General features: G+C 42.1%; 2 protein-coding genes across 8 annotated transcripts in view; one reads left to right on the plus strand and one right to left on the minus strand.

Annotated features, from left to right (window-relative positions):
- Window positions 1-1,144: 1,144 nt before the first annotated feature.
- LOC125741918 (speckle-type POZ protein) lies at window positions 1,145-78,711 on the plus strand. Of its 5 annotated transcripts, XR_007397937.1 has the most exons (11): window positions 1,234-1,600; window positions 42,696-42,898; window positions 43,439-43,560; window positions 44,739-44,890; window positions 51,407-51,534; window positions 67,912-68,089; window positions 69,332-69,387; window positions 73,141-73,263; window positions 73,468-73,610; window positions 77,252-78,181; window positions 78,293-78,711. XR_007397937.1 is itself a non-coding variant. In XM_049013439.1 (10 exons), exons 2-10 carry the CDS (start codon window positions 42,821-42,823, stop codon window positions 77,394-77,396), a joined length of 1,125 nt encoding a protein of 374 aa, XP_048869396.1. In that variant the 5' UTR covers window positions 1,145-1,227; window positions 42,696-42,820; the 3' UTR covers window positions 77,397-78,284. The 5 variants fall into 5 exon arrangements, 4 of the variants coding, with proteins under 4 accessions (XP_048869396.1, XP_048869398.1, XP_048869395.1 ...); XM_049013439.1 differs by lacking the exons at window positions 1,234-1,600; window positions 78,293-78,711 and adding an exon at window positions 1,145-1,227 and having other exon boundaries at window positions 77,252-78,284; XM_049013438.1 differs by lacking the exon at window positions 78,293-78,711 and having other exon boundaries at window positions 77,252-78,284.
- A 62,012-nt stretch (window positions 78,712-140,723) lies between these two features.
- LOC125741922 (neurexophilin-1-like) overlaps window positions 140,724-144,179 on the minus strand; it is a 16,616-nt gene continuing 13,160 nt past the window's right edge. For all 3 annotated transcript variants that reach the window (XM_049013452.1, XM_049013454.1, XM_049013453.1), the window contains exon 2: window positions 140,724-142,226. In XM_049013452.1, the coding sequence (XP_048869409.1) occupies window positions 141,477-142,226 (750 nt within the window). In that variant the 3' untranslated portion in view covers window positions 140,724-141,476. The remainder of the gene's footprint in view (window positions 142,227-144,179) is intronic.

Genomic DNA, 144,179 nt, shown 5'->3' on the forward strand with positions numbered 1-144,179 from the left:
TCTTCTTGGCACACTTTGGGCCTCTTAGTATCAATTGAGCATCATTTAAATGCCACAGTCTACCTGAGTATTGTTGCTGATCATATCCATCCTATTATGACCACAGTGTAACCAGCATTAAACGGCTACTTCCAGTAGGATAACGTGCAATGTCACAAAACTCATATAATCTCAGACTGGTTTATTGAAAAAGACAATGTGTTCACTATACTCAAATGGCCTCCACAGTCACCAGATTTCAATCCAATAGAGCGGCTATGGGATGCAGTGGAAAGGGAGATTCACATCATGAAGGTGCAGCTGACGAATCTACAGCCACTGCCTGATGCTGTCATGTCAGAATGACCCAGAGTCTCTGAGGAATGTTTCAAGCATCTTGTTGAATCTATGCCATGAAGAATTAAGGCAGTTCTGAAAGGGTTCTACCCAGGACTAGCAAGGTGTATGTAATAAAGTGGCTTGAAAGTGTGTGTGAATGTTTGTATTACATTGTGGTGACCAAATGTTCCCCACAATGTAATAAATACCTGTTATTTTTATGTTGCACGGACCATTTTTCAGGTCCCCACAACGATCTGTGAACACTATCAAAAAGCTAAAAATTCCAAAAGTCTTGTTTGGTTACTTATGGGTAAGGTGGGTAGGAGTTAAGGTCGTAATGTTGCAATTAGAGTTTTCCCCATAGAAATGAATGTGAAATCCCCACAAATAAAATATTACACACCCGTGTGTGTCTGTATATATACTTATCATTAAGATAACAGGCGTGGCTTCGGCCGTGCGCCGTGTAATTTAATGTGTCTAGTCTCGTATTAACGTTGTAAATGTAAAGTGTTGTGCCCGTGTAATGTCTCCTGTGGAGTGCGTGTGTTGTCGATACCGTAGTATGACTGAAGTGTAAATTGTGAACTTCTCTTGTCTGTACCGCTGCTGTTTATCTTTTGCTGTGCACTGCTATTAAACACGGAACTTTCCTTCCGTTTTTAAAATAGTTGTCTCCTCCTTATTATTATAAACACGACCCACCACACAAATCCCGTTACAATATGTCACAGTGTCGTACTTACAGTGGATTATATATTAATAGAACGTTATGTCATTCTAAAATGAATGGGCTACAATCAGGGAGTCGGGGGCGTGGCGATGGGAACGTCCTCGTCTGTAACCCGGATGTGAACCGAGCACCGTGAGAAAAGCCGATCCGGGAGAAGCGCTTAAACACAAACGGTGAGTTTAAATAACCCAAAACCAAAAAGCAGGAGGATACGCAGTGTTGCGCATTGAGAGGCTTTTTTAAGACATAGAGACTGAATTTGCAGAGAATCCTCTAAGTTTACACGGAACGTGTAAGATACTTTTTTTCGGTTTTGCGTGAGCTGAAATCCTCTGTTGTGATACAGTTTAGCATAGCTTGCTAGGTAACAGCAGACGGGCTCACAAACATCGCTGGGCTTGGACACTGTCTCCTTCTTTCGGGGGTTATTTCAGTATATGTATTTCTGGGGGTAGCCGGATAGGCACGCTTCGCAGAAAGGCCCTAACCACTTGACGGAGTTGTTCTTGTTGAGGTGCTGACTGACTAACGCCACCTTGTTCCCCTGTAAGTTGCCCAGGAGTTGCTCCAGTGATGAATCCGATACTGAGACCGCAGGCTTAGGCATGTCTATGACCGCCTGCGTCCAGCATTCCACTTTATTTTGTTGTTCCCATAATGCTGAAAAGTTGGGGGTATAACGCCGTTTTTTGTGGTGGGTGATGAAGTTGAATGACATTGATATGCTTTTCTTGGTTCATGGTGTGTGTGTGTGTGTGTGTGTGTGTGTGTGTGTGTGTGTGTGTGTGTGTGTGTGTGTGTGTGTGTGTGTGAGAGTGAGTGAGTGAAAGTCATGCAGATGCTGCCACTAAGTTCAAGAGTTCAGCTTCCATGGAGTCTACACTGACCGTCACTTGGAGATTCTTTGTGAAGGGATAAGTTGGACTTGCAGAAAGCAGTTTAAGATGCAGTGTGTTTTCAGTGTAGGGTGATCAGTCCTGTCCTGGAGAAAATATTAATTCTATATTCCTAGGAAACTTCTGCAATATTCTTATTATAATTGCAAGGGAAATGACATTTATCACTGTGTGCATCCTTGAGGAAAATATTCCACATGAAGTACTGAAGCAAATGCACAGATAAGTCAGTCAGTGTGTATGGAATGTGAGATTTATGGGAGGTTTGTCCTCTGAGCTTTTACCTTCAGTGTTGGCTTATCTCTGCACTTAAACAGGAGTAGTTATTATGAGTGGGTAGAATACTGATGTATGCTATAGTCTTGTTTCCAGGTAATTTGTAAGTGCAGAAATATCACATTATAAAATAGTCGTACTGGAAACAACTCCCCTTCCTCCCATGGAAATCTGTAAAAAATGCGACCTTGGGTTTCATGGCAGTGTGAAGCATCAGGAAAGATACACAAAGGGCTGCTGTCTTGCGGGCCTCCACCTGGTGTATTAGTGTGTCTTGAAGGCCGTATCCCCCTGCCGAGTGACGCACGGCCGGCTTGGTTACCTAATCATTACACCTCCTGTTTGACTTGGCTTGTGCTCATGTCGTCGCACAGAGAGAAAATCCCTTCCGCTGTAGCAGCCAGATGTTATGCGGCTCTAGTTTAGCTCCTCTTCAAAGCACACTGAGCTTTGCTGTATTTTGGATGTTGTGAAAAGCTTTGTTTTGTATTCTGTTAACCAAGTGCATGTATTCTGGGTCATAAATGGGGACATTTTAGGTTAATGAATAATCAGTAGTATTCAATGCAGGGCTTATTTTAGAATGATTTTCAAGCAAAAAATATATTTTTTTAAATACTCAGTCTTTATAGTAATTGGTTTCTTCTCTATCTGGATGTCAATCACTATGAGTAAGCTAGCTACCCAAATGCTAATTGTTTCACTTTTGTTTCAGCTAGCATGGAGGATTTCTCATATGGTGTTATGATAATACTAGCAAACTGGTTTTCTTCAGATCAGTTGTTGTTGAATGTGTAGCTCAACAAACCCATAGTGTTTTTTCAGCGCCTGATTTAAGAATTAAAGGAGGATGTGCTGCCTGTAACATTCATGTAGTATGTAGGGCTTGTTATTCAAAGTACCTCACTATGCAGAACAGATAATGGTTTGAAATGTAGCAGTAGCAGAATTGTTAACACTTAAATCAATTCTGAAATAATGTTACTATTAAACTTTTAAAAATGAGACACTACATGCTCACTGACATCACTTAAAGCATACAGAACTTTTCTGTCAAAACATTTAATACTGGTTTTTCCAACAGAGCACTGCCACATGAACTTGGCATTTGTTTCAACAAATGATGGAAGAAAACCTTAACTTCCATTTCACCTAAAGAAGTGGGTCAGTAGTCGGACTCTTCACTGTAAGAGTCACACACACTACAGTTCCAGTGTGTGTTGCAAGGCTGGATTCAAAGTATTAGCAAAGTATTGTTTGGTAAGAATTCAGCTAAACTGGCAGTTGTTCTCACATTTGTTTCATTATTTGTAAGTATTGCACATTTTTCCAGTTAAACTCTTCATAAAATCAGCAAGCCTTGTGCCAGTAAGGCTCTAATGTTAAATGTCTTTGCAAAATGTGCGTAACCAGTTTCCACTTGTCGGAAATGGAGTGCTTATGGTGACCCTGGGGAAGTAGTAAGTTGCACTTGCTTAGCTTAGGGACTAAACTATCTGCTGTTTAACCTTGTACAGATTTCGGATAATTGTATCTATGATGAAACTGTGGGTTAGGGAGGATAGACCAGGACTCCAAAGTGCTATAAGGTCGCATCTCATTGCAGGTAAAAGAGACCATCGCATTGGATATTTTATTTGTATGTTCGGACTTGGGGTTTAATCCACAAACTTTTTGCAGGTTAGTAGCCCTGGCAGAGATGGGTCAGTGTGTGTCAAGGCCTGTTTAAATTTCTCCGGATGATACCCGGACAGGCATTTGGGGAAGGTCATATGGCCAAAATGTCATATCACAATATTTTTGGTTAGAATCATTCTTTTGCTTACAAACCAACAAAATTTGAATTTATGTAGCAGGGCTACATGATTTAGCAAAATGTTCAGGCATTGCAATGTGATTTCTTTTTTGCAATAAATATCACAGTATTTATAAAGCAAAAAATGAGTTGAACATATACTTAAAATAAATTATAGCAAATTATCTAGTGAAAGATTCCATCAAATTAGTTGATGGCGTTGCAACAAATGTCTCCCAACAAGTCACTTGCTTTTGCTTGGTATAGTCTCTATGGAATCCAAAATATTTCCGTACAGCGAAAGGCTAATGTCTTTTAACGCCATTTCTTGCTCACTTTTCTTCACACATTTTTGTTAAATTTCACACTGTCTGTGAGTGAGTCCAACAGCAGGGATGAAAATGATTATGAATGGCTCAGTGTGTGCATGCTGGGCTCATGCATAAGGAATGGCGGCACATTTAACACTGATTTTAATTTCTTAAACGTATACTAGATAATACTGAAAAGTAATCATTTAAATCATCGTTTTTTTTTCCTTTCTCCCCCCTTCCTATGACTGAGTAAAAATGTTTTGGCGAATCTTACTGTGAGGACCCCAGTCCCCCACTCTATAAATTTTATCACCAAGATTTCAAACTACTGGAGCTCTATTGCAAAATAATGTTGCTTTTTGGACGGTTTTGAAAGTTAGATGCTTCTCAAGTGTAATCTCAACACAGCTGACCATAGCAATGTCCATACTAATATCATGCATCGCTTAGCCGAGTGTGTAATAATGTTAACTGACCATTTAGCCACTTAACCAGAAGTTCTGTTAGTTCCCAAAACACTGTTTGTAGCTTTACAATAAACTTAATTTCTAAAGTATGTGAAATATTGTACAAATAATTGAAACAGACTCATGGCTAAAGTGCTTTGAATTTTTATATTTTCTACTGAAGTTTCAGAAATTGAGTACAAATGAACATTTATCACCTTTGTCTCACTTTACAGCAAATGAAAACAATAATAGGTAAAATTGGTGATGCTGCCACATGTTTTACTGGTAAGTTCTCAAGTTACTGTAGATTGGTCCTTATTGGACTTTACAAACCCAAACAATTTCCACAAAATCGAAGTACTTTTTTTTTTTTTCCTCCCTGGAATCAGTTTTTCTTCATGAGCTATTCAGCGGCGTAGTTGACCACTCTACAGGCCATGTCTTCTTTACATCATGACACAAGTGCAGTACAAAAGATCAATTTATTTTTTAGTGCAAGTTGTTACTAATTTGAGATCCATAGAGAGAGAAAATTAAAAAAGAAGTGAGATACTGACAGCGCTGAAATGTTATGCAAGCTGAAATTGCTTTGTTTCACCTTGATCTGTTTTAGTTGTAGCCTCCGAACACGCATGCATGGTGTGATCGACGCTTGCGGGTTTCTTCTGTTTTACTAATAGTGTTAAGTAATGCACTTATAACAGGGTGTTCACTGGAAACTCAGCCTAGCCACACCAGTCAACCAGTCGACAGCACGCAATGTTGTAATGTGCTGTTTGCATAACGTGTGTGTTTTCTTTGGTTATAAGCGTCTGCTACATAAAAGTAAATGTAGTGCGATCCTGTATATTGATGTCAGTCACAATTTCCACGATTTATCCACTACTCTCTTTCCTGCACTTCTGCATATCTTTCCAGCTGGAATGTTGAAGTCGGTGCTTGGGGTCAACCAGTCAGCAAAGTTTATCGCTAAGCCGCTCCTAGTGGTTGCTGGTTTAATGAAAAAAACCTGACCCAGAACAGGGACTAAAAATATGTCTAGGATCTACAATCAGGCCTAGTTCATGCGGTGTGAATGTGAAAGAAGTTTGTGGTTCCTGAAAAATGTTTCTGTAGTTGGAGAGGGCCTATTCACCTATAAGACTGAAAATTGGCAAAACCCTTCATATAGCTTTGCTCCAGAAGTTTAGAATGGAGAACTTTCCAGATTGTGTCCATCCATGTTTATTTCATTGTTGCACTGATCCATTATTCTGAGGTTTGGATCAGTGACAATACCAATTAGCTGGATATGGTATCGGGCATATGTGACCGATCCACGTCCGATACCTACTTATTTAATTTTTGGCAGTCTGTAAAAAGTCACCTCCTATATCTTGTTAAAATGATTTTTGCAATCAATTGCATGACAGCGCTTTCCCATTTTAGATGTGTGTTCTTGTGACATTCAAGCTGAATGCTAATGCTGCCACTCCGTTTTTTGCCACTCAGTGGGTGTGAGCACAGTAGCTTTTACCTGCTGTGACGTCATGTGCATACCCTTTGCAGTACGAGGAGCTTAAGAACATCAGATAAAAGGGTGACGATTTGGAACAACTAGTAGCACAGCAATTTGCAGTCTTTGAAAGAAGAATGTTTTGAGAGGTGGAAGTAGCATTTAGTGGAAAATCACACTAAACAAACTGCATGCAATTGTGCAAGGCAATGTGAGTAATATGAGAAGCAGTGGATGATTTGAGAGTCGCTAGCTTGGGCAGCTTTGCGCACTCGCTACAGCTTACAATACATGAGGGGCTGCTATTGCAATGAAGTGTAAGTGATGCTGCTGCCAATGGGAGAAACATTGTGGGGCATTTTAAGCATCCGCCACTTGCATATCCTCTCTTGGAAGACATTCAAATTGAACTGCAAATGCCTCAAAAATGCTTAAAAACGATGTACAAACATGGAACAGTATGTTCCATGTATGATTCTAGTAGCCTAATATTTTTTTGCATACATTTATTTGTATTTACAAGTTTTAAAAATATTAACGTATAAATATTTAATACAGTCATGGCCAAAAATATTGGCATCCCTGCATTTATGTCAGAAAATGCACCACTTCTCCCAGAAAATTGTTGCAATTACAAATGCTTTGGTATTCATATGTTTATTTCTTTTGTTGGCACTGGAAGAACGTAAAAAACAGAGGGAAAAAAAATCAAATCTGAGACATTCCACACAAAACGTCAAGAATGGCCTGGACATTATTATTGGTGCCCTCAATGTAATACTTGGTAGCACAGTGATAACTAATTTTAATCCCTTTCTTTAACTATCAGTGAGTCTTTTACATCTTTCTTCTGGAATTTTGGACCACTATTCCTTTGCCAGCTGCTTCAGGTCTCCAATTTGAAGAGTTTCTTCTCCAAACTGCTGTTTTTACATCTCTCCACAAGTGCTCTATGGGATTTAGATTTGGACTCATTGCTGGCCACTTTAGAACTCTCCAGTGCTTTGACTTGTACAATTTCTGGGTGCTTTTTGACGTATGCTTTGGGTCATTGTCCTGCTGTAAGACCCATAACCTCCGGCTGAGATCCCGCTTTTTGACACTGGGCCCTACTTTGCGCCACAGAATTCTTCGCTAGTCTTCAGATTTCATAATACCATGCAAACAGTCCAGACTACCAGTGCCTGAAGCAGCAAAGCAACCCCAAAGCATCAGTAAACCTCCCCCATGTTTGACTGTAGGGGCCGTGTTCTTTTCTTTGAAGGATTCTTTTTGTTTTCGGTAAACAGTAGAATGATCTGCTTTACAAAAAAGCTCTATTTTTATCTCATATGTCCAGAGGACCCATTCTCCCAGAAGGATTGTGGCTTCCACAGGTAAGTTTTAGCAAACTCCAGTCTGGCTTTTTTTATATTTCTGTGTCAGCAGTGGGGGGGGGGGGGTTCCTGGTCTCCTGCCATAGCGTCCTTTTTCATTCAGATGGTGACGGACAGTGCGAGCTGACATTGTTGTACCCTGTGCCTGCAGGCCAGCTTGAATTTGTTTGGAAGGTGATCGAGTATCTTTATCCACCATTCTAACTTCTTCGCTGTAGCATTTCATTAATCTTTCTCTTTCATCCTCGTCCAGAGAGATTAACTACAGTGCCATGGGCTGTACACTTCTTTACAATGTTGCTCACAGTGGACACAGGAACGTTAAGGTCTCTGGAGATGGACTTGTAGCCTTGGAATTGTCCATGCTTTTTTATAATTTTGGTTCTCAAATCCTCAGACAATTCTTTGCTCTTCTTTCTTTTCTCCATGCTCAGTGTGGTGCACACAGACAGTCAAACAAGATTGAGTCAACATTTCTCCATTTTAGCTGGATGCAAATGGGAATTTCCATATTACCCTCACCTGTTAATTGCTACAGGTTAGTTAAATTACAAATTAAAGGAGCATCACACACTTGAAATACAATTATTTCTTGTGTGGAATGTCTCAGATTTGATTTTTCTTTTCCTGTACTTTTTGTGTTCTTCCAGTGCCAACAAAAGAAATAAACATGACAATACCAAAGCATTTGTAATTGCAACAATTTTCTTGGAGACGTGGTGTGTTTTCTGACAAATGCAGGGGTGTCAATTTTTTTGGGCATTTTTGGAATGCATTTTTGCATATTCATTCATTTTATTAATATATTAAAGTAAAAAGAGCTTGTGCATCGGTATTAGCCCTTGTATAACGGAATTGGATTGTAACTGGAAAAATGTGGATCGGTCCATCCCTAGCTGTTAATAGCAGTAGTTGGTACTATTTTTTTGATTTTCTGCATCAGCCCTGCTTTTTGGTTAGGGACTTTGACAGTGGAGGAAGCATACTAATGAAAGAGTAATTTGATTGTTCTTGCAGTAATCAAGTACCAAATGATGTGACCCACTTAAACAGCCACTCTAAAGGCTCTGAATTCCATAGCCTACCTTTCTACATGTGTTATTGAGGGGGGGGGTGAGGAGTTGTACTAATGGTGGTGTGCCCTGGATGAGTGAGCTTACTTCTTTATATCATATGGTATTGGGTTGAGAGTTTGTACTTAACCTGTTTTTGGTTCATAAAATGTAAAACATAAAAGACACTGTTTTGCATGATGTATGCATTTTTTTTTGGGGGGGTTGCTGTTTTTTAGTGATGCTTAACTTAACTAATATTGAGATATTTTGCTTCTTTTAACCCTTGATATCTTCTGCTATTTGAAGGTATCTCCTTAACCTTGTTTGCTACTGCTAATTGCTGGCCAGTGAAGTTGGTGATATGTTCCCAGCCCAGCAATACTTTTTTGTAAAGGCCCTTCTTTGTGTTTAAAGGGTTTTGCATATTAATGGGCCATTGTGGAAAATCATGAAGAGTTTAAGCCACTGATAATACGTCACAATACGTATTTCTACTGTTGATGCAGATGAATAGCAGAAAAGACATTTAAAAAAATGTATCACTTTAAAAATTGAACTGAATCATGTATTTTTCCAGTCATTTCTCTGGTAGTAACTCATAGCCGGTATAATTTTCCTGACAGTGCTGGTAGAGACCTCCCTCTGTGGCGGTTGGCGAAGTGCTTAGTAAAACGACTCGCTACTTATGGGTCGTTAAGACTGAGGAGCACGTGGGGCCCTAGTGTGCTTTCTCCGGTGCGTGCGTATCTTGGCTTTCGCAGAGCCTTGTGCATCATTAGCTTCGCTGGGATGCAGAAATGAAGAACCCATCCTCAGCTACTGACTACCTGCTGTGGACAAGCTGCAGGAGAGGGTTAAATCGGTCCTGGGATTGTCTGTCTGAGTCTGACCGCCAGTGCCCACCAACAGGTTTCCATTGCTGGATGGGCTGGAGGATGAGAGAGAGAGTGGTAGAGGCAAGAGGATAGTGGTGGCAAAATCAATAGTTCATACCTTTTCTAAAATTGAGTTTTTAGAAAAGGAGGAATTCTATAAGCAAGGCAGAATATGAAATTGCTCTGAGAGGTCTAATGCGAGCAGCAGTATCGATTTTAGCTGTTGTACCAATTATAGTTTTAAGTTTTGTCCCTGGCTTACCACAGTCCTTAAAGATCTATAACACATTGAGACAAAGGCTGGAAGACATTTGACGCTGTCCTCCAAGCCGCGTACCTGGCCACTACTGGCTTTCCCATTCCTCTCAGTAAGAAATTGCTAGGTGCAATGCCTGTACAGACTCTGCTGTAATTTGCTGCAGAAATGGATTTTGCAATGGGCCATTTCTGTAATCCCATCTCTGCAATTTTGCAACAATCTATGGCTCTTGGGAGTCCAGAAGAGTTTCAAAAGCCTCTGTGTGCTTCTTTGTGTGTGAGCGTGTGTGTGTGTGCATGCACGCGCGTTCTGGTTGTGTTCCTGGGATAACAATCTGATTAAAGATAAGTTGCAGTATTAACAAATACCTTTCAGTGAAAGGTAGTGTTACATTTGTATTAATGTGAGTTGTTGGCGTTCACGGTCGGTCTGGCTGAATTGAGGCAGGTTGAACTTGACGTGCATTTTGGCACTGCAGATCCTGCCATTTGCTTTGCTGCTGAGAAGATGGGCGGTCATTAGAGAAATTACAGCCCTCTGGAGCTGTTGTTCTGCGCTGTGTGTGAGGAAGTGCCCTTTCCTTATGAAGTACTCTGTTCCCCCTGGGTGTCAGCCGGGTCCACTTAACAAGCAGGCATCTCCCTATCTCACAAGTGCTCCCCGAATTCAGAGTCCCTGTGTCCCTGGCTTTGCTGTGTGCTTATTCTTTGAAACAAGACTCATAAAGATTCTGATGCATGTGTTTTAAACTGATTCCAACTTTCTGGAGAAAAGTTTTTACTGTTTTAGTAGGCTGTGTGGTTGTTGGTGGCCTGTGGTCAAGCACAGTTTTCTAGACTGGTGTTTCCCACTGTGCCCTAATCTCTTAATGTGTAATTGGAGGATGAAGTTTTTACCATTTTTGATTAAATGTCTTGTCTGTCTTGATGTGTTTTTTTACCCAGTTACTCTTTTGCTTCTTTGAACCTGTGATATGTTCTGCTGTTTGACAGTAGCTCCTTGACTTTAATTTTCTACTGTTAATTGTTGACCAGCTAAACTTGGTAACTTGACAGCTAAACCCAGTCTAACTACTCTTTTTATTTTTCCTTTCATTCCAGGGAGGGGGGACGCACAGTCTTTAGTTAACCTTCTATGTTTTACTTTATGGGTAACATTCAGAAAGTGAAGGCAGCAGAGCCAACATTACTCGTGCTCAGAGTGATTCTGGTCACGTACTGTAAAGCTAACATTTTTAATAATTTAATTTATCAATGTGTTTGGGCTATAGCTTCTATCTTTCTGCAAATATTTGTATTGGGGCTGAATAAGCTAGTGTCATTACCTGTAGCTATTATGAGCCAGCTGGCTGTTGCATCTGACAGATGTGTAATGTATAAACATGTTCATTTTGGAACTTAGTCATTGGCTACTTATCTTCCTTGGTGTTTGTGAATTATTGCAAACTTGCTATCCATAGCTGGCCATCATACAGTTAATGAAATAATATTTTTAAGTAAATGCTAATTATGGCAAGTTCCTATGTGATAGGAAACGAAAATGCATTTTGAGATTTTTTTTTTTTTAAGGATAACATAAGCTGCCTCACTAAGTGTTGATCATGACAGAACGGTCACTCGGTGGGAGGATTGCTTATATTGGTGCAGAATTTACTGGAAATTGTATGGAATGGCCATTGACTGTAAAGCATGTGCCAGTGTAAAAGAGTCTGCTTGATGTAGGTTCTTAGAACAATAAATGTGGTAGCATCACTTGAAGCTGCATCAAATCATCACACTTTCGGACCTCATCGCTACGGATTTTAACGAAACCTGGCATGCTAATTTGGTCACGTGAGTAACTGATGAAACTGAAATTGGGCGTGTCTGAGATCAATATTGAGGGAGATTTAAGCAAACCAAGTTTTAATTTTTTTTTTGGGGGGGGAGGGGGGCTTTGACTTTGGCTATATTTACCTTAATGTAAGCTACACTGACGTGGTCCTCATATTGTTTTTAAGTTATCAATGCATGGTACAGGGTTATTACTTTTCATGATGACTGCTATTGCCAGAACTAGCTGTGGAAATATATTAAATATAGCCAGTCAAAGTTATAGCCCCCCCCCCACCCCAAAAAGCAAAAAAGTTAAAACTTTGCTTGCTTAAATCTCCCTCTCTATTTATCCTAGACTCAGTTTCATGAGTTACTGATGTGACCAAATCAGCATGCGAAGTTTCGCTAAAATCCGTGACGATGAGGTCCGAAAGTGTGATGATCTGACATGGAATGATCCGGCAGTCAAATATTACAAGATTCTATTTGATGGGAGAAATAGCAGGAGGGTGTATTTTTAAAGTTATCTTGGAAGCTCTGACCCAGGTGTGCACTGAGCTCACCATCATTAAAGCCCCCCACAGCCTGATAAAGTGGGCCCTGGTGAGCACACCCTGCTGTTCTTCCTCTTCAACTTTCCTCATTTTTCTCAGCCTTAGTATGGGCGTCGCTCGTGGCTCAGAATGTCCTGCTACCCCCATACAGACTGACATCGAGGTCGGTGTCATACATCTTGAAATTTCCTTGTCCAGTTGCCGTTGTCATTCTTGCGCTTGTTTGTTCTGTCCTCCTAATGTCTATAGATTTGTTGGAAAAAGCATTACAAATGAGATACTGGTTTCTTATGGTTTGAAAGAGAGAACTTTTTCATAATTCTAGCTTTAATTATTACTTAGAAATATTAGAGCATAACTATATATATTTTTATAAACAGTTGATGGTTCTTTTAGGTTACACACCTTCCTATTTAATTCTGGTCAGAAGTTTTAATTGCAGTATAGTGCATAAAGAACAAGCTTCAGCGGAATTTTTAATGACCTTTAACCCTATAAGTCCTGGCAAATTGCCTTTGAAGCCTTAGTCAAAAGGGTAACAACATGTTCGTCGGACAACATGGGACAGTGAGCCTTTCTACATTTGTTTAAGAATAAAGCTGAAGCTTATCCTTCTGAGCCGATAAGGTGCTGAATTATTCACTGTGTATGAAGTGATATATGACAGAAAATGCTACCCAGTCCTCTACTGGAGAGCTTGGCTAAACTTGCGATATTCTTTTATATATTTACCCAGCAGGCTTGTGCTGAAATTCCAATGGGCATCGTACAAGACGTGATAACGACAAATGGTTGGAACGCTTCAGAATCTAGGGACTTGAACGCAGAGTCTCTATATTTAGCACTACAAGCTCTTCTACAGTTGTGCAATATTTTGAGCATGAGACCTTTTTAAAATGTGACATGTTCTTCTGTTTCCCCCCTGGCATATAACCTAAATGTTCCCTGGGGGCCCATGTTGCAGGGGTCAACAAAAATCGTAGCTGTGTGAGTGTTGCTCTTTAGTAAGCCTGTGGTGGGGGCTGTGAGTGTAGCAGTGATTCTTGTTTTAACTCTATCGTTACCTGTGATTTGGTGGTGTCGGTGCTCAGATGACCTGCACAACGTTGGCTCTAAGATGGCCGCTTTGCTTTCTCTGCAGCAGGACGAATTTTACCGCTTGCTGTTACCTCTACGCAACTAACTTTCTCACACACATTTATTATATAAAGACACAGATCTGCGAGCGTATACCCCTGGTTCCCTGTGTGGTAATGAGCCAGATGAATATTCATAAGGCAGGACACCAGGCCGACCTGTGTTGGACTAATATGAGTAATGTGAGTAATGGCCCCAATGCCAGGGTCATTCCGGGGAGGACATTGAAGCATATTATACTTTGGATGGAGTTGCATCCTTCCTTCCACCTTTTCATTAATCAAGAAAAACATATGGAGAAACGTATCAGGAACCGATTTCAAATAAAATATCAATTTAAATTCTTATCGTGTGGGATCAGGTTTGCTAGTCCTGGTAGGCCAGTTACCTGTTCCTCTTGAATATTGGCTATACCCCAATTTTCTTAGTTTAATATTTCTTGAGGTTTTATTAAAATATTCTTCACTTTGCCCCAAATTGCTGCCCACTCAGACTGAATAATGTTCTTATTAGTCATTCTCCCTCTCTAAGCTTTATTCTTGAAGCTTAGGCAGAGCCTTGGTGTCAGCGTAATTGGTTTTGTTCATCCTGCTGTTAAATGTGAGCTGCAGCCGTGAGCCACTGAGGGCAATGCGCTCGTCTACAGCCATATCATCGTAAAAGCAGGGAGCAGTGGACCTGCCTGAGCTCCTCGTCCCTCGTTTCTTTCTCAGCCGGGTCGTCTGGTGGAGGTGGGTGTTGATGTAGCTGCTGTGACCAGATCGTGACCTTTGCTGTCAGAGGAGTGATGCTTTTCGGCTGCTCGTTCTGTGCTGCTGTCCTGTCACCCCCTTCCAATAAGGGGGAGAGAGTGGGTGAAAACTCGCAGTTTAAAAAGATGTAGGTATGTGGGGAGTTAAGGCTGTGACGCACAACCCACACAAACCTCCACCCCTACCCCCAATGGATTGCAATACATTTTTCACTGATAAAACAATTTCTGAATCCTCTTGAGTGGAGTGCAGCCCAAACTCTTAAACCACTTTGGCACTTACACGCCCACAAAATAAAAGCACAGTGTTGCTTTGTGTCCCAGCTGCGGTGGGACTGTTTTGACTACTGCCATGCCTGACGTCTGCCCCGGGTGTGATTCACTCCCGTCAGACATTCCCACGCTCTGCACCAGCGAGTAGAGCATATACCGGCAATCTTCAAGCTGTGCGGGGTTGCCTGCAGTTGAGTTTGCTGTGTTAATATTTGAGGAGGAACACCACACCTCTGCATAAGGGGATTCAAAAGAGTGAAAGCAACTGGGAACTTTATCTGTATTGTGAGTGTGTGTGTGTCACCCCCCCCCCCCCCCCCCCCCCCCACACACACACACACACACGTGAGATTGGTTTAAGGTGATTGCCATCCATCTGTTTTTCATAACTGAGGGTGGAGTAAACCTGCCGCATTTCACAGGGAGCTCAGGGCAGGTGATGCCCTGGATGAGATGCCAGTCTGTCACAGAGCATGCATGCACACGCCACCGGTCCACCTAAGCTGAATGTTTTTCGATCATAGAAACACAGGGAGAACACTCACACAAAGCTGTGGGTGGGAGCCTACAGCTTACCCCTGCCAGTGTGAGGCCGCAGTGCCATCTTCTAAGCACACTGCCCAACCGCTAATTGAGAATTTGAGGAGTGCTGTTGCAGCTTATGGCTCCCACAGGAAGACGTTCGTGTCAAGTTCTGGCTCACCCGAGAAGCAAGCAGTAGTGTGTGGCTCAGTATGAGTTGATCAGTGTGAGAAGCTGGACTCGTGAGTCACTCGAGCAGTTCCCCAAAAATGTTCAGTTACTGTGATTTTAAAAGGTATTCCCATGTGTTTTTAAAATTTATTTTTTTAATTATCACAGTCGAGGGCATGCAGCGTGCTTGTAGCCTTTGAAGTGACACGTATGAATTCACATATAATACACTTAATGAAAATGCCTCCAGCACCTGCCTCTCTTCCTCTAGCTTTATTTGACTTCAAGGTCTTTTTGTCTTTAAAACTTTGAAACATTGTGCTTATGCTTTCTTTCATCCCTCCGCTTTTGCACTCCTCAGCTCCCAGTCTGCAGATGTCCGTTGTCATACCTCTGCCGCCCAGCGCGCCTGATAAATGGCCTCAAAAGCCTTTTATCTCTTGCAGTTGCCGCAATTTGTTTACAGCTGGCCCGCGGTGCACCTGGTGCTCTTGAGGGACGAGCCACCGTCAGGCTCTCCTGCGTGCGTGGGCTGCCTCGGGAACCTTTACTTTATCTGGCCATATCGGCAGCTCTGTGTTGGCATTCTGTTAGATTGCCCCTCTACACTTGGTCTGTCAGATGCTCTCGGGCTCATTTGTTAGGTTTACCGAGCCATCTTGCCCTCATATGTCTTTGTTCCCACATGCAGTGTCCCTCTGAAGAACCCCATCCACTCATCCTTGATCTGTCTTGCCCCCGGCCCAATCTGTTCCTAATAGAAGGTTTCATTTTGTCATTGGCTGCAGTTGTGCCCCTTTATTGGCGACACTGACCATATCGACCCTTCTGTGCACATGAGAACCTGGGTTTATATAATGAATCGCTACCTGGGGGGGAGACATCCCGTCGATCGCTGTCATTTTCTTTATATCCTAAGGTGCTATGGTCCTTTTCCAGTATTAACCTTTTGTTATTGTGCCTTTGCGACTTGAAATCGCACTTTTGTCATTGATTTAACTTGTTGTGACTGTTATACTTGACTCAGCCAGATCCTCTTAATTGGTTTTATGCTGTGTCCCCTCCACACCCCCCTCCTTAATGTTATCAATCCTGGGTTATTAGGTTAGCGTAAAAGGCCTGGAAGCTGCAGGCTGACCTTTTCTGCCGTGCAGAACCTGCTCTTTGAAGCCTCCGGCAGTCCTCTGTCAAGACGGCGGCTGACTTGTGAAAACGGCGTCCTGTACCTCACCACGAGATGCCTTTTGATCCCTTGTTGGTCTTCTCTTCATCTCTGTGTGAGTTGTGGGCTCCTGTTGGCCTCTTTGCACTACCACAGTTTTCCATTGAGGCTTTTGAGGCACCGGTGATGGCAAGCTGCTGCTATGTCCTATTGGACTGCTCAAGTGTTGTGGTCTGGGGATTTTCAGACAGATCATTCTCATCACTTCTATTTGGAGATGGATTGAGTTTCCCCTCCTGCAGGTCTACCATGGATGTCTCTCTCTCTCTATCCTACCTTTTTTTTCCCTGGCAGCCCGTGATCAATGTGGCTGAGGTGCCTCCATGGCGATGCTGACGTCTGCAGATCTGAATAATAGTACCGGCAGCATGGAGAGACAACACCCTTTATTAAAGCTGTGCTGTTCAACAAGGTCACTTGCAGCTCCTCTGTGTTTTTCCCAGGCAAATTGCTTTATTTCTCTCTGAACGATGCTTGTCTGAATAGGTACGAGTAAATGCCCCTTTCCTTGGGTGTGCTGTTTTTTTTTTTTTTTATAAATTTGTTTATGCCGTGTGTGTGGGGGGAGGGGGTTGGACTGTGCTCCGCTTGCACCGTGTGGCCTGTGGGTTTATGGAGGATTGGAATTAAGCTGTGGACAGCGATAATGTGGTGATGGAGGAAAGATGGGAAGGAGAGGAAAATTGAGGAGATGCACAGAGCAGGGACCCCGAAAGCTGCCTAGAAAACCCCAATGTGCTGCTTTCGTCGTAGCTGTCATTGGAAAGCATCCATCTCTTTATCTCCCCCTGCCCACTTCTCCTACTCATCATTGGTCCCCACACCGCAGCCCGCAATCCGTCCCCAGAAGAGTGATGATAATCAACCGTAGCCTTGGCATTTTCACTTTGGCAGAAGATGAGCAACGCTGCTCCCCCTGCGGATGATGCAGTGTTATCGCTTGGCAGATGGAGACTATAGCTGAAGGGGGGAGAGGAGATGTGGGGTTGCGATGGCGGCTGGGTTGGATTTTGGGTGGGGCGGGCTGTGTTGGGCGGGCTGTGTTGGGCGGGCTGTGTGGGGCGGGCTGTGTGGGGCTTTCAGAGAGCTTGGAGATGACTCTTCTTGGCAGCTTTTAGATGGATACTGTTGGGAAAGGCGGGTACGACGGCATGTTTGGCAGCATCAGTCAACGCACAAACTTTCATGCACACACACAGTTAAACACTTCCCAAGGATGGAAGAACTTGTGCATTATCCCAGCCACACTACTAGGCAGTTGCACCGTTTTGTTACGTGACCCAGTAGTTCTTGAGAATGGTCTCCTGACCACAGGCACTCCGGAGCTTCTTTAGGGATTGGGAATGGGATTTGACTAATTCATCCATGGTGGATACTGCAGGGTGCCAGCTGCACTGATTTTTGGGATTGGTTCCACCATCTGGAGCTAGCAAACAGCTCGAGATCTGTGCATGTGGTGAGAATGATGAGCCTGACATTTCAGGGAGCAGCTCCCTTTGGGCCACTGCAGAGCTGCCCATCCCTCCCGGCAGGGGTCCTCTGCAGCTAAGAAGGGTCCCCTACACTTAAGTAGGCCTTACGATTTGGCTCCTGAGAATGAATTAAGTTGTCAGCATTTCGGATTTAACGGACTCTGCGCAAAGTTTAACCTTCGAGTGCCAGAGTTCTCCCTCCCCATCTCGTTCACGTTGCTCTGTCTCACCCATCTTCCTCTTTACCCGCATCATCCCTTTGTCTCCCATAATAGAGACAGGCTGCGCTCATCACAGACTTAGTCGGGCGTTCAGAGGTTCGGGGTGGGTGGCTCAGGGTGCGCGCCTCGTACATGACAGCAACGCTCTAATTGTGACGGTTGTTCCGGCTTTGTGACTCTTTGTTAACTCCCTCAAGATTTAGTAGCTGACATGCTTCGGAGGAGATGCTGCGCTGTTAAGGTTCCTTTGACCATAGTTTCAGTGTTAGAATTTGTTGCCACACCTTCACTGCCGTCGGTTGGTGGTTTTTAATCTTTCAATCTTTTTTCCTGTCACCTTGCAGCTTTCATTGCATTCACCTCCACTTCTTTCCTGTGTCATTTGCTCTTTTTTTTCTTTCTTGTTTTCTGTTCCAGTTCCTGTTCTTTGTGTCTTAACCGAAGAACCTTATTCTTTGTCAGCCTCTGCTAATTGGTGGCTTAATGGTTAGGGAAGCGCACTTGTAATAGAAAGATTGCTGGTTTCAATCCCCGACCAGCAAGGTACCCGCCCCCAAGCACTGCTCCCCGGGTGCTGAATTAGCTGCCCCCTGCTATGTCACATTGTCACATGGGTTAAATGCAGAGGACACATTTCGTTGTTGTGCGCTGTGGTGTGTCAACAATGACAATCGATCTCTAAATTCTGCTTTGGCCTTGCTTTTGCCTGCTGCCTTTGCGGTTCCGTTTCCTCGTCACGCACCTCCATCCCATTCTGTAGCCGCCTGCCTTCCTTGCTGTGTGGGGATCCCTTGCCTCGGCTGCATTGCCTTCAGCAGCCGGGAGAGTTCCGGAAAGCGGGGAGCGATGGAGTGTCTGGCTGTCAGTAGGGAAGGGGGGGGTTAATGAGCTGCATGTGTAAGTGGGCACGAGGCCACAGGGTTTGACCCTGATTACCAGATGTCTCTGCGTTGGGCAGTGCTCATTTCCTGGCGTCAGACCCCATTACGACACGGCTGAGCCAGGCCTGTCCGCTGGTCCTGGTGTCAGGGCCGCGATAACGCCGGCTGTGTGTGGGCAGGCGTGGAGAGATGCACAGGGGGTCAGCCCTCAAGTGATAAAACATTATTTTTGTTATCAGCATCAGATTTACTCTCATTCCTCGTGGAGATCTGTTCTTTCAGCTCCCTAAGCTTGCTCAGCTGCCAGCATGGAGATCTCGCCGTGTGTCGATTTTTGATAAGCCGGGACCAGAGCGGAGACCAGTCGTAATCAGCACCGCAAAAGAGAACTTGGTGTAGAGCAAACTTTCGCCACCATTTCACTGTGTACTTGGGTTTCCATAACAGGAAGCTGTGTAAATAAGTACTGACCCTGGACTGGTTTGATCTCTGCTTCTTGCAGGCTTGAATTCATAAACAAATTGGTTTTGTGTCATCGAAGCCAGTTGTTGACCATTCAACTATCAAACAAGAGCTTCTTGTATGATAAATCTTTGCCTTAACCACAGTAGTGCAGTGCCTATTTTAATAATAATATGAATCTCTTTTCCAGCTCTTAGGCTTGAATGTAATCGTATCTTGTCTTGTTCTGTGTGCTTCGTGTGGCCTTTGGTTTGCAGCAGGTGTTAATATTGAATAATGTTTCTGTTTGCAGTAAGGGCGCTTAAAACCTTTAGTAAAATCTTTGGATGTAGCACATTTGCAAAGTTGGGTGGGTGGAATTTCAGCTTGTTATTCACTATGTGAAATACATGCATGCAAAGACCTGAGAATGAGTGTAATAAAAAAAGGCAAATCAGAGAAGTTAGGGCTATGCCAGTTTTTATTGGACTGTGTTTGTAACCCACAGATGACGATCCACAAATATGTACCATGATCCACAAATATGTATTTTATTTGTATTGTGTAAAATCTCATATCCCGATAGATGTATATCGCAGCTGCACCTTGTATTTATGGATTTTCTTTTTTTTGCAGATCATTTGCACTAGGTATTGGACAGAAATCTGCAAATAAAAAGGAGCAAAGTCATAAATGTAATGTGACCCACAGATATTCAAAACCCTTTTCATGTGTACAAATCACTCTGTATTTTTGTGGATATGATTTTACACAACACAAATAAAAATTTGTGGATAGTGATGTGATGTATTTATCAAGAGTAATGGGATTGCAAACCTATTGCAAGTGAACACAAAACACAAAAATTTTTCAAAAAATATTTTCCCACCCACACCTCATAGGGGCTCCACAGCAGCAGGAAATAGACAAAAATCCACAAAGCCACAGGAGGGGAGGTCCAGAAATCCACAAATAGGACATGATCCAAAATGGTGCATAAATGCTTTTCACGTGTACAAATCGCTCTTTTTGGGGATATGAGTTTAAACAACTCAAATAAAATGCATATTTGTGGATAGTTAAATATTTGTGGATCATGGTACATATTTGTGGATCGTAATCTGTGGGTTACAAACACAGTCCAATAAAAACGTCCATACAAGTGTCACATCCCATGTGGTGGCATGTAACCTTGCAAAACCGTCATCCAAATGATGAAAAAATGTTGCCATAAACAGTGTGTTTTGCGACACCACGAAATAAACAATAGAGAAACGATAGACATTTTTATTTCCTCATCTGATATATATCATCCTATCGCACAGCCCTAGCAGAAGTGATGCAGAGAAGTGGCGGGAGAGAATGACAAGGTGCAAGTGAATTTATAAAAAAGAAAGCGTGAGCTAGCGGTGCCCAAAATTCCACAAAATATTAGGGGAGGGCTGGATGTAAGGCTGGAAGGAAGGAGAGGAAGCCCTGTATCTACACAGCACCAGATTTAATTCCAGCTTTTTCGAGCAAGTGAATAAATAAGAAAAATGAATGGAAATGGCTTATTAATGGAGAATGGGTGGCAGGCAGTAGAAGTGAAATATTGGGAGATAATAGGCAGATTGAGGACTTTTTAATGAGCCTGTGTTTGTAAAGCAAAAACAGGAGAACATAAAGGCAGATGTAATCCTGCACTTCATTCTTTGTGTTTTTTCCCTCTGGCCAGTTGGCAAAAACCCCTTTTTTGTGCCACTGGTCTATGGAAATTTTCCCTTGGTGATAACACATGCTTTGTATACAAGGTAACAAGAGATTGCAAAAATAGCTAGAGTAGGAAAGTAAGCCAAAGAGAGGTGTGTGGTGAGAAAATGCAGAAGAGGATGATAGAGATGAGGTTGTGCAAATGACGGAAGCTGGAGTTAATACCACCATTTCTCTGGCGGCGATGCATCAGATGGCATTGTGGGTACATGCAGTACTATGAGTGGCACTGATTGGCTATTTCTGTATCTTAAGAGTCCTCTCTGCATAAGCTCAGTCGTGCGCTGTCATTGTTCTGCCTCAGCAGTTCACAGTGTTTTGGTAGTGCCAGGTATTTCATGTTGACTTTCATAAGCATGACTGCTCAGTGCTGCATATGCCCAGCTGGCCTTTAGCTGGCACTAGCAGCTAACTCGATGATTGAATGCTGGTAATGCTGTAACAAACTGACTACTGCAGCACAATATTTGAATGCCTTAATTTGTGCTGCGTTGTTTTAAAAAATGTGCTTCATGAAATGTTCTTTGATTCAGGTTAAATTCAAATCGTCAAATTTTCTTTTAATTTGTGATGTCATGCAACACATGCAACGCTGTATGTTGTCGGTAATTTGAGTAGGCCTAAATCTTACTCCACACATTTATGCATGCATGCGTGCATGATAAATTTGCCAGTATAAAAGACATTGTATAACTTGAAAGTAAACTTTCATTTTCTATTCAAAAGCATGTATATATGTGTATGTAATATATCAGTTGTTTCAAATATTGCTATATATATATATTACACACACACGCACACACAATGTGTGTGTGTATATATAAATAATCTTGTAAAGGAATAATCATTAATACTGCAAAACTTTGTGAAAAGAAAAAAAAAAGAGTAACAATATTTTAGTGAGACTTAAACTCCCTGCACTATAATATCTGTACCCAGTTGAAGGAAAGAAAAAGCCTGATTTTAATCTAGCTGACTAGTGATGTAAGAATTGAATGTGCATAACATGTGATGTTGGTATTAATATCACATGTCATCCAGTCCTATTACAGCAGTTTCTCGAATTCAGTACAAAATAACCCACCTCGCGTTGTCATTCGGTGCTGGTACCAGTTTTTTTGTCAGTGGGAAACCAACACCTTGAAGTACCGTACTTTTGTTACCTTCTTGAAGTACCAAAAATATGGTACATGGTGTGGTGGAAAAGGATCTTTTAGTTCAGCGGTGAATTGGACACCTTTACATCACTGTACATTTTGTGCATGCTGCATGTCCTCTGCTATGCTCCATGCTGCTTCTCTGTACTGGCTTCTCCTGTTAACTTCTGGGTAATACCCCGGGGGGAACTGTGGAACATGTGCCGAGCGCCTAGGCCAGTTTGAGTCCGATTGACTGTATACATGCAGGAGCAGATCGACTCCCGATCTCATTATCTGGGTGTGTTAGTCCGACTTCGAGAAATTTGATTTTGTACCATTTTAGTCGGACTGATATGTTTACATGTACTTTAAAAAGTCCGATTTAGTCGGATTAACACAGTAATTGGATTTTCTTAATATGCATGTAAACATATTGAGTAGGTAGGTGCCATTCCATGGGAAGCTCTGAAGCAACCATCAGGTGCAGCTATAGGGAGCTCACCCGTTGGCTTCCGTCAGCACTGAGCTGCAGGCTTCCAGTACTGCCATTCACATTCTCACAGGATCTCATTCTCTGATTTAATGTGCATTCCAGTGCATGGTGCTGGTCCAGATTCGGTAAGGGAGTTTGGAAGTATTTTAATAGTATCATCATCAGAATGTCTGAAAAGGGGGATGTTATTTTTTGGCCATGCTGTCGAGCCCCTTGAAGATTTGTTTGCCTGCTCTTTGTGAAGCACAGGAGCGGCAGTTTTCCAGCACTGAACCCCAGTGGAAAACAGGAGGCATCTATAAATTTGAAGTGGAAGCGCAGGATCCAATTTTTATTGCCCCATCCATTGCCATATCCATTCGCAGCTGACACTCTAGACATTTCTGATATTTCAGTTGAGTAATTTTAATGAACACTGAGATGGGCTGCTCCTCATGCGAGGGGGCAGGCCGTATAAATAAATGTTGTGTTTGGATGCAGTGCATCGAGTGTTCAGCTTTGAAACGCCTGGCATTCAATGGCTGTTAAAGCAAGCAGCGTTCTCATTGAAATCGGAGCCATTTGGCTTTCCTTTGGGAAGGACTGTGACTGGTGAGGGGCTGCACTGTCGAGTCTGTTTCTCCCCCCTGAGGCTCACTGAACAAGTCAAGTCTCTGCTATAGTTGTTTAGGTGTTGACCTTATATCCTCCGATGGCCGTTTATGCCGCTGCGACAGAGCTAGGGCTGTTGCGATCTCATCACGATGTAACCGTGATTATATAGCACATGCGCGATAATTATCAGGGTTTTAGATGACGGGTGAAACGTTTGTCTGGATGCTGGCTTTTTGGTATTATATAGATGTTTACTTATCCCGACAATTTGGTAAGCAGATCAGTAGTGTGTGTAAAACATTTATGAGACGCATGTTGTGATGCCCAAAAGTTAATGATCTGTATAAATTTGGCGTATACTTATGAAACGTTTCACTTTAAATTGGAAGTACCACCACACCACCACCATCTTTTTACTTCTTCACTATTACTTCAGTGCTTATTGTTTCCTTCATTTACCAAAACAGCATGTGGCATGCTTTGCTAACCGAATTTAATAAACAAAGATGCCGAATTTATACTGATCACATCTCATTAATATTTTAGACTAATCTGCTTACCAAATATTTGGCATCTGGACAAATGTTTCACCCGTCATTGAAAGCTGTGGCGATTATTGCGCATGCGCCTTGTAATTGCAATTATATCACGATGTGATCGCGACAGCCCTAGTCAGAGCCTGTGCCCCTCTGATGGTGGCGAGGGGTTTGAGTGAGCATCGCCCTTGTGCCAATGTTATTCAAAAAATGCAATCACAAGGAGCAGAAATCATCCAGATAGCTGAATTTATGGCCCCAGCTTTTGAATCAAATAGAATTTACAGATGAAGAAATACAGGCAAAATTTTTCTGGGCGTGGGTGTTTACGTGTGAGTGTGTGTGTGTGTGTGTGTGTGAGTGTGTGTGTGTTTGGGTGGAAGGATGAAGCCCTGGTTATCATTTAGCAGCTCCCCGCAGCTGAGAGAGGCTCATAAATTGGTGAAATTGTCCCTGACTGGTGTCGGCTACAGGGCCGTTTGTCTCTGTCTGGTTATGAAGACGCCGGCGAAGGCGACAGCCCCCCCCCCCGGTCGGTGCTGTCAGACGTTCTCCTTTGGTACTCCTTTACACGTCGTTATCCTGACACGCCCGTTGATCCTCCCGCAGTGATGCATCTTCCCTGTCCTCCCCCATCAGACAGGACAAAAAGACGGAAGACTAAAGACACTTGGACCTTCCCCCTTCCAGTCACAACTCAGCCGGTTTGCCCAGTTCAGATTTTGTGTCTGGTGTCACTGTCATCTTTGATAGCGGAGAAATTTCTTTGGAAGTTTTAGAGTTTTTTTTTTTTTTTTTTTTTTAAACCTCTACATCTTTATCAAGGTCGCTCAATGATGATTATGCGGCTTCATAAATCAGCTCAGCCAGCTATGTGTGATGTTTCTTATCTCTCATTCTAAGTTTTGAGCAGGGTCTCTCTCTGCTTGATACAGATCCCACATGCACCCCCAGCAGGGACATACCGGCCACCCCTGCGGAGTTAGATGTCACGTTGTTTTCTGTGATCCATGTGGCTTTTCTGGACTTTGCGTTGTGTGTCTCCAAGCCGCAGTCTGACTTGCAGGCTTGCGTTGAAGGAGTGTCCTCCCTGACCCTGAGCACTGCGAGTGTCTTTAAGAGGCTGCATAACAGGGCTGGGATGGACAGGTAGGGGCCGACTTACGACAGGTTGACGCTAATGCCCTCATGTCACCCGCTCTGCTCCAACTCCTTGCGCCAACTCGCCCCCCTCTGTGCTTCAGGGACTGTAACACACTGCAGTGCAGATTATTCGGCTGGCTTCCGTGCGCTTTGCTGGCCCCATCTGACGGATGCCTGCCCATGGGGCCTGGCTCCGGCAGCGAGTGCATTTCACTACTAATAGCCCCAGCCTGGTGAGCACCTAGGACCGCTTTTCCCATTAGGTTTGTTCATACTGAGATTCGGCACGAGTCTGTCGGCTTCGCGCCTGAAGCACAGAAGCTCGGCGTTGGCTAATGCCTGAGTGCGGGGGCCAAGTGCTGGCCTCTAGGAGCTGAAGCCACTCCATCGTGGCGTGTGCTAGTTTTGCTACCTCGCAGTTTCAGTGGTAAATGAATCCAGGCTGATGTGGTTAATGTCAGCATAGGTTTGTACGTCTTCTGCTAGCAAATCCCCAGACTTCTCCGTGCAGTATAAAGAGAATGAGGGACCCTTCGAGAAATACCAGAGTTGGCTGTCCTTCCTGGGAGGAACTTTGAATGCTGTCCCTTCTGAGGGGCCTCTGCTTGCCGGCTTTGTGAGATGACCTCCTCCGACCTGTAGCTCATCAGGGAGCCCCTTACTTGTGTGGGAACCCTTCCCCTGGAGCGGCTGCCTGCCTCCCTGGATCTGACACAGCCGCGCCGGTTGCATGGCGATCCCCAAGCAGCACTTAGGCAGTCACAATTCTGGGTCGCGGCCCCCGCAAGCTCATTAAAACCCCAAGGCGACACCCACGGATGCAGGTCTAAAGTTCACCGCGTTTTCTGGTAAGAGACGGCCGCTTTTCGTGAAGGGTCCGACCCTCTGGCAGCCCGCCCCCCTCCCCCTGCTCTGCCATTTGCACCTATTCCTAAAGCATTCACAGGCCTCCTGTTATCTTAGGGCCTAATTCCAGTTACCCAGGCAACCCTGTAAATCAGTCCCGGCATCTTGCGGCGCTGTGGCCAGCTACCCGCTGCTCGTTAACGTCGCTGTCGCTTAATGATTGTGTGTTCTTCCTATTTTTAATGTGGCTTACAGAGTGGCTGAGCCAGGAGCTGCTGCTTAGGTGTGTCTTTGCCCTTTTTCCTTTTCTCCTTTATCCAGCCTCAGTCCCTCAGAGTAATTTGGACATAATGAGCATCGCATGGGTGTTGTTCCATTGACAGCCCTGGTTTTGTCAGCACTGGGTGCTCATCCTCTAAACCAGGGGTTATGAGTTGGGGGCTCTGGGCATGTTCGGGGGTGGCATCACTTCTGGTCCTGTTTCCTCCATTTGCATTCTTCACGATGACCTGTGATAGTTTCTTATTTAATGGCAAATTATTCACTAGCACAGTGTCGCTTTCCCCCCGACTCTTCATATGGCTTTGTCATCTGCAGCAACTCCTGGAATAATGAAGCAAAGTAATCTTGGGTTTCCGCCATGCTGCTGCATTCTGTTCCTCGTTTTGAGCTATTTAATATCAAACGCTGGCTGTCTTATTTAAATACAACATTGTGAGCATTTCACCAAAATTACTCATTTAGGGCCTTTTAAAAAAACAAACATTCCTGAACTTAGTTGCCTGACCCGGGCGACAGATTCCTCCTTGGTGTCCATCTTGACCTGTATGTGGCTGCAGCACTCTGAAAGTCTGACTGTATTTTTCGATGCATGATCATTGATTCTCCACTAACGGGGGCTGTGTTATCATCCATGTAAGAAAACAATGTGCCCAGCTCATAAAGCCTTCCCAAACACCAGCCGTAGCTTATTCACTACACTAATATTAAAAGCTGAAACAGAACTACTTTCCCTTTGCTCTGTGTTTCTCACTTTGGGAAGCTGTGCTTGTGTGTGTCTGGGCACATGCACACATGATATGTTATATGAAGCAGAGAAAGAGAATTGTTCACTATAACAGCACTGTTCATTGAACAGAAACCTTCAGTCCTAAAAAATTATACCCTACTTGGGGCGACAGGCTGGGAAAACAGTATGGAAAATGATCCTAAAGCCAAAAGCCGCAATAGGAGCAAAACTGGAAATCGCTTTTACTAAAGTGTGACTCCTTTGCAAAAACACGCACATTGATGCATTGCTGTTGCAGCATGTAACAGCTCAAAGTTCAGTCCATAGTTTGTCCTGTTGGTGCAGCTCTGTGATTGCATGGCCCACACAGAAGTGGTAAGTGGTTTGTTCTTTGCTTAAGAGCCTTACCCCCAGGGGGGTGTTGATGATGGTCACTGTCTTGCCTGTGCTGTGCACTTCACTGCTGTTAACCTTTTGCACTAATCCACAAATCAGTTATCCTGTCTTTAATCTGCATTTGCACCTCCCTGCCGTGGGCTGAGCTGGGAACACAAGCAGCCGCTTCTCTCTGTGTGTGCAAATGGAATTATTCCCATCTGGCCCCCTCCTTAGTGCCACTTTTGCCCTGCCACCATTGGGGCCTCACTCTCAGAGTAAAGACAGCCTGCTGGAGCTGTGCTTTGGGGGCCATGGGGCCCCCAGGTACACAGACAGGAGAGGCTGCTTTGGGGGATAATCCTCCTCTTCAAACATTCGGCTGTGTGGTTAATAAAGGCCTCCGACAGGAGCATTTGTGTCTTTGTCCTCTCTAGAGAATGCCTTTCCCCTACCAGGTCCTCCCTCTTCTCTCTCCTCTTTCACCTATTGCTATTTTTCTTTAAATGAACATCCATGTCTGAAATTTTCAGTCTACAGGCCTGGCTGACCTACCTGTTTGTATTTTTATTCAAACTTGGCTACGTGTGCATCGCAATCAGATGTCAACTTTGTGTCAGGTATGTCGGCGATGATTTGACGTAAGTGGACAGCCCAGACTCTAGTGCCATTGAACACTTTTTGTTTTATCAGTGGAGATAACGTGCTTGGCTTTTGTAGCTTATAGAGCTGGAGCATGACTTATAGACCAACAAGTGACTGTTTACCCACTTTGGAGTGTTGCTTTAAAATGTCAGCGTACTATTGTGTGTGCCTGTTCTTATCTGTATGACATTTAAAATTCCATAGGCATTAAGAGCTCCATCCCGGGTTCAGCAGAGGTCCCTCCAGACAGACTGACAGGCGAGCCCCAAACGTAACCTCAGTGGGGTCGATTAACCTGCAGGAATCACCAAAAGGCTTGTGTGACTTTGGGCATCTAAAGTTGCAACTTTTCTGCACAAGGAGGGGAAAGGCGACGCCCTTGTACGGTCATGTGCCTGTAGCCAAACAGGTCACCCCCCCCCCCCCTCACTTGGGTGATCGCTGACTCGCCTCTATATTCGGTGTCCACACAGCCTTGCTGACTTCAGCCCTGGTCTCATGTCCTTGTGGTGAATTATGACTCTGCTGCACCACAACTCCACCGTCTGCCTCAGGAGGACAAAGAGTTTTACATCGTCCAACTTTTTTATTCTTGGCCTAAAAGAAAGGGACATGATGAACCAAACGGTTCTCTCTGTAAGAAAGCAAGCTTTCAGTTAAACGTAGTTTAACTACGTTTAAACAAGTTCAGTTGACTCATTCAGAATGTTTAGTATCTCACCATGATTCTGGCAAGTAGGACTAGCCCTGTAGATTACTAGGGATTAACTCAATCAGAATCGTATCGTAGTGTACGTATTTGTAGTGATGTAGCTCATATTTCTATACAAAGGTAAAATTTGGAAGCATGTATAGTGATAAAAAAAAATTTATAATTGAAGAGCAGCTTGAAATTCTTACTGACAACTGAGAGCACAGAGTAGGAAGCTCATTAAGGCACCTGTGCCGCGCTTTAGAAGAAGCGGAGTTCAGCACTGAAGTGGCGGCTCGCTGTGTCCCCAGCTCTCGGAGCAGGAAGTCGCATTAGCACCTGGTATGTGGTCACGAAGGCAGTGCCTTTTGATACAGCGGCCTGTTTGGAAACATTGGGCAGGATTAGAAGTCACACTGATGTAGGGCGATGTTGGCTGTCCATCCATCGTCCAACCTCTTATCCATTGCAGGGTTGCTGGGACCATGGAACCCCTGTTAGGCAGCATAGGACACAAGGTAGGCGTTCCTAGGATATGATGCCTCCATTTGGGAGGTGCACCTCTTTGGGCGTCTCAACACAGAGGAATCGTGGTTTTTAAAGCCACGGTCGACATAGTGTGAAGCTACTGCACCGCAATGTGAACTGGTTTCTGCTTCCTCAGTGTGAAGTTAGAATTTACAATCAGTTCAGTATGGAACAGCCCTCAAGTCACTTGATGTTTGGCCCAGGATATTCGGGAAAACGTCGTGTCTATAGTCCATAAAGAAAAAAAGATCTATTATTTTCAGAAACAATCAACAGTGTTACCATCACCTGAATTTTATGTTTTTCTGAGCCTTGTGGGAGCTTGTGGGTAGGAGGGCTTATGGTGCTCACCCTCAGTTTTCATTGTGCTTCTCAAATAGGTTGTTTTCTTTGCCTTGTATTTTGGCTTCACAGCAAATCTAAATGTTGGGGTTGATGTGCAATTTACTCAATTTTAAGGTAGTTCTAAGCAGTTTCCCATAATTCCCTGAAGAATCAGTGCTTTATGGGGGTAGTGAGCTAGCAGGTTTGTGATTGATCAGAATGGTGGGATTCCCTCCTCCCCATTCGCAATCCCTCCTCAAGTCCTCCTGTCCCTGTCCTTCAGTATAAATAGCTGGGAATGTTCTCATACACGAACATCCTGTGAATGAGAAGGAAAAGGTTGAGAACCAGCAGAATGGAAACCTAAATTGTCACGGCAGCCTTTGGTATGTGGTGACCCCATTGTCATCGTTAGGGTCTTCTGTTAGTGCGACAGCTTGGCAATAGCAATTAAAAGGCTCTTAATTGGTTTGTAGTCGTGGCTGGTTTGGTAGAAAAGTCAGAGGAAAGGTTGACTGTCACGCTTTTCCACATAAAATTTTCTGAGGAAGTGTCACGGAAAAGAGGGAGGTACGGCCCCTTCGGATTGACCCGCTCTGTCAGCTGTGGGGCTCAGGAAATGACAAGCTCCCTTATTTAATTAGCGAAAGGTCTCATTGCTGTGGCTCCTGGGTGTCCAGCAAACAGCATATCTTAGCAGCCTGGCTCTTCTCTCCTTCCTCATTTTCCTTATGCAGATGACGTGTCACAGAGACGGTAACACATTCCACCTGAGCTGAAGATTGTCTATAAAACCCCAGCCAGGAACAGAATGAGCGTGAAGAACTGGGATGCATGAGGTGTTTGGGGGGGGGGGGGGGGGTGTCTGCCTAGCTTTTACGCGTGTGTGTAGAATGGAGTAGTGCAGAAGAAGCTCAGGCTACATCCCCATGTGTCAGTGCACACGCACACCCAACTAAATTAGGATGCCATGCGTGATTTATGCTCAGGGAACGGGCATGTCGCAAACAGGCGGAAACGGATAGTGGCTGCTGTGAAAATTAGAATTAATTGGATTTGAAATACCTTGTCCCTCTGTGGCTTTGACAGAAACCCCACAAAGAAGAAAATCTGTCTCGTCGGCTGTGTTTGCGCTTGATAAGATTTTCATGTTCTTCAAGGTCACGTTCGGGCCCTTTTCCACGTCTCTCTTCTTCCTGCACCCACAGCTTTTAGATCAGAGAGCCAGTTAGCGTGTGGAATGAGCTCTGCTTCCGTCTCGATCCGCAGCTGACGGGAAGCATGCGGCTCCAGCATCATTCCTGTCTGCTGCCCACTCTTCAGTAAAGGTCTCCAGGCTTATGATGTACTAATGCCTGTGTGGAGTGTTTTAGGTGCTTGCCAGACATGACAATCCTGCAGCTGTAATTTAATTTTTTTTGTCAGTTTTTTTTTTTTTGCTTGAGCCAGTCATAGGAAAGCTGTGTGGAAGCTTAACAGGACCTCCATCGTTGAACCTCAATGCACTAAAGTGCCAAATCTCAGCCAGTCCTGACCTGAAGCTAATAGCATAGTTAGGAGTGTCTTTGGTAATAGAACCTGGGTCCGGATCTGGGTCTACCCCCAGCAGACCGTCTTCACCTCCCTGGTTGGTTTGGGTGGGGGTCCCTCTTCTCTCTCTAGATTAGGGGTGGCCAGTCTTATCTGCAAAGGGCCGGTGTGCATGCAGGTTTTTGGGACAACCTTTAGGTCAGCTGTTCAAACCCAGGTGTGAGGACTCTTCAGACAATCAGTCCTCTAATTAGTGACCTAATTAGGGAGGTGCAGTGAAAACCAGCATACACACAGGCCCTTTGCCAATAAGATTGGCCACCCCTGCTCTAGATGTTTTTTGTGTTCTGGGAAGTCCAGGGAGTCAGTTAATATTAACAATATTTTATCTAGCATGGATGTTCTCCCTAGTCAGACTTACCTGTTTTTTATCATACCTTTTTTTTTTTTTTTTTTTTTTATTAATAAACGATTATCCACTTGGGGCCTTTCAACTTTACATGAAGGTCTAATACATTGTATATTTGTCTTGTATATAGTGTTAGGTATGTTTTCAATACACTTTACTCTTATTGTACTTTCACTTTATACCTTTAACACTCACTTTGCTTTCTAATGAATGCTCATTAACAAATAATGACAGATGATTCAGTGTCATCAGTGTATATGCAACTTTGGGATTACTCGACTTTTGGACATATGGGTCCATTGAGTATACCATGCATTCATTAGGCCTAATGCCAGAAGTAAACTTTGTTTTAATCCTACGGCCCAGAGTACCCCCATGCTTATATTCCTTAAGCATTTTGGTTTAATATGAACATCAGTTGATATTTAAAAAAATTATTACTAGTAGGAAAATTTATATTTATATACTTTTAGAGATCCACCGATTGCAGTTTTCTTGGCTGATTCTGATTTTTGCATATATAAATGTATATACAAACAAAAATCTACTTTTCAATGCAAATTTGTATTTTCATAATACAAGAAATTGTTAAACATTACAATTTCTCCAAAAAAAAGTTACATGACTCATCTCACTTAAGTCTCAAAATAAAGTGCAAGTCAAAAAATTTCACTTGCATGATTAATAAAAGTATATACTAGCTTACATTAAGGAGGTCTTGCTCGCAGAGTACTATCATTAATAATGGGGTTTTCAGTTGTCAGTGAGAGCCAGTTTGCAGTTTCTTTACGTTCTTTACATTTTAAATCCTAATAAGAACCAAACACAGCATTTCTATGTGCTCTCTTCCTGATATGAGTGTTTGTTGGCACTGACACTGACACACTTGGTCCCTCAGGCTTCACTTTTGAGGTAATCCACAAAGAATGACAATCCTGGGCTCTTATCCTGCTGATTGGTGAGAGAAAATCTTCATCATGGAATGATTATATAAAAACCAACGGGGTGATGCATATGTGTACCGGGCACATATGGCCAAATATTTTGTCGCAGTACTTTTTTTTCGTATTAGTCAATATTGATAATTAAAATGATAATTTCTCTTATTCAAGGCTTCATTTTTCTTTAAAATTGCATTCATTTTTCCCTTCAAAGATTTAAAGAAATAATACAATTGTGTTTTTTTTTCATTCCAGGGAATGTGTTAGACATCGCTGGCAGAGTAATATTTATAATTTTCAATTTTATTTGAAATCTACCTTAGTTTTTACTTTTCAGGGTTTATTATTTTTTTAAAGATACATTTCTATTTGTATTTTAAGTTTAAATAATTTAATTTCAAGGAATGGACTGAAAGTTTTATGTTTCTCACCTTTAGAGTACACATTATGTACTCAAAATGGCCAAAACGTTCCAGGTGCTAGAACTAAACATAAAGGAAAACATCACAAAATACCTAGTTCCTGTACAGTTTACTAGAAATTCCATGTGTTTGCTGCTGTTTACCTTGCCGTCTCTTGTGCATTATCAAATGTGAACCAATACGGGATGAAAGTTGAAACCTTAATTGCTGGTGTTTTTGACAGTAAACACTTGCATTCTGTATGTTCTTCTGGATGACAGTGCTTCAAGTGGTGAAATAAATTTGTAGTATTTCCAGTTTACACTATACAGCACTAGACTTGGAATTGCCAAAGCACCCTCATACCACCAATCACTTAACCTTGTTTATCTTCTTTTAAAAAGACGATGTGGCTGCTGAGCTGTCACTCTCTTTATCGACATTGAACTTTCCTCTGAGGAAGTGCTCATGTCTTCCATGAGGGCTTATACCGGCAGTCCCCAGGTTATGAATGAAATCAGTTCCCTAAGTCGGCCTTAAGTTGAGTTTGTAGATAAGTCAGAAAAATAATACAGTACATAATAGGGCTACATGATATCACATCGCGATTAAATGCACAATAACTACCAAGGCTAGTAGAACGAGTAGAAACATTTGTCCGGACGCTGGATTTTCAGTACTATACAGGCATTTGCTTAAAGCCCCAATTTGATGCTCAAAAGTTTGTGATGCTCAAAAGTTAGTAATCTGTATAAATTTGGCATGTCCTTATGTTTATGGGTATGACGTTAAACTGCATCCGGCCCTGCAAGCGGTCCTTCATCTTGCATGGATACAATTTTTGGGGGTTGGTGGCAGATTGGCACTCCAGCCACTGTAAAACAACTTGCAACTGCTTGATTAAAACAAGTAGGATACTCTTCTGTTCTCTGCGGGAGTAGCTCTGCCCACCGTGAAGGGGATGGGGGAAAGCCTTCGGGAGCCCCATCCCTGGGCGAGTTGAAACTGTCGGAGAGCAGATAGGGTCAGACCTGTTGGGGATCAGGGCTGATGTGGTACCCATCTGGGTAGGCACGTGGAACGTCTTGTCTCTCCGGCAAGATGACCATCTTTCTCTGCTGTCGGGGGAACTTCGTAAACTCTGCGTTTCAGTGGCAGTACTCTCTTAGGTACATTGACCAGAGTGTGGCCAGATCTCTGTATACCTTCGGTATACCTACTTTTGGTCTGGTCGGTCTGACCGCTGCCATACTCAGGAAGTAGATATTGCTGTAGCGCCTCTTTCCGATGGTGTCTGATGTCACTCCTTTCAATGAGTGTATTATGAGACTCAGGTTAAGGTGCTCCTTGGGTGTCTTTTCTGTTGTTTCGGTATATGCTTCCACTGCGGTGAGGGAGACATTTTACTCGCAACTTTGCTTAGTGGTTAACGGGTGCCCACAAGGTAACATGGGTGATTTCAGTGTGACCACTGGCACTGACAGGGCTGGCCACAGGTATCTGTGGTATCCGGGGTGAACTTTTCCAAGCTGGTGGTAAGGCTGTTCTGGCATTGCAATCTTTGCTTCCATTTGGGAGTCAGGCATCATCCCAACTGACTGGAAAACAGGACTTGTAGTCCCTATTTGAAAAGAGAAGGGTGATCACTTGGGTTGTAGCAACTACAGGGGGGATAACACTGCTTTCAGTGCCGGGTAAGGTCCTTGCTAGGGTCATCTTTAACAGGATCCTTTATCACTTGCTTGCCTGTCAGCGACCGGAGAAGTCTAGTTTTACGCCTAAGAAGTCTACCATCGATTATGTCCTTCCACTGAGGGTTCTCATCGAGCGCAAATGCGAATAGCGGCAGAGGTTCTTTGCAGCCCTTGTTGATTGTCATAAAGTGTTCAACTCAATTGTTCGAGTTGCTCTGTGGAACATTCTGAGACTTCACGGGATCCCCCCGAAATTACTGGACGCTATGACTGGCCTGTGCACTAGTACTGTGAGTGATGTGCAAAGTGGCCGCTCTGGGGCTCTTGAGAGACTGAGGGAGGAGTCGGGATGTCCTTACGGATGTGTCTGGGACTGCAGGTGTCCTGGATATAGACCATGTTCCAAGCATTTAATGACTTCTTAGGCACAGCCATCAGTAGTGTATCTGTCTGCGGGGAGAATGTCGACCTTGTCCAGAGATTTACCTACTTTGACAATGACATTCATGTCTCTGGTGACTCTATGAAATCGGCAGACATATTGGAAGAGAATGGGTGTGTTGCGCTCTCGATATCTTTGCACGTGGTCCAACTCTAGAGTCCTGGTGCTCCCTGTCTTGCTGTATGGCAGTGAGACATGGACACTATCCAGTTAGCTGAGACGAAGACTGGACTGCTTTGGTACTGTGTCTCTTCTGAGAATCCTTGGGTACCACTGGTTTAACTTTGTTTTTAAAGAGCGGTTGCTAAAGGATTCCCAAATTAGGCATACTACCTGCATTGTGAGGAAGCGTCCGTTACAGCACTACGGGCATGTGGCGCATTTCCCTGAGGGTGATCCGGCTCACAGGATCCTCTTTGCTAAGGACCCAAGTGGCTGGACCAGGCCAAGGGGATGCCCACGTAACATTTAGCTGCGGCAGATGGATGGTCATTTCCAAAGGGTGGGACTGGACCGTGTATCTGGCTAGTGCATAGTCGGCCTGGATCCCAAGGAGTATCGCTGTGTGATGGGTGCGGCAATGCACTGCATCAGCACATGCTCCCCAACCCGACTTGACCTGACCTTCTATTTAATAAACGTGTCGGACTTTTTGCAAACTGTTTATTCACAATATCTCTGCTTTCAAAAAATTATGTGCCTGTTGAGCTGTCTCTTTCTTCACTGCTATTTCAGTGCTTATTGCTTTATGATTTACACCGATTAGCCATAACATTAAAACAACTGACAGATGAAGTGAATGACATCTCTTTGCAATGGCGCCTGTTAAGGGTGTAATTGTATATTAGGCAAGTGAACAATCAGTACTTGAAGTTGATGTGTTGGAAGCAGGAAAATGGGCAAGCTTAAGGATCTGAGCAACTCTGACAAGGGCAAATTATGACGGCTAGATGACTGGAGCATCTCCAAAATGGCAGGTCTTGTGGGATGTCCCTGGTATTCAGTGGTCAGTACCTACCAAAAGTGGTCCAAGGAAGGCCAACCGGTGAACTGGCAATGGGGTCACAGGTGCCCAAGGCTCACTGATGCTCATGGAAAGCAAAAGCCATTAGGTCATATGGCTTTTGGGTAGGTCATCTGGTCTGATCCCACAGGAGAGCTTCTCTAGCACTAATTGCTGAAAAGGTTAATGCTGGCTATGATGGAAAGGTGTTGGAACACAAAATGCATCACAGCTTGCTGTGTATGGGGCTGCATCTCTGCACACTGGTCAGAGTGCCCATGCTGACCCCTGTCCACCGCCAGACGTTCCTACAATAGGCACGTGAGTGTTAGACCTGGACCATGGAGCAATGGAAGAAAGTGGCCTGGTTTAATGAGTCATATTTTCTATTACATCACATGAATGGCCAATTGTGTGTGTGTGTGTTTGTGTCCACCTGGGGAAGTGATGGCATCAAGATGCACTATGGGAAGCTGCTGGAGGCAGTGTGATGCTCTGGGCAATGTTCCACTGGGAAACCTTAGGTCCTGGCTAAGTACACACCTTTATGACAGTGGTATTCCCTAATGACAGTGGCCACGTTCAGCAGTATAATGCATACTGCTACACTGCAAAAAATTGTTCAGGAATAGTTTGAGGAACATGAAAAAGAGTTCAAGGTATTGACTTGCCCTCCAAATTTCACAGCTCTCAGTCCGATTGAGCATCTGTGGGATGTGCTGAACAAACAAGTCTGATCCACAGAGGCCCCACCTCACAACTTACAGGATTTTAAGGATCTGCAGCTAACGTCTTGGTGTCATATACCTCAGGTCACCTTTCCGAGGTTTTGTGGAATCCATGCTTCTATGGGTCAGAGCTGTTTTGGCGCGAGGGGGACCTACACTATGTTAGGCAGGTGGTTTTAATGTTTACTTTAATGTCAGGAGTTTTGTCATGGACTTGCTCCTGCTTAGCTTCAATGCTTGAACCATAGGGATGATTTGCAGCTGTAGCTCATTATGAGCTGAGACTGAGCAGGCTGGTGTCTCATCACCATCACTTGAATGACTGACCATTCGTTGGGTAATTCTGTGGTTCAGGTAGACCAATGGCGGCAGAGAGATTTGTGGCACTGCCTGTCGTACTGTGGCCTGTAGACAGAATCCTTCATCGATGAACAGGCCCGCCCCTTGGTATAGCTCTAGGATGTGAGAGCTGTAAAAATGGATCCCTCTCCGTGCACACTTGCATACATTTACAGAGTCCCCCAAGGGCTCACTATCGCCTGAGAAATGCACAGACAGAGGGTGGGGCGGGGGTACTTTTCACATGCTACTTTAAAGCAATCTGCATATTGCATATGCGTTTTAAATAGAAAATGGCATAATTACACGAAGCCGAAGCACCGGGCCCGACCTTCATGCGACCTAACCTGAACGCACGGCAGGATAGAGCCATGAGCGAAGCAGCCTGCCCTCCATCCTTTTCATAGGTCGCCATGGTCTGTGCCGTGCTCTGGGTGGTGCTGTTGCGGAACGACTGGTCCGGGGAATGCTGAGCAGCATCCCTGGGGGGGAATCCTCTGTCGCCATCAGGATCCTGTCATTCAAGGTTGCTGCGTGGGAGGTCCGTGTTTAAAAAGCACCCTGCTGGAACCCCCTCCCCCCACATCCCAGCACATGAGCTTGTTAGGACCTGAGGTGTACGTCTGATCTAGGTCCCTGTTGCGTTTTGGCTTGCGGGGGGTCTCAGCATGCCCATGCTGACAGCGGGAGGGTCTGTGTGAAGCTGATGTATATGGGGAGGTGGGTCTCAGCGTGCCCGTACTCACACCATGGGGTCTGTAAAGCTGAGGCATGTGTGTGGGAGAGGGGGTTTCAGCTTGCCCATGCTCATGGGGGGGGTCTCAGCATGCCTGTGCCCACACCCGGGGGGGAGGGTCTGTGTGAAGCTGAGGTGTGGGGGGCGGGGTTTCAGCATGCCTGTGCTCATGGCTGGGGCGGGACAGGGTCTGTGTAAAGCTGAGGCGTGGGGGTAGGGGGGGGGGGGGTGTGTCTTTGCATGCCTGTGTTCACACCCAGGGGTCTGTGTGCAGCTGAGCCGGGGGGGGGTTTCAGGGTGCCCGTGCTTGTAGAGGGGGGAGTTTCAGCGTGCCCATGCTCGTACATTATAAGTTACTTTGCTGAGCTTTGCTCTGTTTTATTTCCAATGACAAACTGAACGTTTTATAGCAGAACTTAGTGACAATCTTACTGTGGGCCCCATCTCTCCCCCTGCTAAGAAAACAGAAGAGCTGTGTTTTTAAAAACATTGTCAAAGTGGCATTACTTTGGTGGTTTGTCAATTAGATACCGACCAAGCCTACGGAACCGGCTGGTGATGTAACACTTCCACGAGCATAACATGCAGCGCCGATATGTAACATCACACATTGTGAATGCATAGAAGAGGCCACCGCAGCCTTTGTGTTTCAGCTGGGAGAATGACTTTGTCAGATCCTAAAAATTATCTATTTTTTTATGTGGTTGTAGACTTACTACATGCTGTACAAGCTTTACAATTCAGTGTTATATTGACTTTTTAAAAACATCTTAGTGATTAAATATGTGGTTTTGTAAACAGTTTTTTTCTTTTATAGACTCACTGGAGTTCCTTTAAATTGTCATTCATTGATTAAAAGACTGAAGTAATGAAGTTCTGGAGGCGATTTTGGAAACATGAAAAAAGCCTAATGCGATAAAAAACTGTATTGGGATTTTTTTATTTACCATAAACAAACTATGAGATTTACTGACCAAAATGCTTTAATGTTATATCACAGTAATATAAACTCAATACCAGGATGAAGCCCGGTTCATATTTTTGGTCCTATCTTCCTCATTTAGGTATAAATGCTTACATACATATGTGTGTCTTCGTTCTAGCTACTGTACCTTGTACTTTCATACTGCATTTCACTGCAATGCTCTTATATAAACAGTGAATGGCTAATTACAACAGAATGAATAGCTGTGATAAGTGGAACGCAGCAAAGCCGTCAGGGGTTGAATTTAACAGATCAGTTCTGATGCCTTAACTGGCGCACTTGGGTAGTCTGAGTGCTCCGGCGGTTTTCTTTTCACGCGTAACAGGGTGTTTCCTAAACGGGGGCTGCGCAGCCTCCCCTTAAAGTAATCGATTGCTTACGGCTGCTTGGCTTTTCGTCTGAGTGACTGGGCTGTTGGCCGAGATCCACTCCCTCCATGTATATATAATTGTTTCTTTTGCTCGGCTCCCCGGGCCCCTGCTGCACCAGGAGGCCCCACTGGGCATAGAAGAGTTGTCTTCTTCGTTCTCATTCTGCAGGTAAACAGCCCTGCGGAGAGGCTGCGGGTGGTGTTTTCTGTTTCATGTTTCCCTTTTAAGTCATGGCTAAAAGAGAATTTAAATGGATCCGGCTTTTCACGTGACCCCACCCCAACCTCTCTGCGTACCGCGGTACCTTCCCTTGTTCGAGGAGGAAGATGCCATTAGGCGACTTGCAGTAAATGTGTTTAGGGAATTTTCATTTATAGCCATTAGTAAATTATTTACTAATTCTGGAATCTGATTGGTCAGCAAGTTTCCCGCTGTTTCTGAAAGTTTTGTGTGCAGGTTTTTTCATTTTTCATACTTATTTTCTCAGTTTATGGTCAGGTACCTTATTTTTGAATGGTCTTAATATAGATGTATACTCCCAATTCTATAGGAGTTAACCAAAATCGATTTCTTCAGAGATGGACTAAACCGACCGTTGTAACAGACTTGACAAGCGTGAATTACATATTGATCCGAACTGAGCAATACCCCAAAAGCAGATACGAGTCGTCTGTTTCACACAGACCAAATTCACGATTACCCCCCCCCCCCCTTTTGCTTAAGATCACAAAATAGATTTTATGCTAGTAAGATTTAAAAAATTAAAATCGTTATACTTTTTTGTTTTCCCTATATAAATACTTTTCAATACTACTGCGTTGGGCTGAATATGCCAATGTTTTTTTTTTTTTTTTTTTTTTTTTTGCTCAAAATACTTATGAAAAAGTGCCATTTTTTTGTTTTCTGGGTCTAGACAAAACGATATTTTGAGATTCACCAAGATTTCTTGAGCGAGCGTGAGAGTCTGAGTCTGAATATGTGTCACGCCAGATGCGTGAAACCCTGGCAATGCGCATGTTTAGGCTGTATCCCTCAGTGTCCTGTAAATTGTTAGCTTCTCTGGCTGTGCCGCTGCTAGAATTAAACTGATAGTGGCTGTTAATAAAGACAGTAACATTAATTTTAAGAGCTGTCATATCATTTATTACTGTAGCTCAACCTTTCTCCGCAGTACGTTTCTCATCCTCTTCATGTGGGCCTGCTGCATCGGAAACATTCTGGCCCCTCAAGTGTTGTGGAGTTTGTATGTCATTATCTACCCCCCCCCCCCCCCCCCCCCCCCAAAAAAAAAAAAAAAAAAAAAACAAATATATATATATATGCAATGTTTGCAGTTTAATCCACTTACTGTAATCAGATTCCCTGTGATTGCTTTTTAAGCAATGGTTGCTGGTTAACTTTTTATATGTTCATATTAACTCCCTTTTTTGTAAAGGTAAGATTCCAAAAACATTTTTTTCTAAAAATAGTTGCCAAAAAATGGGTATTGTCTTATAATCCAGGTTATCTTACTTTATATTAAGGTCATACGTTACTCAATATTCTCATTCTTATTTTTTTTCCCCTTTATACTGAGTTCATTTTTGTGTTTGATCTTTATTAATTTCTCTTGCTGGTGGTGTTGCTGTTTATCCTCAGTAACTGTGGTCATGAGTTTGTAGTTCCCCATTACAAATGTGACATACAGGTGACTTAGTTCAATTATCCTTCTATAGTTCAGCTCCTATTTCATCTTGTAACCAGTATGATTTGCAGTAGTTGTGAAATTTGGTTGTTCATCATGGCTAGCAATTTTTTCTGTTGCTGAGTACTTTATATCATATTATAATAAGAACATGAAGCCTGGAGCTAGTGATGGAAGTATGCATCTAATGTAAATATATCACATGACAGCCTATAAACTTGCTTGTGGTATAATGTATTTCTGATCTCTGCACCTGCCTTGCCTCTCAGAATCGGCTGGCTTTCGTCTCCTGTGCTCACTGTGTTCTCACTGCTTCAGCACTTGCTTTTCAATTTTCTTCTGATAGAGAACGGCTACAAAAGACAGAATTTGTGACCTTTTGCTGCAGGGTTGACTTTAGATAGTGAGAGGATCAATGGGCTGTTGTCAAATTAGGGGATTTATGCTGGCTGGGTGAGAAATGCAATAGAGCTGGTGGTAAATGATGTGACCTGTGAATTCAGACACCTCTGGTTTTGAGGGCAGAAATCGAGCTTTGGAACATCAGAATAGACAGGTTTTTTCAGGTCTGCATTAGGTTTGAATTAACAGGTGGAGGTATAATGTTCCAGTAAATGGCCATTAAGGCCATGTAGCATCAAAGAAAATTGCTGCAGACACAGCAGACTAATAATCTACTGCATACATGAAATGTGACTAGTAGTCTGTGAGTTATAAAGAAAGGGTTTTAATATGTGTGTTAAGGGAACGTAATTACAAAGCTGCCTTTTCAACAGTTTAATTTCTATGCGGTTGTTACTACCTGGCGAGGTTGTTAGTGTAACAGTACTGATTATTACGGATTAGCTAAAACAGCTGAGAGGCTGTCGTGCTTCTTGCTTTTCTCCACAGGCTGATACGCTTGGCCTCCCCTGTTTATTTACTGTTCATTTTGAGCCTTAATTACTATAGCAGCCGGTATCAGTTGGCTGGCCACACGGCCATCGATCTGCAACTGTCCTGAAGAGTTCAGGGACAATTTGTTGAGATGGCAGCTGTCTGTGGGAACGAAATGCCAGCACGTTGGGTGGCTCCGCTCTGCCAAGGACTGTTGTGCCAGACTGCTGGCAGCATGGGGAACCTCGAGTTGATCTTGTTTTGATAATTTGCTTAATGCTCAGAAGTTTTCTGATACACTTCACGGTCAACAAAAACATCACCATTTGAATTTATATCTCCAAATACTTAAGAGCCAATGACTGGATCTTTATTACAGCCCAGCAACCTTATGCAGCAATAAAGTAAAATTAGCTGAGTACCTGAATCTACTGACTGGCCAGGTTACACCTCCATCCATCATCAATGGATTTTTTCTTCCAGGACAAGAATGCCAAGAATCATTAGGTTTGAATTGTCAGAGTGGTCCAAGGAGCATAAGGAATCCATTTCATGTATGACTTGGTCACCACAGAGCTGTGACCTTAACTTCATTGAAGGTCTTTGGGATGTGCTGAAGGAGGCTTTATGGAGTGGTTCAACTCACTTGCCAATACAGGATCTCGATGAGAAATGAATGCAAATCTGGATGAAAATAAAGGGTGAGATGTTCAAGGGTGAGACAATGCCATGACAAATGTGCACCATAATCAAAGCTAAAGGCGGTCCAATGAAAAATTCAAATGGTGACTTTTTTTTGGCCGGGCAGTGAAACTTCTTCAGTGAACTCTAATCCATGTTTCAGCAATCAGTCTAATGAAAAGAAAAAAAACACCTGTGGAAGGGGTTCCTGGAAGCTATGTGATCTGCATTCACAGTCGATTCATTTAGATGAACTCCTTTCTGCACAAGTTCTGTCCCACCTAGCGAAGGTGTGACTACCGCCTCAGCTTTCGCAGGACCGCGGGACGTGTTTGTTTCATTAGCATGTCTGCCGTATTTGCTCGTTGTGCCTGTTTTCGCAGATTCTCAGTCCTTTGCCAGTGCCGCCGTCAGCGTTGAATTCCGACTTTGTGAGTTTTGAGATTGCATGGCTGAGGCACTGAATTTCTCAGAAGTTATTTCCTTTTGTTTTATAGGACAAAGCAGCCCGTTTGTTCCTTGAGTCCCCATTCACCTGCTGGCTTAGCAGTTTAGAGCCACTTAAAACTTCTCCTTGGGACCCGGGTGCTCTTGCCGCGCTCTCCTGCTGTCAAAGCTGGCGATGTCAAGAGTACCGAGCCCTCCTCCCCCCGCGGAAATGTCAAGCGGGCCCGTGGCTGAGAGCTGGTGTTACACTCAGGTGGGATGCGAGTCTGTGTATGTGTGTGTGTGTGTGTGTGTGACTGACTGACAGTGTGTGTCTGTCTTTGTGAATTATCTCCCTCTCTTGCATGCCACTCTGGAGAGGGTGTCTACCAAATACATAAGTGTAAATGTGTGTGTCTGTGTGCATTAGTTCTGAGTTCTTGCATTACTGCAGAGCATGTAGTTTGTGTACATTTCGTCTGGTCAATTGGACAGCTAGGTGTACTGAAGTGGAAAAGGAGTAGTAGCTGGTATGTAGGATGGTATAATAGAGGTGCAAACAAGGCCTAGTCTCGCACACCTGCAGACTGCCCAACACTGACCTGGTGTCTGTTTTCTACAGCTTTAGTTTTGTTCTTCCTTGTCTTTTTCATGGAAAAAAGTGAGGAAAAAAATAACAATCCTATCACTGTACCAGCCAGCAGTTTGGGCTTTGAACTGTGCATTTAAACAGGACAAAGCTGTGTTTATTCTTTATGTATTTTATTATTTATTTCCCCCTCTTGATTTCCCCCTGTTGTGCATTTTCTCTCAGATTAAAGTCGTCAAGTTCTCCTACATGTGGACGATCAACAACTTCAGCTTCTGCCGTGAGGAAATGGGTGAAGTCATCAAGAGCTCAACGTTCTCCTCGGGAGCCAACGACAAGCTTAAATGGTGTGTGGGGTTGGCTTTTGGGGGTGTTTGTGGAGATGTGGCTGTTATGATTCGGCAGAGCTTTGTAGTGTTCACCGTTGAGTTGACAGTCCATCAGATTAACTAGCCAAGGGCAAAGTAATGTCAGCTTTCAACTGTTGCGAAGATTCTCAATAAAACAGTCGTTAATTTACAACTCAGTTGTTCTCTCTGCTGGAGATGCCTTTCAGGGGAAGAGCTTTGAACATTGTTTTGTCAGTATTTTCATTCTGTGAGTTGACATCAGGAAGCCAGACTATAAGGGCACTTTTCCACCGCACCAAGTACAGTACTTTTGGTACTTTTGCTTTTATATTGACTTATGGTTAAGTACCTATACCAAAAGTTTCAGTACCGAAAATGCTAAACCAGCTGGGGTACTTCTTTGGTACTTTGGGGGTGGGACTTTCTTTGTTAATTGGTTATGCAAATAGCCTGCCTCTGAAACATGATACAAACGCACCGTGAAAACGTTATGATCTCAGAAAATAATGATAAATGATGTACGTGTAAGAACATATACAACAAAAAGATCTGGACGGCATGACAAGAAATGAAAAAGTGTTTTGTTTAATATATTAATACAACGCGTGCTGTCCTAACAATGTGATTTTGTTAGAAATATAGCGATGTGATTTTGTTGTAATAAATATTGGAGTATTTATTAAAAAAATTCAAAAGTTCATACATTTTTCACAAACCTGGTTTTGAGTGATTTAAACTGCAAAGAAGAAAATTATTAAATTTGGTATTAGTATTACACATCATTCAGCCCTATAATATACTACAGCCATTTTTATAATTTAGTAAAAAAAATACCCCAGCTCGCGATGTGATGTTATTTGGCGCCGGTACTAGTTTTTATGCCACTGGAAAACGAACACCTTGAAGTTTCATACATTTGGTACTTTCTTGAAGTACCAACAGTTCAGTGTCTGATGTGGTGGAAAAACACCTGGAAGCGCTATATTGATCTACATTAATTTCTAATTCTGTCACACCCCCATGAAAGAATATGACATGAATTGGTCCTGGAGGCTGGTAATGAATGTATAGACATTTTGGTTTCCCGTTCCAAGTCTGTTTGGGAATACAGTTTCTGATTGGCCGTCAGGCATTCTGGATTGGAATTGAGGGGGTGCTGTTCAATATGTTCATAGGTGTTTGCGAGTGAACCCCAAGGGCCTGGATGAGGAGAGCAAAGACTACTTGTCTCTGTATTTACTCCTGGTCAGCTGTCCAAAGGCGGAAGTCCGTGCCAAATTTAAGTTCTCCATCCTCAATGCCAAGGGAGAGGAGACCAAAGCCATGGGTGAGTAGTTCCAGTATTTACATCATTAAATGTTCAAATGATCCTCATCAGGTTCTCTTTGAACCTACTGCACTAGCCTGGCCTTTCTTTAATCCACGTCAGCTTGCAGTACAAATATTTAATAGCACAGAAATCAGCATATGCTGTAAAGTTTATTTTTTTAATTCAGAGTCGTACAAGTGTATCCAATTAAAACAGTAAATGACTGAAAATGTGTTATGGGCTTATTTGAGGACATATGAGCCGACTTGTCCATCTGGCTCTTCACCTTTTCGGAGGGTGGTGTTAATGTTTAAGCTGTGCCTGTATTTAGGTCAGATTGCCTCCTGTTTCTCCCTCGCTTGTTTGTGTCTGTCTGTGTGAGCATGTGTAAGGTGTACCAATTGCCATATGTTTGTATAATCTCAGTAGGGATGATCCATTTTCCCAGTACTTAATTAAAAGCATCGTAGGCAATTTTAAATTTGATTAAAAGCAGCCTCAGAAGTTTTCATGGCCACTTTTGATGCATTGAAAACGTGCATTCTACCACTTCTAGCCTATTTTAATTGGCATAACTTGTAGAAAATAAGACTAGCCTAAAATTAAATTCCATGAGCCAGATGTGGCTGTTCTATGTAGTTTTCTGACAATTTTTTTTAATGCGACTTATGAAGTCTTCCCTATTTGGAAGCCTTTATTTATATTCCATAATGGTCCTTTTGGGGAAATCGTGAGAGTTGACTTTATTTCCCCATCCTTATGGAGAAAATCTCTTCCTCTGAAACCGAGCAATTTGCTTTATCTTTAACACTTTTTTTTTGGCTGATCAGATGGTACATTCACAGCTGCCATGAATCTACAGTTAACAGGGATTTCTGAGGTCAGTATTGTTGCATATTCAGGAGTCACTTTCCATTATTCCTCTAGAAATTGAGAGCAGGCCTGCTTGTTGAGGATTTGGCGTTCACTAGGTTGTCGAATGGCAGTATTTAAATCGTAAGGTGGTGGGAGTAATTTAATAAAATAAATGGGGCCCATGATGTATTCCATTAGGTAGAAATGCCCCTGCTAATTTACTAATTCAGAACTTTGTAGACTCACTGGCTGATTTGTGGCTAAACATTTATGTTGTCATACCCTTTTCAGGAATGCCTTTTCCGGTGCCCCATGCTTTGTGTGACATGCTCTGGGCTCACAGTGGCTCTATACTGTGAGGATGCATGATGTTATGAATAGCTTCCAGTGAGAATTCATATCCACACCTGTGCTTAGGATAGGAGAGCAGTTGCATTCATTCCGCACTCGGGTGCATCTGTGTGTAGAGAGGGGAGGCATTGTGGGCTTTACAGTTAAGTTTTATTTGGACCTTTCTGAAGTTTATCATAGTCCAGCGGTTTGTGGAAATTGGTGAGTGTAGTGACCATATATGCGGCCTCCCAACCAGTATACAATGTTGTAATTGCAGAAGAATCGAGCGTAACACAGGTTAGATGGATTTATCTCCATGGGGTCTGATTCTGCCTGCGTGTGTGGTGTATCGTATTGATCCAGCGAATCTTATTAAAGTTCAGGCATAGCAGCATTCGTGCCATTTAGGATTCAGGATAGAGTGCAAACTGTAGCATTTAATTTTGCTCTGAGATCTTTTGCTGCAAAGTCTTCCTCCATTTTGTTCTAGACCCATGGAAGAGTTTTGATAAGTAGGGAACTGAAACAGGCCGCAACGGTTTCTTAGATGTGGCAGGAGCACTGAGCAGTACTTCAACTGGTCATTTTAAGCCAGCAAGCGACTTCTTGACTTCCTGCTAGGTGGGGCAGAGTTGTGATTCACCCTGAAGAAGCTATATGCTAATGCCTCTGGTTGTATGTGTGTCACAGAGATACCTGTGAGCGTCGGGGACCAGCCTGCAGTGGTTAACAGCTCCGCATGACGACACGTTCTGCTCACTCTTGGGAGAACAAGTTCAGCTTTAGCTTCAGGAGTGAAACAGCCAGGAGTCGGATGAGCCCAGGGGTCTGGCCTGAGGCTCCGACTCCCGTCCTTCACCTCCCACCCATCTATGTTCAGCGGTAGCTGTAGGATCTCCGTGATCCGGGGAGCTGGATTAAGCTGTCGTTAGCGTGGCCGCCGCCGCGCTTCCATCTGGCAGTGCTTAGCGCCGGGTGACAGGGCGGGGAGCTGCGAGGACAAGCAGCTCTACGTGCCAACAGGAATAATCTGTTTTTCCATCTTTTAACAAGTGCTCAGCATAAGCCTGATTAATGCCAGCAGCTTAATTTTACGCATATGTTTTGTTACAGGCGCCTAGTGACATCGGCTAAATTAAATTGTGGCTCGGGTCCCCGCCACACCCCCCCCCGCCATTGTTCATCCTAACGGGCTCATTTAAATAAAAAATTAGCAGAAAAATTACCAATTACGTCTGAGTTACATTTGGATTGTTTTTGTGGATACCGAAAAGAAGCCAAGCACGTCTGAAAGAGATGCAGTAGTTTTTCATGTTTAATTTTTATTTAGCATTGTGCTTTATGTATCGGCCTAGATACCTTTCTCGCGTTCTGCCCCAGGGCACAGCTCTGTCTGCCATGCTGCTTCTCAGCTTCTGTGCAGCTCTGTCTAATGGAGGCCCCTACCCCTCAGCCAGCGTGCTGCAGGCCCCGCTTGGCAGCGGTTAAAGCCACAGACACCCAGGGCTTTGCCCCCATGTGCCCTTTGGCTTGCCAGGTTGTGGATTTTCCCTGTCCTTAGTTTAAACAAACCTTTTGCTGAAAGCCGTCGGTCACTGAGAGTTGAGCCACTGAACCTTGAGGCGTGTTCGATTGTAGCCGTAGATTTTTGGAAGTTTGGGGGTTTCTGCAGTTGCTGCTCCAGCTGGGATGAGAAGGAGCCGGAGGGCAAAAGAGTCCCCAGGCAACCAAGCCCAGCTGCTCTTTATGTGACTGAAGAGCGACCAATTGGATGGAGCAGCTTGGGCTGAATGAGTGACTCCTGCCTCTGTCCATCGACCTGGACTGCAGGGCTCGGTGCTGTGACTGGGGGCCTGCCTGCCCGTCTGTCTGCCTTCCCACCCACTTTGCCTGCTGGCCGGCTGGCCTGCCTGCCAGCCCACCCTCCTGTCTGTCTGCCTTCCCAACTTTCCTGCCTTCTCACTAGTCTGCCTGCCTGCCCGTCTGCCTGCCTGCCCGTCTGCCTGCCTGCCCGTCTGTCTGCCTGCCCATCTGATAGCTTCATCAAGGGGCCAATAATAGTTACAAGCGAAAGACTCTCAACCACGTCATTGAGTGATGCCCAATTAGAGGCTGTCTGTTTATAGCAGCAATAAAGTGGCCGCAGTCGCTGTGCTTACAGGTTACTGTATCAGCGTAAATACAAGATTGATTTTTATATATTTTTTTAATTAATTGTACTACATTTACTCTTTGATTTATTCATTGGTCCAATATCACATTTTAGATACATATTATTCTAGATTCATGATGTTACCCGTGTCCGTGGAGCAATACTTCTGGTAGCTGTACACGGTGAATGTTTTAGTGATATAATACCTGTTTTGTACAGTTTATTGGTATCATACATTTTTGTGGTGTTCTATATATCCAGATTTATGATATGATTATCCTAATGAGTTAAAGCAGCAACATTTCTGTGCAGTGACTGATGATTTCCTCATGTTTAACAGAAATCCGGTAATATAACTTACCGAGTTTAATTCTTAGTGTTTTATATTGTAGATTTAACCTCCCTCGAATCAAATGAGAGTTCAGCTCCCATTTTTGTTATGAAATCTGTGTACACTTTTGTGGTCTGTTTCTTGAATTAACTGAAAGCTTAAAATGCTTTCCCCTCCCTCACTGCTGGGATTTCACACCAGCCCACGGGTGTCAGTGCCCTGGCTGTCCCTTAACGCTCGTTCGTACTTTTCTGCACGTGTACTAGCAAATTCGTCCGCTCGAACTTTTAATTGACGTCATCATGCACGTCCCTGGACGGACGCCTGCTGCACTCTAAATTTGTTTCCGTGCAGTGGTCTCCGTGCAGCTCTGGATGCACTGCGCATGATCGATTCGCTAGCGTCCCCTTTAAATACCTTCATGGATGCTTTTGACGGGCGTTGGGGTAGTTTACAAACCCTGCAGAGGTCTGAAAGGTCAGAAAACTGTTACATACATGCAAATGCATGTGTGTGTGTGAGTGCAGACGTCTCGAATTAATAACCTCACACCAGCCAGCTGACCAAAGTTGCCAACCGTGTGAGTTGGCTCTCTGAATTTGTAAAACATAGAGAAATGGACCAAACGTCACTGCCATGGTACGTGTGCAGGGAATATCTGTATAATAATTTGTATCATTAAGAATATTATCATAATTATATTATAATTAATACAAAACGTTGTGCACATGTGCGACGTATGAACCAGCCTTAAAGCCTAGGTCATGCTTTATGGCTTCCATGTGCGGTCTGGAGATGTTCGGCAGCTTGTGTTTATGCTGTGGATTCGGAAGGCTGCGGCCGGCGCCTGCGTACTGCGATGATATTCCTCCAGACCAGCAGAGGGCAGATGTCTCCTAGGTCTGAATGAAGCTTTACACAAAAGCAGGATGAGATGCGCTTTAATACCTCAAGTTTCAAGTTTTCTCAGGGTTTTAAAATAAATGTAACTTTCTTTTGTTAAAACTACTTAACAGATGTCGGCTTTGTAGCATCAACAATTTGGAAACTAAATTTGTTGAATATTTACCTCTGTTTCTCCCATGCAATACTTTTGCGATCCAACTAAACGTGCAACATGACAGCAAGGATAAAATTGACACACAGCCATTTTTAATAAATATTTATAAAAACACATATATGAAAGTTACATGGTGTGTGTTGCCCCCCGTAGTTTAATGCTTAAAGCAGACTTAATTGGACATGCCTGTATCGTTTAGCTTTATATTATTAGTCAATTAATTATGTATGTTTTACTTTAAATATACTCCATATAGTTATTACTAATAATGGGAACGTAAAAATATTTCAAAAGATATTTCCTCACCCTGACCTTTTAGGGGCTCTGTAGTAATATATCATTAATCTTGAGCCAATATGGAAGAGGTCCCCAGAGCTATTAATATTTATTGTTTTGAGTTGAACAAATAAGACAAACTTTGCATACATGTTACCTACTGGATATACCTAGTCAGTTATCTTACACATGTGCAGTTGACGTGCAAGGTTTCCCATAGTCCACAAGTCAATGGGTGCTGAGCCCATATACTGCAGCAGCGTGCAGCTTTTGGAAGCTGGGCTGTTTCCACAGGGTGCCACAGAAGCCGAAATCCCTGCCTGGCCATTTCTGCTGCAGTGGGACGTTTTTTTTCCCCTTCTCACAAAACTGTCGCCACTGGAAGCCATGGTGCTCCAAGCCGTCAGAGAACCACGCTGCTCCTCATCCAAATAAACCTGATTCTGTCCCAGGGACACACTTTATAATGATAATGAGCGCTGCATGTTGCGATTCGGGCTCGTCGATAAGCAGCCTCAATCCTGGCCAGTGCTCCCTTGTCAGATAAACAGGCACAGGGCTGTTCGGAGCCCATTACGCTGCTATGTGTGATTGTGTTTCAGTGTCACCTTGTGTGAGGAGCACTGTGGCAACTATGGGCAGCCAGCATCTGGGGGGCCTTTGGAGGGCCTTTATTTTATAATCTATTAAGAAAGTAATGAGACAGTGGGATTAGCTGTTTGTCAAAATTACAGAAATCTGTATCCCAAAAGCCAAAGAATGGCGAGAAGGTCAGGTTCACTCCAAAGAAATTATTACAAACGGCTCACAAATGGAATTACAGCAAGCCAGTGGATGTTTCATGTGTTTTTCGTGGCTGAGAGTTGATTTGCTTTAGTTTCCCCTCCCCGTACCTATCGATGTCTGAGACTGTCACTGAAGCATTAGTGCTCATTCTTGAAGTCTATTCTGATGACTTTGGCGGGATCGTGCTCCATGACATGGCTTCTCGCCACTCCATCACGCCGAGTCACCGTCCCATTTTCGTCACCTGCGAAAGCAGCATGTCAGCGTGATAAAATGCCAGGGGAGACTCTTCCTCCTCCTCCTGCCCGACATGGTCCGGGCCCTTGGCTGACGCAGAGTTTAGTTAACCTCACCCGCCAAGAGAAATGCGTCCCCCGCTGACATAAGGGGTGCTCCCATCCTCCGTCAGTGTCCCACACCAGCGCGTTGCTCAGTCTTCCGCCGACATGACCCCTGGGTGCATGTTGGGAAATGCCTCAGGAGGCAGTGTTTCAAGTGTGTGAGTTTTTGCAGCAGTTAAACGCAAGTCTTGAGTGTTGGGGAACTACTAGCCTTCATGCCAGTTCATGGAGCGTCTCTTCAGCTAAATGTCCTGTCAGTAATTCAGGATGACTCTTCAACTGCGTCCGGTGACTAGTATAGTTTAAAAAATAAATCTTTATTAGAATGATTGTCATATTATGATATTACAAGGTAACATCACTGAATATTTGCCCTGCCCCCACCCCACACTTTGCACAGAGAGCCAGAGGGCCTACCGCTTCGTTCAGGGCAAGGACTGGGGCTTCAAGAAGTTTATCCGCCGAGATTTCCTGCTGGACGAGGCCAACGGGCTGCTCCCCGATGACAAGCTCACTCTCTTCTGTGAGGTAGGATTTGCCATCACCACCCTCTTATATTACGTACAACACGGGAGGCTGTGTGTATACTCTAAGGAGATGTTCAGCTTTTATGAAAATTAATATTTTTTCTTATTAGATTATTCAAGAAAATGAATTGGTGATCTTTGTCTTTTGGCACAGCTCGTATTTTATCCTTTTTACATAATTAGCATCATATCTGATTGGATGTTGCCATAATAAAACAGAATTCTGTTTTATTTTAATTGCAGGTTTGTATTAAGATATGGCTTTGATCATTCATTATCATGATTAGCTCCTTTACAGACTTCACATGCAGATCACTCCTAGTATTCTATGTATGGCATCGACTGAGTATTATTATTATTATTAATGAGGCAGCTTGTGTTTGTGTGATTTTAAAATGGTTTTCTTTTAAACTAGAGGCTGATAATGTCACAGTAGATGGCTGCTTTTTAATTGCATCAGTCGGGGTGGAAACACTATTCAGTTATTTTAGTTATTTCATTGCTCTTGTGTTTTGCGGATTGCGCATAAGCTTCAGTGGCATTTAGTCTTTGTTACTGTTCCATTTATAATTGATAGTCAGCTGGGTCACTGAAGTTGCGACTGATGTCGCAATCAGAGGACTCTGAAGTCCTTTGTTGGAAACAAGGACCGAAATGTGAGTTTGAGTGAGGCCGTAACCCTGGTGCTCCATGGCCACTTTGCACGTGTGTGGCTGACCGCGACGCTCTCCGCTCCCCTTACAAATGAATTGAAACTTGAAGAATCCTTACCCATGGGGTACCTTTGTCCATTTAATTCCAGAAGTATATTTTAACTAGTGCCATGTATAATGCCGCTTTTGTGAAGTGAACTCCGTGGATATGCTAATCCGCCCGTGTTATGCATGCATCCATAAATGTTTAAAAAGTGAGATGGCTGTTTAAAACAATTATAATTAACCCGGGGGGTATAGTTGCAGATGGCCTTGAAGTTTTCAGGGGTGAGATGGAGACGTGGAACTCGTGGAGTCTTAATAAAGGCCATCAAATGAGGGGTCATTGACACCTGGGGGCTCAAAGTTGAAATGGTGGGGATGGTTGGAGCAGGCAAGTGTGCACTGACCACAAAAGGGTCGGCCGACCGGCCATCCACAGGCTGTTGAGTGTCTTACAGGTTACCCAGCATCCTCTGCTTTTCTTGTGCCTTCTCATCAAGTCTGGAGACAGCAGTCAGTGTGGGACTTTCAGACCTTGGAGAGATGCTTTTCCTTTGCATACGGTCTTAAAGTAGAGGCAGGCCATGTCTGCAGCTCTGTTCCCAAACATAGAGCCATTTGATCAGACGGCTGTTTCGTACTGATTTACTAGTAGTATCATTGTTAGTAGTGGCCACTCATGCAGTAGTTCGTATTGGTTGGCATGATTTATCAATTCCGAAGCCATTTTCAAATTTATATATGAAAAACTATAGCCAGTGAGAAGACTTTTTTCCAATAAGTATTGCGAGAGTGGTCAGCTCAGGTGATGCAAGACCAATAATTGAGCTGTTCTGGCAAATGGAGAAATGTCATTGGGGCCTGCCATTGATGTTCTGAGATGAGAAATGAAGAGCCTACAGTCTAATATCCTACATGCCTGCTACCATTCTGTCATATCATGAGATGTGTGAGATTTCCACACTCTATGGTCTTGGGGAGCCCATTGAATTGGCCGGTTACTTATCATTCAGCTTATATTCCTGAATCTTATTGGCATGTCGTTTTTTTTTGTACTGAGATTGCTTTATTGCATTTCTTTCCTGAGGTATTTGGAACTAATTTACTATCTCAGTGGCATTTAGTTTAGTGGTTTTTATTACAGGTAAATTGAATAACCTTTATTACTTTTCGGTGTTAGCTGTGTTGCTACTGGTCAGTGATGATTCAGATAAACACTTGTACTGATGTGGATGTCTTTTTTATATATATGTCTCTGTATATACTATATAATGTGTATTTATGTACAGATTTGCTTTATATATATAAAAAATACTATTGTATATTGAAACACTGATTCATAACAGTATAAGACCTGATCTGTAAATACATCCAACAAACATTCAGTATAATGAGTCATGTATGGGATTTTGGTTAATGGAGAATGACTTTCTGATCCGATATTTCCGGCTGCTGTATTTAAATGGTGTCGGCTCATTTAAGGCACGTCCACTTGGTCTTGGCGCCGAGGTCTGTGGGGCACTTAGCGGCGTCTCAGGGGACCTGCCACTGTGTCTTTCAGCGAATGCACCCGGATTTCTGTCTCAGCCGGAGCTCCTGGACACCTGGAGCTGTTTAATGAGGAGTTTGTCCCTATTAAAACCGCCGCGCTGGCCGCCATTACTGACTGACTTGTCCTGACTGAGACCTTCCCCGTCTGATACAGAAGTCCTGTTTTATTTTCATAGCTTTCATCACCCACTGAACTGTAGATGTGAGGTTGCTTTCGGAACCACGAGACGGTGTCATTTCTCCATCTGAGAAATGAGCTGAGGAAATCAGGTGCCGTCGCTCTATTCACAGCCATGTTTGCAGTAAACTGCCTGTTTACGCTCCTCTGGTCTCACTTTCAGCCTCCCCAACCACCCCCCCTCCCCCCAACCCCACCCCACCGGCCTCCAGCATCGTTTCTCACCGTTGGCTCTCCCGTCTAATTTATGCATTGCTAGCGACACCTGTGCCGACAGAGTGCCTGCTTTACACAGTGCCTGTATTAGCAACTTAATAACAAAAAGCCAAACAGAATACAGAAAGTTGCTGGGATATATATACAGCGTCTCCTCTCCCCCTGTGCCTGCCCCCAAATCGTGCCTAGCAGGGAAACGACTCCCGCGGAATAAATTAGCTCTGTGCTGATGTTCAGCTTTTTCTTTTTTCTTCCTCTGCTGTTTCTCTTTTTCTCTTTCTTTTTAAGCACTCTGCCCCTGACAGCATCCATCCTTTACCAGGCCCTGCCATATGTCGGGCGACCATCTCGCAGGCTGCTACAGCTGCTGCTCGTTTGTTTTTGTTTTTCGGGGCTGGTGCTGTGCCAGCCGGGGTTGGAGGGAGACGGAGGGAGGAGAGTGCCCGGTGAAGGTTGGGTACCACGCGGCAGAGCTTTACGTGGTGTGGAGAGTGGGGGGGGTGGGGGAGGGGGGTGCTTTGTGGGCGCTGCTGCGCAGTTTCTGTGCCCAGGCATCCAGACAGGGATATGCACGCATTCAGACAGACTGGCACGCAGCAAGGGAGACAGGCAGACTAGCACACAGACAAGCTGGTTTGCAGACATACAATCTCGCAAACACGCAGACAAGATCGCTGGCAGATATACATAAAGACAGACACACAGACAGGAACACAGACAGACTGGCAGGCAGACAGACACACAGACAGGAATGCAGACAGACACATTGGCATGCAGACAGGACCGCAGACAGGTAGGCATCCAGACAGAGACAGGCATACATGCAGACAGATTGGCACACAGACATGCACGCAGACATGAAGCCAGGTATGCAGACAGACAGGCAGGCAGGCAGATAGGTAGACAGATAGACAAGCATCTTGACAGACATTATTACTTAATTTGCCCAAAGGATATTATGACGGTCTGTAGATGAAATATCTGGCCCATCATGTAGTAGTTTGAGTAAAATAGTAGTAGTAGTTTTCAATTAAAATGTTGATATATGTGTTACAGAATGTGTTTGGGCTGCAGTTTTACACAGTGAGTTAGTTATGACAGGTCAAGGTGTAAGCAAAATTAAGATCCAATTTAGTAAATGCGTATCTTACAGCCTTGTGTCCTAAATCATAAAAATTTTAAGAGAATTGGCAGAGAACAAATGCTCGTGACTGGCTAGCGCTCATTGTTGCAGTCAAGTATGATGTTCATGGTATTTGTATTTATTTAAACAAACAAAAAAAAGCTTTACATCAGCAGTAACAGTAACGTAGAACAAGTGAAACATTGTTCATATCAAATTCTGGTGATGATAAGCATTAAGATTAAGGCGAGGCTTGATTTGTAAGCGTATCCTCCAATCTAGGGCTTGTCTGGTGATGTGTTCCTCTCAACACATGCAAATGAAGATGACTGACTTAGATCGCAAAGCCCGTTTGCATTTTATTTTTTTACCGATCTCGGTGTCCTGGGACGTGAGGGCGTCCTGAGATGTGATTTGCATGCCAAAATGTTTGCTGCTGCTTTTCAGAAACTAGTGAGGGAAATGGGGGGAAAAAATAACATGAAACTTTATTTGCCATTGGCAAAAATTACGAGTACAGGTACGTGGGAATTCTTTAGTTTTCACATATCCCATCTTGCTCACCTTTAAGACGTACAAATGTATACAGATGAGAATGAAGCTTGGCGTCAGCTCAGTGTCGGCCATTTATCCGGAGCCCCCTGAAGCATTTTTCATGGATTAAGGGTCTTGCCCAAGGGCCCAGTCGTGATGCAACTATTCTGCAACCACGGGATTTGAACTGACAACCCTCTGTCACAGGCATGGAGGCTTAACTCGCTGAGTAGAGAGGAAAGTAGGATTGTAACCTATGACCTTTGGAGGATCTCCTCATAGACACCAGAGCCCAGCTCCGCCTGGGTCTCTAAAAAGCATGAACTTCCACACTCTTAGCTACTCTGCTTTCTGCTGCTGTGTGATCCTGGCTAAAATTAGGTGTAATAAAGCAGCTTTCTACTAGCTCACGTATGGGAATACAGTTGAAATTGTCGCGAGAACTGTTATAACTCTTACTAACAAATCATGCATGTGCCTTAAGTGAGTTTACCTGGATGCAGAATAAAGTGACAGTGTGAAACACGGTATAATAAAGACTCAGACAGATTTAAATGAAATACAGTTTACCATATGGGGCATGTCAGCTTCGGTTTCTCTTCAGAAAAATGTTATTTAATTAAAGACGTGCAGGCAATGCAGCTATACAGCTATATGTGTCTAACATTTCAGGTAGCTATTAATATAATCTGTAGTCTCCCTGAGTTTTACCCAGAGGGGGCCTAAATTTCTGCTTATGTCTTCACATGCCATTAAGTCAGGTTTAACACTCTGTTCTTTAACACACATCGGACAAGCCATAATATCTCTTAGGTTTTCAAGCTCACAGCAGGAATATGGTTAGCTTATGAAATATGTACTCTGTATATACAGGCTTGAGCTCAGCCCCTTTGTTTTGGAGTTTCCTGTGTTTTTGCACTTTAATCCACCCCCTCGTCACTCGCTGTTTGTCACACTGTGGTCCCGAGAGAGCATTATCTTTTCACACTGTGTTCCTTTATATGGATTGTAAGATAATAAAGGCCGGTTCATATTTTTCCACACATGGACTGTGTGTCTCTGAATGCATAACTGTTCACAATCAAGTGCACATTAAATTTGAACATGTGCAGAATAGGTGCAGGGGTGGCAAAAGTATTAAATTAAGTAAAAGTACAGATATTACACTCAAATGCTACTCAAGTAAAAGTCATCCAGTAAAATAAAAGTACCTAACGAAAAAGTACTATAGATCCAAATCTATTGATATTACGAAAAGCAACGTTCACCCAGGATAGGTTTGAATATAGCACTGTATGTTACAGCACAAAGAGGAAAACTGAGATGCATATTTTCTTCTTATTTAAAATAAGCAGTGAAACTTGCCAAACTTGTTGGTGCAAATGAGCAGAATCACTCATTTTTTATTCTGTGGAAAACAAAAGATCAATCTGCGGGCCAGATTACACAATGAGATTTGAATAATGAAATTTGCGGGTCAGTACTTATAGACCTCAAGTGGTCAATGAGGAGACTGAAATCCTTGTCCTCCATTATGGAAAATGGCCGATTGTCCAATGCAGTCATCACCATTGTTTCAGTAGTAACTGGACTAGTACTGCTAACTTTAAATATTGGTAGTTTAAATGTTGGATGGCAATTCTGGTGTATTACCCAAAATATTGTGAATCTTTATTTAGAATTTAGTTGTCATTGTTGACACACCACAGCACACAACAACGAAATGTGTCCTCTGCATTTAACCCATGTGACATCGTGACATAGCATGGGGCAGCTAATTCAGCACCCGGGGAGCAGTGCTTGGGGGCAGTACCTTGCTCAGGGTACCTCAGTGGTTCCTTGCTGGTCGGGAATTTGAACCTGCAATCTTTCTATTATAAGTGCGCTTCCCTAACCATTAAGACAGCACTGGTCACAATTATTGTATGTTGTGAAAAGCAGTATATAATGCAAAATAATAAAAAGAATGAAACGTGTTGCTCAAGACCCATGAGAGAAAACCACAATCCTGATTCTAAGTGAAAAAAGTAGTGATTCATATTTTACCCAGAATTGTGCAACTCGAACCAGGTTCTCTGTATGTAATAGTATATGTTTTTACTGGGAGCATAATATTGGTTGCGCAGAATATATGCAGGAAGAGGAACAATATTCAAAAAGACATGGGTGAGAACCAGTGTGGTTGCTGGCCAGGCCGACACATAATCATGGTGTTGCACATGTTCGCCTGCAAATGTACATTGACATCGGTCACGTCACATGTATACCTGCATGTCCACATAGAGAAGTATGAACTGACCTTAAATTGTGTCTGTTATGACTGACAATAGTATGCACAAAAATCTTTTTGAACAGTTTGTTGCCAAAAACACCAAGAATTGTCCATGAATTATGAAATTAAGGAATCCATTCTAGAGGTGGTAGTTCAGATATGCTTGTCCAGGTTATCCTGATAGTGTGAATCTACTCCTGTAACTGTTAAGGGACTTGGTGAATTGGAGGCCTTGTCCTTTTCAGTGGAAATTCAATCTCGTCGGTGTTTGAATTTTTTCAAGTGGTTTTAATGAACACAGAACAGGTGTCATTGCTAGTAGGTTCCTCCTTTTTTATATAAATCTGTCAAGTTTGTCTTTTGTTTTATAGTATTCCAGAAGGACATCGAGGATGCATTCACTTCTGTATAGAAAACGTTTTGCCTTGTTTTGAAAAAGAGAAAAAAAACAATGTCTTTGGGCAACAATGAGGCTAAACAGGTGTGTTGAGGAGTCCTGAAAGATGCAGAGCATTTGCTCAGACTCTGAAATGTGTCAGAAACACAACCAAGTCTTTTTACCTGGTATTTTTGTGTCAGTTTCCTTCCAAAGTTAATTGCCTGGTCGATATATGCACACTCTAATACCGTGCTGGAACATATGGTCTCCTAGGGATGGATGGGGCTTTAGGTTTGGGTTTGTGGGGGGGGGGGGTTGTAGAGTGAGGGAGAACAAGAGATGGGAGTGGAAAAAAGGATATAAAAAAATTCTGTTTATTTTGTTGCTCTTTGCTTTGAAAAGGGAGAGTCATGCATTATGAAAAGCTGGTGATGAGGCCAGCTGCGGAGTTAAAAGATCACGGCTCCATTAAAACAGCCTGGCTAGAGCGAACATGAAGAACACGCTCAGGACTGATTGAAAAACCCACCGGGCCTGAAAATTTTGCGGAAATGAGACGGACTGCATGGCCGGCTAATTCCCCCCCACTTAATGAACTTTCCTTTTCATTATTTTTTGTAGACTTCCATGCACCGTCAGGCAAAAAAATATCTAGGAAAAAATGATGAAAAAGAAACGTGTATAAAATGGGATTTCCTACAGTGATTGTGATTGAAGGGGGGGAGGGTATGTGATACTAGTGAGAAGTTTGCATCATTTTTAACACAAATGAGCACGCAGTAATGAGGCTCGTGGACGGCGGTGGCAGGGGGGCGGTGCATTCATGGTTTGCTTCCGGACAACGCCTTCCTGAAGAGCTGCAGGGGAGTCAGGTTCTGGCAGTAGTCAAGCCGTCGCCCCGTCCTCCGTTTGTCAAGCAAAATCCTCAGCCGGGATATGAAGTTTTCATGTTTCCATGAGTCGGTCTCTACTGGCTGAACCCCCCCGTTATTTATACTTGCCATTCGCCTGCGTGACAGGCCACTTTGTATCTTCCGTGCCGGTGTTCTGGATCCATTTGCTCAGAAGGACTTACGGCGGTGCGCTTTGACAGACGTCGGCCTCTCTGCCTTTTGTTTCATTTGCGTATCCTGTTTTCTTGTAATATTGCTGATGTTCGCAGCACGGGAGCTATCAGCACCTTTTTTCTGTTGTTTTCCCTCCTTAGACTGATGCTGCCTAATCCTTTCAAATGCTGCCGCTCCTGCCAAGCAGGCGGCTAACAGCTTTGGAGCGGAGATATCCAGCTCGACACGCTCTCATAAACCCTTCCGAGCAGACATGCATGTGACGTCATCTCTCGGTCTCATAATCCCAACATCCCAGTCCTGGACACACCTGTCCCTCCCACTGCGGTCAGAGCTGTGCTTTCCTGGGCATAGCTCCCGCCCCTTGAGCCCCCCAGGCATTTACGCTTTTTCGCACTCGCTGAGGATCACGGCTGGCCAATTCATCCATGGTCCTGATCTCCTGCAGGGACTGGGGCTTCTCTGCACGACTGCTTCCCCTGGAGTTAGATAAGTGGAGATGAATGGAGCATGCTAGCAGGGCCTGGAACAGGTGGTGGAGTCAGCCTAGCAGGAAGCGCCAGGGATGCAGGCGTCATGAACAAATCGAGTGTAACCACAACAAACAGATCACGGAGGTGCCGTCAGTGACGTGCTTGGCGATACACTGAACTGGGTTGCTTAGCCAAGATGTTAGTGTCTTTCCCCACATTCTGTTACCATCATGGCCCCTTGTGGGTTGTCAGAATGTTTGGATGTTTACTGTTGAAATAATCTTGCTTCTTGTTATGGTCTTGCCTGCATCACATTGGAGGTAAGTTGGTTCTCGTATAGCTCTACCCTTCTGGTCACGTCACATAAGATCCCGCATAAAATCGGCTCTGCAGTACAGCTGATCTCTCTAATCTTTCAGAGCTACCATCTGCACTTGGAGGGTCCTGAATCGGCCTTCTGCTGGCTCTCCTGGCGAACATGATTTGGAGATGAAGGGAAACCCCCTTCCTTTGTTCTCAGATCCAGCAGCCCTGGTAAAACACTAGCTTTGGGAAGCTTCCATGTGTGTCTCCATTCTTCAAATCTGGGAAAACAATGCATATCACCGTGACCTGCACAATATCATTCAGAAGGCTCTGAAATGGAAAATGGTTTTCAAAATTTTAGCCTCATACACTTGAGGTAACCTTGCGGTGATACTTTAGAATCCCAGAATGTTATATGTGTGAAATTTCTGCTTCATTTCCGTGCCCTATCCAGCTCTAGTCTAACTCTGCTTCAGCTTCTGTCTGGTAACTTGCAGCTTCTGTCTTGGCCAGACCTTCCCAGCAAATGGGGCTCTGTCATCTCAGTGGGGTTTTTCCCGGTTTAATTAAGTTAAATAAAGTGCTTTACGGGCAGGACCCCGTGGCGTTGGCTGCTTCCACCTCCTTGCACACGTTTCCGTTCTGGCAGCCAGGCATCTTCCAGGGGTGACTCTGGGCTCCATGTCTATAACAGGGGATGAATATCTCTCTTCTTTCCATCCTTCATTGTCTCCCCGGCCCTCCATCGTTTTTTTTCCTCATTCTGGCTCTCTCGTCTCATCTTTTCATTCGACATGCAGGCTCGAAGACACTTCTCCCTTCACGCTCACTCCTTGACACATGACCTCCTCGTCCAAGAGGCGCTCAGCAGGAGAGGCTGTCTCCCTTTCAGTCCATTTCTTTGGGGGAAAAAACACATGGAAGGAAGCTGGAGTATGTTCCTCAGAAGTTTCCGAGCAGAACACAGGGCTCTTGAAGTCTTTTGTCGTGGTCTTCGCTTCCTGTCTGTGGAGAAGCAGCATGTGTCTTGGAAAAAGAGGGACTCTCTCGCACAGCTGCTGTCAAGCAGGCTGCCATCATGCTGATCAAGGGATTACATCACACACCAAAGTCATAGGAAGCAGCAGCCTTTTAGTGGAACCAAGCTGAGTGAAATCCCAGGGAAAACTTGCTACTGCAAGTGAGGAAAAATAATAACAAGGAATAATAAGTTCACCTATAAGACTTTATCATATCTTGGTCACTAAAGTTCCTTACTACTTCCATGGAATCGGTATATGTATGTATTAACTTAACTAGGGCTGGGTGATAGGCCTATTCACTTTTAAGAAATCCTTTTAGGCCATTTTTAAATTGATTGTTACGTAAAAATTTATGTGACATATTATTTAACATTGTGAGGAGTAATTTGCTCTTGAAATGACCTACAAATGTTACATAAAAGAGCTTGTATCCGAAAATTTTCATCAAGGTAGTATTTTTGGTAGCCAAAAGGCACATTTAGAAATTCCATCATTAGAACAATAGGAATATTGCTTCAACTGTCGGCATAGCATCAGCTAGGTCGTCCATCATGTAACTAATGGTGAAAACCTTGTTTGGAGACACTTGTGCTGTAGTCTCCAGTCAGGATTTATGAATTGAGCTACGATGGGCGTCTGAATTCTCATTGGACCACATCTGTTGTTACCAAAAGATCATCCTGATAGCCGCTTCCGCCTGTGAGCAACACACACATTCCAGAGCAAACATTAAATGCAATGTCATTTACTATTTACAACAGAAATACACAAATTTGTTTAAACTATTCACAGACATGCATGGTGTAGCGCAAAGCATGCCAGTAACTGCATAACGTACTTCCACAAATAAACAGGATTCAGTTTATAGCAGGGTTTTAGATAATGGCCGGCGGATGGTCTACGTCAACAAATAAAGACTGATTTTACAGGCCAGTGAAATAAAACAATAGGGGGTAAACTCTTGGGCTCATTTATAAAGGCTTTGCACTAAATAAATAAACGAGAAACATTTGTGCGCTCATTGATACAAAGATTTTACGATTTGTAAATGTCTTGGAGGAAACGTAAAAAAGGAGACATCTAGAGTTCATATAGCTATGTGCTTCTAAGTTGCAATTAGTTTTAGTTGGCGAAATGCACGTTAATACATGCAGAAACATTTCTGTTATCGGATAAAACAAATACTTAATGTTAGCTGTCTATCAAGGTAAGCTGCAATGTTTATATTTAGGCAATATCCTAGATTTGCAGTTCAGATTTTGCTTGTAGCTAAATCTGATCGCTATTAGATATTTGACTGCTGTGAAAAAAGGGAACGTCTATGTTAATATTTGGAGAAACTCATGAAATGTTTTGTTATGTTGTGACATCTGGGCGTATTTACAGTAAACTGGCGCATGACTAGTCATACTACACGCAAGTTAAATTGAACATACATTATATTGCCAAAGGTATTGGGACACCCCTCCAAATCATTGAATTCAGGTGCTCCAATCACTTCCATAGCCACAGGTGTATAAAATCAAGCACCTAGGCATGCAGAATGCATCTACAAACATTTGTGAAAGAATGGGTCGCTCTCAGGAGCTCAGTGAATTCAAGCCAGGTACCGTGATAGGATGCCTCCTGTACAATAAGTCCATTTGTGAAATGTCCTCGCTACTAAATATTCCACGGTCAACTGTTAGTGGTATTATAACAAAGTGGAAGCAATTGGGAACAACAGCAACTCAGCCATGAAGTGGTAGGTCACATAAAATCACAGAGCGAGGACAATGCATGCTGAGGCGCCCAGTGTGCAGAGTCATCAACTGTCTGCAGAGTCAATAGCTACAGACCTGATGAAAAGTTGACTTTTAAGAAAACACTTTTAAAAGACAATTCTTCATGCTGTTAAAATTTTTATGGACTTGCAATACTGTCATCTAGTGTTATGCAGCTGTTTTAAGAGAATATTTACAATAAATGTACCCAGTATGTTTTACATTGTTGATATTGACATAATGATGGTGTTTGATTTATTCAAATATAGAATTTATATTAACAGTGTAATGCAGTAACATACTAAATTAAAAATAAAGGTCTAATCCTTATAAAAGCCTGTCTCAAATAATGGCCTGTTACTTCTGTGGCTTAGGTCAGTAAAGGCCGTGGCCACTATGTGAGTAAATAATGTAATTAGTCATGCTGACTATTCCTGCAGTGTCACTTTGTGTGAACCAGTGATGGACGGTGGGTTGGATTAGAACAAAGAAAGTTCACTTTGAGGATCCTACACAGGCAGTTTGCTGAAGCCGTGATCACCATTCAGACGATGTTGTACTGCTAAAACAACGTCAGTTCCGTTGATTTCATTTGAAGTATATGGCCACCTTAAAGCATGTCACTGACAAGCATTCTCCACTGTGTAAAAACATGCTACTTCTGCATTGTATCTTATGATTGCATTTGTGCCTTTCATTTGTATCTGGTGCTTTTTACAAACCCATCTGAGTCTGACTTGTGGACTGCTCTGGTGCTGAACCTAGCAGTGAAGTAGCCTTGCATAACTTTCTAATTCAACTGGATGATGCATTCTGTGGAGAGTGTATGAATTTCTGGTGTTGCCATCTTGTGTTGTTATGTGATGTGATGTAATTTAAGTTTACTCCCGTTCTCAATTGGCTGGAAACCAAATAACAGCAGTTAAATGCCAAAGTTACCCATCATTTCAAAGCAAAAATAATATTGTGCCTCAAAGCTGTTTATCTCAACAATAATAGTGAACCAAGCCTAACTGTATTCTCTGGACAAGGAATACATATGCTTTTGCAATGGGTCACAGATGCTTTCTTGTTAATGAGATAGCTCAAAAGTCTTTGACAGATCTTTTTTTAAGATATTGCATGTACATTAAGTGGTTGATGAACTCAAACTGATCAAATATTGAGACGCACTGCACTAAAATTGGAGCAGCGCTGCATGGCAAAATAAAGTCTAATTTAGACACTTGATTCCATTGGAGTGATAACTCAAAAAGTACTTGACAGTCTTTCTCCAGTTTTGCAAATACACCGTATTGAACAATTGAAGCTGATCAAATTTTGAGACACAAATGAAGCTGTGCATAGTGGCAGCAAAAGGAAGGGTGAAAGACATTTGACCTTGTGAATGTAATAATTCAAAAAGTATTTGACAGATTTTATTACTGCTTTAGAAGAACATTATGTGAAACTCTACACCTGATTTCATTTTCAGACAAATTGCCCCAAAGTTGAAGCAGCAGCGCTGTGTGGCAGCAAAGGAGGAAAACGAAAGTTGGACAAGACCCTTGGTCTGGGGAACATAGTAACTCTAAAAGTATTTTACAGATCTTTTTAAAATTTTACTTATGTGACCCATCACCACAAAATGAGTCTTATGGGTGCAGTTCTACCAGTGCGACTTAAGACTCATTTTGTGGCGACGGGTCACATATTTTATGGGTGACAAATTGGAAGTGGTAAAATTTTGACACAGATCACACAAAACTTAAAGCAGTGCCACACAGTGAGCTAATCCCCGTGTATGTTCTGCAAAAATGTTTATTCTTCATGCAGCCCTTTATTGTGCAAAAGTAACGTCAGTGTTATGCAGTTAAGTATTTTGGGAAATTTGAGAACGAGAGTTGGTATATTTGACAATTGCCCATTATCGAATAATGCTATGTCCCATTTTGAACCAATACAGGACACACATTTTTGGCATCGCTTGACTTAAAAAATATTTTTGCTAATATAGAAACTTTTTTTTTTTTAAAGCTGTTGCAATTTTTGGGTATATTATACAGATTTTGCATTCACCCCACTGACTGTGCTTGGTCAAATGTTTGTTAGCTGGCATAGCAAAAAAAATCTAAATACATAAAGTATAAATGTTTAGACTTGTATAAATAATATAAAAAAATAATCCAGATAGCAGTAACATTTGATCTCTGAAGAGAATCTCAATGAGGTCTGTATCATTTTCATCAGCACAAAGCTGGCGCTGAGCTGGTTCTCATTTGGTTCCTTTTGAGAACCTGCTGGCATTTCCACCAGTTTCAAAAATGAATGGAACTGGTGTGTTACGTAGGCAGAAGTGAGAATAACGAAAAGGTTCATTTGTATTCCGTTTCCTCGATTTATTTTGATTCATTTCAAATTTTCAGTTTTTATAAGCTGCCAAGCCAAAAAAAAATAGTTTTCAGAGTATAACTCGTGTGCCCTGTCTTTATCACCTTTATCCCCACTTTTGTCTCCTTAAAGGCTCCCCCATCTGTGTATGTAACTGAGTTTATTCTCACTCACTGTTTTACCCCGCTGTCCTTTTATAGATCACACAATAATAATCTGCTAAAAATTGAACTTTGCTGTCCGCCTCATGATCTCTTCGCCACTCAAGGACAAAATATTTTATTAGACCTGCAGCGTGTTTTTAATTTATCATCAAATTAGGTCAGAAAATCAGTCTTTCATTTTCCACAGAATGAAAATTGATGTAACATTTTTCTGCTAATATTGAAGCAAGTTGTTTCACTGCTGGCGCCAGTAATATTTGACAAAACTATATCAGTTATGAATTGAATGTTCTGGGTATGCCGAAGGTTTGGATGTGATAGCGCATCCTACTTTCACTCATGTTATGAAAGCAAATTCGGAGACCAGCTTTTCTGTGGTCCCATGATGGAGATTTTTTTCTGGCCCAGGGCCTGTTTTTTGTAGTGGAAAAGCACTGAACTAGTTAAGGATTGGGAAAAAGTCCAAACGAGGCATATGCCATTACATGGTAGTTACTTAGTTATACTTATGGAGCCGTATCAGGTCAGGTCAGGTTGGAGAGCATGTGCCTCATTCAGGACTCCTCTAGCAACCGCTCGTTCAACACAAAGTCAAGCCAGCGGTACACAAGGAATCTCAGAAGAGGCACAGTACCAAAGGAGTCCAGTCTTCGTCTCTGGATAGCTCACTGGATAGCGTCCATGTCTCACAGCCATACAACAAGACACGGAGCACCAGGACTCTAAAGACTTGGACCTTTGATAGTGTAGGAGCAAGAACACACTCCTGGCGAACCCCAGAATAAACTGGGAGGAACACGGAGGTTCTCCCTCCACTCCACACAACACTCATCGTACCAGTGTACAGGCTGGCCATGACGTCATGCAGCTTTGGGGAGGGTCCCGCAAAGTCCCAGGATGTCCCACAGGGCAACTCGATCAATAGAGTCAAAGACTTTATGAAAATCAACAAAGTACCTCTGCCGATATTAGCACCCTCCGTGCCAGAATGCGGTCGATGGTAGACTTCTTAGGCGTAAAACCAGACTGCTCCAGCCACTGACAGGTGAACAATTGATCACAGATCCTGGTAAGGATGGCCCTAGTTAATAATCTTACCCGGCACTGAAAGCAGTGTTATCCCCCTGTAGTTGCTACAACCCAAGTGATCACCATTCCCTTTTCAAATAGGGACTACAAGTCCCGTTTTCCCGTCAGTTGGGATGATGCTTGACTCCCAAATGGAAAGTATTTATTTTTTTCCCCATTCGCTGTGTGCAATGTGCAACATCATGTGGACAGTTCAGGTTAATATGCTCACAAAATGGTAAATCAAGTTCAGAAAATCTAAAGAAATCGTGCCCACAGCAGTCTAGCCATCTGCACATACTTTTGAAGTGCACAAACACCACTTGTATGTAAACTGTTACTGAATTAATATAAAAGACAGATTTATAAAAATTGCCTAAGTAAATATGTAAATGGTAATTAAATGACCACAAAGCATAGTTTTTGTCATAAAAAAAGTATAGGACGATAAATGTGCAATATTAGGTATGCACTATTAAGTTAAGGGCTCAGACATTGATACATATATTGGTTATTACCATGCACAGTAATAAGAATTGGATGACCCTAAGCCCTAATTTCAACCATAAAATTCATTGAAACTTTGGATAAGTGCCAGGTCTAGCAGAATAACACCAAGCCGGAATAGGAGACATGCATTCCGCACTTTTGGCTTCGCCGGCACGTCCACAAATGACCAAATCATGAACACAACTTAATTCATGGCAGAACTCGAAATACCAAAATGAACACAAAAAAGTGAATTGTGGGTGTATTTTAAGGATTTCAGGAGCTCAATTTAGTTTTTTTGTGGCCACATTATACATTTTACGTTTTTTATACATTGAGCTAAAAAAGCAAAACTTGTGCATGACCCATCCAGAGCTCCATCTGTACCATTGGTGTGTCTGTGTATGATAGTTGTTACTGTTGGTCATCATGCAAATAAGACATAAATGGAATATAAATATTTAGACACACAAAATTATGTGTAATATAAATGACATTTGAAGACATGGACATTAAGGGATATACAATGAAATGCAGTTAAGTGGTATGTAAGTGGAATGCGCAATAAAGCTGCAGTTTCAGATGTGTCACTAATAGGTCTCGGAGTATTACTCGGAGAATACCTTTCTGGATTAACCGTCTTATGTTTAACTTATCCTGCTGGGGTTTGCATGCAGATTGACTGATTGATGGAGTTTTTAATTGCAGGTGAGTGTCGTCCAGGACTCTGTCAACATCTCGGGTCAGAACACCATGAACATGGTGAAGGTACCTGACTGCCGGCTAGCGGACGAGCTGGGCGGGCTGTGGGAGAACTCGCGCTTCACGGATTGCTCTCTGTGCGTGGCTGGCCAGGAGTTCCAGGCTCACAAGGCCATCCTAGCAGGTAGGAATAGGGAAGCAACCTGCAGTCATCGCTGAGGGCAGAGCTGGCTGGGAGGGAGATGTGATAATCTCTGCAAAGGAGGAACGGAATTCGTTAAAGAATAGACCTTTGGTGTCAGTGTTGTATTTTTATAGTGCCATGAAGACTTACACACACAGAGTTGCTGTAATGGCAGCCATCAACCAGGACCTTTTGATAATTGGAGCTGGGTAGTACTGACTAAGGGCGCTTTACAACCGCACCAAGTATGGTACTCGATTGGTTATGCAAATACCCTGCCACTGAAACACAATACAAACACTGCCTTGAAAACAGTTACAATCTCAGAAAACAACCATAAGCAAAGTTAAAAAAAAAAAATTATTGTGATCTGGTTAGAAGAACAAATACAACAAAAAGATCAGAACTGCACGACAAGAGATTTAAAAAGTGTTTCTGTTTAATATACTAGGACATAAGCGAGTACAGCATAAAAGCACATATAGCATATAGCCTTAGAGACAGGATGAGGAGCTCGGACATTCGGGAGGATCTCAAAGTAGAGCTGCTGCTCCTCTGCATCGAAGGGAGCCAGATGAAGTGATTAGGGCATCTATCTAGGATGCCTCCTGGACGGCTCCCTGGGGAGGTGTTTCGGTCATGTCCAGCCCGGAGGAGGCCCCGGGGCAGACACAGGACACACTGGAGAGATTATATCTCTTGGCTGGACTGGGGACCCCTTGGAATTCCCCCAGAGGAGCTGGAGGAGGTGGTTGGCTAGAGGGAGGTCTGGGCATCCCTGCTTAGACTGTTGCACCCGTGACCCAACCCTGGATAAGCGGCAGAGAATGGTTGGATGGGGATGGCATTTTTCAAATTCAGTACAAAATATACCACCTTGTGTTATGTCATTTGGCGCCAGTACCAGTTTTTATGCCAGTGGAACCCCAACACTTTGAAGTACCATATTTTTGGTACTTTCTCAAAGTCTCAAATTAGGGTTCCTGGTGCGGTAGAAAAGCACCCTAAGCATGGAGTCGTATTTCATTCTGGCTGTCTTCTGAGTCTTTATCTGCCTTTATTCATGGGTTTGTAGTCATGATTAATCACAGTTAATTTTAGTTGCAATCCTTTTTTAAATAATTTTATTCAACGATTTTTACCATACGTGATGGGAAATGGGCTTGATGGATTTGTGGACAAGGTGCCGTCCGCCCACCCAGGTGCCGTCCGTTTTGTCTCAGGCCGTTCTCTGCCTTGCAGCTCGCTCGCCTGTCTTCAGCGCCATGTTCGAGCACGAGATGGAGGAGAGCAAGAAGGTGAGTCTGCTCCAGAGATGACGCCGTAAAACCCGCCGTTCCTTTCAGCCGGAGACGCGGAGGCTGGGCGACGCGGCAGGCGGTCCAGATGAAGCCTCGGGGAAATGTGCCGACGGCTCGCTGCCCCCAGTCGTCGGCTGAGAGCTCAAGGCGTGGGGGTGCTGAACATAGCCGGTCTCCCTCTTGGCCGTGGGAGACTCCTTCTCCTCCCTCTCCTCCTCCTCCTGTGCTGCCATGCTGTTTGTGGTAGCTCTCCAAGGAACTTCCTCTTCAGTTATTTTTGGATTGAATTAGCATGATCCCATTCCTACAGTCTCTCCCACAAAGTGTTTGACAAGCCATTCCCACCCTGAGGAGATTATTTTGCATGTCCTCCCATGTTGCTCCTTATACCAGAAGGCTGATTTATGGCTGGGAGTGGAGGCTCTGCCATCGTCCATAAATGTGTTAGAATGGCCGCGCTGGGTGTGCCTTTCAATCTTTTTGTGTTTTTATTTTTAACTGGGTCTATATTCCGAGCTCTGCAGTTAAACCTCTGTTGTGATAATTTGCTTTTTGTATCTGTTGTATCCACGTTATGCTGCATTACTGCCTTTGTGAGCGTCTGTGATGACCGATTTTAGAGTGTCTCCTAGTTTAGGTGGATACTGTGATGCCCTTTAAAAATGAAGATTCATGCTCTATGCAAGTAACTTTTCATTGTATAATGGTTTTCAATAGTATTGCTGTTGTCTCGAAGGGACAAATTGGGAGGAAAAACGGTTCTGTTTTCAAGAATGAAGCAGCACGGCTGTCATTGTGCTTTTGGTACCGGCTCAGCGTGTGTGTGGCTGGCCATTGCGAGCCCTGTCGGAGAGCCCTGTCGGAGAGCCCTGTCGGAGAGCCCTGTCGGAGAGCCCTGTCGGAGAGCCCCGGGGTCTCACCGGCCCATGGGAGCTGGACGTGATCCTTTCACACTGCCACCTCTCTGTAGCGGCTCGGGTCAGGATGTAAAGTCTGACCCCCTCCTAGGAATGCCTTATTTTTTTTTAACACAGGATTGCTTCAGCTGCTGCCTCTCTCCTCTGTTTAATCCTGCCAAATATTTACTGTCCCACTTTAGAGTCACTGATGGGGGAGGTTAAATGATCCCTTTAACGGAGCAGCAGGGTGTGAGCACAACAGCGAGAGGCAGGGGGGCCAAGTTCAGCCAATTTACGTTTGATTTTCTGTTTCAAAGATTATGGCAAAATACTGTGTTTTTCCTCATCAAATCTCCTGTCCCCAAGCAAAAGAGAAAGAACTGAAAGCAAAAAGCGGGAAATAACTGCATAACAAACCCATTTTCCCTGAATACCGCTGGTGGCAAACGAGTACCTTTCACTCGCAGCTGCTGCCCTGTGGTTCATGGCGCCAAGTCAGTTTTCTTTGTCAGGTTCGTGTTTCAGACTCCACTCCTGAATCCTAATGAGCGTGATGGAGTCAGTCCTCCATCACAAGCAGCTCTCTGTGTTCACCTGCTTTTATCGTCAAAGTACTTTAAACACGTTTAAAGTGCTTTAAGTTCCTTATGCTTCTCCCTGCCAAAACTGAGGTTCTTGAGTGCCGGATTTTCTTTCTCTCTCTCTCTCCACACCGGAGTTAATTGTGCCACCCAGGGGATAAGTGCTTCTGTGCCAGCCTCTGTGTCCTTGTGGCACTTCTCAGATCTCCACTTTGGCTGCTTGTGACATCGGGCCACTTTGTTTGTGTGGATTTCCCTTCTGCTTTTTCCTGTGAGCTGCTCTCATTCTTCCCACCGCATTTCAGTCCAGAAGAGAATGTACAGAACATAAGATATCCGTTATAATTCATATTATTCTTCCGTTCCTCTAAAATAACTATCCATCTTGAATTTATTCAAATAAGATTCTAGATATTTCTTACATTTGAACACTGTTCTAGGCGTTTATCTGATACATTTCTGCAGTGATATATGTAGTCATAAGAGAAGATTTATTTATAACATTTTTTTGCCTGTAAAGGTGAGGATCGGATATCAGAATCATTCCCTGTCCCTGGAGCAATTGGGGCTAAAGGTCCCGCTCAAGGGCGCAATGTGTCATACGGTGACATTGCTGGCCCTGGGATTTGACCCCATGACCTTCTGGTTACACACGTCTCCCCCCCTCCCCCCAGAAGGGGTTTAACATGGTGACATCTTGCTCTGGTTTCACTTCTGCAATGTTTAGCAGCACCCATAACAACATCCCTCACATGGGGAAGATGGTGGCACAGGAGGTAGTGCTCTCGTTCAGCAACCGGAGGGTTGCAGGTTCGAGCCCTGGTTCCTCCTGACCCCATCAAAGTGTCCTTGAGCAAGATACTGAACCCCAAATTGCTCCCGGTGAGCAGGTTGGCACCTTGCATGGCAGCCTCCGCCACCGGTGTGTAAATGAGTGTTTGGATGGGTGAATGTGAGGCATGAAATGTAAAGCGCTTTGAGTACTCGTAGGAGTAGAAAAGCACTATATAAATGCAGTCCATTTACATCACAAAATGTTTCATCGTCATGGCACCAGAGACGACAGCCCGATGGGATGCACTGCACCAGGGTAGCGGCCAGGTCTCCACTGATTACTGGGATGTTGTGCCACCATCTCCATGCTGTCCTCCTTTGCTTTGCCGACTCTGTAAGCAAAACATAGATTATAAGTGAAAATGAGAAATTAGCATGAAAAAAGCCTGTCTAATCCTCGCCACTCTGTCTCATGTCAGTGTGCGAGTACAAGTTTTAATAAATATATATTCTATATAGTATATGTTATAAACTTCTTTTCATTGTATAAAATCATGTGGAGAAAAACTTTCTTGTAGAGAAAAAGCAGCCTTGGTTAAACGTACTGAAGGACCCTCCCCCACTCAAATCTATACTCATCCTTTCTGGTCACATCAAGCTGGATAAATTAGAAGTTTGCCCGCCTCAGCTGACCCGGTCAGTTCCACGGCGTTGCCGCCTCCCAGATGAAGAGAAAGTTTAATTGACCTTCTGGCCCATTGCGCTCGTTGGAATGGAGGAGGGTTCCGGCTGGCGTTGCCATGTGAACAAATGACAGGGAGTGCTCCAGTGACTGCTGGCTCCGCTTGCCGGAAGCCATCCCGTCAGTCTCTTTTCAGGGGTCATCATGTTGCCAGCCAGATCTCATGTTTTGTTTCTCTGCTGTTTATGGGGTTGGATCTTCTCATTTTCAATTTGAATCTTCAGCTTCTTCCCGGCCTCAGATTCTGTTTTTTACATGATGCTGGTCCTGAAGATGCTGAAATTCCTAGTCACTGTCTGCAGTTCTTGTGCCTGGCGAGTTTGCCCTCATATTACACTGCATTAGTAGAAAGTGTTGAGGTCTTAAAGAGCACAAAGAATCTCTTTGTCTCAATATTTCATTCACTGAAAGTGCTTCACTTTAGTGTTGAGCAGCTGAGCAAACGCTGGACATTGGTGCTTCTTTAAAATTCGATTGTTTGTGTTATGCAAATATAGGCTGTTTTATGTAAAGTGAAAATGTCATTCTTGTGTCTCTCCAAGTTTGTTGGCAATGAAAATATGTGCATGAATCTAATATCACTCCCTGTGCATCACAGACAGTATTAACCCCCTCTGTGGTGTCACCGAAATTTCCAGCAGATCTTCCCTGGCTGGAGCTTAGTTTTCCCCAGGGTTCCACACCTTGCTTCAGGTTATGAATATGGCAGAGGGGTTCTGATTATGACCAGCATGCCGTTCTCTCATCCCTGCAGAACCGTGTGGAGATCAACGATGTGGAGCCAGAGGTTTTCAAAGAGATGATGTGCTTCATCTACACTGGCAAGGCGCCCAATCTTGACAAAATGGCAGATGACCTGCTAGCTGCAGCAGACAAGGTGCTGGCAATAAGCATTCTGGGAACAGCCATAGATTCCATTAAGTACATCTTGCTTAGTCGTTAAAAGTGAATCTTCAAAATTCTGGCTGCATGGAAATTGATTATTTTAATCAAGAGAAGACAACCTCGCCCGTTTGTTCTTCAGCGCCAATGTAATCCACTGGCTCACTGCCTCCTGTGCATGTCCATCGTCTTCTCCCAGTACGCTCTGGAGCGCCTGAAGGTCATGTGCGAGGACGCCTTGTGCAACAGCCTGTCGGTGGAGAATGCGGCGGAGATCCTCATCCTGGCTGACCTCCACAGCGCCGACCAGCTAAAGACGCAGGCCGTCGATTTTATCAACTAGTGAGTGTCCCCTCAGCCCGGGGCCCGCGAACGCGTCCATCAACATTCAAAGCCAGTATATGTCCTGCAAACACGCCAATACTTTTTGTTCTTTAAGTAAATATATATTTTATAGCCTATAGATTTAGAATGGGATGTCACAGAAGTTCGTGTAGGTGTAATGGCCACGTGACCCAATACTTTTATCCATATAATGTACGAGTCTGTCTTCATGGAGTTTAATGGTGAGCTGATTGCTGTGTGTCCCTGTTTGCCAGCAGCAGTATTCAGGTACAGCCTGCCAGTGTTTAAAATCTACTGCAGCACAAATATACATTAGGCATAAATAGCAGCTGGCTTAAAGCACATGTAGTTTAAAACTGCTTCTCCTTTCACAGCTCACAGTAACACAATAACATTATAAAGGTTAATAGGCTGCCTAAAAATGACAATACCAGGAATCAGACAAACATAATAACAATCTTTGTTCAAAGCTATTTTTTATCGTTCAGGTTATTAATATTGCTATCAGTAAATTTGTATCTATCTCCTGTCAGTAATCAGACTAATAAAAGGGGAAGCTAAATTTAAATATTTTTACATTATGACAATTTGGCAAATTTTACTTTTTTATTTTTACTTTTTTTTTTACTTTTGCTCTGCTTGCCTTTCGTCTCGTTTTTTTGTTGCTGATAATGGCATCTAATAATGCATGACATCATTGACTCCTTATACGTTATTCATCTATAGATTAAATATACCTCCTCTGGGTAAGAATTGCAGCATACTCTTTTTACCTTATTTTAATTGCATTTGTTGCTTTTCTGAAAGAAAAAAAGAACAAAGTAGCAAAACAAATTTCTCATGCAGCAGCCTCAGATTAGATTGATAGACACTGATCATGTTACTGCCTTCGTATTACCATTGGCTGACAGAATAGAAACATTGTCCTTATGCTTCAGAGGAAAACAAACCAAGTGTAAAAATAAGCTGTGACATAAATACTGTCCTCCTGTCTCGCCCGCTATTGTTTCTTCTCTTGCTCATCCTCCGTCTCCATTTAAATGGGGCTGGAGTAATTGAAAGCATTTTGCCAGATCCTTTGTAGAGCTGCTGATGATTGTTGGCAGAGGTTTATTGCTGTTTAATTAGCTGCGGTATTGTCGTTTTCTCAAATCCAGGGTTCCGATGCTGAAAAAGAGCAAAGCAGCAGTCCTTGTGTTTGGGTGCAGTGGGGGTCGATATGTTTTTTTAATAGAAAAAACAGTAACCCCAGTCATAGGGAACTCAGAGCAGCTCGTGACTCGATAGCCGTTCCCTATGCCACTATAATATCCACCCTTACCCATCCATTTGTATAAGGGCTCCTGGCGCAAGGGAGACTAATCTGATCAATTGAAAAGATCAGTGTCCGTATTCAAATCAGTTTTGTTTGTCCCCATTCCTCTCTGCCTGCTGTATTGTTACTGCTGTTCTGGGAGAGATGCAGTGTGCCTGAGGATCATCAGTGGTGTGAATCAGCACTTTTTGTTGGACTTTTGAGTGATCAGTGCATTTAGACATTTTTATGTTTTTTAAATGGTGTGTGTAACTTTTCGGTGGAGAATGGGATTCTGTGTAGCTTCCACTAATCGACTGGAATTCCATTCTGTCCCTTCACTGTGTTTGCAGAGCTTGCACTGGTGTTCTTGTGTTGTTCCTGTGTGTGTGTCCCCTCCCCTTCCAGTCCCCGCCCCTTCACCTTCCAGTCCCCGCCTCCTCGCCTTCCAGTCCCCGCCTCCTCCCCTTCCAGTCCCCGCCCCTTCACCTTCCAGTCCCCGCCTCCTCGCCTTCCAGTCCCCGCCTCCTCCCCTTCCAGTCCCCGCCCCTTCACCTTCCAGTCCCTGCCTCCTCCCCTTCCAGTCCCCGCCTCCTCACCCTCCCATCCCCACCCCTTTACACTGCCGCCCTTCCCCTTCATACTCTCGGCCCTTCACCCTTCAATCCCCGGCCCTTCACCTCCTTGTCCCTGCCTCCTTCTCTTTCAGTCCCTGCCTCCTCCCCTTCCACTCCCCGCCCCCTCACCCTCCCATCCCCACTCCTTTAAACTGCCGCCCTGCCCCTTCACACTCTCGGCCTTTCACCCTTCAATCCCCACCCTTTAACCTCCTTGTGTCTGCACCCTCACCTTCCAGTCTCTGCCCCTTCACCTGCTCATCCCCGGGCAGTAAGCCTGTCATCATCCCTGGGGGCATTAATGAGGGGCATCTCACTTAACAGCTCCTCCCCTCCACTGTTTGTAACAGCTGGGCTCTCCTCTGCCCTCCTTAATTGAATGCTCTGCTGTGGTGCTAATAGAACTGATTTCCGACTGACAGCCACTGAGCTGGTGTGGCTGTGAGTACCTCTAGTAAGCCTAACACTAACGTTGAGTAGGTGCCGAATAAACGGCAGCTTGATAGGGCACAGTGTGAGGGTCACTTCACGGACAATAGTTTGTCATAGTTAAAAAGAGTTCAAATATTTTCATGTTTAGACTTTAGACACTTTTATTTTGATGCCCCATCTTATCCTTATGGACTGAATGTTACATTTACATCAGTTAAATGTCAGTGGCTGTTACAATTACACATTAACCTTATTTTAAACATTTTCCACCTTAAGAATAGACAGAATTGTAATTTAATTTGAAAATTGGCGATAATGCCAAATATCTTTCAATTAAATTACAATTTTAAATTTACATGAAGTGCATATTCACTGTGGTACTAAAATTGAAGCTTATTTTAGACTATCACTTTTTGGTAGTTTAGCAAGTAACTGAATCAGCATCAGGTATTATTTGCAGTGAAGTCATCATGGGGTGGAGGTCTGGAGGGGTTTAGATGGCGCAGATTCAGCCGCTGCTCTGGGTGGGGCTCTCACCCTGCTCTGCCTGTCACACAGATATGCCAGACTACACTTCACCCACCCTCCTCCCCATCTTTGAGGCAGCTTTTCAGTGCCCCCACCCCACTGTTCTTAAAATTGCGTGCGGAACCTGCTTTTGGTTCCTGAGACTATGGAGCAGTGACTGGGGGGACGGGGTCCGTGTGGTGCTGCATCTTAAGCTTCCTGTGTCGTGTTAGGAGGAGAGCTGGCAGGAGTCGGTCACGGCTCCACAGCATTGAATATCGATTGCAGAATGCCGAGCTAGGTTACTGCGCAGAACTGTGAGAGCTGCATCCATCTCTCCACTCTAATTCCGCATCTTTCCAGACTTGAGCAGTAGGGGGCGCCTCGGTACAGATGCCACACATAGCTGCCGTCAGACAGGTAGGTTCTCATTGTCGTCAATTCCGTGACTCTGAGACATGCCTCTGAGGGTTGAGGTGAGAGTTACAGCAGCGTGCACTTTGGCACAGGGCTGGACCATGGCCAGAATGAAGTGCTCTCCAACAGGTGATCTATAAAGGAATATGGAGCGACCCTATATTCCTGCATGGTCTCTGTGGAGACAGGTGTCTGGAATGCAGCTGTCCAGAGCCTCCCAACAGGAAATGTGTTAAGTGGAATGAGATGGGTGCAAGGTCTGTCCCTCAGGCACGAGTGCTCACATAACTGGTGGCAGTGCATTGTTAGCGATTCCCTGGCTTTCACATCACCCAGGCAGCCATTTAACCTGCTGATGTCTTTCATTTCAGTCACGCAGCCGAGGTGATGGAGACCACGGGTTGGAAGTCCATGGTAGCTTCGCACCCCCACCTGGTGGCTGAAGCCTACCGGTCCCTGGCCTCCGCACAATGCCCCTTCCTGGGCCCCCCACGGAAGCGACTGAAACAGTCATAGTGATCACTGTCACCTCATTGGATCGTCCACCCACCCACCAACTCTTTACAACCAATCGATCTGTTGACTCCGTCCCCAGCCCCGCACACCCCAACTTCAATCTCATACAAGGGGAACATTGAACCAGGATGAGAGCGGCGGCATCCAAAGCCGACTTCACCAGTGCATTTCCAGGCCTGACAGCTGCCGGTTGTGCCTTTGCTGCATGGAGCGAGATGACCGAAGGAGTACCAACCAGTGGCTGGCATGGCGGCCAGGGGACTTTCAGCAAAAAAAAAAGACGGGTATATCGCCATATTTGCAGCATCTAAAAGCGAATACGATTAGTTATTTATATAATCTTTTAAGACATTTCATGAACACTTCAGTCCCTCGTGTTTCCCTTTTTCAGAATTAGCCAATAATGGACGTCAATAACAATGCTGGTTGTTGATGTGGAAGTTTAAGTGTGAAACGAGGTGGAGAAAAGTGCTCTTTTGTAGGGGACCGAAAACTTGGATGAAACAAGTTTCAGGAGATACTAGCCTTAGACGGTCTTCAAAATAGACAAGTAAGAGCACTGTTATTTATGTTAAATAGTAAACACATATAAGAATTGCACTAATTTCCATGTTTGCCCAGGTCTCAACTGTGTGTATCCAGTGACTGTAATTGCAGAGTGCTCTAAAACCACACAGAGGCCCTACAGCTTCAAGGATCCCATAACAGAAATGGTGTTCGGGAAGAAGTATGCAAGGACGCATTTGGTTTACCTAGCTAGAGCTCTGTTTGGCTTGGGAAAGCAGGTCAGAGAATTTGTATATCTATAAAATAAGATAACTTGTTGGAAATTGTAATTTTTGTGAAATATTTGTATTTTTTTTTTTTTTTTACAAACTTTTTTTTTCCTCTCCTAGCACTTGTGTAGGTTTCTTTGAAAAAGAAAAATGGAAAAGGAGAGTGTCAAAAGAAAAGGGGGGGGGGGCTTCAGATTTTTGTCATGTAAGATTTTGCCCTCTTGATTTTCTTTTTGGAGTTATAGAGGAAAGAAAACATTTTTTAGCAGTTTGTAAATTATCAGTGTTTTATAAAATGTGTGAAGAAACCTTTTCATCCTTGAATTAACGAGAAATGCAAGTTTTTAGTTTGGAGAAAATGAACTGAATGAACACGTTTTAATGTTCGAAATATCCAAGCTATTTATTTAAGAAAAGTACAAAAATCTCACCATCTGATGTTGCTCCTCCGTTTGTTTTTCTTTAGACGTTAGATGGGACATTGAAATAGTTGTCAAAAATGTTTTGTTCCTAAAGGAATAAATTGCAACTATTTTGTATGTTATGTTGTCTTTCTGCTTTCTGGGGTGTCACCTGTGCGGTGTGTGTCTCTGGGAATCGGATTCGCTGATCATGTCTGATTTTTGCCATCACTATGGGGTCAATCCCACAGTACAAACTGTGCCATCGCCACACCACTCAAGTGGACACAATCGTGTAACACGTGCGTAGCTACTCATATTTTCTTAGTTGAAGTTATTCCTACTTTAAATAATACTGTAAACATAAACCATAAACACCCTGGTTTCTGTTACCAGAGAGTGTGACTCTCCAGGCAAATGCTTTTTTAGACTCTGCAGTACAGTATATTCTATGATTCCTTTTGCATTAACTTAAGTAGGGTTAAGCAATTATATGCTATAAAGCCAACAGATTATTTGGGGAAAAACGTTTAGCGGCAAAACACACTAAAACTTCACAGCACACACAAAACATGAATCTGAAAAGACTGATCTTATAAAATAGTTAATAGTTAAATCCTACAATTCATACTTTTCCTTAAAAAAAGACCTGGGGCTTTATCAAAAACACACCTGAACTGTGTGTATGGGACAAAATCCTGGATCTATCCAGAAAATTCTGTATATATTTTCGAAAAACTGAGGGACTGGGATGCGCAGCATTTTGGGCAAATTGGGAAAAAGCGACACCCAATGTAAAGCAGGGAACTGCAGGTAAAAAAACTTAGCGACAACATGCATGCCAACAATTCAAATCACCAACTGAAAAACAGGAAATCTAAATATATTAATTGGTATATGTTGCTTTTCCATTTATGTGTATGTCAGCAGTATTTACTCCAATAGCCCAACAAGTACACTATTGTGGTAATAATGCAAAAGTCATGTATTTACAACCCAAAGAACACCATTAAAAATGGTATCCTTTCCCTGTACTATTGGTTGCTTTGGATAAAAGTGTCAGATGAATTAGTTAAATGTGATTTGCTATTTTACATGCTACGTATTGTCGTCTCTTCCATGAATTGGAAATGTCTGTAATTGTCACTAGCTACTTTAAGTGTATATTAGGCGTTGAACGTTTTCATTGAAGTATTCATATATAAATAGCCTATAGTCATGAGAATGCAATACGGCATTCCAGTCCCTGGAAGGATTAGAAGGGAATGAGTTTTCATGGACCACTGAGATTATTTATAACTGGTTTGTTTACTGTGTGCACTATGTGTGATATCCCCGCAGGAACATGCCCAAGATGGCGTCTAGCTTTTGAGCCGATTTAGACTCGCATTCTATTGTGTATGTGCTGATGTGAGCATGACATGAAAGAGACTGACCGCTCAATCTTCAGCTGCACCTTGTACATATACAGATTCTGCGTAAAAAACTGTATGTGTAACAATGTCTGGTTTTCATAATGTAATCAGAGCAATCGACTGCACTCAATGTGATAAGGGCACTTCAAATCGAAGTTTCAGATGCACAACAGTACAGCATATAGTAGATGGAGGCTGTGAAAATGAGTGCTAATATAGCTCTTTCATCAGTCAAAAGATGTTTCATTCCACAACCCGTTTCCAATAAAGTTGGGATGCTGTGTAAAATGTAAAAAACAATGCAAATGATTTGCAAATCATATAAACTTATATTTCACTGAAAATTGAACAATGACCTGCGGACCCGACAATCATGGACATCTAGGACTTGTTTTCGGCCTTGTCCCTTATGTACAGAGATTTCCCCAGATTCTCTGAATCATCTATGTACCGTTCCAAATTCTTTGCAATATTACATCGAGGAACATTATTTTTAAACTCTTGCACTATTTGCCCACGCAGTTTTTAACAGAGTGTGGAACCTCTCCCCATCTTCACTCACAGAGTGATGAACCTCTCCCCATCTTCACTCACAGAGTGATGAACCTCTCCCCATCTTCACTGCACAGTGTTGAACCTCTCCCCATCTTCACTGCACAGAGTGTTGAACCTCTCCCCATCTTCACTGCACAGAGATTCTGCCTTTCTTGGAGGCTCTTTTTATACCCAATCATATTACTGGCTTGTTGCCAAAAGCTAATTAATTAGTTGTGAGATATTCAACGAGGTGTTTTGTTTTAGCATTTCACAACTTTTCCAGTTTTTTGTTGTCCCTGTCCCAACTTTTTTGAAACGTATTGCTGGTATCAAATTCAAATTGAGCATATATTTGTCATAATACATTAAAATGTCATTTAAAATTTCATTTGATATGTTGTGGTTGTGGTGGCATGGTGGTGCAGTGGTTAGCACTGTTGCCTCACACCTCTGGGACCCGGGTTTGAGTCTCCGCCTGGGTCACATGTGTGCGGAGTTTGCATGTTCTCCCCATGTCGTCGTGGGGTTTCCTCCGGGTACTCCAGTTTCCCCCCACAGTCCAAAAACATGCTGAGGCTAATTGGAGTTACTAAACTGCCTGTAGGTGTGCCTGTGTGAGTGACTGGTGTGTGAGTGTGCCCTGCGATGGGCTGGCCCCCCATCCTGGGTTGTTCCCTGCCTCATGCCCATTGCTTCCGGGATAGGCTCCAGACCGGTCCCCCTGCAGCCCAGTAGGATAAGCGGTTTGGAAAATGGGTGGATGGATGTTGTGTTTGTTCTATTTTCATTTAAATATGGGTTTATATGATTTGCAAATCATTGTATTCTGTTTTTATTTACATTTTACACAGCCCCCCAGCTTTTTTGGAAACTGAGTTACACTAATGCAAAAGTCATATGCAATATCAACATTTCAATGGCCAGGGTCAAGTGATTATCCATTCATTTTGAATCTCACATACCATATCAATATCTTCTGACTGGTCTAACAGATCCTTGCATAATGGGGTTATATTATAGATGAGGAACACATGTTGAGTTTTGAGGGCCAAGATGTGGGCTTGGCCCAGATAGTTATAGTCACACCCTCATGCAGCAAGTTGTTTCTTTATCCTCAGATACAACCACTTTTAAATATATATTTTGGGTGCAGTGTGTTTTGTAGTGCTGATGGAATGCAGTTGTATGATATGTACGTGTGTTAATTCATTAGGGAACATTTTCCTGTTTGTGATAAAGGCGTTTAGACCCTCAAATTTAATTTTATCTCTACCTTCCATTGTTCAAATTTCTTCTATGGTTTTTTAAATGACAATCATTATCATCGTACTATGCAACCCATAAGGTTTAATTTGCATATTGCATGAGCATGCAATTCATTTGCACTGACCATTTATGGTAATTTTTGGGCAGACACCGGGCTGGATCTATGAGATAGTTCTGATGTATCAATGGGATTTTTTACCCATTTTTTTTTCATGCTGAAATGTATGCAAAGTTTGATAAATGAGGCCCCTGAAGTTTGCTGGTAAAGGTGGATGTTGGAAGTTTAGGGTTCTTATTGACATCACAGCACTTGATGTCTTTCCAGTTATACAACTTTAATTTATGTTTTCTTTAAGATTAGTTTTGGGGCATTAAATGAACTTTTTTTATTATAAAACTTAACAAATTGTGTAAGAATAGGAACTTAAACCCAAGTAAAACCCAACCTTAAACCCAAGTGCAATTTAAGATCAATTTGAAAATCTGACTGTGTTAGAATAACTTTCGTGTTGTTGATAAAGGCAATGATGATAGCACAAATATCCACAAGAGTGAGAGGAGCGAAATGGTAGGTGCATGGAATTATCGGGGGGGGGGGGGGGGCAGGCAAAATGCAGCGTTTCTGGTTAGCGCGGCTTTAAACTTTAAACCCAATTTGAAGTGGACTGATGCTGTGACTGGGTGTTTCGTGTGTGTGTGTGTGTTCCATGATTTTCTCCATGGATCAGTTCAGCTAGGTGCTGTTTTCACATTCACCTGGGGCCTCATTTAACATTATAAATGCATACGAGCGAAAACAGAAAACTGCAACTGGTATCAGTTACAGATGTTTTATATTCATGGAAAGAGGTGACAAGACATAGTATTTGCAATAGCATATTAAATTCTTCAAAGCAAATACATAGTCTTTGGCATACAGATATAAACAGAAAAATCAATAAATCCTAGTTCACATTTTTAGATTTACATGTCACATGTAACAACATGTGTAGGTGTGGGTTTATTGAATTGTTGGCAGGCAGGCGGCCATTTTGATGGTTTACTTACAGCTCCCCGCTTTAAAATGGGTGTCGCCCTTTCCTGATTTGTCCAAAATGCATACCCCTCCCCCTGAATTTCCAAAGACATGCACATTTTTCCATATTCAGTTTTGTGTAAAACCAATATTTCGTATAAGAAGTCACATATATACATTTCAAGCGTTTTTTGAGTGTACATAATTTTGATCAGTGAGACTCCTGGCATTTCTTGCAAATAAAATTGCACATAAACAAATGAGCATCCTGCTATCCTGTAACTGTTCCCGAATTTAGCAATCGCATTGTTGCAAATTCACATTTTAGTTTTAAAAACGTAGTTTTTTTTTTTTAATATGACGAGAGCCAAAATGAATTTTGTTATCATTTAAAATTGAGCATGAACATGTGTGTGCTAATATGGTTATTGGAGCACCAGGTAGAAAAACCTTTCTCTGTGTCCTGCATGAGTGCCCCCCCCCCCCCATTACTCTCTCTCTGACTCAGAGGCGGTGGCATTGCAGGTCAATGCTGTAAATTCCCTGACAAGCACAGTGTCAACCTGCCATGCTAAAGAGGAGGAACTGCACGGGGAGGATTGATTGCTGTTCTCTGCTTTCCAGGAAGTCCAGGAGGGTCAGCGACAGGCGGCTGGCGAGATATTCAGCGGGATGTTGGAAATTTGTTCCCTTCCCTCAGACAGGAGCATAAATCCTTGCCAATCCCTCTAGCAGTGCAGGTAGGCATTCTGGAAGATAAACATGTATAGGCATTTTTTCCCCACATAAAATTCCCAATGCACCGCAAACAGTGGCAAAGCAAGGAATCGGGGCCCCTTGACAAAATCGGCGTAAACATTCATTGCCAAGCATTGCCACGCTATAGAAAAGGTATGATAATTCAAAGTGCTATTATTAAAAAGTTCAGCCAAAGTGTCACTGAAAGTATGTCATAATATTCGGTCTTTTTCATAAAAATGCTTTAATAAAACGTGCATTTGATGAGTTTCCAAACAAACTATGCCTTTTGCAGAGTAATGTTTTGTGCCAAGTTATGAATAATCTTTTTTTCCAAGCATTCAGAGGGTATGTGTAGCATACAGGAACTATGTATGAAGGAGCAAAAGTAGATTCTCATGGCTGGGGGGGGGTTCAAGCTGCAAATTCCCCAGTAAGTTTGCCGCCCGCGGCTTTGCCTCAGCAGATCGCAGCTCCTATATCCTCTCTCTGAGGTTTCGCTCCTCACAGCATCCATGAGCTGCTTCAGCACATAAATGTGTCGCTCCCTTATCCCGCTGGCCAGAATTAATGCACTCTCAGCCGCGCTAACCAGAATCGGTGCATTTTGCCTGCCCCCCCCCCCGATAAATCCATGCACCTACCATTTCGCTCCTCTCACTCTTGTGGATATTTGTGCTGTCATCATTGCCTTTATCAACAACACGAAAGTTATTCTAACCCAGTCAGATTTTTAAATTGATCTGATTACAATCAATTCTTTACTGCTACTGCAGTATACTCTTCTTAAAAAATACTCTTGACTGTTCCAATCTTTAATTTCCTAAGTGAAGTGTTGAACGTAACTCCAGGGTCGGCTCTTGACCCCCCATGACACTGAATAGGACAAGCGGTTACAGAAAATGGATGAATGAGGTGTTAAATGTAGAAACCAAGGAGTTGCCCTTTTTAAATCAATCAAAGCATTGCTGGTGGGTTGGTGTGTGTCCCTCTACACTCAGGAATCAGAGCTGAAAACTAGTAATTGAAGGTTGTTTTTGGTGACAGTGCTATGAGACACACTATTACAGTATCTGTATCATGTTCTAGGCCTCTTGCATTGCCGTCTTGTCTCTCCACTCCCCTCTAGTGATTTATGTCCACTTGAAATTAGGCATAAATTGTTTGAAGCTGAATGGTGGTAAACATGAGACAATACCAATTAAAATTGGTTTATTGGCCTTAAGAAAGTCGATCATTTCCCATGTTCCGGAATGCTGACGCACCATTTTGCTTATTACTTGAATTATTCATCAGCCGCTTTATTTCTGACTACACCGTGTTGTCCGTTAGACGCCTTATCCTTTCATCTTTGCCGTGCTACAAATTCTCCTGCATATTGGCAATGCGCTGCACCCAAGGTTGACCTACTGTCTAATGAAGTATGTAATTGCCTGGTTCTGCTCATTTCCTATATGTTGTACATATCTTAAATTAATTTCTGTACTTTTTACTTGTTCACTATAATTTATTTTTTAGGTGTCATGACCGGGAAAAATTGTCATCAAAGCAAAGACCTTAGGGGGTGCAGATATTTAAAAATGAATAAGTTTAACACGTTGACAATATAGAAGTTGCTCTGGAACTCTGGAAAATGAGAGTAGCTCCTTTTATTGCCTTTTATTGCTGGATTTAGTGATTCTTTGGTATGTGTTTGTTCATCTGGCCCTTTGTTGGCGGGTCAGTGAGATAAAGTCAGCGTCAGTCTGCTTAAAGACGTGCCCAGACGCTGCTGTAGCCACACAGCCAGTTCCCTCCGAGTTTCCCATTAGCTTATGACACAGTTGCTTGTTTTGTTGACCCCCCTCCCCCCACCACTCTCTCCCCCTACTGTTTGGATCCAAACGCCCAGCAGCTCCGTGTCTGCGCCTGCCAGACGGCCCTGCCTGGGGGAATGCTGCTCCTAGCTTTTTGTTTTAGATTGGACTTTCCTCAGGGGAAGCTACCGGCCTGTTTTCCCGATAAGGGGATTTGAACAACGGAGAGACAGAGGTCTGTCCTTGTGCTGTTTTCACGTTTGCCAGCTGCGGAGCTGCCACCTGAATGAGCTCTGGCTTCCCTTTTCATGCCCTGGACCTGCCGCATGGGGTACACAGCTATTAGGTGCAAATCACAACTTTGCTTTCAGATCTGGGTACATTATTTGCAGTAAGTGACAGAGATGTGGCTTTAGATGGCACTGAGTACTTTGATTTGTAATTAATGCTAACAAAAATGTTTGTACATACTCTGTAAAACATAACCAACTTCCAGAAGCATCTGTCCAATACAGGCTCAAGGTGTCTGTACAGATTTAATGAAATAGTGAGGACAATTTATTGATGTTAATTTTTATTTGTAATAGTATCCCATTGGGGGTGTATCCCAGCCTTATGCGCCTTGCCAGGATAAGCAGTTAGTGGATGGATGGATGGATTTCTGTTTGAAGATGTCCATAATAAGACAGTACTTATTTACACATAGGTCTGTTTTCACCTGTCATTTGCAGTAAATTTGAGCTGCATGTCACTGCATGTTGCCTCTGTTTATGTCATTAATATTTTTCCAGAAGCATCTTTATAATCATACTTAACTTTATGACAAATGGACAGGATGCCCTGTGATGAAGGTAGTATATCCCTGCCCTGCATTTAATTTTGGCCAAGAGAAACTAGGATGTTAAATAGGAATGACCATGAGGGACCCATATAATGTATCCACAACATGCAGATGAGAAGATGCAATCAGTTCTCTCACACCCCCTACCCCCCCCCCCCCGCACACACATGGGCTGGGTAACATAAAATCACAGCAATACTTGCTAGTCTCTTTTTTTAATTCCGGCCATGCTGTTTAGGGAAACAAGCTCATATATTAAGACAGCTCTGAAATGTAATACCATCTTATTTCCCCAAAGGCCGGAATGATTTTTGGGATTGTAAACTGCTAGTGGATGGGTATTTGTTTTAATGAACTGAGCATGTGTGCAGCACAAGCGTGAGAATGAGAAATAAATATCAAGGGGGAAGAGAGTAGGTGTGGTCATAGGTGGGTTATGGCTTATTTCTTATTTTAGACTTGAAGGTTGGCGTAATCAGTGGCTTGGTATCTCTGTAAGATCTGGCATTTAGCATAAAATCAAAAAGAAGATATCAAATACCAAGTGTCAACTAAGCAGGGTTTTTCTCTAAACTCTAAATTGTGTATGGGTGTGTGGAACTGTAATGATCTGACATAGTCAGTGCAATGCATGTTGATCTCGATGTTTTCTGTCTCGATGCCCTGTCTGCGGGAACCTGTGGCACGTCCCACTGACCGGCCCCTTGCCCCCAAATTGCCGGGTTTCCATCAGGAGGAGCTCTGTGTCTGGAGGGGGGAGGTTTGCGACATTCGGGACCATTTGTCACCTGCATGACAGTGAATGAACACATACTTTCTCAGCCTCATTAGACGTGATGCATTACTCCAGCCCCTCCGCAGCCCTTATTAAAATGCAGACCTTACCCCTCTCTCCATTTCCACACTGCCTTAGCTTCTGGTTCCAAATCCCCTAACAAACGGGTTGGAAGGTTATGCATGGGGGACCTGCCTCTTTTTTTAAAAAAAATTTGCTAAATGGGGGGGGTGGGGAGGGGGGGTATATTACTTACTGGGTTGTCAGCTACACCTGGTCCATTCCAGCAGAGTCCACCCCCTAAGAGATCCCATGTGCATCTCCCCAGCACTGGGCCACGGCCTGGTCTCAGAAGGATGGAATCATTATTTAAATCAAATATGGTCAAATAGAATGTTTTCCTCCTTTTATGCTATATGACTCCCAGGACTGACGTGGCTAAAAAGTGACTGTGAAGTTGACCACGTTTACTGCCTGCAACAGAGCTCAAGTCTCAAGAATAAGAATAAGAGTGTTTTTTAATTGCATGGATTTTTTTCCACATCCTATTCATGTGAACGGTTTGTACGGTACACTAAGAATGGCCATTCGTAATTATGCAGTATAGGAAAAATGCAGCAGCCATAGCTGTAATTTCACATACTTTTGATATCCCGTGGAGCTGAAAAGAAAGATTCAGACAGGGAACAGTCCGAGTTTTTTTTTTTTTTTTCCCCCAACCACAGCTTATCTCAGCCTCATTACGCCACAACTTGTGAAAGAAGCCATTCCTCAAGATGTCTTTGAGTCTCCACAGCGAGCTGACTAAAAGCTGTGTGCTCCATCTCTCTGTTTGTGAGGAGCCATAAAGACATTCGCCATCCGTAAGCACAGGGAAGTCCTACTGAAGTATCAGAGATTCTTACGGTACACAGCTAGGAAGCAGGACAAAACATTTTTAAGAGAGATTTGTGAACCCTTAACCTGTTGAAAACCTATACGTTTACTGGAAATCTCACGAAAATTATTCTCTTACCACAAGAAAACAGCACTGGGTTTATCGAGGTCTTCAGAAATTATTCTGTTATCGCAAGAAAAAATTAATGATATAAAAATGATAGGTTGTGGCCTTTCTCAGCTTTTGTAAATTACTGCACAATTCTTCTGTGAAATAACTTGGTTTGATATTTGAAAAATTTGGGGGAGTTAACCAAATTAACCAGATAAAAATGTGGGTCATGAGATTAAACCAGTTCTGAACTACTGGGCTAGATAATTGTTTAAAAGGAATAAGAGATAAAGTGGGCAACATTTCAGGAAATGAGAGCCGAAAGTGGCATTATGGGGCCATGCGAGAAGCATTCGAGCTTCATGCTGAACGTTTTTGTCAACCTGCATCAGCTGGCCTGCGTAATACCACTGTTAATGTACCTATAAGTTTTATCATCTGCTAACGTCTTTTTTTCCCCAGCTTTGCCTGACTTTAAACCCCCCTCCCCCCAGCATGACTAAACCACAGGCCCCAGGAATGTAATTGGAAGGTGTGCATTTTGAGGAGAAACACGAAAAGAGGAGCTTTAATCTTTTGTCTTGCTTGAAATGCAAAAAAACTTCCTGGAGGCTATGAAAGATGAGTTTTCGCCCCTATCGCTTGCACTTGCTGTACAGATTCTGTTCTCGCTTTTCATGTATGGAGGAGGGGCACAGAGAGGCGGAACAGGAAGCCTCAGGGCAGCCAGATCACCAGAGTGTGAACATCAGCGTCTGTCGCACGGAATCGCTCTCGTGCGTATGTCCATATGTTGGCTTGTTTTGACGACAGTGGCTTGTTTGGGCAGCATAATGACCTAGTTGGGGGTTACATTAGTGTCATCAGCTCTGTGTGAGTGGTTCACATGTTTTCTCTCTTTTCACGTGGGTGGTGGGCCACTCTTTGGTTACCCTGCAATGGTCCCCTGCCTTGCACCCTGTGCTGCCTGGGATAAGCTGCATGTCCCCCTGTCATCCTGACCATGATTGCCGGTTGGAGGATAAATGCATAGATCGATGGTCGTATTCTCAAAAATCTCACTTCTTCTTGTACTGTTTTGTGGAAAAACATAATTAGTCTAATTACGTAAAGTCCAGTCTGATGAATATCTGCATGTGGTTATATGTGTATGGTGTGTCTTTTGGTTATCTACGGAAATGTGTCTTTCTTTGTGTGTGACAACTTGATCCACAGGTGTGTGCACTGGGATGAGCTCATTATCACTGCTGAAGAGGCCTGAAAGACATCATAGCTACAGACCTTCATCCTGTTTGTGCTTTAAAAGAAACTTTTCCTTTATTTCATTTTATTTTTGTATAATCTTCAGTAATAACTAAAGGGCACTGCTGATTAAATCATCAGCACTCAGCAAGGAGGCTCATTTCATATGAAGGTATCTGACATCGTCTTACGTTTAAGGCTATGTAATTTAAAGTTTTCTAAGCTAATTTTGTAAGACATATTTAAATTAACTCATGGTTGAGTGTCTTCAGATTATTATAACTCTTATAGTATTATACAGACTCCATTAAACTCCCCCGGTTATGACTACAGGTAATTGTGGATGTTTCCTTCATATCTTAAATCATATAAACAGCAGCTTCATTAATTATCTATATTCATTGCATGTTTTGTGATTGAGGTGAGAGAAATGCAAGCAAGCTTGGGTTCTTGGGGCCTCGGAGTTCCAGACCTGACAAAATACTGATCAAATAAAATAAACCATGCAGGGGCTGTCATGCAGGAGTCATGTCATTTGCTGGACTGAACCCAGTGAAGAGGTTCTGTGTCGGTATAACGGGTCACCTACATCAATATCTAGACCAGGCATTACAGTTTGGGAAATAAGATGATTATTGATTGTCCTGTGTTTGCTCTTCACTTTGCCTTTTAATGACTTTGTACTTAGAGCAGCTTGTTTGGAGCATAATGAATGGGACAGAAATATTCAGCTCAGCCGGCTGTACCTCAGCCTTATACTTTGGGTGAAGGGGGCTTACTTCCTGTCCACGGTGCTGTGTGTGGAGTTTGTATGTTCTTCTTGCATGACTTCTGGGTAATGGAATTACATCCTGCTGTACAAAAACTGGCAGTTATGTGAATTAAAGCGCTATTGCCGATGCCTATGTTCAACTGTGTGCCCAGTGTGGAACTGATTCCCTGTCTTGGAAATCCTAGACTATGGCTTCTGAGACAGGGTGCAAGCTTAGCGTGATCCAATACTGCAGTTCCCAAGATACATTCCCTAAGATTGTCATTAAGTTGAATTTGTGAGTAGGTTAGAAGAATAGTAATACAGAACATAATCCATCCATCCATTTTCCAAACCCTGGAAAGCTTATCCTACTGGGTCGCGCGGGGTCCGGAGCCTATCCCAGAAGCAATGGGCACGAGGCAGGGAACAACCCTGGATTGGGGGCCAGCCCATCGCAGGGCACACTCACACACCATTCACTCACATATGCATTCCTACAGGCAATTTAGCAACTCCAATTAGCCTCAGCATGTTTTTGGACTGTGGGGGGAAACCGGAGTACCCGGAGGAAACCCCACGACGACATGGGGAGAACATGCAAACTCCACACACATGTGACCCAGGCGGAGACTCGAACCTGGGTCCCAGAGGTAACCACTGCACCACCATGTCACCCACACAGAACATAATAATAATCATAATTATACAATAATAATAAAAGTACTGTACCTCGAGCAGACAAACCACTGAAGCCGTGCAGTGTTTTCATGAGTGTCACAAACCAGTGTGTGTATACATTATTATGAACCATTGTATTTAACCCATTTTTCAGCATAATAGGCTTTATGGCATCCATTCATAACCACCAGTTGTCCATAAGTCAGGTGAGCTTAACCTGGGGACTGCTTGTATACTTATATATAAAAGTTTCTCCATGACAACACTTTCTTCCTAGTCCTGAGATGAAGTTCCTTTTGGTATAAGATAGAGGTATGTAACTTTAGGTAATTACACAAAATTCCCCCAGTGGAGGTTGGTCAAACACACCACCACATTCATGCAGAAATTAAAGCAACCAAAAGAGCTGTTCTTTCTGTATGTGTGAAAATTTCAAACAGAACAATGTAGACAATCTCCAGCGTTGTGTATGGAAGTTTTTTGAATGTGAATAGGCTGTTTATGAATTATTCAGCAGTGACATTCTACTGTTACTCAGTCAAATAGATCTGAAATCTTTTAAGAATGCCTCACTGAGGTAGAAAAAGTGGAACAGAACAAAACAGTTTGAATTCAATCTAAAAACTTTAGCTAATTATTCCTTCTGCCATTAACAGCTACATATTTAGACTGCTATACTGCGAAAAACACCAGGTATGACATTAAAGCCACCTGCCTAATATTGGTAGGTCTCCCTCATGCCACCAAAACAGCTCTGATCCATTGAGGCATGGACTCCACAAGACCTCTGATGGTGTCCTGTGGTATCTGGCACCAAGACGTTGGCAGCAGATCCTGTAAGCCCTGTATGTTGTGAGGTGGGGCTTCCATGGATCTGACTTGCTTGTCCAGCACATCCCACAGATGCTCGATAGGACTGAGATCTGCGGAATCTGGAGGGCAAGTCAATACCTTGAACTCTTTTTCATGTTCCTCAACCCTTTCTGGATCAATTTTTGTAGTGTGGCAGGGCACATCGTCCTGCTGAAAGAAGCCACTGCCATCGGCGAATACAGCTGTCATGGAGGGGTGTACTACATCTGCAACAATGTTTAGGTAGGTGATATCCACTTAAATGCCAGAAACCCCAACATTTCCCAACATAACACTGCCCAGAGCATCACATGGCATCTTCCAGCTTGCCTTCGTCTCATAATGCATTCTGGTGCCACCTCTTCCCCAGGTAAATGACTCATGGCAGTCCAGAAGATGTAACAGAAAATATAATTCGTCAGACCAGATTACATTCATTGATTGTTCCTTGGTTCAGTTTTGACACTCACGTGCCCATTTATACAGGACAGTAAGCGTAGCTAAATATACGGTAGCTAAATAGCCAAGTGTAGCTATCCATGTCTGTCTATAGAACTACTGTACAGTATAGCCTGTTAAGGAACTACCTTGAAAATATTTTGCATTTAAAGTTTTTAATTTTCACTTAATTTGGTAGTGTTATTGAAATCTATTTAAAATCAATTACACAATAGCTCATGTAGTATATAATATAATAATTGTATTTTGTACTGTAGACTGCTGGTGATTGGGGACATAAACATCACTGCAACAAATTCATGTTATAATAACACTAAAACATTTGTGTTAAATTTAACCATTTTTTATTTAAATTATAATTTCATAAGGAGTTGGTGATACAGAGTCCTGGTAAAAAACAGTGGTCATTGCCCAAGTTAGCCAGGCAGGACCCTGCCTGCCCGATACTCCGAGCGCAGAAAGGGCAAGGCAAACTCGCTTTTGGAGGATGAAACATTCCACATTTATTTAGCGGATACCTTTGTCCAAAACAGCGTCCTTCTGGGAAAGCAGGGCTCACCGGTCCCTGGACCAATTTGGGTTACAGGCCTTGCTCAAGACCTCGATGGTGATATAATTCTGCTGATCATGGGATTTGAACCAGTAACTTTCTGATCACAGTCACAGCATTCCAACCCACTAACTTACACACTACCAACACAAAACATGGCAGCAAGATGGCAAACTGAAGATATTTTCCTAGCTAAAGTGCCATTAAAGGCTACAATACTGAACAACTAATCTAAGGTGATTAGCTGATTAAGCTGATTAAATAGCCTGAATGACTGAAAACGGCAGGTAGCCCTTGAGTTATTGTGTGGAAGACACCCTCTACGCCAGCTTGGGCAGACATGTTATCTCCGGTAGCTTGTAGTTAACCAAGGGATTTTTGCATTAGTGGAATACAATAACTTTCAGGTCAGGTCAGGTTCTGGATCATGCACTGGTACACCGTGTTACTCCTCCCTCCACATGACGAAACATCTCCCAGGCCGACACGCGGTCCAGTACCACCCTCCAGAAATGACGTCTTTCTGCCACTGCCAGGTGCTATGTGGGCTTCCCCTTGGCCTGGTCCAGCCGCTTGGGTCCTCAGCAGTGGGTATCCTATAAGCCGGATCACCCTCTGGGCAACACGCCACATAACTGTAGTGCCGTAACTGACGCTCCCTCACAATGCAGGTAATGTACTCATGTGGGACTCCTCAAGCAACCGCTCATTCGACACAAAGTCAAACCAGCGGTAGCAATGCATAATGAACAGACTGACTTATGAAAATCGTACCAAAAGGGCCAAAATATAATGGAAAATAGACATACAAAAATACATGTCAATGTGCAACTGCAGGAATTTTGACTTATTATTTGTCCTCAAAAAATGAAAGCATTTTTCCCACAAATATTCAGAGAGGTTTTGCTTTGGTTCTGTAGTAACTCAGCGTCCTGTCTGCTGTGTGCAGTGAGGCAGTGAGATCTAGCAGGTGAATATGCTGCTCTTGCCTCCCACAAATTCCCCACTCAGACAAAGTGATTCTCAGCCGCTTCCTCAGAAGGTGCCGGCTACATGCTGCCCGTGTGGAGAGTCTGCGGCTCCAGGTGGATCCACAGTCAATGCAAAGTCAGTAAATCGTATATTATAAAAGGACTCCTTCATAATCAAGGCAAATAAATGCTCAACCTAACATTCAACTTCACAGTCCTTATGTATTGAATTAATGCGAAAAGAAAATAAGTCAAGCGATAGAAGACTGCCGTAAGACTGCAATATATATATATATATTGTGCTAAATCAATAATTTTTTGGACTGAAAGTTCTCTAACTCTCCAGAGCATGGAAATAAATTATTCCCCAGCAGCTTTTTAAAATTCCATTTTATGATTATGATACTACTTTGTGAATGAGGCTCAACGTATTCAAGCTACAAACGGTATCTTTTTGACACTGAACAATGGTTGAATTTCATGCCCCCCCCCCCATCATCTTAAGTGTGTGTGTCTGCGTGAGAGACTCTGACACAATGTAATTGGATGCCTGATTCACCCTGACTGTTGTTCTGGATGAGAACAGTAACAAAGGCATCCTGAATGGGGGCTCGCGTCTGTTGATACTCGGGTTGACTACAAAGTCGACGTGGCGGCGCTTTGCAAATTAACTGTCTGTGTCGTTACAAAATTTCCTCAGGTGAATAATAACAATCATCATCCTGTCAGCTTCTATAAAGCTCTGCTGTCTGGCTGACAACCTCACTGGCTAAATTCCTCTGTATGTATAAACTTTATTCTACAAAGAGAGAAGATTAATTATACATTTTGCGGCAGCTTCGTGTTCTAGTGCTAGCATAATGCTAATGTAAAAAAAAATAGCTGAACAGTTGTGCAGGATGGGATCCTTATGCGACATTATTGCAATTAATGGCCTGCTTGGTGTTTTTAATATGCACAGTCATGTCTTACTTCTCCCATGACTGCCTTCTCAAAATATGGCTCATATTAGGTGTCTCTTGTCTGCACGTCTCATTTGCACCATTACTCACCCTTTTTCCGCCCACAGTATATGGTCCCGTTGCTCTGAGTGATTTTTTTCACCTTTCCGCATGAACTGCGGCCCATTTCCCCACAAAAAAGTGCTTTTTTTTATTAACTGATTGATTTTTGTTGAAGGGACTGTAGGATCTCGAGCCCCCACTGCGTGGCGACAGAATTATTGTGATTAATGGTAGAATTAGCATATCAGAGCCAGTCGCCGGGCCGGGAGATGGTGCAGAGCCTTCGAGTTGATTTACTCCAAAAGAAAAATGCCCAAAAAATGCACAGCTTGGACCAGCATGGCCAGAAGGAGGAATCAGTTTGTATGAGCAAGAGGCTAATTCTGCTGGATTTATCTACAGAAATCAGACTGCTGTTCTTGTGTTGCCTGTAAAACAGAAAGTGGCTGCCTGTTTTAGAAAGATATTTGTCACCATGGGTCTGTTGGTCCATTTCACAACTATACACTCCGTTACCAAACCCAAAATAGTAAAACATTAAGCTTTTAATGGTCTCAACGGCTAATAATTGGTCATTAGCAAGAATTAAAGAAATAGATACAGTGCCTTAGCTTTGCCCTTTGATTTTTTTGAAATGTCTAAGTGTTGTGGGTAAACTTGCAGACAGTTTGTTTACTGAAGTGAATGTAGTTCCATTTAAAGTTAATGACTTCAAGCAATCGAGGAGTCATTTTCTGCTTAGTTTGTCTTTAATGTGAGATCAAATATTTTCCATAGGTTCAAATCTGGACTTTGATCAGGCAGTTTTGCAATTTCCCCTTTTTCCCAACTATTACCATTACAGATGTCTGTGAGGCTGAGACCTCTCCGGTTGTGGTTTTACACGAGAACTCTTCGGGATGGTGAGAGAGACTATGTCACGCTTAGCACTTTGAAGCCAGGAACTGGCTCACTCACAAAGTGTCCCTTTTACAATCTGAGATAGACACATGAAAGTAATGCACTGCATGCAACAAACGTGTTAACAAACACTAGCACTTCACCAGTAAGGTTAGCAAGCAGCTCTGCTTCCTGTGCCACTAAACACTAATGCATACTGTGATTAAACATTGATACATTGCCTTTCAGTACAAAAAATGCTGCGTCAGACAAAAATCCTTGTGATCAGCTCTGGACCCCTGTGACCCTGCATGGGACAAGTGTGTATAGAAAATGGATGGAATATGCAATGACAAACAATGCCTACCATGAATACCCAACTTATATTAAGGTAAATTGTGGAGATTTGGATTGCTGATTAAATAATGACCCAACCCCAAAGCGAGCAATGAAATCCCCAAAGAAACAGCTCGAGGCACAAATTCCTGCAGACAATATGACAGTGAAAAATCCAGTTTGCCCAGCAGTTGCTTTAATGGCTTGTAAAGAGAGTAAACATTTAGGGTGACACCACCCTGTCCTGCCCCAGCATTCACGGGGGCAGCAGATTCTCTCAGCTGATGGACATCTGTAAATGATACGGTTCTCCTTTAAACTTCACCTACCTAGGTGGCAGTCACCCCGGTCCTCATGTGTCAGAGGCACCAATTAATGAAACTGTCCATCAGCAAAGGATATTTTATGGGGCTCTTAGCATTTACCTTACCAGCATTTCAGTCTGGAGTCTCTATTAAACCGATCGTGGTGTCCCACGTGTCCTCTATTCATCACAGGGCGTGCGACCACGTAACTGACAGCTCGGTAAGGCATCAGTGGCAGGGGGGCATACGGTGGCCCAGTGCAGGCTGAGAGCACTGCTTACATGATATGGGAAAGTGCTCATGTAATCCATCAACAGAGCACGACAGACCAAGGCAAGGCAGCGAAAGAGCTATGGGAAATTTTTACATTTTTTTTTAATGGATTTTTGATGCCCAAACAGAAATAGAGATAGAAATAGAACGATCTAAAAGGTATAAAATGTAAGGGTTACAGGATTACACTGAAGTGTGATACCAAAACAGTGGGATGCTGTTCTGCTGTCCTGCAGGTTTGCTATGCATGCAAAGTTTTGTCATTCCCGGTCACATGCTGTGGGGCCATTTTTTTTTTTTTTACAATTTCACAGAATGAATGGAATATTGAACCTGGACTGAAAGGTACAAGGCAGCCATTGGATAGTTTCTGACGTCATGAATCTGCAGAGAGCTGATGGGTAACATTTAGTTAACTATTTGTTTATGGCTGACAAAATTGTATGTTTTACATAGAACCTTCCATTTGATAATATTATCAGTATATTCCATTATAAAAATCAATCTTTTTTAAGTACAGTTACTTCTCTGAAAACCTCTAACATTCTAAACAAATAAACAAACAAACGATAAGAACAATAATAATAATAATGGGGAAAATAAATAAATAAAGCAACTTTTTAGAAGAGGTTCACCCAGGAAGGGATGCTTGTCCATCTCAGGGCACACACACAATGAGTGAACGAATAATGAATTTATTCAAAATTTTGATAAAAGACAATTTCTTATTTTAAACAAATGCAAAAATGAGGACTCCTTAGATCTTTTTATAAGGCTGATATTGTATGTGTAGCATAATCTGAGGCCAGTTTACTGCATGTTATATCAGTACAGTATTTCCAATGCTGTGTTTTGCACATCCATATTATAAAGTAATACTTTAGTGCAGGGCTGCCCAGCCCTGGTCTTGGAGAGCTACCACCCTGCAGAGCTTAGCTGCAGCCATAATTTAAAACACCTGATACAGGTGATCAGACCCTTCAGCAGTATCTCAGTATTTGAGCCAGCTATGTTGAGGCTAAGCTCTGCAGGGTGGTTGAGCTCCAGCAGGATTGGGCAGTCCTGCCTTTGTGCCTCCAGTACGTATCTTACTGATTATGAGCTTGTTTTGAAGCTTTTTGCTGATCCAAGCCCTTCTTCCATGTACTGGCTTGCATTTTTCTTTTAGGAAAAACATCTGCCAAATTAGCCAGTGTAATTATTATTTTAGCTCATTTATTTTCTGACCGCTTACATTTATGAATGTATTACCTACAGTTTGTTTTTCAGAAAGAGAGTATGTAATAAGGTGAGCCATGCTGGTGCCGTGGTTCGCACTGTTACTGCACCTCTGGGACTGGGGTTCAAGTCTCTGCCCTGGCTCTGTGGATGTGGAGTTGGCATATTCTCTATGTCATTATGGGGTTTCCTCTGGGTCCTCTCTGATGGGTTGGTCCCCAATTCTGGGTTGTTCTTTGCCTGGCACCTATAGGCTCCTGATCCCCACGACCCTGAAGTAGGACAAGTGGGCATAGAGAATGAATGGAGTATGTAATGACTAACATGATAATAGATCCGATTTTCAGCATGATAAATTGTGGATATTAGGGTTCCTGATTAGATTAGACAATTGATGTAGTCAATGATATCATTTTACCTGGTTGAATTTTGTGGTTTGTTGACTAGAGTTTAGACACTGTTCACTCAACAGGGTATGTGGCATTTTATGATTAGCTGATATTATCATGCACTAAGAAACTATTAAAATGGGATCATGCAGTTAGAATGTTCACATTTCCCCCTAAATTAATCTCCCAGTTCACTGTTAAGAAAGAAAAAGTGAAGCAATCATATCGTTTAAATGTCATTTAAAGCTATTTCTGAGTTGTAAGAAGTCTGTTTTACACTGTACAAAATCAGGAAGATAATTGAATACATTTTGGCAGTAAACTGTTGTACTATTGGGCAAACCAGTTAAAAAAACACTGTATATCAAAGCATCCTGCAGTTGTCTGATGAAATGTGGATACAACAGAGGCAGTTAGGGTCTACACATCATGCTTAGGTTCTCATCACACAACTTTCTTGCTCTCCATGAGGGAATTCTTACATCTTGCTGAACTCTCATCCTTGGCTACTTTGTGACTACAAGGTCACTCGTCTGGCCTCAGAGGGATCCTGCTATTCTGCCCTTGAGCTGATATATAACTGTGTACTGAATATAGAAATATAAATGTTACTTTAGATAGAACCGCTGACTATTGTCTGTAAAAATGGAGTTGATTTTGTACTCAGATTTCTGGTATTATTCTAACATTGGTGAAGTTCTTCTGCTTCTTCAAGCATTATTAAATTGCCATAGTGTGGTGAACAGTCATGAAATATGCAGGGTGCACAAGGTCAGTGGAATTAATCAGGAAGTAACTGAGTGCTGGTTTGTTAATCTAAATATAGCGGCTTTGCAGGACTCCGGCGTGGTTTTGCCATGTAGGATGCTGGCCGAGCCACATTCCCAGGCAGTATCTGCAGGTGTGGCTGCCCCCTGATCTGTGAGAATGAAGGTCTCCTCTCAACTCCGCCATATTCACACTCAGATGTGACCCCTGGGAACCTGTGCTGTGCTCTGCTGAAACACAGAATGCATGACCTGCAGTGGTGTATACTAGGGTTTTTCAGGATTAGCCATGTATGAGGGTGATACAGCTATCCATTGTTGTACTTGTTTGACTTTCATGTTTCAAGTGATGGAAACTCGTAGGAACAATCGCAGTTCCTCACCAAGGAACTGAACCATGTCCCTTGAGTCTGAGGTGTTTAATTTTATTGGATAAAAAATATTGTTCCTCATCTAGGAAAATTCAATTTGGTTTTGTTGCAAAATAAATGTCAAATGCTTAGTTTAGCTGAATGTACTGGAAGTTACAAATATTTGCTCCCAAGAAATTAATATCTCCCAGGGGATGATTTTCTTGTTTAATGGTCCTAAAATCAGTAGCATTTCACATAAAGTTATTGCAAAGGTCCTTAAACCAGGTACAACCCAGTCCCAAATCTTTATACTTTTTGTGGAGAATCAATGGTTCTTGTTTTGTCTGAAACATGAATTTTTTGTTATCAGTTTGTTCTAATGTGGTCTAAGCACCTTCTATTAATGCCAAAGTAGGTTGATACATTAATGAGCTGAAGACTCAGACTGTTCTACTAACCCGAATAACATACTTTACTCTGCTACACCATGCTGTATAAAATGAGTAAAGTTTGGTATAAAGGGCAGTTTATTTTTATTACTTAATACGGTATATGAATGTAATGCTCAAAAAATATATAATTTTCAGGTGGTCATCTCTGTGCAATGGTTACAATATTTTAGACAATAAATACAAAATATTGGCATTGTGATCGATCATGTGTGCTTTTCTCTTTGTTACTAAATGTAATGAATGTGTTCCTTTCCAGAACTGTCATTTGCGGAATATATGAACTGACAGTAGCCTGGATGTTAGAAAAGTGCTTCAGCTACCACCTAGAAACACATTAAATGAAAGTTACCTCATCTGACCTTTGGTTCTTGTTTACAGAAGGTACTGAAAACGTCCTGCTTCCAAGATCATTCAGTATGGGCTAGCAGTGAGCTGTTCTGATGGGTAAGAGAATGAGAAGCTGTGGTTTTGCCTCTTGGGGGTATAGCTTTGGTGTGCCAAGTGACATGTCTTAAAGAACAGTGCAAAATCAGTACAAAACACCTTCACAAATACCCAGGTGTGAAAGTGAGAGATTAAGTGCAGAAAATCCCATGTTTCTGCAACCTTGACTTCCCAACAAGGCGCCCCAGGACTGTCTAACCCCACCAGCAATTAATCTTCTAATACAGTGCTTACTCAAGCATTCCCAAGCTCCCCCGTTCCTCATTAAACAAAGGAGATGGGAGAGAAGAGAACAAGTCATGCCGGACCAGTGGTGCTGTAAGGTTGCACATACAGCCAAACCTTCTAAGTTCTCCTTAACCTGAACGAGGATGCTTCTCCAAAACCTTGAAAGTTGAGAACATATCTACATGTGGATGACAGACCACATATGAGCTCTGTATCCCTCCACTGATGGATGTCTCCATACCAATTAGTGTCAGGTCCATTGCTTATACAGTCTCCTGTGCCTCCTGGTCTTGATCTCAGCCTGTGTTCTGAAGTCCATGGGGCAGGGTTCCTTGTAGAACAAATCAAATCGCTCAGCTGCTGCACCTTAGCTTCCATGTGCTAAGGAAGGCCCAGCTCCAATAGCATCTTGCTGATGCAACCTTTGCTGCAGCCACTTTCCCATGCAATTAGCCCTCTCAGTCTGCAGAGAAGGGCAATCGACACTTTAACGGGCAGGGTCCTGTTCCCTCTGTGAAATACAGGCCATCTTTACTTTTTATGGAAGTAATTTATGACTTTATTTACGAGGTGAGCTGCTGACAGATTTAATATTTTAATTCAGTTTTATGGCCTTGACACAGAGCTGCGTGCTTTATGGGCATGTTCAACCACCGGACGCGCTGGGCCATATCAGAGAGGATGGGTCCAACTGCAGCCATTCCTCATGTCACTCCTTCAAAGTACACCCCCCCTCCAGTCATCCACACCGCTCTGGCTTCTCCCCCTCTCATCTGCCTCTCTATCCCCCTAAACCCATAAATTCTCTTCCTATTGAACCGACAGCACACAAGAGGCACAGAAACACAAGAAGGATTCATTGAAGAGAAATAGCTTTTCCTGTTCTGCCTAGTCAGAGGCTATCTTGGGTGTGTTCTTAATGTTTCAGGGAATGTATATATCATTATATATCATAAAACATTTATTATGGCTGACGAGTAGCATAGTTTTGCAACAGGACAAGATTGCTGGTTCAAGTACCAGGACAGGTGCTGCTGTTGAACCATTGAGCCCAGTACTTAATCTGAATGACTTCAGTATAATATTAGGATCTTCAAATGGGGAAACACTTGTTTCATGGTAAAAGAAATTGCCATGAAACCCAAATGATGTTTACATTCTGCCTTTCGTTTAGCTGATTCCCATATCTAGTTTGACTTAAAGAAAACCAGAGCAGCAGAATTAAATTTTTTAGTTATTATGTGGTATTATACAGTAGCGACAACAACCTTGTCTATAAGAACTGTGTAGATCTGTGCATCATAATACTGCTACTGTAAATTTTAGTTTTTTCAAGCTACTAAATAGAAATAAATCCGGTCCAAATTCAGTATTTAAAATTGGTCATTAGTTAGATCGTGCAGTATGTTCATGGATGCATGGACAGCTTAGTGCTGTCTAGAATACAAGAATATGCTGTTAAAATTAATTTTAAGGAATATCATTGGTTTAGCTAATTTGGGGTTATTTTGAAGCATTTTTCACTGAACTGAATTGAAATGTTCGATATAAAAATTTAAACCCGCAAAGGTTTACTCGCCTCTTGGTTTTTCCGGCTTTCGTATTTTGGGTGATTTGAATTTTTCGTTTTCGGTTTTTTAGTTTGGATCCATGGGAAATAACATCAAATAAAAAAATCAAATGAATGAAATGGAGTAAATGAGGGCTTCAAGCGTCATTTCAAAAGAAGGACAAAATAAAAAGAACTGGCGAGGGGCAGGATACAATGAGGGCGTCTGCCTGTGTCGCTGTCTGCATGTTGTCATAAAAGGAAATTAATTTCCCAAGCCATCGCATTTGCTTGCATTAATCATTAGTCCCTCTTTACCTCTCATCATTGTCATCTACTCATTTCCAGTAGCCCCTGCCAAGCACATATGCCGATGGTAATAAAAAACCAAGATAATTGAATTAAAATATGTTGTAAAATATGCACTTATATTTCTGTCCTAAAGCACCTCCTGTAAAAATGATCATGTTACACCTTCACCAAATGAACTGCAGCCTATAAAAAGTGAGATAAAAACAAAGCAGTAATTTCAAAGATACTACAATGAAGAAAGAAAACACTGATTAGTAAAATACACAGATAATTAAAGGAGTTCTGCCTTGCTCTTTTTCATACTGTGAATTAATTGGACTGTAAATGCCATATTAACATTTTTGATCATTTTAATTTAGTTCTAACCATTTCCCATGATCTCCTAACCCTCTCCATGATATACAATTAAGTCTGCATCCTGCTATTATAAAAAACTGAAACAAAAAAGCATATCTGGTGGACAAAGGCACTTCCGATGCACAGTCTACTGGGGGGTGAATGTGCGCAAATTAAATGTGGATGTTTACAGGTGGATTGACTGCAGCACCTGGCAGGGGGTATTGGACCTCTGTGCTGGATAAAGGCAGCCACGTTGACAGAAATGTGAAAATATCCTGGTGAGGAGACTGTCACTGTTACTTGCTATCACCACATGGAAAAAATAACCATGTCTTTGCATGAGTACAGAAAATTGGAATTCTTCGCTTTGCTTGTCCCATCTTGCTCTCCATAGCTTGGGGGTCACAGCACAGGGTCAGCTGACATGCAGTAGCCCTGGAGCTGGGGGCTAAGGGCGTTGCTCAGGCCCCATGGACATATGACCTTTCTGCCGAGGGGTTTGAAGTAGATCTTCTGATCACTGGCACAAACTTGCCCACTGAGCCACTCACCACCTCCAACGACAATGCCCACTGTATATGTAATTAAAATGGATCTTATAAATGATTATATTGAAAATACATTACATTTTATAAATAAGTTTTTGCACAGCTACAGTAGCACTGAGATTTTATCACTCTGATCAGCTTTTATTGTTTTTCTGTAGTATCTATGTCACTCTGTGATGATAAAATTGCAAAATGTGTGTTTTCTTGTGATGCTATTTTCAATTTTTATCCATAAAAAACTAAATGTCATTTAGCATGGTTGTAATAGCATAGATTGAAAGAGTATTTTTTTGTTACACATAACAAAATTTGTCTAATTTAATGTTTTACAATCTGTTTCACAATAATATATTATATAGCAAGTATTTAAAGGCTATCAGAATCACGAGAATGGGATGCTTATTGAAAAATCAGATAACTTATTTTTTAGTGTTTTTTCCCCAAATTAAGCTCCATTCCATTAGAAGGCTTCACTCAGAGGAAACAGGCCCCACAACTGTGATACCCGGCTCGTGCGCTCCTCGTGTGTGCCACGCCCCCTGCTTACCCACGTGTGATTCCCTGATCGTCTCCATCTGTGTCCGCTTATTTTGATTGGTCTTGTCTTATTTAAGTCCTGGTCTTACCTGTTTGCCTTGTCCGTCATTGTGGATTTGGTGTGATTTGTCCGCTCTAGATGTTCCCCGTACCTGAGTCCCGTAATAAACCCGCTTTTTTCCCCGATCTACGCCTGTCTTGCCTGCTCCTTACACGCCAGCCCGCACGATCGTCGCTCAGTTCACCGGTGATCGTGACAACAACCTGTTGTGCTGACGCTTACATTTGCATGTCCTTGAGACTGCAGTGAAAGATGACCTTCGGTGTGGCCCACAGATTTACAGGGTTAGGGTTCAGCTGCAGGGCCTCGCAGTCATTTGTTATTTATGTTGATAGAAAATGTGTTACTGCCAGCTGTGACCTCTGTAGTCATTGAAAATTCCCACATCTCTGTCATATAGGACAGATATGGGACAAATATCCACATTGACACTACGCCATTAAAAGCCAGACATCCACATCTCCACACTGCTGTCAAAATGGGCACCTTCCCATATTACCATGAGAAGGGACTGATTTTTCCTCTACAAATGCATTTTTTTCCAGTCACAATCAAAACAAACATTAAGTGAAGCCCAAAAGCTCTGATTGTGAGGCAGTCGGACTGATTTCAAACTGAATCCCTTAAATGGGGTTTGAATGTACAGTATGTGTTTTCCCAATTGGAAAATTCACCTGAACCTGAATCAGTGTCTTACTCTGTGAGGTAAAACGTTAGTTTGCCCCTATTGGTAATTCTTTTCCTTCCTGTTATCTCTCAGAGGGAAAGTTGAGTCTTGTGCTAATTACGTGAAATGCGAATGTTGGAAAAATACAAATAATTTATTTGCCATTTGCACAAGTACAGGTACACTGGAATGCTTCTCTTTGCCTAACTCATTATATTCTCCATAGCTTGGGGGTCACAGCATAGGGTCAGCTAATAGCACCCCTGGAGCTGGGGGGTTAAGGGTCTTCACCAAGGGTCCATGGGCATGTGATCTTTCTGCTAAGTCTCATTCCGGTGACCTTCTGATCACAGGCACAAAGACTTAGACCTCTGAGCCTTAGTACATCTTTCAGTGAATTATTGTTTTGTACTCCAGCCTTGAGAACCCTGAGTACCCTGCCCTGCTTTGTATTTCCTCTGCACTACCCTGTACTGGAAGGATGGATGGATGGATGGATGGACGGACGGACGGACGGATGGATGGATGGATATATTGCATTAGTCACACTTGATCTTTCATCAACGGTTATTAAATCACTACATTTATGTACATCCATAAAGAATATATGGTATTAGAAGAGTACATCATCAAATTATATGAACATGGATGCATATATGAAAAGGATAGAGGTCAAAGTCACACACGGTTTACCTGAGCAGTGCTAAGCTGAAGTACTACACAAATATGTATGAACACACCAAGCAATCTAGAGCAGGGTTGCACAATCTTATACAGAAAGGGCCGGTGTGTATGCAGGTTTTTGCTGCAGCTCCCTAATTAGATTACTAATAAGAGGACTGATTGTCTGAAGAGTCCTCACACCTGGGTTTGAATGGCTGACCTAAAGGTTACACCAAAAACCTGCATACACACCGGCCCTTCGCGCATAAGACTGCCCTCCCCTGATCTAGAGGCAGTCCGTGGTGTTATTTAACGACTATTCTAATGGTTTATATGCAGCTTCCAAGGACATGAATAATGTCTGAGGATTTGGCGACTTGGTTATAAGGTGAGAGGGTCTCATCATGGAGTGACTGAGCTCCTCACAGAAAATGGTAACCTGTGAAAAATCAGCCATAAATCGAGATCGGAGGCAAACATGAACAAAAAAGTGGGGATGCTGTCATTTAGCAGGAAGCCCCGAAGAAGATGGAGGATGGATCGCAGCCCCTGTTTCTGTCTGATTTTCGTTCTACGGCCGACAAGCCCGTGAAAAAGTGTGGGATGAATGAGCATCCAAATTGCCTGTCCTCCGTGTGCGTTAATGGAGACAGATGAGTGAAATGGTTGAGAAATAATTGCTCGGGTGAGGGTGGCGAACGACTGCGTTGGGCTTGCTCCTCCCTCTCTTGATCCCTACCCAATGAAGGTGGGCAGCAGGGAGGGGGATGTGGAGGGGGGGGGGGTCGTGAATGAGGCAGTTTAAGAGAAGGTCACCAATGGGAGCAAGGCAATTTGGGGCTGGAAATGAGCGATGTCCTTTCTCATTTGGGCGGCATGAACATCCAGGTCTCCGGGACGCTGCCTCCTCTTAAATATTTCAAGTGCATTGTTTTACGTCCATTGCCGCCATCCCCTCCCTTAAAAAAATTAAAGTGAATAAAAGAAATAAGTTCGGAAATGAAACACCTCGCTTAAGTGTCAGAGCGGTGACGTCTGTAGTCAGTGGAGATTGAATAAAGGAAAACAAAGGAATGGCATGTAGCTGAATCTAATATCTCAGCAGCTTCATCTACAAACTGGGGGTGGCGGGGTGACAATGACTGAAACGGCTCACGGCGCCCCCCACCTCCCCCCCCCCCACAGCTAAATGGGTCCCACTAAGGCCAATAAAGGTTTCTTTTCTCTAGGCTAAACTGCTGGAAAAGCAAGACTTTAGCAGGCTGGGTTGACACAACGGAAGTCTTTCTGCACGTATCTCTGTTATTCCTTGCAGTGTGTTTTGTTAAGTCCTGGAGAAATATCCGCTGTGAATTATGGAACAACCCAGGTGATCTTTCCCCTGAAAATAAGCCCCCTCCGTTACAGCTTGCATATATAACCGAATACTGCTCCTCGCACTGTTTCTACTTGAGCTGAGCATAATGTTGGTTAGATAAACAATCTTCTCTGTATATTAAACTGCTTTCGGTACAAGCAAACAGAGCAAGAGCTTCATCATAAATTTTACATTTCTCATCTGTTTCTTCTTTCTTTGGCAGCCTGAATCGCTCCTGCGTTTCTCTGCTCTCCTTCCCGATTTTCTACCTGAGGCTCGACAGACACACAAATTAGTAATTAAAATATGGTGCTTTATCCAGGGATGGCAAGCGGCGCCTAGTGTAACAGATCCACGTGCATCAGTGTTCGGTCAAATGCTTTAGCACCTTCATCACGTTCCATCCCTGTCGTGAGTCCAATGGGGCGGGGGTGATGCTCGGCTGTTGTCGGATGTTCTGGTCAGTAGTAAGCAGCACCTTTTGCTCAACAGCACTATAAGTGTCATATCGATCCCCCCTCTCTGTAGCTTGCGAATTAACAAATAAAGGTTCGAGTCAATAAACTATTCATCCAGGGCAAAGTGAAACAGCTCCCTCGAGAGCCTCTCAGTTAATGTCCATGTGTGTGTGTGTATGTGTGTAACGTGCCATGGTAAATCTCTTTTTTTCTTCCAATCTGTCATTGTCTGAGTATCCGATTGCCAAAGTGAAGCTGTATACAAAGACGACAGCACAGGTGACCGAAACAAAATGTGGATTTCCGCCACAATGAGTCTCAGTCTAACCTATAAGGTTTAGTTACAGACAGCGAGTGCTTGTGTCACAGGAAAAATATCTTTGAAAGGATTATTATTCAACTTATGTGTGATTATCAAACGATACAAAATAACTCTGCATCTTTCCCTATTACATACCACGTGTAGGTTACGTTCAATGTCAACATATTACCAATATGTTACTGGCAACGATTCAGCAACTTCAGTGAGAGTCAGAAGTTGGCAAAGACTCACAGTTGTGTTTTGCTGGTACAATCAGCATTTGTTTTCCTCTGAAGCCATGTCACTTTATTTTCGGCAGAGTGGGAAATTCTCTGGCACACGCTTCATCAAACGTTACGTACTTCAAAGGTTTTTTGGGGGCCTAGGATCCCATGAGGTGCCTTGCGATATGTAAACTCCACACGCCATCTATAGATCACCGTTAAGGAGACAGTGTGAAATGACGGAGGGCCTATGAGCATGAGGCTTCTGTGGGTGCAGATGAGTGAAGCTCTTCCCCACTGATTCTTTCTCAGACTGGGGGACAGGAACCTACAGTATGGGATACATGATGCATGTGCTCCGCGCTAAAGCTGAGAACATCGGTATTTCCACAGCACTCTGCTATCAGAGGGGGGGTCAAACTCAATCCTCACCAAAATGACTTTGCAGGAAAGAGGAATTAAGTTGCAGGGTTTTTTGGAAATGGTGGAATGAACAATGCTGGGAGGGTTATTCCCTATACTGGGTCACTGTAGTTGGTGTGTCCCTGCTAACGATTTTTAGTTCTAGGAATATTTACTGAATGTTACGATTAAGGTATGGAAACCTTTAAAGTGTCAAAAGTTCAACCTTCACAGTTTTCCCGATGTTCCCAGAATGTTATCCTACTCCTACAACCACTGCCACAACAAGATTAATAATAATACTACTACTCATAATAATAACATCCAAACATCCATTTTCCAAACCTCTTATCCTACTGGGTCATGGGGGGGTCCGGAGCCTATCCCGGAAGCAATGGGCACGAGGCAGGGAACAACCCAGGATGGGGGGCCAGCCCATCGCAGGGCACACTCACACACCATTCACTTACACATACACACCTACAGGCAATTTAGCAACTCCAATTAGCCTCAGCATGTTTTTGGTCTGTGGGGGGGAAACTGGAGTACCCGGAGGAAACCCCACGATGACATGGGGAGAACATGCAAACTCCACACACATGTAATAATAACATTAATACTACTAATAATAACACTATATGACTAATATGATATAAGTTAATAAAGGGCAAGTTACTGCAGTGGGTAACACTTTCACTTTACACCTAAAAGGTCAACAGTATGGGGGCAACTGGGTGGGGCATTTGCCTTATATACATATTGTGCTTTTACAAAGTAATATTTTTCAACATAAATTACATTACAACAATGTTCAAGTAATAATGTTACTGTGCTGACATTGACGGAACCTTTATTTAAATGTAAAACGTGGAAATAACATTCCTTTAACGATACAGTATGAACATTCTCAGCACAGTAAGACGACCTCGGAACGTTCCCTGTTAGTTGGGCTGTATTGTTCGAACTTCCTCATAGCTGCTTTGCGCCCATTGTCCTCTTCCATGTTGCCTAGGAAGCTTAATTGGTTAAATGGCTTATTCACGGTCATTTATTCCTTACACTCACCTCCTTTACTAACCATATTGTAGCCAGGTGCTTATAGCAAACGATTAACACATTCTTAAATTGGTTTTAAAAAGTATGATGCATTCTGATGCAAGACTGCATTTCTTTTGGCAATGGGCATGAGCAAGTAGTGCAGACCTCACCAGAAAAAAGATTTCCAATGCAATCCTCACTGATTATTTGCTTTCCCCATCTTCCAGGACCCTCACTGAAGCCCTATTCTTGATGAATAATCACTTCTCGGTTTTCTTCTCACATATATATTTGTTTTCGGGGTATGACTTCTATATATGGAAATGTGACAAATTTTAGCCTGATTTCTCTTGCTTTCTCACCCCCCTCCTCCCATCTGTCTCGCTCACCTGTAAAACACAGGCTTATGTTTGTTTTTGAGAGATTGCTGCTCCGAAATGCCAGGTGTATTGACTTTGTTCTTCTCTATTATGGCTGGAAGGAGGATTGCTGTGATAAAAATCTAAAGGCAGAAGTGATCTGTTCATCAAAAGGGAAAAACGACGTATCATCCAGAAGCTCACACATGCCCCTAACCTCCTACCGCAGTCGCCCCCCATCCTGTTGTGCCTTATAGCTCCACCCACAGCCTAACAGCAGATCTCTGTGGACTCCAACTCCCATAAGTGTTCGTGTGGCAGCTGTGTAGAACCTCATTACTGTATTAAAAACCCATATCAGAACCCCCAGATGATCTTCATCAGAAGGGTTGGGTAGTTCCACAATAAATAGCACTTAGCTTCGCCTCCCACCCTCCAAATCCCCTCTGCTCCTTAATGTTACCCCAGTATGCACACCAGTATGCCAGTAGAGCCTCACAAAAATACTACCCTCACAACTGTGCGTGCACATAGCACCAGAACAGCACACCATTAAAGTCTCATATCAGCTCTCCCAATGGTGCTCATCGAGGGGAAGCTTCATCAAACAGCACTCATCAGATGGTCTGTACATCTCCTGAGCACCTGCCGAAATGGTCCGTCCTTCATATGTGGAGAGTGCCCACCACTGTTTCATTAATAATGCAGAGAACCATAATACCAATCATTACAAACAGCCGGAATGGCCGAAACGGCACAGGGCCTGCTAGGCCCAAGGATTAAAATTCTTCAATAAGAATGAAACCATACAATGAATCATGCCTCCCATCGATTGTTTGAAGCGTCAGTGAGACACTATGTTATGAGTCCAATAATACCACGTGAATTCTATTGGAGTCACACGGTTTCAAAATGTAGTGCAGGTGACAGTAATTGTCGATATGAGTAGGTGTAGTAGTCTCCAGTCATTAGTAAAGATTGTAAAGATTTTTTGATTGTAAAGCATTTGACAGTCTGCAGAAAGGTGGTTCGATGAGTCATATGGATACTTTACCTCCAAGGTTGGTGTTTGATTCCAAGCCCTGGCTCTGTGCATGTGCAGTTTCTATGTTCTCCTCATGTAAATGCAGTTTCTACCCACTGTCCAGAAAAACGCAATCAGAAGAATTGCCCATTATGTGTAATTGTGTTGATGTGTCACGTTTGGACCAGGGAAGCAGGAGCAGGAGATTTATTATGGAGACCGACAAGGCAGGGCACAAAATAAAACGTAAGACTTAAATGACCGGACTGGGGAAAACATACCTAACACAGACTTAAATACATAAGACTAATGACATCAACAAGAAACAGCTGGTAAACACTGGGAATCCCTGTGCCCTGTGATGGACTGGCATCGTCTCCATAGAGACTCCTGCTCTTTGCTTCCAGGGATTGGCTTTGGGTGTCTCTGACTTGACTATAGCATGCAATTGGCACTACAGAATATTTGTACAGACACTATTGTTATTATTGATTAAGGAGTACTATACTCTCCATATATATCACTTTGAAAAGTATAGCTGGGTTAGCATTATAAGACAAATGTACTTGTTATAGAGTTATTGTATATGGAATGCCCCAGTCAGTAGTGATGTCACCACACAGCATCTAGGTTTGGACTGAACCTTGCTCATGTTCTTTTGGCATGGAGCTTGCATCTCCTGCCCCCATTTTTGTGGGTTTCCTGCGGCCCCTCCCATTTGCTCCCAAAATCCAAAGACATGTAGTACAGGTGATGTGGTTCTTATTATACTTTTTATGTATGTCCACTGTGTGTTAACGCAGAAAATGCAGTACAGATGCTGACCATCCAGTTCATATCTGGTAATTCGTTCATTCGTTCATTCATTCATTTCCAGACATCATGATTTGGCCATTTTTTTCTTTATTTGGTTTTTTATGTGTCTGCAGTATCAGATGGAGACACTGGAGTGCAAAGAGTGAATTGAATCATGTACAACAAATTCTCCCTTTAAGAAAATTAATTGGCATGCTTTGAATTTTGCTTGATGAATCAAGCAGCCTTCAAAGGCTTGAGAAAAATATACACTTTGACATGTGAAAAATAATCACTTCACCCTCTCTGTCTGTTCTTCATGAAGGCGCAAATAAATTCTGAACAAAAAAATAGAACTGAAGTTTTGGAAGCGTCACTTCGGTTCACAAGCCTGGCTGACTGTAATGCCTCTGGAGATGCCGACAGGAACTCGACATTTACGCATTAATGATTTTGGCTTCTTAGTCAGAAATGGGCAGTGAGAAAGCACCTCCAATGTAAAATCTCATGTGGGGGTGCGCGATATGGAAACAATATTATATCACGACTGTTTTCAGACATCATCATGATCCACAGTCTTGATTCTTTTTTATGTTCGTATTTAAGACTATTTTGAAAGTTAAGATCACAACCAAATTAATTCCCCTATTTTAAAAAGCCCCATAAGGTAGCAAACACCCCCCAAAAAAAACATACTCAGCATATTGTTTGATGTGGTTAAAAACGTTTGTCATGTTGATATCTCAACATGCGAAGCTTATCTTTACAAATTTACAAAGTAACTGTGCTGACTTTGGAAAATCCATACAATCCATATTACCAATATTATTTTTTTAGGGACCATCTCTTCCATTCCAGCGATGCTGCTATGTTGCTAAATAGGGAATATGCTGCATGTCGGGCATAGTGCATTGGAATGAAGGCGCGAAAGGATGAGAGGAAGAAATCCAAAGTACCATCTATCCTTTAAAGGCAGTGTTGAATCAGATTTGGCTGACGAAACAGTTAGAACTGCAACTGACAGAATGTGCACAATCTCTCTATAATGGCAGATCGTGGAGACATTGTAATCATTCGCAATCTAATATCACACACCCCTAATCTCATGCATACTTTTTGACTTCTATAGTTTGGCTGGATTAGCACTTACCACCTTCTCAGATGGCATCAGCACACCAAGTCCACAGAGAGTTTTTAGGGTATGATCCACGCCCTCACAACCTCACCTCACCATAATGAGCAGTTCTTTCGTTTGTTTATGAAGTAAGAGGCAGCGGCTCCAGGTAGCTGGCTGCTGTTTTATTCATCACTCTTCCAGGCAAATGCCCATCAGGCCAGCACGGCCCCATGCTCAGTGTCTGGACTCACTCCTGGGGTAGAGGACGTCTCCTCTAGGCACAGTTGGGCCATCTGTTCCGTCCAGAAGGTGGACAGAGTGCTAGCCTGCTGGAGATGTGCTGAACCCGCCATATTTAATCTGAGAAAAGCAGGCGGAGGCAGCGAGGTCAGCCCCCCCTTGGCCGGGCGGGACACAGGGTCGTCTGTTACCTGCTGACCTCTCCGTCTGCTGCAGAAAAATGCAAACCTCAGAGCAACACCGAGGACCTGCCCACAATCGGGGGGCGACAGGAGTGCATAACAATAATAATTCTTTTTATAGATATGAGTCTATAATTGGTGGCAAAGCGTTTCACTGAATTGAGGCGGAAATTGCTGCTGACACAGGAAGTTAGAAAACAAAGGGAATTTTAACAGGCACAGGGAGAGACTACAAGCTGGAAAAAAGTAACAAGTCAGGTACATTTTTGTGTGATTCAGTCTTGTGTGAAAGTAGCTTTACAAGAGGAAATTAATCCCCTAGTTTGAGGACAGTTTTGGCTCAGCTCCTACGCTTCTTGGAGTTTTATAACGAGTCAGCAAGATGAGCAATGTAAACAAACATAAACAGAAATGGAAAGTGATCATACTCTTATACGCAATACTCGGATATGTTGTACTCTAATGTACTATACTATTATACACTATACTCTGATTTGTACCTGATAATTGCAACGGTCCTATGCAGAGGCAAGTGATGGAAGAAGCCGTGAGTGATAAGAAGGGGAATGTCTTGTGGCTGGTTTGTGGTCTATAAGACACCATTCTGCGCTCCTTCCACCTTCTTTCAGTTATCCCCAGCAGACCGTGAGGATCCGTGAGACTTCCAAAGGGGAGCTTAGGATCCAGTGGCCCAGAGCCGTCTGCTTGGGCAGACTCGCCGTTACGGCATTCCTTTGCTCTGCCGCAGAGAGCATCAGCTCACCCTGCCTCCCCTGCGGAGGCACAATTAGCAGTTATTAGCAGCTTGTGGGAGCTGTGGGCTCACTGGTGCCACCAGGAACAGCAGTAATCATCGCTGACTTTCCCTGAAAGCCCTTCTGCTGCTACACATGCCGCCATACCACACTGATCCTGCAGGAGGTTAGTCACTGAAATCATTCTGTTTCCTCTTATTTCTCCATAAATGGAAACATTTTGTTTTTATCTCAGCAGTGTTTTAGGTAAAAAAGTGAAAGTTTAAAGCTCTTATGCAGTTCCTTCAGCGGGAATGCTGACATTTTGTGTTTGCTGAATAGCAGGTGGGGCAGATTACTGGATACAGCTAGGCTATTTTCCCTTTGCACAGTAAGAGCAGGCGGGGTTTGGAAAGCTATCTTTCATTGATTCTCTGACGATGTGGGACAGCTCTGCCCCCTGGTGATTTGTGTGCCATCTCTTGGGTTCATGCCCTGCTTGCTATTGTCAGAACGTAATGGCATTGCTCAGAACCTGAATGGATGTCATTCATTTGGTTTATCGTTCCAGGGTGCGCTCCCTCTCCAGCTCTCACTCTCACCTTTAATAAACAACCTTGGACGGGAACTTAATTTAGATCTGGGCTATCAACCAAGAGGGTGAGAGAAAAAAGCATCAATAAAGCAGAGAGTGTCTGTGGGCAAGGCAGCCTTTACAAAAGAGCACCATTGTCGACAGCGCAACCTTATGGTCCATAAACCCAGGCTCGCCACATCCTGCAGGCTTCAGATCTCCAGGGGCTGAAACATTCTGGGCTTCTTCTTAAGTGGAAGTTTATGTTCAGGGTGCCTTCAGTGTAAAATGACTCCTCTGCGCGATTTACAGCTTCAGGGAAAGGAATATAGAGCAGCAGAGGCCATGTTAATTAAACTCTGTTGTTTGTTTATTCGGAGGCAGAACTCTGTCTTCCACTTTCTCATATTTCACTCAGTCATTCTGTGGCTTAATAATAGTCGTCTGTCCTTTAGACATTACATACCATTGGCATGTTCGAAAAGTAAAATCAGAAAAAAACTGACAGATGTTCCATGTTTATTTCAAATGAAATGTTATGCAAATCGCCCTTTCAGAAACTTAGCACAGCCACTGAAGCATATTGCGCAGGATACAGATCAAAGGCCTTCTGTCTAACTATCTTCAGCAAAAACACCTGCCAAATATTCCTAATTAAAATGCAAACAGTTGCACGTAGCAATTTACAGCACTCGTATCAATTAAATTTATACAATCGAAAAATATCAGTTTAAAGAAAAAAATTATTTTTTCACCTGAATGTACTCTTCTTATTGTGAATACTAGTAGCCCAGAGCCAGCAGGCCCCAGGCTGACATCCTACTGTGGGAAATACAGAAATCTGTACAAGAAGACAAACAAAGATTCAGCAATGAGATCTTGTTACCAAACTCAGTGCGATGGTATCCCTTAATCCCTGAGCTGGCAGCATTGCCAGTCAAGGCATTTACTGGGCTTGTAGTTGCCAAGTACTATATAATCTAATCTCTGCTGGCAACTGGATGAGTCTTTTCTGTTGGATTTATTAAGCATGGGGTATGTTTGCAAGCTTGTAACTCTTGCCATATTGTTGCATAGCCAGCTAGATGAATGACAGTGGAAGCAGCAGGCATTAACAACAATGTAAGGTCCGGCCAAACTGCTGTCTCGTCTCCTGGGTGAAGCCAGTGGCCACCCCCCCTTTAAAGGAAGCAGACATGCAAACAGCCCCCCTATTATTAACAGAGCTCTTGGGTCTGAGCTAAGCAGAAAAAAGTGCTAAAAGCTGCTCGGATGCCGTTTGTTGAAACCCAGCCTGCACACAGTCTTTTAACAGCATCTCTGCCCAATTCAGCGAAAGCAAATCTCTATTTTTTGATGAAATTTTAACAAAATATTTTTTAACTATCAATATTATTGACGAGTTTCCCATAAATTACTATTAGTCATTAAATAGTCATTAAACAGAGTAAAGGCCTGATTACTCTACCTGTAAACAAATGGGCCCATTTAGCTATATTACTGTAAGTAGAGTGACCAGCAAATTAAATACCCGGTGAGCACACGATGCCCTGTTAGTAACAGGGTGTAAGTTGGAAAAGGATTGAGGGTAGAGCGGGCCTGAGCGAGAAGGCCTGACTCGCATGTAGGAGGCTCCCCTGGGAGTCTGCTGCTCCGCTGGCTTTAAACTGTGGCTGAGTGAGAGTGGCACTTGGAGTTAATGATTCAGGGCAGGCACGGGTGGGCCTCTAGACAAAGCCTGTTTGACTGGCACGCTCGCCTGACGTGCCGCCTCCCCATGGCTCTCGCCAATCCAATTACTCCAAGGTACTACCCATGGGATCAGTAGCAGTCGTGAAATAAAAATTGTTAATATAGATGCAATAGAAACATGCATCTTAAATGGATATTTACATGTTTATGATAACAGATGCTGCTGTTTGACTGCAGTTCTTAATGCCGCTCTTTTTACAGGCTCTGCAAACACTTCAATGGCACATTTCCTCCAAATAGTGTTTAAAGGGGGAGTGAGTCTAGACGATGAATATAATCACTGCGGGAATCTGTCGCCTCCAAAGGCCCTTTCTTACCACCTCCAAGGGGGCTATAATGTAATAGGCCACATTCTCAGCTGCAGGTCACTTGGAGGGAACGTGGTGGTGTTCATGGAGGCAGAGGGAGGGTAAATGGGAATACTCAGGGCCACTTAAAGCAGCAACACAAACCAAAAACACTACATTTTTAAAACCATTTCATTTAAGATGACAAAAATACCACCTGCAGTTTGATGCTGTGACAATGAAATATTTTTCACACATGGACATGGAAATTTTTAGATTTATAGTTCAAATTTTCTATGTAAAATAAAAAAACAACATAGGCAGTTTTCTTTCTATGCTAGTGTAGTTAAAGTTCGAGCAAAATGATACACTGGAAGATGATCTCTGACAGTGCTATGTAATCAGTGCTATATAGAACAATATAGAATAGTGCTATATGGCAGTATTCTATGATCACTGTTCTGTATTCTCAAACTGTGCTCTGCATTCAAAATTCTATGTACTCAAACAGTGCTGTATGCTCTAGCAATGTTCTATAATTACTGATCTGTGTACTTAGACTACTATATTAGTCACTGTGCTGTATAATCAGACAGTGTTTTATAAACATATAATTCTGTATACTAAAAGAATGCTTTTTGTTGATACAGTGCTCCTATTTTGACTGAAAGTGCTGTACCCTCAGTACTATTAGATAGATAGTGTTCTATAACCATTATTTTGTTTACTCAAACAGTACTCTATCCTCAATACTCTTAAATGGACAGTGTTCTTTAATCATAATTCTGCATACTCAAACAGTCCAGCATATAGGAACCAACTGGTGCCCAAGCAGAACTGCGAAGCACGGTTCCTGCAGGGTAGCCTGCTTTGAAGAGAGACAGTGACATAAAACAAAAGAAATGCTTATTTATTGTTCACATTATATACATCATGTTACTATGTGCTAATTTCTGCTAGCACATCTATGAGAATCGCCGTGTTATGTTAGCATCAAATGCTAGCGGAATTAGCATTCACATGCGTAAATTTGCATTACGGATCTGTTCAGTTCAGGCTTTCTATAGTACTTTTTAAGTAGGCTGGAAATTCATAAGTTCCAAGTTATCTGGAATGCATAAATACATTGTGAAATATGGTACTACTGATAATAAATAATATAGAGAACATGTCTCCTTCCCCTTTACATTATTCATGCATGTGGACACAGATCATTGGTTCTTTCTTGTCCCCGTGTATTTCGACCAATCAGATGGTGGTGATGTAATCATGCTTGTGGTCCTGTGTCAGCAAGGGTACGGGTTGAATACTGCTCACATACTTTAGAATGGAAAACTGTCACTTTGCGGTACGGGTCGGGTACAGCTTGGTTCCTGGTGGAAGTGGAAAAGCAGCAATAGTGTTCTATAAACACTGTTCTGTGTACTCAGACAGCGTTACACCCACTTGCCTTTGCAAAACCTCTTTTTGAAGTATTTGCTCATGAATATTAAAAATCCAGCTTCTAGTAGCATGGAAATTATATCCAAATCAACAGGTTTCCAGACCAGCAAGCATGCCATGTGAAAACAGATGGCCTCTTAATTCAATTACTAGTGCAAATGACTGACCAGCAAAAGGTTTGCTGGGAATGGTGAACTGTATGCTACTGGTTGTTTTTCTCAATAAGATTTCTTAACTTTTTCTACCCTGTTATGGTTATGTTAAACATGCAATTACTCAGACTGTGTAAGACTTGCTCTGTAAGCCCCAACAGAGTTGACTATTATGTCGAATCGGCAGTTATCATGTTGGATAAAAAATATAATCCCACTTCCATTAATTTGTTCATATTGTTCAATAGTTTGTATGCAGTTCCATTTTGACTTTCAGTTTTTTTTCAACGGCCCAGGAGTGATGCGTTTAGTAGTACAAATGCTGGCACAAGCAGCCCCTACTGAGTGTCCCTCAGTGAGGCACCAGTCCAACCACAGCCAGACACCTAGGATGCCGACCTTCTGCCTTCCTTTTTTTGAAGAGAGAAAGAGGTGAATTTAGCTATCATGATTATTTACCAAAATTGGCTAAAATTAAAAAAAAAAACTTCTTTCCATGCTAGTGTGTGTATGGAAGATGTTGGAAGATCTCTGACCCTGCTATATGTTCAGAGTAATATAGAACAGTATGGAACACTGCTCTATGGCAGGGTTCTATAATCACTGTTCTGTATTCTCAGACTGTACTCTGCATTCAAAATGCTATCCACTCAGACAGTGCTGTACACAATAGACAGTATTCTATAATCCTGTAATGTCCATGTAGGAGTATTGAGGATGGAGCACTGTCTGAGTATACACCATAATGGTTCTAGAACACTCTCTATGTAATAGTACTGAGGGTACAACACTTTCTGCATGTTTCATAAAATACTTTTTAATATTAACATAATTTAATGAATTTAGTTCATAATTATATATATATATATATATATATATATATATATATATATATACACACACACAAACATACATACACTCACCGGCCACTTTATTAGGTACACCTTGCTAGTACCGGGTTGGACCCCCTTTTACCTTCAGAACTACCTTAATCCTACGTGGCATAGATTCAACAAGGTACTGGAAACATTCCTCAGAGATATTGGCCCATATTGACACGATAGCATCACGCAGTTGCTGCAGATTTGTCGGCTGGACATCCATGATGCGAATCTCCTGTTCCACCACATCCCAAAGGTGCTCTATTGGATTGAGATCTGGTGACTGTGGAGGCCATTTGAGTACAGTGAACTCATTGTCATGTTCAAGAAACCAGTCTGAGATGATTCGAGCTTTATGACATGGTGCATTATCCTGCTGGAAGTAGCCATTAGAATATGGGTACACTGGTCATAAAGGGATGGACATGGTCAGCAACAATACTCAGGTAGGCTGTGGCATTGCAACGATGATCAATTAGTACTAAGGGGCCCAAAGTGTGCCAAGAAAATGTCCCCCACACCATTACACCACCACCACCAGCCTGAAACGTTGATACAAGGCAGGATGGATCCATGCTTTCATGTTGTTGACACCAAATTCTGACCCTACCTTCCGAATGTCGCAGCAGAAACATTTTTCCAATCTTCTATTGTCCAATTTCAGTGAGCCTGTGCGAATTGTAGCCTCAGTTTCCTGTTCTTTGCTGACAGGAGTGGCAGCCGGTGTGGTCTTCTGCTGCTGTAGCCCATCTGCCTCAAGGTTCGACGTGTTGTGCGTTCGGAGATGCTCTTCTGCATACCTTGGTTGTAACGAGTGGTTATTTGAGTCACTGTTGCCTTTCTATCAGCTCGAATCAATCTGGCCATTCTCCTCTGACCTCTGGCATCAACAAGGCATTTTTGCCCACAGAACTGCCGCTCACTGGATGTTTTCCCTTTTTCGGACCATTCTCTGTAAACCCTAAAGATGGTTGTGCATGACAATCCCAGATGATCAGCAGTTTCTGCAATACTCAGACCAGCCCGTCTGGCACCAACAACCATGCCACGTTCAAAGTCACTTAAATCACCTTTCTTCCCCATTCTGAAGCTCAGTTTGAACTGCAGAGGTTCATCTTGACCATGTCAACATGCCTAAATGCATTGAGTTGCCACCATGTGATTGGCTGATCAGTAATTTGCGTCAATGAGCAGTTGAACAGTTGTGCCTAATAAAGTGGTCGGTGAGTGTGTGTGTGTGTGTGTGTGCGTGTGTGTATATATAATTATTATTATTATTAGCATTCATAACAGTATTACTATAGAAGCTTTAGTACTATAAATAGTATTAGTATTAAAAAATAATAGTAGTATTATAAATAATAGTATTAGTAGGTACTAATACTGCTTTAAATAATATAAATTTTATATTTCTATATTTATGTAATATTCTTTTAATTTTTTATGTAATATGTTTGATATATTAAAAATACAATTAGTATTAATTATTAAAAGAATGCTCTCTATTGATAGGCGGCATGGTGGTGTAGTGGTTAGCACTGTTGCCTCACACCTCTGGGACCTGGGTTCGAGTCTCCGCCTGGGTCACATGTGTGTGGAGTTTGCATGTTCTCCCCATGTCGTTGTGGGGTTTCCTCCGGGTACTCCGGTTTCCCCCCACAGCCCAAAAACATGCTGAGGCTAATTGGAGTTGCCTAATTGCCAGTAGGTGTGTATGTGTGAGTGAATGGTGTGTGAGTGTCCCCTGCGATGGGCTGGCCCCCCATCCTGGGTTGTTCCCTGCCTCATGCCCATTGCTTCCGGGATAGGCTCTGGACCCCCTGCGACCCAGTAGGATAAGTGGTTTGGAAACTGGATGGATGCTCTCTGTTGATACAGTACTCTCTATATACTCAAACAGTGCTGCCATAGAACGGCTGTTGTGCCCTTAAGGAGAAGTTTGGGAACCGAACCAGTGCTCTTCTAGCCATCCAGGAACATATCAGATTTTTGAGAACAAAAAATTCTTGTTAGTTTTTATGGTGTTACTGTATATATGCATATATTTGAATGTTAAATAGTTTTTTCCTGAGCAGATATATACTTACTGTCCAGATAAATAGCTTTACATGCTTTTGGACAGTACTGTGTATTACAGGGTTCTTCATTTCTGGTCCTGGAGGGACAGAATCCAACACAGCTTGCAGAGTTTTCTGCTCAAATACAACTTAATCAGCCAATTAGTAGCTGTGTCTGAGCAGGAAGATCTGCAAACTGAATTTGGGGAACCATGATATATATTATACACAGTATATATGCTCACAACAGTTGCAAAAATATTTAAAATATTCTAATTATAAGCGAAACAGTACGGTCCTGATTACATCATTGTAAAGTTACTTTAAACCATTAATAAATAAAGTGATAAATCTCCAAGTAAATACCCACCAAGACTGGCACAACACAGATGTTCAACTAAATAAAACAGCAATTATTTCTAATACCCGTAAAGGGAAAAATATTACTCATCTACAACAAATGAACAAATAACATATTAGAACTTGGTAGAGAGTTACAACATGGAAGGTAAGCATTATCTGACATATCTACAACCGAAACTGGTATTGAAACTCTAAAATCAACATAAAACTCCACAACCACATTAATAGAGGTGAGGAACATGCACTGATAGATTACAGTGTGCTGCTGCACCCACCACATGACAAACCATAAGGTGAGCGATACCTCAGCACCACACTAGCCCAAATAGACATTGTTTTCTGATGACTGGAGTACCAATCCTGCCACCAACCCCATGTAAGTTGGAAGACCACCTTATAGGCCTGCATGTGTATTAACGTCATACAGGTAATTGCAGGTAAAGGGCCTTGCTCAAGGGCCCAATGGAGTAGAATCACTCCGGTCATTCACAGGATTTCAACCAGCAACCTTCCAATTGCTGGCACAGATCCCTAGCCTCAGAAGCACCACTCCACCTACACATTAATACAAGGAATTAAAAAAGATAATAATAATGAACTACTTGTTTTTAAAATGATACACAGTGTTATCTCAGTCTGACACAGCTATAACCCTTCCAACTGAAAAATAAGGAAAATATCTGAACCCCCCAACTTCTTTAATTTCTAGTAGGGATGTAACGATACACCCAACTTACGATTCGATACGATTTACAATTCTGAGATCACGATACGATTTTCTCAGAAGTTTTTAACAAAATGAGCTGCAGACAAATTTATTCAAAAATATTCCTTTATTTATCTTTCTAAACTGTGCAAAACATGTCCTCTTCTTAACAGTGCAACTGAAATTTAATAAAATACTGTTTTAAAAAAATCCCAAATCAAAATAAATAAAAAAAATCTTATAATGCTTCATATTAAGTGCACCTTCAAAATGCTTTTATATCACATTCATAAAACATTCAGTATACCTTCGTAATGTATTCATCAAATATTCAGAAATCATTCATAAACATCATGCATGTATACCTTAACATCCTAACATCCCTTAACAGCTGTAATATATGTTAATAACAAACATTATATAATAATAACAAACATTATAATTGTATAATCATGTAATGTTTGTTATTAATGTATAGTAAAGCTGTTAAGGGATGTTATGATGTTAAAGTGTACTTGCATGCTGCTTATGAATGTTCTATGAATGCATTATGAAGGTGCACTTAATATAAAGTGTTACCAAATAAACTAAGGCTTGCATGTGCAGCTTTTTATCGTGGTTTGCCCTTTATTAATCTTCGCTCTGGCGGTGGTGAATTGAGCTCACTGTGGTGCTGGTGGACATGCTGAAGCATGTTCGTTGTGCTATTCCTGTATGTTATCAGTCTTTTACAATGTTTGCACGCAGTTTTTGTCTTGTCTGTGCTTTTCTCGCCATTTTCGTTTGTGATTACCAGAAAGCTAAAATGCTGTCACACCTCCGATTTAAGATTGGGGGGTGTGTCCTCAGTTTCAAATTCGCTCACCATCTCGCTTTCAGTCAAAACCAAAAACGTCAATGTCAATACGCAGTGACATCTGACGTCGAACTGATGTCGTGAAAACAAATGTAATATTACACTGGTTTTTCTGTTAAGTAAAGTACAGTGAAGTACTCACAAAGTAGCGATTCATTTTCCACATCAGCCGGTTTAAATCGTCATACATTTACATCGATTTTCGCGATTTATCGTTACATGTACAGTATGCCTAATTCATAGAATTACTGGATTGATCTTGAGTCCTAGTTATGACACATAATTCTAAAAAAGCAGTTATTCATTTATTGCACATTCCACATTTTATGTATTTATGTATTTATTTGTTTGTGTTAACACTAACACTAATGGTAAGAGTTATATGGGGTCATCGAGAGCTTTTCTTTCTTGTCCATGGTGCACTATATCATGCACACAGATTAGGTTGATGCAAGGACGGATTACGGACCGGGCCAGCGGGGCCGCTGCCCAGGGGCCCTTGGGGTGCAGGGGGCTCATGGGGCCCCTAGCCCAAAACAGTTTGCAACGCTTATCAACAATGTATTTTCGTTTGTCTATTTTAGAGGGCCTACATTCTTTGATCCTCTGCCTACAAGGGCCCCTGACCCTATAGGGAGGGAGTTTGGATGCCAAGGGCCCTTGAATTGTGGTGGTTGTGGTGGTGGTGCTGGTGGTGGTGCTGGGGGGGGTGGCCCTCGCAAACGTTTTGCCCAGGGGCCCACACAACCCATAATCCGTCCCTGGGTTGATGTCTCTACAAAATACTACATCTAGTGCACAAAATCCCTAAAATTTCCTCAATGAAATTTTTAATAAAATTTTATTTCAATATCCATACATTTACACTACAGTGACTACACACAGGGGGCAGCATGGTGGTGCAGTGGTTAGCACTGCTGCATCATACCTCTGGTACCCGGGTTCGAGTCTCCGCCTGGGTCACATGTGTGTGGAGTTTGCATGTTCTCCCCATGTCATCGTGGGGTTTCCTCTGGGTTACTCCGGTTTCCCCCCACAGCCCAAAAACATGCTGAGGCTAATTGGAGTTGCCTAATTGCCTGTAGGTGTGTATGTGTGTGTGAATGGTGTGTAAGTGTGCCCTGTGATGGGCTGGCCCCCCATCCTGGGTTGTTCCCTGCCTCATGCCCATTGCTTCCGGGCTAGGCTCCGGACCCCCCGCGACCCAATAGGATAAGCGGTTTGGAAAATGGATGGATGGATGGATGGATGACTACACACACTATTCATACAAGTTTGTATTTAAAAATGGTCTAACAATTGGTGTTTGAATAATACATCAAACTTTACAATACGATGATTAAGGCATAGGTGTCTTTGTTATGAGAAAACCTATTATCAAAAAACTTAACCCAAAACTGGAACAATGGATTTAGATTAAGACATTCAGTGCAACAAACAAACAAATTAATTAACACTATTCACCTTAACTATATCAAATGTTATAAAAACTAAGGGGTATACTACGAAGCAAGGTTAATATGCACCCTTCAAAACCCATTCTATATTCCTTTATCTATCACTCATTCACTCACACAGACACACACACAGGTTTGTAATTATATCTTTGTGGGGACTCTCCATTCATTTCTATAGGGAAAAGTCTAATCACAACATGACCCCTACTCAGCCCTAACCTTAACCATAAGTAACCAAACTAAATACAAAACTTTTGGCATTTTACTTTTTTGACTGCATTCACAGATCTTTGTGGGCACCTGAAAAAAGGTTTTTAATCATATTGTGGGGTACATTTGGTCCCCACAATGTAATATAAACATAATCCACACACACAGTGTGGGTATATAGCTGGAAAAATGACAAAGGTGTTGACATGTTTTTGAATGATATCAATCCTCTTTTTAATTACACTATTCAAAATGTAAAGGATATGAAAAATGGACAAATAACTATAAAAAATAAAGGAGGTAGACATGGCCAGCAAAGTGTGAGTGAAACTATGGATACTGGGGGCAATGCACATCACTTGATTTTCTGATTATATATTTCTGTACGTATTTGTTAATGATTGCACTGTGTCCATTCGTCATGCCTGTGGACATCAAAGGTCTGTCATTAAAAACTGCCTTGGTATTATACTCCTTAAAAGTCAGTCACATTTAAACTTAAATGAAATATTTTTCAGCATCAGACTAGATTATCTGCGGGGGATGTGTTCCAAGAACTCCAGCGGATGCCTGTAACCACTGATAGTACCAAACCTTATATTTACTAGGTTTTTTCCTATCCATCCATCCATCCATCCATCCATCAATTTTCTTTACCCGCTTGTGCTATTCAGGGTCCTGGGGCGGGGTCCGGAGCCTATTCCAGAGGCTACAGACGTAAGTCAGAGAGAAACTCGGGATGGGGCACCAACCCCCCGCAGGGCACACACATACACCATTAACTCACACATGAACACATATGAACAATTTGGTAACTCCAATTATCCTCAGAATGTTTTTGGACTATGCGGGAAAACCGGTGTACCTGAGGAAACCCCACAATGACACGGGGAGAACATGCAAACTCCACACATATGGAACACTGGCAGAGATGGATACAGGTGTGACACTGTTTGTGATTGAGTGTGCTTACGGGCCCTGCAATGCACTTGTGAGCTGTTCATGGTGTAGCCCTGTCTATGCCCTGTGCTGTCTGAGATACATGACCCTGAATGGGATACGTGGTCAGAAGATGGATGGATGGATGGATGGATTGATTGATTTTTGGACCGTGGGTAAATGAAATCACGGAAAGTGAAACCACAGATGTTTATGAATTGAGAAAAATGAACAAATTTAAGAATTTATAAGACTTTTCCAGGTCTTAATTGGTTCAACTCGAATTTAAGACATTTTAAGTTTTTAATGCTCCACGGACACCTTGATTTTTTTTTGAAGAACATACTGTTCTTATGAAGATGGAATGAATAGTAGAGATGCACAATATATCAGTTGACAAATTGGAAACTTTAGATATTTAATCTTTATTAATATTCAAAATTAGCAGCACTAGAGCTACTACTGAAATAATGGAGATGATTGCATTGGATGATCAGCCATTTTCCATATCAGAAGACGAGAACTTTTGTTGGCTCATTCATAAGAGATCTCAAAGTACCAGCCCGTGAAATGTTTATAATGCATTATTAAATCTGGCCCCTAGATCGATCTTTAGTTTTCCATAGAATAAAAAATGAATTTAGCCAATCTGAACCAGGTGTTGCAGCCCTTATTTCCTATCTGACAAAAACTGCTTCCAAGTACTACAGTGCATGTGTAAATCAACATTACATCACATCTACAATGTTTGAATTTTTTTTTCTATTCTTGTGTGTTAATGCAGTTTATCTTAAATGTTATTTATACTTTGTTTATATTTGTGTTTATTACAATCAACTGAGATGATTGTTAATATGCTGTTTGTATTCTTCCGAAATCCATAAATACGGGAGTGGTTTTTACCACTAAACTCGACACGTGTATTTGCTTGTCTTGTTTGAGACTACTTTAAATTGTGGTCTTGGTTTTAATTAAAGTAAAAATATTTAATTTCAATAACAATAACAGTTGTGTTTCTTTTTTACCTGAAACTAAACTTGCTTGACGAAACATTCTTACTCTGGCATTACTTTCCTTCATAATAAAAATAAACTGCCACCCCACTGAAAATTATACAGTAGATAGCAGTTTCTTGCAGCATAAAACTACATGTAAAAAATTGCTAGCACACTGAAAATTATAGGTAGCAGTTTCTGGCAGCATAAAAGGACAGTACACAAGTAAAAAATTGCTACCCCCATTTAAATTATGGGACAGTTATCTTGATAGCATAAATTCTTAATGTGCATTCAAAACTATGGGTGGGGTTTTTGACAGAGTAGCAAAAACCAACAGATACAACTGAAATTTCTGGCAAGGAACCCTTACAGAAAGTTATCATGGTATTATCATGTCAGTATGGTTGTACTGGATTGTACATTCAGCGTTGTTCTATTTTGTGCATGGTACATATATGGTATGCTGGAAAGGGGTATGTGGCACTCCAGATATCTTTGCAAAAGGACAAAAGTCTTTAGAATTCCTGTTTTGCTGCATAGCTTTGAGACATGGACACTATACAGTCACCTAAAATGAAGACTTTGGTACTGTGTATCTCAGAGAATCATCGGTTACCACTTTGACTTTGTGTTGAACGAGCGGTCGCTCAGGGAGTTCCGGATCAAGAACATTACCTGCATTGTGAGGGAGTGTCAGTTACGGTACTGCAGTCATGTGGAGCGATTCCCTGACGGTGATCCGGCTCACAGGATCCTCAATGGATGACCATTTCCAGAGGGTGGGACTGGACCATGTGTCTGCCTGGGGGGTTGCTGGTCAGCATCCCGAGGTGTTTATTCGTCCGGAGGGTGTGGCACCAGTGCATTCTCCCCAACCTGACCTTCAGTTTGTCACTGAAACACTTATATTGGTAAGTGGTTAACTGGTTTGATCTTTGTGGCTATTAAACTGTTTTTTTCTTTAAGCCATTTCATGCAAATGCCAAATTACAATAGCTTTACCATAGTGGTACTGCTGTGGTATTACGTTGATAATACCATAGTACCTTTTTGTAAGGGTGGCCGAAAATGGCAGAATAAGTAAGTAGAATAAAAAGTCTACTTACCCTCTTGTAATAAGTTTTCCTTATTGTGATGCATTGTTACTTGAAATGCTATATTCAAATATGTCTTTGGTGAATTTAAAAGAATAGGTTGCTTTTTGTAGGATCAGGTAGGATCAATAGATACACAGCTATGTACAACCACCTTTACACAGACTGATAATACTAATATACTAATTCAGCAAAAAATAAATCACAAAATGCAAAGCACGTACATTCATCGTATAGAGAACACACCATCTAACATGAAAAGAGGGGTGACACCCTCAATGATTCTGGCAGCAAGCAAAAGGTGGAACATCAGCTGTTTAATTTACATAGTGAACCTGACACTTACCTTACCTTGTTGTGTTTTTCTGCTTTCTGCACACTTGTGGTAATACAGCACAAGCAAATAGCTATGTTGTGGTGGTGGGATTTGCACTTACCACTGGTCGGCAGGATGGTTGGCTAGAATAGCCTGGGGGTTTCCACTGTATGATTGAATTGGAGAGTGTGTTACCAATAAAGTTTCATTTATTGTGCTATACCATACTGCATTGTCAGTGCCAGTTTCTTACTGGATATTACAATGTGGATTCATTCTTACAATATACACAATATGGGTCACTCTCATTAACTCATTACCATAATTTTAAAAAATAGTTTGAAGACTCAAATTATCAGCTTTGTTGTCTAAAATGTTGATTTTGGCTCTGGGGTAGTTAATCAGTTTTATTCTATCATTTATTTCTGTAATATGGAAGAATATTATTAATATTATTCTATATTATTATAGAATTATAAAACTAACAATATTTCTGGTTTACCTGCAATAAAGTTGAATAAAGTTGAAACCAAAATGTTTGTCAGAATGGCCAAATTTAGGTGTGCCGCCATACTTTCACTGTCAGAACAAACGGGCTTCTGTTTGTGGAGCAGATTTCATGCCAGCTAGAAATGCAAACACGACTTTGGCATGTGGGGGAGAACAATCGACTTGATATATTGCTTTACAGTGCGCAGCACACAGAAACCGTACCATGTGGAAATACAGTGCACAAGAGGCACTGCTTTTCAGTGAGTTTCATGAAGACGACGTGATAATGAAAAGCAAAACCATCATTGCAATCATTTGCATCTTGTTCAACTACATCCAGAAAAACAATTAGAAAGATTTACACCGCACACAATTTAATGATGAAATTGTGCCACATCACACCAAAATGCAATGCATTGCTTTACTGCATCAGCTCATTTTCATTTTTGAAAAGTACACACTGAAATCATGCCACTGGGAAATGTTATCACTGTCAGATCACAGCTCTATAGCAAGAGGGGGGCGTGGTCACGGAAAAGAGACTGAGACAATCGTGTAAGATCTAATCAATGAGGTGACAGCCAGAGTCACTGCATCTCAGCTGTGCCCCTGTTAATAGGTTACTGCCTCAATTCAAAATGTCTTTTAGAGCAGTATTTAGGCAAGAAATATCCTTTCTGCTCCAGCAAGCAGAGAGTGACACTCTGGATTTCATTGAGGATCTAACCCCCTTTCTTGCTTGATAAATTAATTATACTTCTTGCACGGCTGTACCTCTTTTTTTTGGGTTAAGCGTGGTGGGTGTGACCAAGCTGATGAGGGAAGAAAACATGTATCTCAAAACCACATAACTTTTTAAGTGCTTTTTTGACTTACACGCAGTTTACACAGTTTTCTGCATAGATAAAGTTGCCCCACCCATCCCGGCCGACTATTTTACTTTGAGAATTACCGCTACTGCGTCTTTCACTGCCAAGTGATCTGGCACAGTAGTCCAACAGAAGAAAACAACGATGCAAAGATAACGAGAGTGACATTACGTTTCCCGGGTGTTTGACACTTATCCTGCTAGAAGGACAGACAAATTGTGAGATGAGGTGAAGAACACAATTAAACAAGCATATGCAAAAATTCAAGACTGACTTTAGCAAAAGAGGGAACAGTTAAACTTCATAAATTTGGCCGATCGATATATCATCGCTATATTCCCCCATCCTGAAAAGTGAGTTTTACCACTGGCAACCCATGCTTTGATTAGCATATTATTCATGTTTCATCATTTTAATAAAAAAATATATATCATTTGAAAGCTCAAAATGGCCCACTTGAGCCAATTCTCATGCATCTGGCGCTCACATACTCTCACATACATCTATATAATTCTGTTATAAACCTAAAATTAGCAACACTAAATGCATCAGGGTAGTTTGGAAACCCTACATACTATCTACAAGGTAATAAATCCATTACATACATGTCAATGCGTTTGCATGTGTGTGCAGACTTCAAATTGAAAATGCCACTACAGCCAGCTGACCAAAGTTGGCAGCCCTGCTTGAGGGGGCCCCTACCCATGTTAGCCTCGGGTCCCCAGAGGAGTTACCCCGCCCCTGAAACTAGGGTTTGCACAGACAAGTCAACTAGTCAACAACTCGACTTCACTGCTTTGTAATGATACTTTAAACTTGACGTCGGCTAGTTGCTGATCACATGATTATAGTACTGGCAACATGGATGCAACAGAAAAGTACAGGGAAAAGAGACTGAAGGAGTGGAGGAAAAACAGAGCATTTTTTATGTACCTTAAATGTATGATACATTCTTACTTGTGTCTCCATATTTCTGCCTCAGAAAATGCGACCGATAACCAACTTTCGTTTAATATCACTGGTGCCAGCGGTGAAACTTGCTAGTGCTTATTAACGAAATAACATTAAAATTGTTTTCTACTGTATTTTGTGGAAAACGAAAGATGAAACAGTTGTACAGATTTTAATAATGAATTATAAACATGTTTTACAATTAAATATAAATAAAAGGTTCTGTTCCATTTTGATCGAAATTGATCACCCTATTAACTAACAAATAACAAAATGATGTTTACCCTTCATTGTTTGGGGCTTGGTGGTGTAGTTTCGTATAAAATTACGTGCTCATATAGCATGAACCTTAAAGTTCCTGATGTACAGTGGGCAACACACAAAAGTGGCCAAGAGCTACAAAAATTCCCGGGCGAGTTGGCCCAAGAACCAGGAACTAGGCTGCTGAACTTCGGTGGGAAAGCGGCTTATGACAGCTTTGCTTGCAGGCTGGATCTTGCGCACGTTTCGCTTTCATCTGCAAGTGTTATACCAACAATTCAATATTTCTTCTTTTACACTTAAACACAAGATGTAGCTTGCAAGTGTTATTGTTACATCAGTTGTTGCTATTGAGTTGCAACCTGTTGTTGTTTCACATAAAAGACGTGTGTCAGCTGTTCGTTGTAAGCATATGCACTAAGATTTGCGATTACAGATTCGCCCAAAGAATTCCCTTTACCTTTGTTTTCATGAATGGCATCATCAGCAATCATTAAAATTTGATTTGACTTTCTTGACACAATTGTTGTGCAACTGGATACTTTAAAATACAGGTTTTACTGGACAGCCAGTCTCACACATACATGTGTACGCACACCAACAACACATTTCTGTTTTAATATGGGAATCTTTACCACAAACATACACCTGAGATGACGGCACACACCAGTTCTCAGGACTCTTAAATCTAACAACTCGACTGTTGGTAAAAAGCATATTAAACAGACAAAGCAGTGGACTGTGGGGGTCACCATATAATGGTGTGCTGCTCTGTGCATTTGCACTCTGTACCTTTGACTGGAAGCTTGCTGATCTCATGGCTGCCAGAGTTATGTCACAGTTGGGGCCTTCAGCAAGGCCCTTAACCCCAATTGCTCCATGGAAACTGGTTGACCCTGCTCTCTGATCCTTTCCTGGACATTGTTTTGGACAAAATAGAAGCAAATTGTGTGTTTATATATTTCACTTCCCCATATGAAACATGGTCACCCATATACTTATATATGCTTGCTTTAGGAAGATTCGCAGCTGCAGATGATTCACTGACGACGAAAGTGTTTATTATAAATTATAATCATACCCCCTATCAATACAGTAGTGGAAAACTAACACAATGTTATGTGTACAAGACAAAGCTAGAAAGCTCATTGGCAGCCTTTGAACTGCTGTATCTCCAGTTATCCAGTTTTTACAAAAAAAAAAATCTGTGACCTCTTTAAAGTGATTTTATTATTTTTCTAATTGACCCATTTTCCCTAAATTAATCAAGAAAGAAGATAAAGGAAACGACGTAAAATTTGTGCACCTGTGCCGCCAGACACCTGATGAGAACGAGAACATCTGGGACTCTTTTATTAGTATAATGATTATGATAATGCTAATTATGACATTGTTGCACACATTCCGTTATCAGTTAAAATGTTGTTCTTGAAAATACCATCCAGGGCTGCAGAGACACTGGAGTCTATTGCAGAAAGTACAGAGGTCAGAGCTAGTACTGGGGACAAAATGCTAGTACATCACTGAGGACACACGCGCTCACATACTCAGGGCAATTTGGAGACAAGAATTTAAATCCCTGCATTTCATCACTTTTGTGGAATGCATTCCTTACCAACATCGGCTCTCACAACATTTCATACTTTTTCTGTCATAGTTCTGTGTCCTCAACTGTCAAACCGATTCTGATTTCCCCATTTCAGCTCTATCTGGTTACCTCTAACATAGAGTTTGTCCTCTCCAGTAGAGTGTGATCATGATTTTCAGAAGGCGGGTCAGATTTGGTTTGGTAGCAACTTTAATCATACATCATACATCCTGATAACGTAGTGCAAGCTGAATCCTTGGGTTCCTTTAAATCAGAGCTAGATAAGATTTTAACAACTCTGAGCTATTAGTTAAGTTCTCCCCAAGCGAGCTTGATGGGCCGAATGGCCTCCTCTCATTTGTATAGTTCTTATGTTCTTATCAAAATTTAAACTTGTTCCTGGTGTCAGTTTCAGAATTTTAACAGACATCTGAAGTCTTTCCAGTCGTTTCCTATTCTCTATCTGCTAAACCCTGCATGATTCAGTCAATTGTTCATTCTTGACCCTTACTAAACACTGTCTTCTACTGTCGTGTAATTTACAGTTGTGTCAGAAAAAAAAACCTTTTAGCAATATAGGAACAGTAATTTGCCAATGACAGCCTAAATGAAGCAGAAAAGGTCTCCAAATAGCAGACCATGCTTTTCTTATTGCAACAAGGTCTTAAAATAATCCTCATTCCATGCTTCATTTCACTATACTGTTATTTGTTGGTGTTGTGAATGTATTTTGTGTCTTTATGGTTTATGTTGCCGTATTAACTCCTCATTGGGATTATATGTGTCTTGAATACATTTTAAAGCAAATTCAGTATCATGGCACTCTTTTCCATTCCTTTATCACCAATGACATTTGAAAGTTTGATATATTTCAAATATGTGTTAGTTTTTTTATGTGTTAGTTATTTTATATTGTCCTATAAGCACAATCAATATTTTCAGATAACAAACTGACACAGATCGTAGTGTCTACGTACGAGACTTAAACCCTGGTCTCACAAATTAAAAGCTTTGTTTTCCAGAAGACTTATAGAGCTGTCATATTATAAAGCAACACGTTAAACAGCCCATTGGATGATCTATGTAAATAACTGTCATCTATAAGCATGAGTTTATAAAGTTTGACAAGCCAGCAGTTGGGGCAATGAGAGGATGGAGGCGACCATTAGTAGCTCATTCCACCTCTATAGTGTCTTAAAAATATGAAAATGAAGACTATTCTAGTTGCAACTAATCACTCACAAGCAGCCTGACCAAGGACTGATATTTTAGTGACTTTTGATGAAATACTTTAATCATAATGTACCCTTATAAAGGCTTTTTTCAGTCTCAGAAAGCCTAATGCAGAAGTTCCCAGCCTTGGTCTGCCTTAAGGAGTGTATAGGCGCAGCACGCAAAGCCTGCTGTATTGAAATAACAATTTAACAGCAAGTCAGCAGTCAAGTTTTAGGTGTCACTCATCAGATCACATCTTCTAAAACCTACAGGATGCCAGCCTTTGTGTTTTCACTTTATGGGTACTGGCAAAATACTTAAAAAACACATTTTATTATAATTGAGTCTCAGATCATCTGATGATCGAACTGGAGATGCTTTAAAATAATACTACTGACTGCTTGCCAGTGACATTTTCACCTGTAAGCAACCACAGGTTTGCCATAATTACTGCCTTCATTAAAGGAATCAGATCTGATGCAGTACATCATATAAATACTGTCTAGACCAAAACTGAACAAGGTTTCTTGTATGTTTCAAAAAACAGGCTAAATTCAATTTATATTCTGCAGGGAAATTCAGGTCTAAAGAAAGACAAAGAACATGATGAAAGTAAAATGGAAACTGAGATTGACTGATATGTTGGCCAGCTGGGCTTGTTGTTCAGTGTCACTGATTCAGCAGATTGTTGGGCTTCTGATGAAATGAGTTGAGGGCGACCGATAATGAACCCCGGGAAATACACATGGAGGCAGACAGAGACCCCCCCACAGCATAGACACACACTCCACCCCCGCTTTCACACCATCTCACCCTGGATCCTGGAAAACACGGCTGCCCTTGCTCTGGCCTCCGACTGATGGAGTCTGACTGTCAGCAGAAAAAAAAATGGGAAGGAAGAAAGAGGAGTGAAGGAGAGCTGCCAGGTTGCAGTTTTGAAGGACATGTTCCTAATATGAGTCCGATAAGACTGTGGATACAGCAGCTCGTCTCAGGCGAGGCCTTCTGTCTCTAGCTCTTCTGCTGAGATTTGCTCCTTGGGGGATGTTTTTGTCTGTTTGTTCTCAGTGGGCAGATAGAGAGAAAGAGCATCGCATTCACTGTCGCAGGTCATATCTGCAATTTACTTCCCCCCGATCTTTCTTCATCTGCTTCAGAGAGAGCCTTGTTTTTTCCGGGCACTCTTGTTGGGCATTTTTAGCCACTGCTAGTCATTTTAGTAAATAATTGCACAGGTTTCAGTACTCGTTAAAGGCGAGCAATTCTGCTAAAGTGTTACTTTCCCATTCCTACAATACACAACAACCTTGCTCACTAAAATGATATCACACTTGATCTTTTAACTGACAAAGACATGTCAGACCTATTTTTGTTAATTGTTAATGTGCTAGAAACCAAGGAGTTTGCCTGTTTGCCTGTAATAAGAGAGCAGGAAACTTACAAATACACCGTACATAAGGGAGAGACATGGTGAAGCTAAAGGCCTTTTTAGTTAAGAAATGAAATAGGTTTCTTAAGGAAGGCTTGAACTCACTCTGGTCCCATTGACATTCCGGAACATATGGAAAAACAAATGAATTAATCAATTCATGTAAAGTGCTAATAGCTAAAAAACACAAAAATTGACCTATTATTGAATAAATGAGGCAGATTTCAGAGCTTAACAAGTCATAATTTGATTACTGAACTGAGTTTTTAATCACTGTTATTACTGTGGCGTTAAGAGGGACAGATTTCATGAATATTTATTCAACACAGCAACTACATGGAGTTTGACAAATTTCAACCTTCCAGAAATTCCAAGCTTAGAAAATCATTAGAAGTAATTTGCTCATTATTGAAGACAACTGTCAATATTTTATTTTGTAATAAACATCTGCATTGTAATGTGCAGGTGTAGGACAGGGAAATTTATCGTGGATTATATGTAACCAACCAGTATAGCATGCTTTTGAATTCTGATTAGGTTATTGTTATACCCATATAACAATTAACAGTATCTCAATAAAAACTAATACACTAAAATTAAACAAAAACCTTCAGTTCTCCAAACAGTTTCTGCCATCTTGTTGATGGCTAGAAGAACATCACTTCGGTATCCAATATTCTCTTCAAGGACAGCTCAGCCATTCCAAGTATTTGCTACATTTCACATCCAACTCAAGTACTGATTAGGTAAACATGGAATGGAAGTGGTTAAATCAGTAAATACTCTGGTGCATTGAATGGTTGCTGCAAATACTGGGTGAGTTTAGTAGAGCTTTGAAATGGCTAAGCTGAATCACTTTGACAGTTTTACACCAGCATGACCATTCGGACATTTTATTTAACTGGCTAAGGATTTTGCACAGTTCTGTGAATATATCTAATTATTTTATCACATTTGTGTTCAAATGTTTCAAGACAAGACCATACCATTGATTTCTAATTTAATGGAATATTCACCCATGGGATGTCCTTTCTTTTTCAGTCATGTGCTAAATGTTCCTGTGATGACATTTAAATCTAATGTAGAAAAGCTCAATTATTAAGCTTTTGCTTCCACATTTTTGCAGAAGCCCCGAGGCCAGCAATTGAAGTTCCTGGAGTTTTACAATGTTATGAACTAGATGGTGTTAAAGGCAGGAATGGGGTATAATTAAAATATTGTGGCATGAATCCTCTTGAGTGTCTATATATTTTACATGTCATCTGTGAACACAAAAAAATCGAAAAATATATTTAACCTTATCCTGCATGAAGATATGTGCTTGCCTCTGTACAGGATTGGTTTCTAGGTAACCGCTAAATAATTGCTTGTTCTAATGAAATTTATATCCATTTTTTTGTGTAAAACTTTAGTCATAAGGATTCCTAATAATGATGCCATCTCTTTGAAGAAGCTGGGTAGCACTTTTTCGAGAGGTTTTAAGTTAATAGGAATTTTTTTTTTATTGTCGAGAGATGGGAGGAGTGTGGACAGGCTGGGACTGGACAGTGCCAAGTAACTCGGTCTTTCATTCATGCTACCTTATTACCAATAATTTAGAAGTATGTACACCTGTTGTATTTCTGTGGTACTCAGGCTGAAATGACTGACTTTTGCTTATGTTGCTTGAAACCCGTCTCCTCTCCCATACCCAGATAAAGTCCCTATTCTGTCCTGATATCTGGGGCTCCTGCTTCCACCTTTCTGGCTAAATACCTCACCCAGCTTATCCTCATCAGATCAGCCCACTGGGGTGTAGAGGGCATCTCAAGATGTGATGATAAGAATCCAGCAAAGAGCTGTACAACAAGCAATTATTTTACAAAATTGTCTTTGGTGACCTACCCTTGGGGCTCTACACGTTAAAAAAAACAAAGATGTTTTTGCATTGCACTCAGTTACCTCAGCTATGTTGTAAAGATTATAAGGTATTTTTATTTAGAACAATACATTATTATTACTATTATTGAGATATAAGATAAAGAAAGGACATGATAGCAATAAAGACACATAGTATGGATAATGCATGGGCATTGGGCTGTAATGTTTTTAAGTAATGGATGTTAAATTTAAATGCTTTTCAAGGGACATGCTCCAAAGACCCACTCTGCTAAAGTCCCCTGACCTGTAGTGCTGATAAAGTCTGAAGTGGGAACAGAAAAGAGATGTTGCTCTGTAACATGTCCTGGAGTCATCTTCACCCTCTCCTTTAAATGCGTGTCTGGAAGGTTATCCTGAGGCAGGTTGGGTGTTTTAATGGGAGCGAGAAGCTAGGGGGAGGGACAAGAGCAGCACTGCCATCGATCTTGCTTTAGAGGACGCAGCGAGCTGAATGTGGGAATTTATCTGCTCATTAACAGTTGTCTGGGATTTAATTAAGAAGATGACCAGGCTTAATGTCAATTACACCCTAAAAAGGCAAGATGAATTGCCAGAAAAAAACTGAAGAACTGGCTTGATGCAAATGTCTCATTGCTTAACTTTTTTTTTTAATTTTCCATCAGAAATGATTTCATCAGAAATTTTTACATTGTCCGTCTTAATTTTGACATCACTTTCAAATTTAGTTGTAGTCTTAATCAAATAATTAAAATACATTGTGATTTTTGACACATTTTAGTCATTGTTTTAGTTAAAAAAAAATGACGAAAATCATCACTATGATCATTATGTCTAAAATAAATTCATTTTAGCCAGTTTTTAGTTACTGTTCTTAATAATGATACTACTAATAATAAGCATCCTCAATATAACAGAGGTACACTATATTGAAAATGAGAGTTGACAGAATATTTCAAATGTCTAATTTGCTTTCAAAACAGATCAGCATCAGAAGAAGTACAGGTCACTGTAGGTAACTTTTTCAGGAAAAACAATTCCGGCATAATTGGAGATTACTGAGGAATACCTAAATGTTTGTTTTTGAACTGTTTTAGTACTCGGCCAAGTCGTCACACGCACAGTGGTCAGTAAACACTAGTCTAGATGTCTCTCAATGGCCCAAACCCTTTGTTTTTCACAGAATAAACAATGCTATAACGATATTCTGCTGGCAAGCTTCTCCACCAGCACTGACAATATCACATAGAAGTATACAGCTGTGGAAAAAATTGAGACCACAGCACAATTTTTTGTTTCTCAGTTTATGGGTATGTGTCTGTGAATAATATCTTATTTTTTTGCAAACTGCAGGCTGATTCTTCTCTGTTTCTCTCTAATGCCTTCTTTTTTTATAGGTCTTCAGTCCTGCTTCTAGGAGCCGGAAATGAACTGCCCTAGCAGTGCCCTTCACACCTGCACTTAATGTTTTCCATTCTTTTTGAAGGTCGCTTGATGTCATCCTCTGATTTACGAGAAACTGTTGGATAAATTAACGGTCTCTGTCATTAGAAAATCACTTCCGCCCTTTACCTGGCTGGTTTCTGGTCATTCTTACTGTCATCTTATTCTTCTGTAGTGCTGTGTTAGAATTTTTTAACCTGGAAGCAACCTGTTGCTCGGCGTGGCCTTCTTCCAGCAGAACTACAATTAAACCAGTATTTAAAAATGCTGATTTTTTGAAAAATATGGAGTGGTCTATAAATTTTTTCCGCGGCTGTATATTGGTTCTTGATCAAATTTTTCAATGCAGATAAATGGAGTCATGCAACAAAGGTAAATATTAATGCATTTAATGTAGCTGAAATACAAAAAATATTTGCTTCAGTCCATTTTTTTCAGTCACTTTTACTATTTCTATTAACTTCCAAGTCAGCAACGGTGCTTGTGGTCAACCAATCAGCACAGTTTATTGCTATAAGTCCCACCCAGTAGTTCATGGTTGAGTGGAAAGTACCTACTCTCATAGAACACCACATGCCAAGAGAAACACAGTCTGCATTTTTATCGGAAAAGGATGCAGTGGTGATCTGGAAATTCTTTTTATTTTGTTTGTATACATCTCTTTTCTGTTCCCACTTCAGACTTTATCAGCACTACAGGTCAGGGGACTTTAGCAGAGTGGATCTTTGGAGCATGTCTCTTGAAAAGCATTTAAATTTAACATCCATTACTTAAAAACATTACAGTTTACCAGCCCAATGCCCATGCATTATCCATACTATTTGTCTTTATTGCTATCATGTCATTTCTTTATCTTATATCTTAATAATGGTAGCAATAATATATTATTCTAAATAAAAATACCTTATAATCTTTACAACTTCCTTGCTGAGGTAACTGATTGTAATGCAAAAACCATATATTTTGAGTTTTGATTTTATCGTCATTATTTACGCATATTTTAGTCACGCTTTTGTTTTAGTTGTCATCACACAAAAACCCTTCATCGAGCCATATTTTCAACATTTTCATCAACAGACTAATACCATTGTGCTGTGCATCATTTCTAAAATGTGACCCGTCGCCACGAAATGAGTTTTAAGTCGCACTGGTAGAACTGCACCCATAAGACTCATTTCGTGGTGATGGGTCAGAAATGTCCATAGAAGCCTGCTCCTGAAATAAATGAATGAAGGCTATTTGTATTGATCAAGCTATATAAAAAATAGAGATGAAATCAATAGTACAAAGGCCCAGGCAAAGCAAAATGTACCAGATGTATGTTACTCTCATCCTAAGAACATAATCTTAATTGCACCACATGCACTCTATAAGAAGAGACTTAGGTAAAATGGACAGATGACTGAAAAGTAGAGTGGATTTTAAATAGAACTTTATTTGGAACCATACATTGTTCTATTGCTTTTCAAATGAACAGCATAATCCTGCACTTCAAAAAGTATATCCACAAGCCAGTCCATAGTGGGGCCTGTAGAAGTGAGCAACACTTGTGTCCACGACCGTAGTGATAGAGAGCATAGTCTGATTGGGGCACCAGTGTCTCCCCTGATTAGGGGCAGTGAAGAAGGGGCAATTTCTCAGCAGTTACTCAGTAGTCTATGCTATCCAATTCCAGCCTGTCAGTCTTTTGCAAAATATACATCACTGTGGGGATGTATTCCTAGGGATGTTCTTGTGGGGATCACTGTGTCACTTTCAGGCGTTTCCTTTAAAATCACTGGTGGACGTGCTCAATGCCCACAGACCCTGATAAAGCAGAGTGGCGGCCCAGGAATGTGCCCTCTCAAACTGCCAGTGAGACTGCTGCTTCCAAAACATCTGAAAGGATATGACAGCTTCACGTTGATAGGAACATATGTTTAGTATTTATATGGATCAGAGAGAAGATACAGACTCATGGAGAATTTTGGCTTCCAGATCTGAAACGTCAATAAGCCCTGGCACTGGTCACAAAGATCTACTGATGTGTGTCTGGGTGGGCGCTGTTCTGTAGCTTTCGCACTGTCAACTAGAGCACTGTGACACCTTCTGTTGGAGATCCAGGGTGAAAACAGTTGGCCTTTTCTCTGCTCATAGTACGAGGTGAGCCTTACACGGAGCAGCAGGAAGGTAGGTAAATCTGACAGAGCTGGATTCAGACACAGGGCAGGACAGCCAAGGACACACCTAGGAGCTCAGGGTGCAAACTTGGAAGTTCTGTACCAGGGATGTAGACCTTGCACCTGAAGAAACTGTCCAAAGTCAGGTAGTAATTTAATTCCACAGCAAAGGACTAAATTACTCTGATTAAACATAGGAAAAGTACATTTTATTTATGTGTGTAAATACATTTTCCCTTTTATAATATTTGATCTTTAAAAATAAGAACATTTATGATGGTCCCTAAAATGTTTGGCATATATTTCGCTATAGTGAGGTGTATAAAACGATAGTTAACCTTTCAAAAATGTAATGTTTCAACAGTGTGGCATTTTTGTGAAATTTTATTATATAAATGACAGATGTAACTTTTCTCGCTGGATCAATGCCTATTGCAAGGTACGAATCAATGGCAAATTTTTACATTTCATCTCAGAATTAAATATTGAGCACAAAGATGTTTTCACGCTAAGCCTCTCCACCTTTGCTGCCATCAGCATCCGAATGTTTTTTGGGTGCCCACATGGGAACCCTGCTGCATCTTATTTTTGTCCTTCAGAATTGGCAAGAAGTATTTCACAGTTCGTGTTGCTTTTCTAAGTTTCCATAAACGTGCTCATAAAGGACTACAGTGTATAAATGAGTAAAATACAATTTTTCATGACCTGTGGAAACATATCTAACCGGCCAATGAGCATGATCAGTTTTGGTGTATCAAAATAATAATAATAATAATAATAATAATAATAACTGTTGTCGTTGTTTGTGTCATTGTTTTTACACAGGATATCTGCCTAATAAACATGAGTTTCTGTGTGAATTGTTTATGCAACTGAACAGCTAGTGTCCCATTCTGTAACATTTTAACATTTAAACCAATAGGTGGCAGACTTCTATCGAGCATTCATCCAACTGAACCACTAATAAAGAGGTTACATTGCAATCATTACGCATTTTTTTTTGCCACACATTACATTACCATGCAGGAGTAAAGTCCTTCATTTATTATAAAATTCCTTGGTAACTAAAAAAAACATAAAGGGACTAGATTGCAACTTGTGTTAGTATTTCATATATAAATAATCAAAATCAAAACTTCTGCAGAGCACTAAAATATATAATTTAAGCATCAGTTATACATTTTCAGAAAGGTAAAATTATGCAAATAGCACAGTTTTAACTAGGAATTGAACACTTTGCCATTCTTAGATGAAGAATCCTAAAAGCAAAGGTAGATTTCTTGATATTAAGAATTTCAAATTATAACAAATTATATTTTTTTTTTTGAAGAAACCATATATACTGTCAGATAATCTTGCTACAGAGAGAACAGAACAGAGGTACTTAGAACTCAAATTGGATACTTTCTTCTGAATGTTTAAGGACACTGTTATTTCTCAGAATTTGTTTGCAGTGTAGCACAGCCTTGAACATTTTTATCTCTAACTCTGATTTTGTTGCAAACTAAATTGGAGCACCTATTGTCCAGGAGAAGCAGAAAAATTCTATTCTAAATGGACTGAACAGCTGCAGACATATTTAGTGTTTCTCTAAGGCCTGTGTGTGGATTTTGATTTTGGAATGTGTAAAATAACAACATTAATTTTCCTCCGTCCAAGTCCTTGAGTAGGACAGCCCTTCCTGCCGAGGTGTGTTATGATATTGCAACTCAGAGCTGAAATGTAGGGCAGCAGTGGGTAAGATGCAGTCTCGATGCACTTACATGGGGGCCTAGTCACTCTCCATTGGGGAATGAGAATATTTTGAGAACATTCTTAGAACAAACTGTTGAAAGGGAAAACCAGCCCCAGGCTTTTTGAAAATAAAAAACACAGACACACACACATACACACACACAAACACATATATGAATGTGTATATATTAAGAAGGATAAGGGTTTTCATGAGTAGATCATTAAAGTAAAATTCTAGTTTGTGATTTCAGTGTTAGTGAAATAAAAGCCCCCCCCTCCAATACAATTCCCTGAGCCCTCCTTAAAGTTTCTTTCATCTAGTTTCTGAAACTTTGCGCCTTTGACTGCCTTTATACTCCCTTTAGATTTACCCTGATGGGAGGTATGGCATTTCATTATGGTAGTTGTAGTCAGGACAGACCTTCTGGACAAGACGGTAGTCCGTACTGTAGAAGGATATGTAGATGCAGATGACCTTAAAGGGCTTTGAACAGATCCAAGAGACATGGCTCTGTGTCTGTTCCTGGTAGCAGGTTTTGGAGGGGTCGTAGTTGCAGAGGGATGTTTTTTTGTTCCGGTCCACCTTCTCATAGTCAATCCGGCAGTTAAAGATCTTGGAGTCCTTTGGGTAGACCACACTTTGGCGCTCAAGGTCAAATTCTACGGCCTTAACTGGTGGAACCAGGCTGACAGAGATGTTGCCCTGGCCTGTTGAGTTGTGGCGGAAGTACACACTGAAGGTGCCATTGCCGTGGTCCACAATCTTGCCAGTGATCAGCAGGTTCAGCCTGACTGTCTTGATATTGGAGTAGAAGTCACCCCACCCAAACATCTTCTTGAACTTTCCTGTCTTGACAATCGGCCGGCGCTTAACCCGTGAGGACAGTGAATCGGGCTGCAGGTCACTGCCCAGCATCTCCCAGAACTCCTGCTTGGAGAACGGCACTGGAGAATGGTACGGCAGCTCGAGGTCTGTGCTGTTAGCTGCCTGACTCTTGGTATGTAGCATCCAACGGCCCAGTGGTGAGAGACTCTGCTCTCCAACGACACCCATAGGCTTTGTCTGATCCCTGGGGGAGCTTTTGTGTCTCAGAGAGTCTTCTTGTCCAAGAGTCAGCTGTGTGGAAAAAAAAACAAAAACAAGATGAAAAAATGTAATCTTGGCTCATAATTCTTTTACTATATTATCGTGCATAAAAATTGTATTATTAAGCCTTTTTCATCTTTGCGACTCAGTTTGCAGTGCAATGTGTGAATTCATGAGAAAGTACCGAAACTAATGAGATGTTGTGTTTGTTCCTGTTGTTCTAGACTTGAAACTTCACAGTGAAAATTTGCAAACTTATATCATTTTGCAGCTTGTATTTTTTCATTAACCTTCACAGCACCCACGGCTATTCAGGATATAATTAAAATGAACTGAGCTCAACAGAGTACAAAGTCTGGCAGACTTCCAAACTCTCAGCCCACAGGCTTATTTTTAATACTCCTTTTACTTTTTACCCTTGAAAGAGTTGATGGTTTCAGGAAAGACAAAAAAGGAAGTAATGTTGACCAATCTCTAAATACATGAATAATGAACCCCAAAATGATCATCCTCACTCCTAAGGTATGGAGAAATCATTTCCCTATCTCCATTGTAGGAGTGTATCTGCACACTTTTACCTCAGCTTTCCTGACTGGAATTTCACTGAACCATATAAATTGATATCAGTTTATCAGTCACTTTATGCATTGGTTTCACGTAACAATTGAGGAATTGCCTTACGCTGTGTATTACACTCACTGTCATTTCACTGTAAGCTGTTTACATTCACATTTCTTAACTGAGGTAATGTACAGTTAGACCTATTGCATAGCCCTGGTCCAAAGTTGCATAATGTACAACTTGACTTTACTTAATATGTCAATACATGCACCACGGGACACAATTAAACGATACCGGGCACACTGAAAACACTTTATGATCATGTTCCTTAACCACTACTGAAAATGTGAAAATGCACACACTCCAAAGAGACTCACTCCCTCATACTCTTCAATTTTCCCACCTTGACACAGTGGAAATTTATGAGCACAATGATAAGTGCAAACATTTAGATTTTCTTTAACAAGCAGCAATGAAAGATTACAGACACCCTCTGCAGGTGCATGAAAAAATCCCTCAAGTGCAAAGCAGAACATTTTGAGTGGATTGGATTTCCAGGAATAAGGGCTATCAAAAGATTTGTTCCACCTGAATCCATAAAAGAGTCACAAGGTGTCTAACTTAATGGAATTAATTCCAACATGAGCGTGGTATTATCTACAAAAACCTTCTTCCTGAAAGGCAGCTATATTTTAAAATCTCAAATTTGTCTTGCGTAAAAATGGCCCATTTTTTCTCTCCTTTATTTCTTATTATTGAATAAAATGTGATGCCAGCACATATATCAGCAAAATTTTGCCACAGTTAAGATTGTGATAAAATCTTCATGCCCCATTGAATTTCCTGCTGGTATCTACTGCCCAAACTGCATCTCAAAGTCTTTCCTCAACCATAAGCATAAAGCTCAACTAGTGCTTGACCTTGACTGCCTGGAGCATCAGATGTTGCACCTGTCTGCTACTGTAGCTCAATTCAATTTCTAAAAGCCATCACAGGGCACAGCTAAAAAAGTCTCAGTTGGTGTTACTGTGTGGTAGCTCCTGTGCCTTCATTTGCATTAATAAGAATATAAACAGCAGCTCTGCCCTACCTGACCAGCCTTTTAACTGCCTTACTTCAATCCCAAAATGCATGGCATTAAGTACCCAAGGTGAACCTGGGAACGCAACAACACCAAGCCACTAATTCTAATTTTCTACAAAGGCAAGTCTTCTGCACCACATCCTTCCATCCATGTATCTATCCTGGTTTTAATTAAGTGTTAGACTTTGTAAATAATATATGGTTATGTTAATGTTTGGCTATTTTATTTTTTTCATAGGAATTGACATATGTCAACTATCATATGCATAAATGTCATGTTGTATGAGGACCAGACCATAGCATCAGAGATGCAGGAGGGCAGCATGGCTGACAAATCTG

Source organism: Brienomyrus brachyistius, chromosome 5 (assembly GCF_023856365.1).
Source record: "Brienomyrus brachyistius isolate T26 chromosome 5, BBRACH_0.4, whole genome shotgun sequence".
Lineage (NCBI taxonomy): Eukaryota > Metazoa > Chordata > Actinopteri > Osteoglossiformes > Mormyridae > Brienomyrus > Brienomyrus brachyistius.

What these genes read in the sequence shown, in the direction of transcription:
- LOC125741918 (XM_049013439.1), top strand. Translation starts at nt 42,821, where the DNA reads ATGTCAAGAGTACCGAGCCCTCCTCCCCCCGCGGAAATGTCAAGCGGG. An exon ending in AGAGCTGGTGTTACACTCAG is followed by an intron (nt 42,899 to 43,438) that starts GTGGGATGCGAG and finishes ATTTTCTCTCAG; the next exon opens with ATTAAAGTCGTCAAGTTCTC. An exon ending in TGCTAGCTGCAGCAGACAAG is followed by an intron (nt 73,264 to 73,467) that starts GTGCTGGCAATA and finishes GTCTTCTCCCAG; the next exon opens with TACGCTCTGGAGCGCCTGAA.